General features: G+C 38.8%; 2 protein-coding genes across 2 annotated transcripts in view; one reads left to right on the top strand and one right to left on the bottom strand.

Moving 5' to 3' along the window:
- The window catches only part of LOC139740247 (uncharacterized), a 10,280-nt gene extending 9,207 nt beyond the window's left edge, over positions 1-1,073 (bottom strand). The window contains exon 1 of the mRNA XM_071650828.1: positions 1,004-1,073. Within this exon, the coding sequence (XP_071506929.1) occupies positions 1,004-1,073 (70 nt within the window). The remainder of the gene's footprint in view (positions 1-1,003) is intronic.
- A 34,636-nt stretch (positions 1,074-35,709) lies between these two features.
- Positions 35,710-139,640, top strand: LOC139740235 (uncharacterized). The gene is made up of 25 exons (XM_071650818.1): positions 35,710-36,146; positions 56,943-57,237; positions 64,234-64,441; positions 65,361-65,477; positions 69,060-69,161; positions 76,056-76,312; positions 80,289-80,546; positions 82,257-82,593; positions 83,736-83,883; positions 86,593-86,795; positions 87,215-87,423; positions 88,007-88,222; positions 88,660-88,861; positions 89,873-89,964; positions 90,453-90,624; positions 91,510-91,621; positions 94,850-94,914; positions 102,723-106,325; positions 108,650-108,840; positions 109,730-109,759; positions 117,281-117,313; positions 122,659-122,866; positions 123,768-123,941; positions 124,542-124,656; positions 139,525-139,640. The coding sequence occupies exons 2-25, from the start codon at positions 56,956-56,958 to the stop codon at positions 139,592-139,594; spliced, it is 7,404 nt and encodes a 2,467-aa protein (XP_071506919.1). The 5' UTR covers positions 35,710-36,146; positions 56,943-56,955; the 3' UTR covers positions 139,595-139,640.
- Positions 139,641-144,179: the final 4,539 nt, after the last annotated feature.

Here is a 144,179-nt window from a genome sequence, read left to right as displayed (position 1 = left end):
TCAAGCGAATTGCTGCAGTCCTTTCATTTTCGCGTTGCATTGCAAAAAAGCATGGAGACTCCTTATAAGGGGTGCCCCGGGGGTTACTTATAAGGGGGACGGGGTTACTTATAAGGGGGACGGGTTACTTATAAGGAGGGGCCCCCCTTGTGAGTGGGTTTCCCGAACTGACATGTACCCGTCTGTCTGTTGTGAGGGGCGGACGACACAATCACCGGAGCCTACATTCGATTTCGGCCGGGCCGACCGTATAAATTACCGACCATTTTAATATACAGTCAACAAGAGGCCACCGAAACACAAACAAGAGGCGAGAGGCAGATGTATTGCTTCTTCTTCTTCTTCCAGGTAGAGTGCAGCTTCAAGTTTTGAAGATTATCGTACTGTGAAATGTGTGTGAGTGTGTGGACCCTCACACACATCTAAGAGTAAGACAGGATATGAATTTAAATTGTTACAATACGTTACAATATGAGTTTATCTTTATTTTTATCTAACAATGTTAGAGTCCTAACGTTAGATCTAGCTAGGGTGCCTAGCTAGACTAGTCTAGACAACTACGTACCAGACTAACCATTACAACTGTATTTAAATTTTTACTGGCTAGCTCGCTCGCCACGGCACGCAATCAATCCGCGAACTGATGCTGAAGGCATAATCTCCAGGGGGTATTTCATGAAGCGTTTTGTCGGATATTTGGTCTGACAAACTGTTAAAAGCTACTGAAATCCTTGCATCTGATTGGCTGAGAGAAAATTTGTCCGACAAAGTTGCCGGACAAAATGCTTCATGAAATGCCCCCCTGCACATCTCGGCATCCCGCATCATGGGCGGCCCACACCAGCTCAGCGAGCGAGCGCGAGCGGCAGGCGCAGGTACACGTACCGTACGTACACCGTGCCGTGCCCTTTTCTTGCGAGCTCCGATCAATTTCACACGTTTTCAAACACTTCTCTCACCAAACCACTTAACACTATGATTATTCCACTTGATACATGTTTACCTCTATTATGTTGCAGTGCCTCTAGGTACGATTCCATCGTTGTTGGAACATTTTGCTCAGGCGAAGACATCTTCACAGTCCGACACTGCACTTGGTGGTCCAATGAGTGTTGTGCAAATTTTATTACACACGTTTTTTTACACTCATGCAGCACGCATTGCATTTAATACTGCAGCAGCTAGCATGCACATCTCTGCTGCATGCTGTGAACACATGCTGTTGTTGTTGTTGTTGTTATACGTGCGGTTTACGATCCGTGAGTCGAAATGACGCCACCTACGTGCGTTGCGTTATTGTCCCTCAGTGAAACTGTCTGAAGTAAGTTTTTAGGGATTGCATCTTCTGAACAATCTGGCTCTGTGCATCGAGCAGGTAGCTACTCCGATAATTATTATGCGTGAGAGGGATAAATCGAGGCTGAACCTGTAAGAGACTCCTATAATCCAAAATATAAGTTGATGACTCAAAAAGAAAACGAAAACAAGACAAATCAATACAAAACAGAACAAAACTAACCGCTGTATCTTAGACACTTTACGACTTGCTTTACGCGTCTTGGAAATCGCCACACGACGGAGATTGGACCTAAATCGTCACAAAAGCCAGAGTGGAAAATGTCGGAGGAACCCGAAGTTTTAAACTCAAGAAAATCTCCCCGCTAACTGTCGGTGCATGCCACTATAGTGTGAAACAAATTAAAACCACTACAAAAGAAAATGCCCCTTGAACTTTTTAATGATGATAGCCAGTCTACTCCAGTGGCGGATCCGGGGGGGGGGGGGGGGCAACCCTCCCCCTTTATTTTTCGTTAAAAACAGAAGAAATAATAAAAAAAAAAGAAATGAAACCCAGAAGTGGCACCAGAAATATTAGTTGCCCCCCCCCCCTTTACAGAATTCCTGGATCCGCCCCTGTACTCACATCCGAAAAACCGTGGGTGTTTACATGTGTACCCATACACAAGAAATAATCATCGGGGGAAAAAATAAACAACGACAAATGGGGCTAGTTTTTACATTGGTTTTATTTTGATCTACAAGACTACATTAGATCATCATTAGATGACTCAGACTTTTAATCTTTCTCCAATGACTCTCTGTAATTTGTCTTTCTTTAGATAACGTACTCTCTAAATGAAAAACAAAAACACGAGGAAATTTTCATTCTGGGAGGAGTGAATAACAGAAAAGAGTGAATTTAGAGTGAAATTGGAGTGAATTTCGAGTGGAAATGTTCATTTTCATTCATTTTGGAGTAACCTCAGGGATCACTCTGTTAAAACCTTCGAGCCATCCCTGAGGTCACTCCAAAATGAATGAAAATGAACATTTTTATTACATACTCAAAATTCACTCCAATTTCATTCTCAAATTCATTCTTTTCTGTTATTCACTCCTTCAAGAATAAACACTTACACACGATTTTTTTTTTTAGGGAGTAGGCCAATATGGGTATTCAACATCAGTCTGTTTGCTTTTAAATAACTTTAAAAAAAAAATCAAAATTCCGATCAATCCTTGATAGATTCTGCTCCTATGTCAAACTTTTAAACACTATTAAAAGATACATTCTGTTGCTGTTTACTTACTCCAGACAGCATATCAAACAAAGTATTTTTTTCTCATAAGTTCCAAAGATTTCTGCCATTTAAGAAAAAAAAAATAGGGCATCGACAAAGGAAATGACTTATTCCTACTGCTAACCTCCCCCCCCCCAAAAAAAAGCAAAAAAAAAAAAAAAAACCCTATCTGGACTTGCAAGCATATAATTTGATTTAAAAAAAAAAAGAAGATTACTAGTCTAGAGAGAAACAAGATCAAAGATTTGCCAAACATCACTTAGTAAGGCTTGCAGCAGCAAGCCTCAGTGTGGAAATATGGGTGTTGTATTCACGATTTTGATGTTTTGACAATGGTTACTAGTATCTATATAATCCAGTGTTTAAAGCGGACAACGTTCTGGCCCCCCAAAACAGTGAGAATTGATGACGTTTTGGTTTATCCATTTCTTGTCAATAAATGCAAACGAAATTTTTTTTTAAAGATTGCGAGATTCAGTACTGCTTCTTCATTGATGGTGTTTAAAAAGCCATTGTGTTGGGTATCTCAAATTTTACTAGATAATAAATAGGTACAGAAAAACAATTGTCTTCCTTATTTTTTTCCGTAGTTGATGAATTTGCATGATATGTCAAATATTGTAATATAATCATAGCCTCGATATATTTACATAAGCCGGTTACTGGAGTTCAAAGAGATTTTTCTCCTCACACCTACTCTTTGCTGGAGTATTATCGTTGTAGATTTTGGTCTAGATTTAAAATGGTTCATCATCACACAGAAGTAACCTCTGAGTTAGATGTATTCAAAGAGATTTTTCATCACCTGCTCATCTATTACTTGGATGCAGTGTTGTATTTTTACGGCACTGTTTGGATGTATATTCAAAGAGATTTTAAATATATCTTTGGATGCGTTCAAAGAGCTTATATCAAGGATCTTGCTCTTAGGAGTGGATGACTACAGTATTGTATTTCATAGAGCTGTAATAGGCCTAATCCAACTCTAAATTTCAGAGCGGGTTGGGATAAACCCGCTCTGTTATTTGTATTTCAGAGCGGGGTTAACCCGCTCTGATGTATTTACATTAGCGCCATCATTGTTCAAATTTGTTTAGCAAGCAGTCATACGATACGGTCGTCGGTACTAGACGGACGGCATGCAATCTCCTCGACTTGAACCCATAGCTTGAACCGTCGTGTGCTGCATTTGCAGCTGTTATGTGCCGCCCATAATATCCACCAAAGATTCTCTTTGATAGATACAGTATCGAAACAACGTAGTAGTACAGCTGGACGGTACGTACAATCATACCGTATACTTATCTCTGGCTACTTCCTACCGGTACTACAAGGTAAAGCTGATGAAGCAGCTGACTGCCTCACCAAAACCTCCCAACTGAGCCCGAAAAAAAAGAACTGGTTTCACCTAACCTTTACAATTTTCGCTCAGGTAAGAATTCCCTTTGTCTTTGTAAAACTGTATTACATTTCTGACACGATACCTCGATGTTTTGTCGTATCCTCCCACACACCATGATGAATTTTGAATTTGATTTGGAAGAGAGACGGGTTGACTGTATGATCAGGTGCGGCGGCCGGGTTCTTCGCGTGTACTAACGGTTGTGCCCTGGGGTAGTCCGGCATTTCGAAGGAAGATGAGGCAGTATTACAGTATACTTGGGTGACCCGCACCTCGTCATAGTTAATGTTTGCCCATAATTGAATCACATTTGGCCACTGAAATTCTTTGAAATCCAACTCACATTCAGGAAAAATGCTGAAAATTCCAATGGAATCACAAGTTCACTGATCGATATTGAAAATTTGCAGCTATCGTCGTCAAAGGCGAACGATGCGAAAAAGTTGCGCGCTAAGGAAGGGGCCCGCAACTCGTCACCCGCTCTCCCATAGACTTAGCACGTAAAAGACGTGTGCGATGACCGTGATGTTCCCATAGACATACGCGTAAAAGATGCGTGCGGGTGACATATAACACGTATTCCTATAGCCCTATTAAAATTTCAGATTTTCGCGAAAAACTGTTCGGTTTTCACCACAATTTGCTTGGTTGTGGTAGTCCTGCCAAGTTTCAAGCGTACAGAACACAGTCCCGGGCATACATTTTTGTTCAGTGCGCTCAAAACGATTTTAAGCGGGGTGACGGTATTCGGGCCCCTGACGAGGTGCGGGCACCTGGCTATACTTGAAAGGTGTGTGTGTGTGAGAGAAGACGGTGAAAATGAGCGGCTGGCTTTCACAGTTATAACGGAAGTTGAATTCAAAGGGGATTTCTGGATAATTTAAGAAATTAATGAGAATTATGAATAGTATTACAAAAAGTGTATGTTATTTATACAATCATGTATTAATATTGTGGACTTCTCATAAAGTGCTCATTTTACCTAAAAAGAAACAATATTGAAATTGAAATAGTAAATTTAATTTGTTTTTAATTGATAAGTTCAACTTATAGTAGAAAGTGATTGTCTTTTAGATATGATAGTATTTATTTTTCCATTTCATTTTTTAAAATTATGTATACAAAAACTGCAACCCCAATATTTGTTTTTGTTTTGTAGTAAAAATCCATTTTATTGTGCAATATTCATGATGGATAATTCCCATTTTTTCATCTTTAACTGTTTTGTACACATATCCGTCCATCATTTAGTCAGCAAAAAATGTTGACAGATATTCAGTCACACGCAGGAGAAAATTAACTAAAACGATAAAAACAGACGCATCAAGATCACTTTCTTTCTTCCACATTTTACTGTCGAGCCGACGTAATTATTGTGGTTAATCACCAAACAAGCGGCTGTATCACAGACTACTGCGATCGATTATCATTGTTATATCGCTCTTCCACATATCGATCATCCATCATGCTACGCTGATACAGCCGTCGATCGGCGTACTTTTGAGTCAAAATCAGCTACTTTTCTTCTGTAATTGACTATGAAATTTCATGAAAACGTCAGATATGGTCCATCGGGATTTCTGATAGCCACAAGAAGTTTTCATTGACAAATTAAGGAAGGAAATGGTAGGTGTGCATGGTGTGCATTTCTACATGATTACCGATCCTTGACTGAAAGATCGGTCTGGTACAGTGGTAATGTTAGTGTATCTGTCCGTCGGGGAATGTTCCGTAGAGACTGCGTCTGGCTTCACTTACATTGTATCCCCTCCGTAGGAGAGCGTTAATGGCAAAAAATAAAAGACTCCTCCGGACAGACGGATCTTTCTGTCTAAGCACATCCCATCCCAGTGCCTAAAACGTTATGGTCGTTAGGTTGGGTGTTTGTGTGTGTGAGTTTTTTGTTTTGTTTTTTGTTTTAAAGCGGCGTGTGGTATAACTATAAGTCTACAGAAGTACAGTGTTGTGTTCAGTTTTTGTATAATTTTTTGGAAGGGGTATCAGGGATATACTGGCCGGGTAGATTTATCTGAAATCCAGATTATCCTGCTCACTTTAAACCAAACTGCACCAATCAATACCCTCAGAATACTGATTACCGGTACTAGTAATGTAGATAACTAGTATGCTACCAGTATTTCTAGTAGACATAGAAACTATTAGTTGTAAGGCCTAGAACTATATAAGATATAGTTATTCTGACCACTTGTGTAAATTTGAGCCAAATTGGTCATTGGGAAGTGTCAATGTCGACGTCAACTTTCATGCGTAGCTGAAAACAACATGCTCTTTGCGAGCAGTCATGGCGTGCCGCATACGCTGCCAGCACAATTTGAAACTGAAATTAGCCATGTATCTTGCAACAATTTTTTTCAAGTACGGTAACCGAGAGAAAAAAATTCAATGTATTGCCTACTATTAAAATGAATATGGCAAGTTGAATGAACTTGAATGAAGACGGATGAGAAATTTATGCCATTCCTAAGAATCCTAGATTGCACATACTGACAGACAAACAGACACAGACAAACACATACACATACACACTATGCATTTCTTAATGAATTGTGACTTCTTCAACTTGCAGCAATCATTGCATGTTGACTTCTAGCTCTCATATTGAGTCTGTAAAACTGGATGGCTAACTTCTGTTTATGAGTGCATTTGTATTGTGCAGGCAGGTGAATTGAACAAGATAAACTCTTGTAGTGCAATATGCTTCTGCACATTTAACTAAGTGCATTATATTTTCCTTGATATCTGCATTGCCTTTCTCTAATCATTCCAATGTAATCAAAATTTAGTATCTGATTCTCCTGAACAAGTAATATTCTACTTACTTTACTTTACTTTACTTTTCCGGAACGATGTTGTAGGACAGAGCCTGTTCATCGATCAGGTAGAGTTATCTCTTGATGCTCTCTTTCCAATCAAGCAATTGTCCAGCAAGAGTAAAGAGTAAAGAAAAAGCACCCTAAAGCATGGTCAGCTGATAAATTGCTGTTAGCTGATATGAAGTTTGTAGTTTAGTGCTGTGTATTTTAATCTAAGGCTTTGAAGCCATCTCTTACAATATTTTTCCTTGTCTATTTGGAAGTGGTCCTGATACACACTACACAAGGATATCACATGCTGTCAAGTGAAAGTCTTCACAAATTATCCATTTCATAGTGGGAATTGAAAGTGTTGTACTTCAACTTCCTTTGTTCTGTTTTTTGTTTTTCCTCAAGTATGCCACCAGCTGCCTATTGTTTCAACTGAATGCCTGCTGCACTTGCCAGTCATTCACTTTCAGGGGTGTATTGTAATCTGCTGGACATTACTAAGCTCACGATTCTCTTCACCAAGTGTTTTCATAAGGACCATGAATGTACTGTAGTAATGTTGAGAGCTAAGTACATCAATACTCCTGAGTTGCTTTTGAGCTACAGTGACCCAATCTGAGTTTTCAACTCCAAGTTTTGATGACAAAGCTGCTCCCTTCTTGATGTACTGTAATTGAAAATGTCGAAGAATAACACCTAAAAACAAATTTGATGTTTTAAATGGTTATGAAATGTTGTGCTGTAGGATGTGCAAAGACTATGTTTTAAAGTTTAAATGTCTAGTAGGAGAATATGAAGTGGTATTTCAAATGTGATTCTGCACTATGGCATTATATGTTGCATACATGTACATTGTAGCACAACATGTTAGTGTACCATACCTTTGTAGATCTACAATGTAGGTACCTATATCTACATGATGTATACAGTTGTACATTTCAAATCATCTAACTTTAAAAATAAAAGCAAGCTGTTTTCGTGGCATGAATCTTTTTTTTCAAATTGTCATTGGCTTTCAGTGCATAAATAATGTAGACAGGAACTTTTGTGTGCATTTTCATTTTATGGCGAATTGTGGCCCTCTCGAAATTCCCAAAGTGATTAATGCATGTAAACATTCCTTGTTTTACAGTAACCATGCACAAAATTCCTGTAGAAAAAGTACATTGCTGATCCTTCCAACCAGGGAGGTGGGAAAGCCCCTTGCTGTTCCAACTTAAAGATGACAAAAGCATACAATTATGTACAATCTGTAATCATCAGTATGATACTGGGCCGTGCAGTGTAGCTGCGATCCAATTAAATAATGCCTTTTGAAGCCAGCGCATTAGCTTGTCATGGGTCCTGTGTCATGTATGGTAATGTGTATGCTCTCCAGTATGTTGCAAACTGTTATAAGCATGTGCCATTATAAGAGTTTGCATGTGTGTCTATGCAAGCCCAGATAACTTTTTTTCTGATATTCAGCTGATGTATCCTGTTCTGATATGATATCAGTAATAAATGCTGTAATGCCAAAATGTTTTTTTTTTTTTCAAAACTTATGCAAAACTTGTTTGTATGGTATGCACTCTCCTGATCTCTTCCGTCCCAATCATAAAGTCCATGTGTACAGAATAATTTATTTATTACTCAGTCTTTCCATATAATGCATTAGGATGCCTAAGTAAATCTTGTGGGGTTTTGTTCATATTGAATCTGTTTTTTAATTTTTTTTTTATGTGCATGGGACATTATGACATTTTGGTATTCAGTCACACTTGACAGAACCAGATCTGGAGCTGCGCATAGCAAGCATTTAAAGGTCCTGTTTACCTTTCGGAGAAGTGATTTAAATTTTTTTTCAAGATATCACATTTGATGCATATATAGGTCAGTTGTATCACGAAAGATCCTACCATACAAACATTTTGCAATAAATCCTAAAATATAAGGAGATATATCACCATTTCTTAATAAACCATAGCTGTAGACGGTTTAGTCTGGAAACATTTTAATCGTAACTGTTGTTCACATTTTGTATATTTAACAATACTTAGCATCGATTATACCAGTCAAATTTTTACATTGGTTGTTTCTATCCCTAGCTCACATTTTAGAACTATTTTGAAGCACTAATGCTGGGTTTTTGTTTCATCTGCAAATGGCAAATTATGCTTTTAGTATAATCCCAGTGTCATATTTTGTGTTAAATTCCACATCTAAGAATCTTGCTCTAGGATTGGTCAAGAGCTGATCATGTGATAAAGCATAGTTTTGCCCATCACATCACCTGAGAAGAAAAGTTTGTTACACTCTATGTTGATAGTCCCTTTTGTTTCGCGGATCTCTTCAGTTCATGCGGTCCTTATGTTAGACGAGTATGCGCAAAATAAAAGTGCGTTGCACTGTGGACTATCACTTAACTAGGTCAAATGATAGTCCACAGTGCAACGCACTTTTATTTCAATGCTGCGGTGTGGTGCGCGGAGCAAATTCGTTGTTTTGTCATCTACGGGCATACGTCTAAAGTAAACTACGTAGCCTAAGCCCCAAGGATACCTAAAGATGGCTAAAACAGTTTCAGATATGGAATAAAATGGGAATATCTAGGACCCTAGATGTGGAATATAAAGCAAATAATCCACTTTTAGTTTCAGGCAATGAGACAAACTATCACTTCCTCGGCGATCTGAATGTGTACGCTATCTTTCTTCAGCTGCGCTTCGGAAAGATAGCTACCTCCAGATCGCCTCGGAAGTGATATTTTGTCCCATCATCTTCACCAATGTTGATTATTTGCTTTAACTATTATCCATCCAAGAAGTATGACCATCAAATGTCATCAATTGAGATGCTGGTAAATGTAGGATCTTTGCTGCCAACGTCAAAGAAATTTGTACCTTTGCGGCTCTTATTGGCAAAAAGAAAAAGAAAAACAACAACAACAACAACAACAAAGTGACTCAAAGTTTACAGGAAGAAACATAACTTTAATTCAAGCAATAAATAGTACTTATGTACTGTGCACCCCCCCCCCAAAAAAAAAACACACACACACAACAAGAATGTACATAAGGAATGTCAGCACACTAACAGCCAAACTGTACAAACTGCCACGTCTTGCCAAGTGGTGGGCTTCCTGAAAATGTTGCTCGACAAATGTTGTTTCCCCTTTTGTCTTTATATGTTTTTGTTTTAAATTATTGGTCATCTCTGAACCAACTAACGCTTACTTAAATATTTTGATAACAGATATGGAAATACAGGAGGAGTTCGGTTCATGAATTCAAGCAATATAATCTGCTTGATTAGGAGACACGTTTACATATATTTTAGTAAGTGATTGCTCCAAATTTACATCACAGTAATGCCGACTGGTCACACAATGTCATGACTTCAAACTCGCTAGCACAAGACAAACTGTAGGCCATTATGCCCCAATCCATTGTTAGTGAGATGTTTATAAATACCTCTGTTTTATACTACAGTAAAGAGTAACCACTACATACCGTACCATGTGTATGTACCATATACTGTAACTTGTGCGGTACAAATGTACTGTTCTATGAAATGCATACATGTACATCCCCATGTAGGTAGGCCTATGTTAATGACTGCTTCAGAGTGAGACATACCTGTACATCAATAGTTTGCTCTGTGAAGTACTGCTTGGGCAGAGTGATTGCACTGCTCATCAATGGCACTTGTACTCGCAGTGCAGGCTTGTGTGTGCTGTAGTTACTAACATCTCACAGTCTGCCACAACAATTGAAATGAGTAGCTGGTGAGGAATATGGTGAGGAATGTGGTCAATCGCTTGGCTGTCTCCTTTTGTGAGAGGGTGGGCAGGTCCTATGTATCACAGCACTCCCATTGATAGCGTATAATGCTCATATGTTTGTGTTTGTGAACAACATGGATGGAGATTGCCAAGTAAAATTGGTGGTGCCCAATTCAACTGAGTGACGCCACACTGGACAAAGTGAGCTTGAACAGTATTTGAGGTTTCACAAACTTGTACATTGGTTGGGAGTACATATAAGCAAGAGAATTGCATAGCAACTCGAAATTGAGAGAGTGTGTGTGATACTAATGTCAAATTATGTTGTTGCAGACATCACTGACCAGACTTTTAACAAAGCATGATTTAATCACACAATGTGCAGCTGGCAAACACATCTGTCGATGACGCTGCATCCCTGTGCCATAGCAATGCCATACAATCCCTGACTTTGACAAGGCATGCTCTGCAACTGTACAGCCTGCCTAACTTGAGATCATGTGTATGTGTAATTTGAATGCACTCATCTGCCCATGCATTTGATTGACTCATACTGAACATGTACAATGTATTTGTGATGCTGGCAACAGTGCATTATTGGCATGTTATTGTACCAGTTCCCTAATGCCATCTGGTTTCAAAAAGCATATTTTGGGAGACTGGTTGTTCCCTATTCTTGTTATTTGGTCATTTTCATTTGTTCAGTTCCTCTTTCTTTGTCTTCCTGTATTGTGCAGAACCTCTGGAGAGTATACTCACACATTCATAAACAAATTTAAACCTTTTGTAAACCCCCCACAATTCTCTGTTTGAAAGTATTGCCCCATGTTAAAGATTAGTAAAATGTGAGAAGGCCAATTTTTATCAGGCAGGTGCACCTCTGCTCAGCTCCAATACTTGACCTTTTGGAGATATACATTGTGATATATGCAAATTGAGCTGTTGCTTGTTGTCAAGAAGTATGAATTGTGTGTACAGACAGTGAATTTGGCCTTTATCCTGTTTTGTTGATCATTGGGAGATGTTTGCATCTGTGATTATTGATCAAGGTTGCCTGTATGACTCATGGGGATCCCCCCCCCCCCCCCCCACACACACACACTGGCTGGATAGTGTTTTGGTACACTGTAGTTTAGCCTGTGTCAGAGGCTTTTGTGCTGTAGACATGACAAGAGAGCAGAGGATCATCAAGCAAGAGAAAGTCGAGCCACCAGGGGGAGACAAGCCCTGCAAGAGAGCCATAGGAGACCGGTCCAAATTCTGTAACTTCTAAAATTTCAGTTGCTGAATTTTGCTCCTAGTGTCCAGTAGCAAATATCACTCTGATACAGCAGAGCTCCATTTGAAGAAGTTCAAATTTCGATGCAAATTTTTACATTTTGCACCAACAGCCCAACGGCAAAAATCTAGCAGTTCCATCATTCAAAATGACTACTGGGAACATGATTCAGTGGTTTAACTATCCAGAAGAAATTGTTTGCTATTATGTAGGTTTTTTTTTGGTAGCCCAGAAATATGATGATCATTTACAGAAGTCTAACGGTCATCGTGCTGACCGCTTGGCTTGGGCTCTCCTCACCTACTGATGTCTGACTGTGAGGGTCTTTGAAAAAGGCTGATGGTAGCGATGCTGTACACCTTTTGTGCATAATGCCTGACTGGTTGTACAAGTGTGTATCATGCCATGGATATAGTGACCACACATACAGTGCACACTCTCTCGTTGATGTAGTGGCTTCTTATTAGGGAGCCTGCATTTTCCAGTGCATTCAAGACATAAATGCAGACATTACTAATATAACTTGTTGATACAAGGGGCCCCCGCAGGGGGCAAAGAGAGCAAGAGCAAGGGCAGGAAAAACAGAGCAAGAGAGGATGCAGAGGTTGACAAACTCAATATTTTAATGCCTTGACTTCATCATCAATGTGGAGGGGAGGTGGGGAGGGTGGTAAAAAGCAAAGAAAGATCGAGGTGTGTATTTCATGTAGGCCTTATGTGTCAATACATGTATACTACGTACCGGTACTGTAAAAGTGGATTATTTCTTGCGCTCTGCTGAATAAGATGAATTTTGTGTTATCGTAATTCCACAGAGTCAAGATATTACATAGGCCTAGCTACACATCTGTCTGTACAACACTTGACGATAATCAAATGTAACTGAGGTTTGTTGATTTCTCGCAGGTCGGATCATTATACTGTGAACGTGCTTGCTCTTTTTGTGTGCTGTGCCGGAAGAAGTTTTTCTACAATAAATAAATATGTTTGTCTTCACTCTTACATATTTGTATAACAAGAGATAGCATTTTACCTCATCTTACTGTAATTCAACTGGTATCTTTTGTTGTTGAGCCTTTTATCATCTGATCAACTTTGCATGGCAGTTCCTACCCATCGGAATTGTACAGGATTATCACTCTTTCATCTTACTGTAGAAGTCATTGTAGTACATGAATGTGTATATTTGTACATGTAGGGAAATAACAGGGGAAAGGGGTGTGGCATGTGAAAGGCTACAGTTGGACATTGCCTCACCTTTAACCATTGTATATATCACCTGTGTACATAAGATTCCTGTAGACTCTGAAAAAACAGCATTTGACAGAATGAGATTTGATGCAAAGCCTTTGTGCCTGTACTGTTGTCTGTCTTGGTGGAGACTTGTATTATCTCAGTGACTTCATGCTTCAAAAAGCTGATCACCCACCAGTCTGGATTGCCTTGTACAAGCACATCAAAACGTACATGATACCATACAGAAAGTCTAGACAGAATTTGCCTTCTTTTGCTTCTAGTGGCAGTTTATCTATCTTTTGAGGAAGAGTCGCCCAAGGAATTCAGTAGCCTGGCCTTTCTTTCAGTTTATTAATGGTGGTGTCACAGTCCAGTAGCCAAGTATTGTGCAGAAATGCGTAATGTACACCATATATATAATCTTGGCTGAAAGAAACATGGAAACACCTGTTTACCGATCATGATGTTTGAAAGGGGAGGGGGAAGAGAGAACAGTGGTTGACCTCAGACTCACCCCTGGAAGGCTATGGACAAGGGACCTAGGCCAGTGATCAGAGGTCATTTGAGGTCAGCGGTCTAAGGCACATCATGAGTGTGAGAGGGCCATCCTGTGCAGACTATGAAACTGCATGTAAACTCTGGCCTCTTGCTAGTAATTAGATTTCTGCTGCAATTTGCGAGTTAGCGCCCTAACAGGAAATGTCAAGACAAAGTGTTACAGATGACACCCAAGGGTATCGCTGTTCATCAGTCGCCCTCTGTTCACAAACTTGTAGTTGTACAAAGGAAAGAATAAGTCTTCATTCATAATCCTAATGGTTTATAGCCATTGTCCTGTGGTTTTCATGTTTCATACTTTGAAAAAAAATTATGTACATAACCGTAGATTTTTAGTATCTTTTACTACATAGCTGTTTAATACTTCATAAACCAAGTTTCCATTTTTTGGTTCATTTATTGAAATTCTGATAAGTTAATTAAAAGCAACACACATCACATTTGTATGGCTGTTGTGAGATGAAGCCTCAAGTACATTGTATGTTGGCCAGTGGTTGCTCTTGGCAACCTTTGTCACTGAAATTGATATAATCATAAAACTGTCATGCAACATTTGCCTGGATCCAGTGCACACAGAATATGCTGGGGGACAGTATTTTGTGTGACATTATCATTCGGAACATGACAAAACTGTTTTTCTCTCATATTCATGTGCAAAAAGATCATAATTGTTTGTCGTTCATGGAAGGCAAAAATAAAACATCAAACAAATGCATGCACAAACAAATTTAATGCCAGCAGACAGCTTCATGACAGTCGCACTGCTGACTGCAGGCATGCATAATATTCAACACATCAGTATTAGGAATAGTTCCCTGATGCAGTGATGCATGTATTTTTGCAGCAAGAGCATATTTTATTATAAGAGCAATTTTGTATTGATATCATTTTGATTTTAAAATTCCCTAGGATCAAGAATGAGGGGATGTTTCATCCAGATTGATAGATGTTACAGACTGTACGTTTAGCTTTTTACTGTACAAATTTATGCACTTCTTGTTAAAGCGATACACGTGCATGAATTAAACTTGCTGATAAATACCAGAATTTGCAGAATTAATTTGCAGAATTAATTCCTGTGAATGCTAAGAATGTTTTCTCTTCTCAGAAATGCACTGTATGCTTCCAAAGCTGTACTTGGGCTTCCAACCTTTGATCAAATGCAAAAAATTATGATGGCCACTCTCTGAAAATGGCCTTTATTTTGGTCAAACATGTACTTAGCATTCTGATGAATGGAAATTCCATAACATAGACTGTATTTAGGTCTAATTTGATGACATAAATTTGTGTAAACCAAAGTTGCGCAGATAGGACTTGACGTTTATAAAAGAGAAAACCAGTGCCTTTGCTTGTCGAGGCAGTGTCTGGTGTGTGCCGCAAACTGATGAGATGCAATTAATTAGAATTAAAGTGATATTGCTTGTCGCCATCCCAATCAGATGGAAATATTGCCCTTTTGGCTGGCCCAACATCAATTACAGTGATTTTTCAAAGTTTGGGGTGCACTTCTGCATCAAATCCCCTTTCTGCATCAAATCCCCTTCAAGCTGCTTTTCTTTCCCCCCTTTTTTTAATGGAGCTCTTTATAAACTTTTTGTTGGATATCAGCAATATGGATGATTTTTAGTTACAAATAGGAGGATTATCTGCTGGTTTGTATACCACAATTACAGTGCATTTTGTATGTTTTAGTGTCCTTACAGAAAAGAATAATTTTGTAAACTGTAGACCTGACAACCAACATTCTCACAAATACCACAACCTTGTCTGTTTAGAGTCAGAGTATTCTGTAAATATTCCAAGTATAAGTTGTCTGATCCAAATTTAGATCCCTCTGTTGTTAAGCCCCCTGTCTTTCCTCTGGAGCAGATTTATGCTGATCCTGTTTGTGCTCTGTGGTTCCATGAAGAGGATAGATACAATTGTAGATGGGTGGATTGATTGTTGTGACCAAATATCACCACACAACTTACCACATGTACAGTATGTATTTCACAGCCGTTTGTGGCATCTTGGTTCAGCTATTGTATGGCCTAGAGAAACACAACTGCTCCCAAACTGAGAATTTGTTTGAATACAGAAATTGTAATTCTTTGAAAAAAAGAATATGCATGGATATTGTGTTTTCTTGTGTCATCATATTATTTTGCTCACCTAAGATCTCATATCATTCTACTAAAGTGTAACTTGACTTCTAACTTACATATATATCCGAATCCAGTATTTAGGAACTCATGTAGGCTTATGTTATATAACATTCTTATAAAGATATGCATTTGGACCCAGAGCTGTGCAAAAGTATAGGAAATGATTTGAACAGAGTAATCAACATTCATGCAAAAGCCTACAAAATACTGCATCGTACAGTTTGAAGATGTCTTGTCAAGGTATGTGTAAAACTAAAAGATATAATACGAACATTAACAACAACAACAGCCAAAATCACAATATCTCTTTATATTGTGGGCAGTATGCCTGATCCCAGTGTCAATCCCAGTTGAACACCAAGCATTCAGTTACAATTTGTACACCATGCAGACTGCACAAAAAATGGCTGCTATGTTTACAATACATACTACACTGGCGAACTCGATGCCGCAGTTTAAGCATGTGATGAGAGAAACTGGACTGAGCCTGAATGTCAACATTTGCAGTGCCGATAGATAGATTGTGCTTGCGATTTTTCCTCTCCGCAATTCATCTCCGATTGAAATCCCTGCCTCCTGTGACTGTGAATCACATATTCTTCACGTGTTAGTGTACCTCCGACGATGAATTGATTTCCTGCCCAGTTTTGTGAGAAGCAATATCTTACAGGAGGAGATGAGCAATGAAAAAAAAAAAGGGAAGAAAATTACAAGAACATCCTGAACTATTTTTGGGAAAAGAATTAAGCAAATGAAATAAATTAAAATGAGCCCATTTAGTGATATCGTACATATCATGAGTGTTGATTAATATGGCCTGTATACAATGTAGATATCATTTCAACATACGTTTGTGTCTAGCATAAACGAGATTGAGAGGATTCTCATGTACATGTATGGAAAACTCATTTGTAAATGTGTTTTTGAACACATTCCTTGCTAAATGAGTAAAAATTTGGGAAGTGTGAATAGAAATCAGAATAGTGTTTCTCAAGCTTGCTAGTCCTGGTAGCCATTTGTGGTCTAAAGGTACAAATTTCCAGTAGAGTTACGTACCAAGATACATGTATTATATTTACAGTGTACACATGTAAGTGCACATTAGTAAACACTTTGACGTAAAATGGCTGAAGGGGTGATGCTTATCTCAACCTTGTAGATATTACTCTGCCATTTGAACGCAAACTATGTATAAAGTGTATATTATACACCTGTAGGTACAACTCTCTCATTTGTACACTGTGTGTATCTAGAGTTTCATATTTTATTGACAACTTAAGTTCATGACTCTGCTGTGTACGATGGAATACTAGTATTACTTGCACATACAGTAGCTGTGAGCACGGAGTCTCATGCCATGTGTGTCAAGATTGTATCACTATCTGTCTTTTAAACCTGTTTAGAAATGTTTTTCAGAAAACATGATTATGAAAGAATGCTGTTGTAAGTGTGAAACCTGTCACACTTGCATGTTTTTCTTTTCAGATGGGTAATTCGGAGGAAATAGAAGCTATAGATGGATTCCCACAGAGCAGTAGATAACAATATGACTAAGAGTCATTCATTCGTTGGGATTATTGTCACTTAATGTGGGTTGCTCTGGAGAAGAGGGGTGTGGAGAGGAGAGAAGGGGAAGGGGAGGGGGACACTGGAGGCAGGATGTAAAGAATCACAACCCAAATGATTCTGAGGAGGGGGAGGGGGATGGAACGGCCTTGACTTCCCCAAGTGGGTCTGAATGTGCCTTTCTAGATAAGAATTGGGGATTGCCAACGAATTGTGTTTGACGAGAGGGAAAGGAGATTCAATCTAGAGGGAGAACATCGATATCTGTGTGTAGAATATTTTCATGTCCATGCGAGTTAAAGGACAAGTTTTTGAAGTTTCTGTAGACAGTTGGTGATGTCACATGCGTAGATTGATGCAAAGAAAGTATAAAGTGAATTCCACAAAAATTTATTTTTTCCTTAAAAATACATAGGCCTATTCCCTGAACTTGTTCAATACTGACGTGTGTCCGGGTATTATTCCCCTTGCCCTTAAAGAGGCAAGTCAGGTGCCCTTTTCTTATGTGAGAAAAGTGAAAATAAATCATTATTTAGTGACTCTTCTTTATATTTTCTCAGTACTGTGGTAATCTTCTCATCCAGCAACGGCAGCATTGACATTTCAAAAATTCCTAACTTTTGAACAGATTGTCCAATTTTTCTCAAGCTTTCACTGATGTGAAATTTGCTGCCTTCACTCAATCTGCATTATGGTGAAATTGTCCTTTGAATTTTGAGTTGTGTGGATGGGAAACAGATCAATTTCAATTTAAAAAAAAGAAAAATCAATGAGGTGGAATTCCCCGGCAGCTCACCAATACGAAAGACTCCTGTACACAGTATATCATATGTAAGATGAGGGCGGGGTGTGCTATCACGTCCCATGTATACAGTGGCACCCTGCTGCGAATGAGATGTGACAGATGAAAATTCGGAGAGCGTCGGCGAGATGTAAATATTCCTGTCTGGAGATGAAGTCGACCTTCCATTCGTTTGTCCTGGTGTTGCCCAGGGGACCCCTCTTCTTGCTAGAGAGAGTTTTTACCGTGCCTAAACTACTGTACCCAGTGCCTCCATCTGAGAATCAGCTGTAACGCTTCATTAGTATGGTTGCCTCTCATGGCTTGGATAGACTACTTCTTTTTAATTGAAGACAAATATCGTATTTCGAGCTTCTTCATGAGGCACTCCCAGTCATAAGTGCTCTTATATTTAGGATTTTTTTTTTCTAGTAAGCATGCTGATAGCTTGCAGTACAGTACAGTGTAGCTTCTTTTGTAGTAAAAATATAAGTTTATATGTCCACCGTGATATTCATACAGGTATGTAGAATTCCGCATTTCTATTTAATGAAAAGTACACATTTCCTCGAAATATTACTGACACATGTTTTGGGTAATATTGTTCCCCCAGCTCTCCTATAGGGTCACACATGTATGTAAAATTTGTAAAGTGCTCTTTTTAATTTGGTAGAAATATGAAAATATGTTGAAGTTTGTGTAGGCCTATATTTTCTTTATATCATTGTCCTGCAGTGACATCACAAACTCTTGTAATCTTTTCATCCGGCAATGGCAGCACTGAATCTCCAAAAATTGATAACTTTTGTAAGGCCTGTCCGATATATTTCCCGAACTTCAACTGATCAATGTATTAGACTGCCTCATTCACTCACTCTGCACAAATGCTTGGGTGAACTTGCCCTTTGATGTGTGTAGGTGAAAGTTCTGTTTATTGATACCATTTTATACAATTTCTGTTCATAAGTACATAGCAGGTTTCATTAAATGGGAGAATGACAATTTTGCGTGGTCACCTGTGATGAAATCTGCATGAGTTTGTCAGTTTACTGTACATCTACAGTCCTACATGTACATGTCATGCCAGCTGTGTGTAATACAAATGTATTAGTACACATAGATGTTGAATACAGAGATACAGATTGAAAACAGCCCAGCATCAACAAAATAAATCAACAAATCATAAATGGAACATTGAGTAGGCCTAATCATTCCAAATTAGTTTTATAAAAGAATACCCAAGTATTTAAATTCTGGCAGTCACTGCAGAATTAAAAAAACAAACAAACATACAGTACAGGTGTAATGTATAATTTCAAGATCCCATACGTATTAAAATTGTATCAGTAGTGACACACTGCACCATATAATTCTGGCTGGCATGACTTGCCTCTACTGTATACCAGTCTACCAGTGGACTTTGCTAGATTGTTTGAGTGGAGATGTGATGGTGATGGATATATTGGTACAGAGCTCGTTATATAGCAGGTGTCTGCGCTGCTCATCCCACGTCAGGCGTGTTCGCCACTGCACGAGCAATCATGAAATAGGGTGAACTTGGCTGGTCCAATAGTATACTATGTGTTTTATGCTACAGCATATGTTTATAACACTGGAATTAGATGACTCATACAGGCATGGTAGTCTGCTTGTCCAAGCTGCGATTAGAGTTTGCTGCAACATGCGCTTCTTTATGTGGATTTTTCACACACACACACACTTACATACACGCACATACACACACACACACACACACACACACGAACAATGTATGTACTTCTGCACTCATAAAAAACTTGTGAATAGCATTAAAAGCTGGTCAGAGTAGTGATTGAGAGTGATTCACATTGGTATCAGTATAAAAGAGAAGTAGGCTCTACATTTTAAAACTTCTCTTTGGGATAAACTGCCCTTTAGCATGCAAAAATAATGTTGTCAAGAGGACATGCACAATTATATACTTCTGCACTCATAAAAACTTGTGTTTATAGCATTACAAGTTGGTCAGAGAAATTATGGAAAGTAATTTCCGTGGGTACCAGATGAAAAAGAATGAGCATAAAATTTATCTTTGAGGTAAACTGCCCTTTCAGCGCACAAAAATAATTATGTCAAGAGGTGCAAAGCATTATCTATATTGCTTCTTCCTCTACTTCTGAAGGGTGATAAAAACTATAAAAGGGTGCAATGTGGTCAATGACTAGCTAGCTGGCACAAGTCCAGCATTTCAGTACAGGAATCTGTTGTAAATGTAATGTCGCTCTGTGGGGTTATTCTTCAGGAGTGTCTACCTTTTATGTGAACAAAGTGCCGATTAGACTGGGTTAAATTCCAGCCACATTAAGTTTTGGATAATACAGACACAAAACAAACAAATAGAAGCACTGGTGATTTATTATCCACCTGAGATGGATGTGATGCATTCGTACGGTTATTTGCCCTCTATCCCAGTAGAGGACAATAGCTGTATTGTGTGGATGACGCACAGAGTTGGAATGAAAGGTGTTTTATGAACAGTGACACCTACAGAATCATTATGTTTGTTTGGCATTGCCTTGGCTTACTGCATCGAGTACAAAACAAGAGCAGTTCGCAGAATATTTTACACTTGTATGAGGTGGTGCTTTGGCTTGATCTGAGACCATTAGTATATTGGCAGCAAACGTCATAAAAGGACAGGGAATTTCTGATGAGTTATTGGGCAGTGGTTTCTTTTATCAATGAAAAGATACTCTTTTTTTTCTACTTCTGTCAGACTAAAGTCACAATTTTACATGATGAAATTTGCAACACTTGGTCACAAAACTAAGTGGAAGAAATTGCCATGTCTATTTGATTTTTTCAAACATTGTATTTGCTGATATTGTGGCAATGTTTTGGAAGTCATTCATATTCATGTATTACTATTGGTAGAGTGTGCATAAGCCAAGTAGTTGCTTTCGTGTGAAGTATTATTACTAAACTTGCTCCTTCCGTTCGATTGCAATGCCATGCGTTAGGGGGATATTTCAAGGAGCAGAAAGAGTTAAACCTAGAGGGTCGCTTCTAATGCTGTCGAACGAACAGTGTTGTATTCATTTATTGCATTGTATCCCTTTTATCAGTGCAGTTCAAAAGCCAGGCCTTGCAGCGGTTTGTAATCAATACCTTACAATGCCCTTGTTTTGGATGGGGTATTTCAGGTGAATCAGGAGTTTGAAACAGAAAGATAAAACATGCTTTACCGTGAATTGTGAGTCATTTCTCAGAATGTGTTTCACCAAGGGGAAAATTAGGCCCGGCTTTCAATTCTTTTTTTTTTTTAAGTGGCATAAAGCGATATGTTTGTTTGTCAAATTGTCTGTTGTTCATTAATAGGCCCTACTTCTTTTACTTCCTCATCCTCTCCTTTTTTTTTCTCTCTCTCTGTTTTCTTGAAGTGTAAACTTCATAAACTTGGCCTTTCATGGTTCCATAACTACTGTACCATAACAGGTCGAGAAGGGAGAAGAAAGGGGGTGGGGTGGGGAGGGAAGACTTTAATAACAAAGATTTTAATTTATGGGTGATGAGAATGACCGGTACTACAACTGTGCCTGTATGATGCCTGACAGAGATGATGAAAGTCTCCTGCTGCACAGTGGCCCAGAAAGGACTATACTGCTTTCGTTGGGATAATCGGATAAAACACAGCAAAAACGTAAACCCTATAAGAACATAACGTGATACAGCAGTCAATAATTTATGACTCAAGGGCACACCTTGAACTACTTCTGAAGCTTAATGTGCAACAATCTTTATTCCGTGACATGAGGTGTTGGATTAAAGACATCTTTTATTGCCAGTGTATGCACATAGTATACCGGTACATCTCAATGGGGCAGTTAGTGTTATATGAAACCTATACCCAGTATCAATAGCCAGCACATACCATTAGCTTTTTTGTTTTTAATTGCCGTGTTTATGATACTACCTGGATATCTGAGGCCATCAATAAAGCACAATGTATCTGTGTATAGTGATACACGTATAGGCCTACATAGTTGTAGTTATGATAATGATTGATAAAATAATAACTGGACCCAGTACTAGGCCTCGTAACCCTGCAGTCTGATTTACTCTGAAAGATTGAGATCTCCATTGTTTGTCTTTTTCTTTTTGGTCCACATAAGAAGGGTAGTTGTACCTTTAAAGGGATTATCTCTCTTTTTCATTCAGTTCCTCCTCTGTTAAAAAAAAAAGAAGAAAAAAAAAAGCCTTCCCTGTTACATTACCGTTTCCTGGGTGAGACGAACAGATTCCCTTTATACGTGTGCACAAACATCATTTGAGAATGATGAGTAGTTGCTAAATCTTATTATTGCTCAGGAGACGGAGGAGGAAGCTGCTCCAGAAAAGGTAAATTTCCAGGTCAGCCTTTTGATTGATACGTGCGATTGAAACAAACAGGTTTTGAGCAGCTCCCACTTGCAGTGTGATAGGCCTATCAAATGAAACGAACTAGTTGGATCATCACTTTAAAGAGCATGGTTTCAACACGTTTCTCTCGGTCAGGATTGCATGTGTACGTTATACTGTACTCCAATGTACAATGTGTGGAATGCAGACTGGGGCATTGCATGCAGTGATCAACAAGCATTATACATACATTGATTGATAAGTTCATCTCCAATGTTGAGAATGACTCTGGGGTAGGGAGGAGACCCGTAATTCGTGGCCTGAGGAGCCATCCACAGTGAGTTACATAGAAGGTATTTGATGTAAAGATGAGTGCAGCTCACTTTCTTTCATAGGAGGCAAACGATGAAATAGTACCTTACAACCTGTAGGAAATGGGGTCATGCAACATATTTCTGTGCCTGGACAAAGGCAGTATCAACAGAACCCTGTCTCTATTCAGGTAATTCTTGATCAAAATGTCCATAGATGTCAACATTACATCATGTCATAGATGATACAAGAATGCGATATGCGTGTAATTGCATTACCAGCAGCCTCTTTTGTTTTTTTTTTTCCCCCAAATTTTTCCGAAAGACTGTGCTTTACATTGTAAGTGGTGCTGGGAAAATTTGTGTGACTTTTATAGCGTCTGAGCAGATTTTTACTTTCTAGTGAATTTATATCCAATTTCAACTTGTCAACCATTTATTCTGTAGAAATAAATCCACAAAGAGCTGTGGAATGAAACATAAGTTTGATAGGATGAAAATGAATATGAGTTGCTTAAATGCCCATTTGTAAAATATATCATTGTGATTTATTACTTGTTTTGAGTTTTAACTGCTCGTAATGCTGACTCATGTAATCCTTCCCTGACACCCTTTGATGTTGATAATGTAAGATGGTCATTGTGTCAAAAATCTAGGCTTATTGGCTTACAGCAACTGCCAAAGTTTTTGTGAAGGTTGCACTGATAGTACATGTCGATGAGTGTTATTGAACCGTCCTCCAAAAGCAAACTAGTGTTAGTCTGTGCATTCAGAATCTTTCAATACCCTGAAAATATATATTTTTTGTTATGACATGTTACAGACACATACACACACACACACACACACAAACAAACAAAGGAAGAAATACTGTAGAACTGTGCAAGCATGCCATTATATTGCATTTAAATAGCTCACGATACACTCAGCTATGTGATTATTATACAAGTAAATAGTTTGAATAATGAAAGATACAGTTTTTTCTGAGAATTGATGAAATAGGCTGCTGATACTAGAATACCATTTGACATTGCCTAATGAATCTTTGTCGTATGCTTGCATATAATGAAATAAAGACCTTCATCAATTTTAATATTTCAGGTCATGTAGCACCATGAAATTATGTAATGAATAAAGTTTGCTGAAATCCATGGTGCGGAGAAAAAGAGTGAAGAAGCTTGGAAGGTGGTGAGGGCCAATCTTGACTCAAATACAGTTGTGATAAATTGATTTTATGAGCATTTCATTTTATGAATGTATTTGCTCCTTCAATTTATTGTTGTGTTCCATTCCATGCACAGAGTGTACTGTACATGTTCGTCTGTGAATTGTTTTTGAAATACATACATGTAATTTTTTTTTTTGTTTTTTTTTTTTTGTTCATTGTGAAGCTTTGCGTATGACCTTTGAAACAGGCACGGGTACTAGTGCAAGGTGTATCCGCAATACACACCCCTCTAATGTAAGTTCTACCTGCCCCTACCCCTTTCTAAGGACTCCTGTAGTTGTCAAAGTTTATCAAGTCAGGTGTTGACATGTCAACAATGTTCTGTTCAAGAAGTGCCATCCTGTGTGTGCTTGAAATACTGAATTGAAGTGTTTGTGGTTTTGTGCTTTTGTAACTTGCATAATGTACAATGTATGATGTTGTACATAGCTCTTGACTTGAAAAGTGATGTCCACAAATTTATCCAAACGTGAATGATACAGCTTTTTGGTTTATGAGTAAAGGCTCATATTTAGTACAGAAATTTAGTCTGGAAACAAATGAATTGCATCATTCTAGATTAAGTGTGACAATTTCTTTTTTTTTAACTTTCATGTCATTGTTCCAACATTTTGCATTATCAGTTGCCATCAAGTATAATGTTCCAATAGACCTGAATTGCACTATAGTCAATTTGCTGATATTTTTTTAAATCATAGTTATTCTCAACCATGTTTTTCACTCACACTATGTGCAGTTGCCAAGAGGCTATTGTTTCTCTTTCTGAATCTAGTCCAGTGGAATTTACTGCAAATTTGCAACTTCCCTCCTTTGTGGAAATACTAATCCCATTGTGTGCATTTTTTTTTCTCTCTTTGCTCTCCATTTTGTTTTCACCATTAGATTTAAGAAAGAAAGAAAGAAAGAGGGAGATCACAGTCAGATTTGTGGAGAACCAAGGATGGACTGCTGTCACAAAGTCTTTGATGGTTTCTTGTCGTGACTCACCCCCTCCTGCCTTCACAGACGTCATTATCTCCCGGAGGTTGATTACTCAGGTAATACTTTTTTAAAGTTGCAATTGTTGTCTGTACAGACTGAGAGACAAAAGAAAAGAAAAGAGAAGAGAAGAGAAGAGAAGAGAAGAGAAGAGAAGAGAAGAGAAGAGAAGAGAAGAGAAGAGAAAAGAAAAGAAAAGAAAAGAAAAGAAAAGAAAAGAAAAGAAAAGAAAAGAAAAGAAAAGAAAAGAAAAGAAAAGAAAAGAAAAGAAAAGAAAAGAAAAGAAAAACCACAGCAACAGCAACAAAAACACACTAAGATATAGAACTAAAGTTATCAGCAATATGTTATTGAAATAACCATTTAATTACTGATTTGTTTAAATCTATGTCTTCTTTTTTTTAAAGCCTCTGCCCAAAGGATGCCGGAGGCATTATTTTTAATGTTTGCAGACCCAGTAACATGTTATTTAATTCATCACTTCCCATACGATATCCATAACATACATGAAATCCTGGTTACTTGCACTCGTTGTTGCTATCCGTAACAATCCTCTGGCTTAGCATGATATCTGTTGCGAACAACGTGTGTCTCAGAGGTATGCGTACAATTTGAACATTAGTGGAGGGAGTGGTTAATTTTGAAATTCAATACCTGGCAAGTGGTGGATTGCATGATCTCTTCAAATGTTGCCTGTGTGTTGTGCCTAAGTTTGTTCTGTGTGTTTTCTTGACAGTTGCGTAGAACTCACACACTACCAAGACTATAGAATGTAATGGAGCTTCGTAGGTAAAGTTGACTTGTCACATTGACAGACTGCCTAGACCTGCAACAGAGCAAAAGTAGGTTTGCCATCAGCAGTGAAATTTGCCTATAATGGTTGTGGCCTTATAAAATCTGTTCTCAAGTGGAGGAATACTAGACCTGTATTTATCATGAATTTCTGTAATCTTCATGTTATCCTTTTAAACATTTCGTGTTGGTCTTATTGGGAATATACATCAAAACCAAATGTGGATTTGGATTGTAATGTTTTGGATTTGTTAGCTGCACTTCAGAATCTAAAGGAACCGTGATAGTCCTACTATGACACATTTTTTCACACTTTGCATTTTTATTCCTTTTTTTGTTGTTGTAAAGCATTGTGCAGAGTCTTTGTTCCAAAACAATATTTAGATATGTTTTTTCTAAGCTCCTTTTTACTCTATAGATGCCTTGTTGGATCTCTACTTTGAGGATCATTCAATTTCTGAAGAAAATGAGCAAAAAATTAAAAAGTGCAGACATTCTGATCCAGTTGCAAAAATGTGACACACTGATAGTCCAAACCCTTTCTGAGATCTAGAATCTGCCAACAAAAGCAAACACCTATTAAAGGTGGAAAACCAATTAGGCTGCATGCTACGTGCCTGCAACAAAGGAGTAGCCAAAGGCACCTGAATCAGGAAACGTAAGTGATCGGTCCTTTTCTGAAGAATTCATTTTCCCCCTGTCTTGGACCTTTGGCCCATAGTATCATCTTTTAAAATGAGAGGGTAGCTAGAAGGGGAATGCTTTTCAGTATACTGCAGCCCATATAGGTTACAAAAGCATGCTTAAATGCTGTTGGGGAAAAAAAAAACATTTAAGAAAATGTTTTGAAAAAGGATGATACATTCAAACCAAGTAAACCACCATGGTAAGATGCCAAAAGCAAGTACATGTAGGCCAGTTTGCACTACTCATGTACCTTGAGCTGTGACCAGGTTCATGATTTATTGTGGCCCTTCCTCCATGCACTGGAGCGCAACATGGTCGTAGACTATACAGGATAGAGAATCCCAATCAGCTGCTTGTTCAAATTGTACAGTTTCAATCGATGGTGTCATGTCAATATCAGATACTTCAATTTACATTCCGGTGTATCCTAAACACCAGTGGGAGCTTAGCAACTTGGCAACTTAGCAACTCCAAACATGGCCCAGATAGAGGACTTGATTTGATCTAGAGATGTTACCGACACTAACGTGGCAGAGTTTTGTCATCACCAAATGCTTTTCCTCAGTTTTACCTTGGAAGCAGAGCATTGTTTGACACTCTCCATATCTGATGTTCAAAGTGTATTTCCTGGGTTAAATTGAGGACTCGTGCCACAGAACACAACAGGGTCTGAAATGAATCATAGACTGCTTTCACTTATTAGAAATACAATTGTAATGATGGATTTTGTAACTAGAATCATGATTTAAATTGAAACACATTTTTGCCTTGTGAATGCAGACTGGAATCGCGGAGGTTGATATGAATCGTATCTAAATTTACAATCATGTTTTGAATGATGGTCTGGAGGTGTCTTGCATTCATGATTAGCTGGAATTGAGGAACAAAACAGTCATGTGTACAGATTTACATCCAAATCAGGTTTTTGGATGGAGCTTACGGTAAACTGTGAACCACTTCTGCAGAAAAAACACTCTCAAATGCTCGCACTGCAGTCCAAGTGCTTGCAACTTACCACTCAAGAGTAATTGATAGGAACTCATAAAGAAGCCACACCTCCCCTCCTTGCTCTAAAATTCAGAATCGCAGAATTTCCGAAGCCTTCCTTGGTTGTGTCAATTGACAATAATTCGAAAAACAGTCTGAGTGCAATGGCTCGTCAGAATGGTTCAAAAAAAGTGCAAATAAACATACATAATTCTGGACACCAGTGTGTCACCCATGGACCATATCATGATAGAGCTACATAGCTCATAGCTCAAAAAAGAATATAATCCAGTCTGGTACTACCAGATGTGCTGGAACTCTTTGAGTGGTCAAAAGTCTCTCAGAAACTATCATGTACTGTAGGTGTGCATCCTCATAATCAAGTTGTGCTGGGATGCTGTATATCAACATCTTGCAAAGCAAGACCAGAAGAGTCCCTTCATTTCATGCCATCACTGGAAATTCCCCATGACAAAATTTTTCCTGAAATCTGTGCTTCTCTAGGTACTTTCAAATCACATCACATTTCCAAAACATTCATCCTTTTGAAGAGGGGTTTCTCAGCACTTCTTTACCCTGAGAACCCTGTGTCCCAATCATATTGTGTGCATTTTCTACTGTCAACATCTTTTATCTTCTTCTTCTATGTCTTCTTGTATTTTGTTGTCAGCATCTTCCTCTCTTTTTCCTGTTCTTTTCCTCTCTTTCCCACTTCTTATCCACATTGTTTTCCTTTCTTTCTCCTTTTTCATCCTCTTTTCCTCCTCCTGCTCTTCTGCCTCCTTCTCTTCCTCTTCCTCCTCTTTCTCCTTTTCTTCATAATCGTCTTCCTTTCTCCTTTCTCCGTATCTTCACATTGTCTTCCTTCCTTTTTTCCTCTTCTTTTTCTTCCTCCTCTTTTTCCTCTTCTTTTTCTTCCTCTTCTTCTTTGTCTTCTTCCTTCTCCTCCTCCTCTTTGACTACCTCAAGGTTTCTCCCCATCATCAAAGCCCAAAAGAGTACAGTGACGGCAAATATTTTGTGAGGTTTTTATTTTTGCGAATTTGCGAGTCGGGTGCTATTCACCAATTTAAAACCAAGCAAAAATATTAACTCCGATCTCGACATGCATGTGACGTGCATGCATGCATTTTTCCATTCAGTACACTGTGGTCCACAACCGTGACATTGTCTTGAAGTTCAGATTCACGAAAAATCAGACTCACTAGTATGTGGTAAATCCTGATAACAAGTGGAAAAGCATTAGCAACCATGCCAGCAGAGCCCATTTGCCCCCCCCCCCCCCCATCTAAATACTGGGTATGTAAAATGAACAGGCACTACAGTTGCACCGCTGGAAATCTTGACATTTTCATGAATTTTGCAAGGGGTCAAGATTTTTGAAAGTAAAATGCATGTGACGGTTTTTGTCTGCATAATCCATGAAATGCCAGTACAATGCTGTACACCATCATGGTTGACAGTTCACGGAAAGTTTCATGCTGTCTAAAAGGCCGTTGGCTCCAATTCGTGGGAGTTTCAGGACGCAAATGTTTCAGGTTTTGCTGTAAATATCTATTCCGTAGTGAACCCTGGCAGTGCGACAGAGAGTCTAGTGTCACTTACATCAAGGCCCTTGGAAGAGCAATATTGAGGCATTTTGTGTGTATCACGTGGAGGGGTGTGCCATATAGACCCATGATGAGAATGCTAGAGTACTGTCACTGTAAAATCCTCAATTTGCCAGTCATTCCTACAATGGCCATGTACACTCGTGCGACCCCAAGTTTTTAGTCCCTGTTGTTCCTCTTTGTGACGAATGCGAGAGTAAACTTGATGTAAAGCAGCCATAAGGGTGTTCCTGTGTGTTTATCCTTGCCATGATTGAATAGATCTTACTGTCCTGTCTCAACTTTTGTATGGCTCATGCTGCAGTCAGACTGGGTACTGTTTGATTTCACAAAGCACAGTGTCTGTGGTGCTGTAACTTGTAAGATGAGGTGAACAGTGAAGTGAAACATTTCCAGTGAATATACAATTAGAACAATTTCAGTACAGCATGCTGTATTGTATTCTTTTCGGTTAATCATGATCCTTTTTAAAGATGGTGCAGAACTTTTCTAAAAATAATTTGAATTCTGTTGAGGAAGCTTGCATCATCTTTAATAGCCATGTTGCATACAATATATTTTGCAATAATAGATAAGTACATTGTCTAGAAGTAAAGTGCATGAATTGGAGAGATTGGAATGAATTTAGGTACAATGTAAGTGCTAAATTAGAGTGACCACACAAGGTCAGATTTGTAGTGGGACAGTGGCCATGGAAATTGAAAATTGCTCTGCAGTGATTAATCTTTGATGCTGTTAACATTTTGCAGATGTTGTTAACATTTACAGTTGCTTTATGTGAAATTATAGCATAATTAGCAGGAAGTTTGTTAGAATGATATAAATAAAAAGGATCATAATTGTTAATGATAATGTTTGGATGCAAAGAGGTGGCAAATGTTCATTTTGTAATGAGCTATTTTTATGATAGCAAAATCTTATTCTCTCTGCCCATAACATTTTAATCAAAAGGAGGAATGTGAAAGATACAAATTGATAATGTATTATAACTGCAAGTGTTTTTTTAGAATAGGCTGTTCAGTTAGCAAGTGAAGTGTGTGTGTCGTGGCAGTGCAAAATGAATTTAAAGGACAAGTTCACCTTCATAGACATGTGGGTTGAGTGAATGCAGCAATATTAGTAGAACACATCAGTGAGAGTTCGAGGAAAATCGGACAATCTGTTCAAAAGTTATGAATTTTAGAAGTTTCTGCTCAGTCACGGCTGGATGAAAAGACTAAGTAAGCTTGTGATGTCACATGAGTACAATGATATAAAGAAAGAATAAAGAAAATTCAACATATTTCCATTTTTCTCGCATAACAGAAGAACACTCGACTTCTCTCTTTCAGAAGGCAGGGGGAATGATATTACCCTTAACATACGTCAGTAGCAAGTCGAAGAAATGAGCACTTTATTCAAAAAGTAAAGTTTTGTGAAATTCTCTTTTTATTTTCTTTATATAGTTGTGCGCATGTGACATCATACACTGTAGTAGTCTTCTCATCCAGCAGTGACTGCGCAGATACTTAAAATATTCATAACTTTTGAACGGATAGTCCAATTTTCCTCAAACTTTCACTGATGTGTTCTGCTATTAAATATTGCTGCATTCTCTCCATCCTAATGTACAATGTATATGAAGGTGGACTTGTCCTTTAAGCTCATTCCTCATTGTGAGACAGTAGACTGATAAGGAAATGTGGAGCGTGCTCGAATTGTATGTGTTGGTGTCCTTATAGATTTAGTGTCTTTCAAGAGCAGACTGATCTCCGGGCTGGTAATTCAAAAGAGAAAGTGAAATCCCATGATGGGAAAGTTGGTGAGACTCGATGGGCTATTTTTACGCCATCAATCCACAGGCTGCATAGCTGGTGTTGTTCAAATACCGAGCAAGGGGCTGTGTGGGGACGTGGTGGGCCTCCTTATGTCCTTTGATTGACATCTTGTGGTTGGTAGATGTTTTCTCTCTCTCTTCTCTCCCTCTGACTCACTTGGGTTGAAATCCCCTGTAACTGCAGTGGAATAGTCTCGAATATCAGACCTAAGTTGAGAGAAGGAACCTCAGCAAACAAATGTGTTCTACGGCACAGTTTGGAATTCCCAGCATAATCTTTTCATTTTTGTACACCAGCAACTTTGCATTCTACTCGCTGGACAGCTTTTGTTAACCCAGAAAGGGATGTGCCACAAGCAAGGATTACATCAAAGTGTTGCGTATTGCTGGGTGTGTAATAGATAAAGAGTGAGATGTGATTTCAAATATGGATTAGTAATCACACTGCAATCTCAGTCACAGAGATAACTGTTTGATGTGGTATATTTTGCAGTATTTCTGTTTTTGGAAATGTTATGAGTCAACTGATTATTCACAAATGAACAACTCACAAAATTATAAATTCCCTTGTAGCACAACTCCTGGGTTGGAGATCACTAACTTTTCTCACAAGTGGGGATACTGATAGTGCTTTCTGATTCTGTCATGGTGGCTCTTGATTGTGAATTTAATCACTTGCCATATCTTTTTTAATACAAGTCCCAGTTTGCAAAATATGAACACAAATAATATGATGTAGACAGTATTTTTGTGTAGTACCCAGTTGGAGAGCTCGAAGCACAACCACAAGCTATTATTTTTTTTTTTTTCATTTACCAAGATGTTCTTGTACTTGTAAGAACTAGTCTTGATTGCAAATTATTCTGTGTTCAGGTACTTTATATGTTTGTGGATAGGTGTACAATAATGAGCTAGTTCCCTCTGTTTTTACTTTTTCAAGTGCTGTTACTTGTTGCAGCTGACTACTTGTAGCAGGTACATGGGTGTATGCTGTACTTTACATTACCCTACTCACTTACAGCATGCAGTGACATCTATTATATATTTTAATGTTTGCATTGTTCCGCACAACAATGCAATATCAACAGCCAAGTGCATATGATTTCTGTCACGCCATGTCCATTGTTTCGTCCAATTTCTATATTTGTTCATATGGGTTGTGACATGATATGTCAAATCTCTGCCAGTGAAGGGGGGGGGGGGGGTGGGTTATGGACCTGGGTCACATGTTGAAGGGAACCTGTCATACTGCTTAATAGGGAGAGAGAGATGGGGGGGGGGGGGGATGGGATGCTCATGCATTAGAACACAGGTCTTGCTGATCTAGCGTGTGATATGGAGTCACATTACTGGTCATGTGACTCAGGTTGCCTATAGAATTCTATAAACGGTCTGACTGCATTTGCACAAAGGGTTTGTGTTTCAGACACGTATGACATGGGGGGGGGGGGGGTACTTAATGATGCACTATGTAGTCAAATTACTTCAGAAGATTAAGGAATTTGAATGAGGAAAAAAGGTTTTTAGTCATAAGTTCTATTTTTTTTAAACTTTTTTTTTTTGGATAGACAAAAGCAGACTTTACCTGGCAAGGATTGTAAAAGGTAACAATTGCCATTTACTTGAAAACAAACACCCAAACTAACCACAACTTCCACTACAACTTTAGTACAAGCACTTGTACCATATATGGCACCCATAACACACAGAGTGAATATCCTCTTGGTCAAGTACCCCAAGGGCAGTGTACTTAGCGGCAAGTCTGCCAGGCAATAAGCAAGACTGTGTCAATGATAGTGTTTTGAGTAAGCCTATGGCCACAGTCTGAATTTCATTCTGTCATCAAGTCATAGGGACACATCCCACGATATTCCCGATTCCTTTTCTATGGTCAAGACTGCTTGGAAATTTTGTGTCTGCATTGGTAGACTATTTTTGTTTTGTAAATGAGCTAACTGTGGACAGTGAACTCGCTGCACAGGCATTATTGATTTTTGTGGGGTTTTGGTAAAATTCTTAGAATTGTTGGGTTTACACACATGATGCAGAGGGCATGATTGGTACATCGTGTTCCAAAGGTGATGTTTCTTCAAAGGATAGACATGTTGTTTGTTAGATGAGCTTGTCATCGTGTAGGTAAATTTATTTTAGTTCTGCGGTATTCAACACCAATCTTTTTAAAGTACATGGATCTATGGTTTGTAAATATGCATGACCTTTGCCTTCGTAGGTAATAACTGGTTTAATAGACAGTGACATTTTTTATTTTCCACAAACTTCCTGGTACATAGTACAACACTGCTTGCAGGCTTGACCTGACCCCAGAACAACAGGAACACAATGTCATGATGCTGATATCTTGATTTAGAATGAAAGACAAGGATTTTTTTTTTAATTATAAAGTAGTCAGTGATTGGAATTGCATATTCTTTAATTGTTTGCTATCTATGAGTGAGTGCTGCACTTTATATGTTATGATTCATGATAGAGGAAAGTGTTCCCTGTGTTTCGAACTATCTGTTGGTTCTGTTTACATTAATTTCGTTGTGTATTGTTTCGTGTTCATTATTAACTGTGTGAAGCAGGGTTAGGCCTAGACTTTCCGATAAGATGCAGTCATGGTGCAAAGTTTACATTCATTGAAGGTGTCTGACTTGAGTGCTTGTTACAAGGTTACCATTCACCAGAACTGCAATGATTTGTTTTCATAGATAGCTTCACAAACCTTTTTTTTTTTTTAAATAGGAAAAAGTCCCAAAAGCTTTTTGCGTAATGAATGTGATGTGCTGTCAATCAATAATTAGGAGGTGACATAATCTATTCCTCACTTTGTAGGTATGTCGAGATCATTGGAAGTTTATATCAATGAATCAGTCACATGTGACTACAGATGCCTAGGAGAAAACATAATGGAAGATGACGATGAAAGTCGATCGCCATAGAAACGTAGTGACTCTGCATTGAGCGATGCCCATGGCAAGTGGTGCACAAACTCATGGGCACCTGAGGGCAGCCCAGACTCTGACATATTATGATGTATTAGAGGTCATGTGACTATTATAAAACCAGAGGGTTCTCTTACAGAGCTTTCGTGTTTGTGAGTGCAGTGAACCAAAAGGAAACCTCACCCGCTCAATACCATCATGCATGACATTGAGTCAGTCGGACAGAATAACATGGTATTAAAGGAATTCATTTTTTGTTCTTGCTCTTCCAGACTAAATCTGCTGTAATTAAGTTAGGTCAGTGAACAATAAAAGAAAAAATAACTTTCCTTTCTTTTGTCATGAACAGCTTTTGTACCTTGGTAGATCATGTCTTATTCTTTGCGGTAATTCAAGAAGAATTATGCCATGCAATTTTTGTAACAGGATTGAAACTGATAGTAAACTTGTAAGCTTCAGTATGTGAGTTCTCTCTTTCTTTAAAATAGAGCTTTTGAGGGAGGATTATTTGAATATTTAATAATGAGCAAATAGATTAATTTGAGTAAGTGTTTGCTTGTAAAGTGAGGAGCACTTACAATTCTTTAATTCAAATGTTGATGGCTTGGCACTGGTAATAGCATCTAGTCTATTTATCCATTAATGTATTATGCTTGCTAATGTTGTTTGGTAAGCTGTACCCTTAAAGCTTTTACAAAAGATGAAATCAGCGGTCTGAAGAATATCAGGGACTTGCGTGTGATGGTCCTAGTCTTTGAATTCAGGCATTTGATTTTGTATTATTAGCACTGATGAGCATTGCTTGGGTATCCCCAGACATTGTCAGAAAGGAGAAACCTATACATCATTATGTATTCAGCACAGACAAAACAAAAGTGAAATATTATCAAATGATGCTTGCTATGCCATTTACATGTGCTGTCGTTTTGTTGCTCTCCTTTCCTACTGCACGCAATGTGCACTTTTGCTTTCAGTGTAGGCCTATATTGCTCAAAAACATTGTATGGATATCGAGTCACATGTTGCAGGATTATTGAATTCATGGACACTTTCTTGAGTTGCCATGACTACCACAGCCCTAATGGAAAATTATGCTGCTTCTTGTGTAAGGATGTCATATCCAAACAAAGCTTTGTTCAGTGCTGGGAGAGTAGCGGTATAATTTGCACCTTGGGGAGTGTTTAATGGGGTGGACTGAAGTTATTGAGGTTTTTCAGCCACATCCTGCTGGCGGCAATACAATGTCTGCCAGTGTCATTGAAATGGTAGATTAGACATTGAATTAGAGGTCTTTCAAACACAGCATGGAAATTTCATGGGTAGTTTCTTTAAAAGTTGACGTTTGAAACATTCAGCGTGCAACTGTTGGTGGAATGTTACTTCAAGAGCAGCAAAGTTACATGTACAAATTGATTCAAGAGTGAGTATGGGAATTGTGATGTATTGATACCATTACGTGTATGACATGTGTGTGTGTGTTGTTGTTGTTTTTTTAATTGGGGGGGGGGGGGCGTTATTGTCCATTTTAAGGTAGCATTTATAAACAGGCAAATCTGAATGTGAGAAACTGTTTCTACAAATCATGCTGTGTTGCTGAGAGCAAGTCCATAGCATAAGCCAAGGTTAATGAGAGAAATGAGCAACCAACCATGACATCACCAAGCCGATCTCTCGTCTTCAAAGAAGTCTGTCCGCCCAGACTACTTGCGGTGGTTGTTTCACAACAGCAAAATCTGTGCATCTGTCTGAAGGGAGAGAGAGAGAGAGGGAGGAAAAGAGAGAAATTGGGTAAGGAAAACAAAACTGCGCAGGTATACAGACATTCAGTCAGTGGGGTATAAGTTGCAGACGGACAAGGACCTACGGTTATGCGGAATGCTGGCATTTGTTTGGCAAGCTTCTTCACCTATTGAGCAGATGTTACATGTACATCTAAGCAAAGAATCTGCTTGTGGATCAGGACCGGTGCTGAGCTGTGAGAACTCCCTGTAAAAGGAGGACCGGAGAGAGGAGGAATACATTTTCATTTTCTCTTTGAGTAATCATTGGAACAGCAGATTGTCTAGTTTATATAGGCCTACATGTGGGAAATTATACACACCTATGTGTTTATACACCTTTGCCAATGTGCACAGCATTATCGTGACATATTTTTTGGCCGGCTGGAACCGGTGGGTCTCATGTGAGACATGGACTGTGGGTTAGTGTTGTGATATCGTGACAAGCTTTCTGCTACACAAGCACAGGTGTCTGTCTCATTGGCATCTAGTGAGGTAAGATACAGTATGTACATGTACATTGTAGTTTCCATTCAGTAGATGGCATGTACCTTGAACTACAATGATTGTTATCAATCAATTACATTATTGTATAGCCTACAACTTGTATGTACAGCATTTCATGTTGATCTGTAACCTTTGAGTGGTCTGTTGTAAAATTTATTGCATGTTGAAATGTATAGGACCCTACTTTCATCACTGCCAATATCTGCAAACATGATATTCCTATTTAGAGATTTCCAATGATGGAAAATGTGTTTAGTGGGATTTCCCCCCCCTTTTTTTTTCATTTGTAGAATTACTATTTTTTTCCTTTACTTAATTCCCTTTTAAAATTAAAGGACATAGACATGGATGTGTAGTACTTGTATACATTGTACGTCAAAGAGCTTTAGACTTTTGAACGACATAATGCATACCTTGTGCAGAGTAATGATGCACAATATCTTGTTTTATGTTCACATACATGTAATCTTGGCTTGTATTCATCAGATTTTAATACACAAATGAAATATTTATTTTCTGGTTTCAACTGTCTCATGATAGGGAAACTCTGCTGAGAGAGAATGTACACTTTGTGTACATGCAAAGATGTAATAAAACCCTTTTGCATTGTAAGCTTGTAGGCCTACACAGTATTGGTGTTGTATCTAGATCACATATAGGGCCCACCAATCATGTGCCCCACATTCCGTCGCATTCTTACCTCTTTTTATGCCTCCGCCACGAAGTGGTGCCGGAGGCATTATGTTTTCGGGTTGTCCGTCCGTCCGTCCGTCCGTCCGTCCTTCCGTCCGTCCGTCCTTCCGTCCGTCCGTAATAAATTTTGTGGACAGGGTAACTATCAAAACCTTTTAAAGGACAAGTTCACCTTCATAAACATAAGGATTGAGAGAATGTAGCAATATTAGTAGAACACATCATTGAAAGTTTGAGGAAAATCAGACAATCCGTTCAAAAGTTATGAATTTTTGAAGTTTTTGTGCAGTACCCGCTGGATGAGAAGACTACTGCTATGTATGAATAACTTAGATGTCACATGCGTACAACAATATAAGGAAAATATAAAGAGAATTTCACAAAATTCCATCTTTTGAAAAAAGTACACATTCCCCTGACTCCTTACCGACACATGTTATGGGTAATATTATTCCCCCTGCCTTTAGAAAGAGGCAAGTCAAGTGCTCTTTTATTATGCGAAAAAAGTGAAAATATGTTGAATTTCCTTTTACATTTTCTTTATACTGTTGTACGCATATGACTCACAAGCTGTCGTAGTCTCCTCATCCAGCGGTTCCAACACAAAAATTTTAAAAATTCATAACTTTTGCATCGATTGTCCAATTTTCCTCAAACTTTCACTGATGTGTTCTACTAATATTGTTGCATTTTCTCAATCCTTATGTTTATGAAGGTGAACTTGTCCTTTAAGGTATCCTAATGAAACTTGGCATGTATGTGTATTAGGGGGTGAAGTTGTGCCTATCAACTTTTGGGTGCACATGGTCAAGGTCAAAGGTCAAAAGGTCAAGGTCAAATACATAAAATTTCACTATTTCCGCCATATCTATGCAATGCCTGAAGATATTTTCTTGAAACTTAGTGTATACATGTATTACCCAATTAAGATTCTCTGGTGAAAGTTTTAGGTCATGAGTTCAAAGGTTAAAGGTCAAAAGGTCAAGTTAAAATATTAAAACTTCGCTTTTTTCTCCGTACCTTGGAAATTGTTCAAGGTATCGTCATGGAACATAGTATATAAACATGTACTGACTGGCAGTTATTATCTAGAGAATCTAGGGTTCATAGGGTCAAAGGTCAGGGGTCAAAGGTCAAGTGCAACACTTCAAATTGTTACTATTTCCCTCATATTTATGTAATGCCAGCAATTTTATTTTAACACTTGGTGTATGCATGTATAACCTAGATTATCCGGAAAGTTTCTTTTTCTCTTTTTTTTTTTGGGGGGGGGGGGGTTTGCCTCAAAGGTCAAAAGGTCAAAGATCAAGGGAAAGTGCTGAACTAACTTTTTCCTCCATATCTCAGAAGTGGCTCAAGTTATCTTGAAACTTACTACATATTTGTGCATGTTCTGCCTGACAGTGATTATCCTATGAATTTTAGGGTCAAAGGCCAAAAGAAAATGGTAACAGTGTACTTTTCAATACAGAAATTACACTTTTTCTCCATACCTTGAAAATTACAGTATTCATACACTTATGAATGGGTCAAAGTCAAGTTAAAGTCCTTGAATCCCCAAATACATGCTCTCCTATTCATCTAATTAAACCTAGGTAAAGGAAGGTGAACATTCAACACATTTGTGACAAACATGTAATTTCAATATTTTGCCAATATTGTGAAAATGTAATTATGCATTGTCCACATGTACTATAGACCTATTAGGAGAATCATGCATTATGGCGGAGGCATAGCAGTCGCCTTAGCGACATTTCTAGTTGATTTTGCGAAGGTTTTTGCCTTTGGTTGGCATCTGCAATATCACTAGTGTCAAGGCCTATTTGTAGATCTGTATTATTGTCTCAAACTGATTTGCAGTGTTAAAATCATTGAGAGGGGAGATGATCTCCCTTGTTGCTTCTGTTTGTAACTGAAATCTTAAGCCATGTGAATGACAAAAAATGAGTGTAGTGTGTGAAATGTTCCTTCTAGAATATGCTGACTGGCCATAAAACAGAATGTGTTGTATTACTGTGGTATCACTAAACAGTGTGAGTCATGGTAAAAACTTTCAGTGAATTTTTGCCTGAAGAGCTTTTGAGGGATACTGTGTGCACTCTGAAGATGTCATTGTAGCTTTGTAGTGTCATTTCATTCGAAGGCTATCCAGTGCCTTGGATGATTATCTCTGCTTCTTTCGCAGTGAAAAGATCTGTCAAATTGTCATTTAGTGCAAAGAAGTAGAGAGTCCTTGGAAAGAGAATGAAGTGTATTGTGATTTGGAGAAAAGTGATCCCGGGCTCCTGTTCATTGAACTGTGTATTTTGTTACACATTAGGTATCAGAGTTTGAGATGAGCACTGTGTGGTATGGGAAAGTCTATGGGTACAGTTATGAGTAAGATGCTTTGATAACAGTGGTACTAATTAGCTGTAATTAGTCTCATCTTTCTCTCCTATCATGAGTAACCCAGTACCAATGTAAGATGAGCATCATTGCTTGGCCGTCGCCAGTCATCCTTTACCAGGTAGAGTGTGTGACCTTGCATACTACATGTACAGGCTTGCGCAATGCTCTAAATCATCATGATGATCCCATGTAGTGGGATTGTGATGGTCTTATGTTCAAGGAATCTTTCTGACAACATGCCCGCAGTAGTGGGCCAGCCCTGAATGAGCCTGGTCATTTATTAAATCCCTTTCAATTTTTTTTTTCTAATTGAATGACAGTGAGCAGTGATCCAGACTCTGTTCCTAAATCCCTGTAAATGGGATTATCTGATCAGCTCCCAAATTCTGGTAATCCTTGATCCAATCATGGGAGGGAATACCTTTATCCCTTTACCTTTTTGTTGTCTTCGTGAGGATGATCTGCAAAAAAGAGATGAGTGCTTGAGTTTTTCATGGATGTAGATAAAAAAATATGATACAGGGACCACCCAAGCTATAAAGTGTCCCTAATTCTGCGGGATGCTCCCTAAAAACTTCAATATCGCTTTATGTCCTAACAAGAAGATACAAAAATCTCCCTAATTTGCTAATTATATTTGCTTTTTAAGAGACAGTATGCACAAGTATCACCAGATTGCTTTTTGGAACCTTCTTGATATTTATGTGTGAATGCTGTCTACCCTGGACTGGTAGGATAGATTTTTTTCCCTATCTTTACCCCCTCCCAATCTTGTATGTTTGATGCGATGGGGAAAATATCCACACTTTGTCTGGTCCTACAAAGGGCACTTTAATACAGTGTAGTGTCTTTGATACAGCCATTGGTTGAAAATAAGCCAGGATCCAGTTGTTATGAACAGTATGGAAAAGTGACAGAATCATCACATTTTTGTAGCAATTCTGAAATTTCTAGGTTCATGTGCTATTTCTGCAGATTGCAAGTAACTATTGGAGTAACTGATAGTCAAAATTATCCACGGAAAGCTGATTATTCAATGTATTATTTATTGGAATGTTTCAAGTTGTTTTGCTTGTTTTCATGTTTTTTTGAAGATTTACTCCCTCATTAATATTAGACAGAAAGAAATATACTGGTAGGGGAAAAAATGCAAGTAAAACCTGCATGCAAACAAAGCTGAAAGTACTTCAGACATAAATTATGACTGGTGTACAGTACATCACTAGAATAGAAGTACAGTGTGAAAGTGTAGTGAACTCAAATGCTGGTGTAAATGAACTTATGCAAGTAAAGTTGAATGGTATACAGTAAAGCCTATGCATTACAGAGTATGGAGCCCTTGAAACAAAATGTGGGAATTCAAATTGGTATGGCCAGGGTTATGTGGCAGTCATTGCTTAAAGTACAATGTAACAGGCAAGCTTGGTGAATATTCTTCTTCTTGTTTTTTTTTTCAGTATCTAATATTCACTGTTTTAGAAGCTGACGGTAGTTATATGCAGCTTTTTTTTTACCATTTGCTTTATTCCTTTATTAAGTTCTCTCAAGCAAATGGAAAAGTTTGAAGGAAAACCAATACACACACACACAAAAAAAAAAAACACTGAAAACTTGCATATTAAATTTCATATGTTGTTTTTTTTAGTCAGTAGTCCCCGGCGTGCAATGTCTAATCCAGTGATTTATTTCCATATATGGGATTTTGTAATTCTGGGCCCTCACTTAATTACACAGCCACTTGTAACGCTACCAATTTAGGTGAGTAATCCTGTCCATTTTGCACACAATCTTCTTGAGAGCTGTCCTTCACAATGTACTCTTTTACCTTATAAGGAGAGGACAGATTTTGGGTCTCTGCATGTTATGTCCCACACGTACACCTTGTCCCAAAAAACAAATCGGTAATATTTGCTCGGCTTTCAATAGATGGAACAAAGTGCAGCCAGCATTGCTCATAGATCTCTCTATCCAGGAGCAGATATACACCTCTTATGGCAGGGACAAGATTCAGTGAGGAGTACCGCTGGTGATTGTACATGGGGAGAAATGTCAACAGAGTGATATTTAAATGCCGGATATCTGAATTAGCTTCTACGGAAATGTAAGTAGTCTGTCCGCTTTCCTATCATTCTGGGACATTCTATGTGTTAGCTATCCTGTATAGAGGCAAATTTTAGCTAGGTAGGATGTTATATTTGTGCCATTTTCTTTTGTGTTTACCATAAACTGAGCCCCCCCTTTAAAAAAGAAAAAAAAATTGGAGGAGAAAGAAATGATCACCTGGATCATACTCCATTATCCAAGTTGTCACAAAGTAGAACAATACTGGTAATTGCATTTTTACCAGCAATCCAGTTAACTAATGCTACATGTATTAGTTATATTACGACCAACTGTTATAGCATCGAACTTTAAGCAGGCGTGTGATCACTTAGTAGGACTTTAATCCCTTCCGTGATACTAAATTGGTTATTAACGAGGGATGAAGTGTCAGTCGGCAGAGAGTGACCAAGAATAACATCAAAATCTCACCATATTGGGTTGAATGATGTCAAAAGAACAGAAATTATTTGATTTGTCTTTCAAGTTTGTTTAACAGACAAATGCATCATTATGAACTGTCCCAATATCTGTCATGGAAGGAATTTTGAACACACACACTCTTGCTTAAGTTGACTTATTTACTGGTTTGTTTCACCTTGTCTGTCTCGTGTTCATTATTTTACTGTTTATTGTGGTTATAAATGCGGGACATTGCTTAGAAGACAACCAAATATCGCTTTAAATACATCAAGCAGTGACAGAGAGGAGAGTGGGTGGTGGTTACAGTGTGCCTCTCCATTCTCATATGATTCAGTGTTGCATCGTGATGTTAGCTCCAGCTCATGCATGGGAGTGCTCAGATTAATGCAGGGAGTGTTCCTGACTCGTCGTTGCCAAAGGGTTACATGGAAAATGTGCTCGCAGCAATCGACCGTCGGTGGGGGTAGGGAAAAGGCGAGAGCTGCCTGAATCACAGCACCCAAAAGTAGCACAGATCAGAATCAATTGCCATCGACTCATGCAGATGATAATCTGCTGGCGCTCGGAATATGACCCCCTCTTCCAAAGACGTGACACCTATAAAGAGGACTTAGCATCTAATCATTTCGAATCCAATTCTTAATGTGAAATGGTCTGACGTGACTGGAGGGTTCGTGATTGGAGTTTGTACACGTGGGGAAAAATGGATCGCACATGATTTGCTGCAATCAAATTGATGGCACAGATTCCCGAATGGTGATGCAACGGGTGTTACAGGGAAATTTGCGCAAATTGGCAGTTGTTGGGGGGTGAATTACCGCTGGCTTAGCTCACGCAGCGGGAGTGTGACACTCCAGGCAGCAGATATTCTGGCCAGCAGTCATCGGCTGACTTTGTGGACCGGGGAGTCGATCGTATTATCTGCTCCTATACCTAGCAATTGCTTGGGAATGCGTTGCCATCCTGGAAGAGATTAGTGTACCAACCGTCATCACTTAAGCGTGAATGCCAAGCTCATGCACTTGCATCTCAGTGTGCACTTGGATCTAGTCAGACGGAATTTGTTTCAGACTCAGCCTTGCTGTCACACATGGCTCCAATTTTACGGGTTTCAAAGTGAGTATTGTTCTTCGATGTGGAATCAGGAATTCCCGCTATCATTCAGCACCTCAAATTTCTCATTTCCTGCAGGCAGCATTTGTTGTTGAGTTGGTTATGCACGTGAAGGTGCGAGGTTTGGGTTTAAAAAATGGGGAAAAAAATTAAACTGGTTGTTGTATTACATAGAATGGAATGTACATGTAAACATTTTGGCCTAAAGGGCAAGTTGTTTTGCAGTCAACTTGCAATGGACTTTCTCTTCTACAACTGAAGCCCTTTTTACATTTGTGTTTCTTAACCCCGTACTTTCTCTGACCCAGGACTATCGTTAGTCCTGTGCCAATTTTTTCAGCTTTTTACGCTCGCCAATAAGTCCCGTACTAAGCTCTTGTCCGGGGCTAAGGAGAAAATTGACCTTTTTACACTCGTATTTCTTAGTCCGGTACTTTCCAAACCACGTGCATATTCATGATTACGCTGTACACGTACACGCACGCACCGGCAGCACTTGATTATCTCATTTCTGATTGGTCAGTGGGGGTCGGACTTCGTCTCCGTCGATCAGCCCCGGATTATTTTTTCGTTCTGATTACACTCGTTTGCTTGGCACTGCAATTGTGGTGCTAACCCTGCTATTTTGCAGGGCCAGATAGTATGGGACTATCGGTGGGGCTAGCCCACTTTGGCAGAAACGAGTGTAAACAGAAAGTGGGCTAAGGAAAGTCCGGTACCAACGGTGGGGCTAAGGCCCCCCTTAGCCCCACCGTTGGTACGGGACTAAGCAAAAATTTGCAAGTGTAAAAAGCCCTTAAGAGTTTCATGTGAGCACAGCATGGGTCTGCGATAAAAAGTGCATGAAAGTCTTCATTGTTAACCCCTCCCCCCCTCCCCCAGTTGAGCATCTGCTGTGTCTTTACATTTTAAATCATCATGTCCTCATATTACTTGTACAGGGGAATCCAAACATGGCTGCTGTGTGTACAAACTTATTGAGACCAGTCTTGTCTTTGTTAAATTTTTGCAGTACTTTGTAGGTATAGGTCCTATTATATCATATTCCACCCACATCTTTGTACCAACTTGTGTCATGAACATAATAACAGAATATTGCAATGATCTGAGACTGACCACATGTGGTGCGTTTTCTCAACTCATTAGGTGCCTATACAATAAATATGACCAGTCCAGTCAGTGTGGAATCATGAATCAATCATTGATATGGCCAGCATGCTCAATTATTTGGTGAAACATGTACACATACTGCATTTATAGTACATACACGTACATGCTCAAGATTGTTTTAACATGGAGCTTAAGTTTAGAAATAATTTCCAGTTATATTTCATTCCTCGTTCCGTAAAGAAACATTGTTTTTTTTTAAAAATCAGTATGAAATGTTAGAGTGCTGCCAAGTGCCAGAAATATGCCAATCTTTCTTAAAGGGAAGAACAACTTCATCAACGTAGGACCAAAATAGGAGCAACAAGAAGACAGAAACAGCAGTGTTGGTGGCCATCTGTGTACCTACTCTATGGATGATTAGAAAGCCATGTTCACTACTGACTTGTTCCAATAGACTGAAGAAGAAGAAGAAGAAAAAAAAACCAACAGTGAACAAACCTGTGAACTTGCAATTGTAATATATGCAGGAAATCAATGAATGCTTTGGCAGGACAGTTTTGTATTCTGTCATGACCTATCTCCGGCAACAAGAGTCATGAAGGGTAGAAGGGTTGGGGGGAGGGGGGGGGGGGGGGGGGAGGTTGTTGGTGGGGGGAAGAGGATGGGGGAATAGGATTATATGATCAACCCCCATGTGTCAGATTCAATTTTTGGACCCCGCCACCTGTCACTTAGTGGCTGCTGTAATATGATTTTCGGCTGCGTAATTAACTTTGGGTCGTTGTGGTTCCCCCTTGTTTTTGTTTTCTTGTGGCTGACCGTGTACAGGAGCTCAGATGCACAGCAAACAATTCAGTGTAGATTAAGAAATGATCCAATTTTTGTCTGACGTTTACATTAAAAAAAAAAAAAAGACTTATTCTTGTGCCTTGTGTGGATTTCCTTATAAGTGAATTTAATCAGTGAAAATATTAACAATGAAAAGAGACTTTGCATTCTGACGAAAATATATTTTGAATGAAAGCAACAAATTGTTTGACTTTATTTTTTTTTAGTTATGCCAGATGGGTAACAAGAAATTATTCAAAAATCATATGGCATCAAAAAGTAATTATTGTACTGCAGTAAAGCTGTCTAGGTCACAATAGAGCAGTAGGTACACTGTACTATTCTCTTGTCTTTTACTCCATCTTTGCCCTGTACATTGCCCAGACATGTAAATGACTAAAATTTTCCGAATTGAAAGATGTGACATATCTGGTTTTTTAAGTATTGTTTGACTGTTTTTGTGATGGACAGAAACATACAATGTGAGCCTAACAAGGAATGCAAGCCAAGCTGCTTTGAGAAAATCTCTTTTCCTGAATAGTTTCTTTTTTTTCTTTTATACTGATTTCAGATTTTGTTTGAATTTTGTTTGTGTCTTTGTTAAAGAAAAAAAAAAGGGCACTCCTTGCATCTTTCACATCGTATTGGGCAAGAAACCAGATGCAAGCTTCACTTGCGCTGACCGAAGAATGAACTGGGTTTAGTGCAAGGTTCAGTGCACGCATGTCGCTGGTGCACAAATTATCCCTCGCAGTGATGCATGATAACTTCAGTATTTTTTTTAAAAAATAGTTTTGGAATTAGAAATGCAAATCACATTACAACATGATTATGCTCTATTCTAAATGTAATGGCGCCCTGTTTGTTTAATGTGCACCCAATAGGGCTGCTTCACATTATTCATGGGGCGAAACAGATCTCATGTGAGGATGTTAACTGGTGGTTATCTTAGCATGCCTTTTTGCGGGCTGTCTGCCTTTCATGGTGAGAATGAGGTCTACTCTGCCATTTCAGTCCACACCAGTGTTTTGCCTTTAGTAGTATACATGTAGGGCCTATATGTTGCAGTACATTGTACAGCAGAGCTGTGGTGTATGCTATGTTTGTGCTTACTGTACTCTGTACATTCCTTCCTTCAAATTCATTGAAGAATTATTATATATTATATATAATATAGTCTTTGCAAATTCCAAATATATTGAATTTTTGTTGAGATAATGTAGGCTTACATGTTTGATATGTGTCAAAGTGCCTTCCAACTGATGATAAAAAGGAAAAATTATGTCATCATGCCCTAGACCCACCAATAATTTTGCTTTATGCCACTATTAATTGGCACTGCAGCTTTTACACTCTTTGTGTACTTGTGTATTTGTAATTGTTATATTTTTGTTTCCTCTGTGAAGAAACTAAAATGAGGAACATTCTGATCTTTGCTAAGAGTGTAAATTTCTTTGTTATTTTCCGTCTGTTTCTCAAACATTGCCTAGCACATGTCAATGCCACATCCCGCGAAGTACGCAAGAGCTTGAACACATCTAGGTAGAATGGAACAGACAGACATATTGTGCAGCGTGTGTATGGATTCTATTGACAACAAAAGTGCTGCGGAACTAAATCAACAAGCTCAGTGTGCCATGAAAACACTCGCTGCAGTGCATAAATGGGGAACCAAGCACATTCTCAAACAAACTGGAATTCTGTCGTATTATTTTTTTTTCCCCATGGCTGGCTTCAAATTAGTGTGCCCCCCTTTTTTGGGGTTGTGTTTTTCTCTCCCTGTCACTCAAGCTGAAAGGGACCTGCCTTTATTTTGTGGGGGGGGGGGGGGGGGGGGGGGGCCTTCCACCAGCTGTCTGGGGCAGACTGGTTAATGCGATCATGAGGACAGGAGGGTGAAAGGTCAGACGGGGACAGAGGTCACATTGGGGTCACCCCAGCAATTGAGGGAGCGACCTGATGTCCTCCATTGCTGTGGGGCGCTGCCTTTATGATGTGCAAGCTACAACAATGTGTTGATGAAAATGAGAAGAAAGAGAGAAGAAAGATGGTCACCCCACTGTGCCCTTTCATCTGTAGTCTGTATGATACAGATTTGGGGTAGAAATAGAAGTCGATGGCACTGAACGTTTCAACTTCTGCTCGCAAAAGAAGCACACACCTATCTCTATTTTTGCATTGTGATTTGAATGATTTACTGTATCCTGTATGAAAGGTTGGCAGGGAAATAATGAATAGATCCTCTCCCAGTACCATCAAAGTTTCTGACACAGGCTGCAATTATTGTCAAATGCCATCATCTTCAAGTTCACTGAAAAGCAAAAGAGGGAAAGAAAGATATTTTATAGAGGAAAATAATATTTGTAGAAAATCCTGCAGTGATCTCTCCCGATCTGACTCACTTGATGGTGGAGAGTAGTAAGATGGGAGGGAGAAGAGGGAGAGGATGGGGGAGAGGATGGGGGAGGGGGGTGCATGCTTTCTCAGCTCTTGTTGTTCTTGGTCGCATGTACAGGAAGCAATTTTGTTCAAGGTCTATCGATAAATCCTTCGATTGTGCATCCTCCGTTTCCTTCTCGCCGAATGCTACGACTTCCTGCCTTGCTTGCGGGGGACTGCTTGCTCATGCCACGGTTTCTAGGGAAATGATGCTAAAAATATTACTGGCTTGTATCTATTAGATGATGCGCCTATTCCCAGGGCCTTTACTTTAAGACTGCAAGATGACAGATTATATCTATTCGAAGAGTAAAATCATTACTGATTTTTAATACTCTATGATTGGTTCAAGTGAAACTTTGTTGCAGAGTGAATGATTACCAACCCATTTCTTTACTCTGTACGACTTCAGACTGTTTCCAGTGGTAGAAATATGTTCTTCTTTCACAGTCCCGAAAATTATTTTGTACCTTAGTGAGTACGTTCGCCTCCTATAGTGGCTTCTTCAGACTGCGTCGTAGATGGCGGTATGACGCTGGATGTGAGAGAATGGTATCATACATGTGAGAGGAATATATTGGCCCGAGTCTCTGTTCATTGTCTAGCGGTTTTCCTGATATCAATTGAAGAAGCCACTAGTAGGAGGTGAAAGTACTCACAAAGGTACAAAATAATTTTCGTGATTGTGAAAGAAGAACACATTTCTATGAAATCACCAGTCAGATGAACCTCATTCAGGATTTAATGTTTCCAATGGTGTTGTGAAAATCTAAACTGCATGATCCAAATTGTTGTGTCTGTTTTTTTCCCCCCAGAAATCAGATAGGACACACCATCTGTTCCTTTTTGTAAATGTTAATTTTTGTGATGGGATGATATGATGTGCATAGCAAAATGAAAGAAGAAAAGTACATGTAACTTGAGAACTTCAAAGAGCTAAATCTTGAAGAGTGTGATGTGTGCTTCTGGGGCTATTCCAGACAGACTCATCTTCACTGCATAGTACAGTGTGAGAAAAGTAAACAATGTTTTTACCTGTGGTTGTGCCTTTAGTAGTTCTTCGTGCTACTGTCTGACGATTCAGCGATGAGAGGCCATTATTGTTTCCTCTTTTTTTTTTGTGGTGGCATTGAAAGATGTCTCGTTTGCCAAACGAGGGATTTCCCGGTGATCACCTGCTGATTAATCCCATCATTGGTCTTAGAGTTGAGCTCCCAGCTCCATGATCGGAAACATGCATGCCCACATACACCCATGCATATAATAACATCACTACAGAAGCAATGGTGGTCCCTTGAGTGCCAACCACAGTTTTGGTTTGCTTTGTTTTTTTGTAAATGATCAAATATCCAGTGTTTTAGCTTCCTTAACAATTTCCTTTAAGTAGGGAGTAATCCTGTTATGGGAGATCAAATTACTTGTTTTTCCTTTTCTTGTGCCAGATATTAATATCATAAAATTTCCTGTCAGTGTGCCTAGCACTTTACATTGACCACCTAGTCTTTTCTTGAGCCTCCAGCGTGTCCGTTGCTTTTATTTCTTCTATTAGGAGGAGGTTCCTACAATTGTATTTGTGATACTTTACTGTAGGATTGTTTGTCAACATGGTTTCCGTCAAGCAGTAATAAATATTGTATTAGCTCCCACAAATGTGTGGATACGAGACCACCGGGCATTGCACTATTGATAAGTTGTAACTCTGATCTGATAAAAACTTTGCCACTGACAGTTAGCTTCTCCATACAACATGCAAGAGCGGGTCATAGACAGAGAAAAATGTGATGGTTCATAGGGGTTTGAGATGGGAAATCAAATTGCATTATGAAAAAAAAAACTGTAACCAAAAACAGCAAAAATAGTTTGTGCAAGTATGTAGCCAGTGTGTTTTTGTGCCTCCAAGAGGCTTATTTGGATGTATACCTCTTATGCCCTTGGCTACCTTGACCCACATATGCCATTTAATAGAAGACGAAAAAAAAAAAAACAACAACAACCAAGAGCAATATTTGTGAAGTTTGAGGCTGATTATGCCTTAATTCAGGCATGTTATGAACATTAGCAGCATCCTGTAAGTATGTTGCTGCCAGGATGCCGTACTGTAGGTGTGCAAATTATGTATGTTTGCCTGCCTGCCCCCAGTGATGTAAATATAGCTCTTACGGGCAATATAAGTTGATGCAATATTATTGGCTGATGATAGAGATGTTCGTGCTTATTAAGGGGGGATCTGAAGGGTACAAGCGTACATAATCAATATCCTTACAACTCGTCCCCCCCCCCCCTTTTCCGTGTGGCTTCAGGCACTGAGACAAGTGTATAATCTCTCTAGAAAATGAATAAGTGGACTCTGTCAGTGTAGAAGTAGAATCATCAACATTGCTTAGTATTTGTACATTATGAAAGTATTTTAGTGATCAGCAGTAACTGCAGAAAAAAAGGGGGGCAAGAGTAAAACCTGAGAAGTAGAAGAAGTAGTTGGGTAAAGCATGCAAACTTGTAAAAGGATAATACCAAGTACACAGGTGGCTTGACATACATTCAAACCTGTAGGCTTGTTGTATTCATATAGCATACAGCGGGATGTCTTAGGTTTTCCAAACAAGTAAAACCACTTTCTATATATTTTTAGAAAAAAGGGGGAAGAAAATTGTCTTATGTCTGATAGGAGACTTTTGTGACAAAATTATTATTGTTATTTTTTTTTTTGTTGGTCAGTATTCAACCCCTGATGAAATTATGATTTACTGCAATTGACAGACATATGAGAAAAAGGAAGATATTACATGAGATGAGGGCAGAATCCATGAAGACCTACAAGTATGAAGACACATATTGGATGAGATGGCAAGCAGAACCCCCCCCCCCCTCCCCCAATAACATGATTGTCAAGACAAACAAAACAAGAGATCTTGGAGCCAGTACTAGATAATTCAAGAAACCTGTTGTGGAATTGGAAACATATTGTGGGCCAAGAGAACAATCATCTCTGATTTTGATATTTCATATATATTACACTTGACTGTCCACAATGATGCCAGGGGAAAGGCAGTATGTTCATTTTCCCCAAGGGGAGCCTTGAGTATGTATGTTGCAGGCATGCTTGTGATCTATATTTAATTTTGGTGATGTGTTCCCAGCAAGCTGCTGTGGAGTATATGAAGACGAGGTGGATTAATACTCTAGGGTTATACCCTGTATCTGAGGCAGAACTTATGAGCTGTCTCGAGTGCTTGAAAATTTCTTTGCTACCACAATCTGAATGTGACAAGCTGGATTTACGCGCCGCATCGGCGTTAACAAAGTTGAATCTGATCTCGCGAGGAACGAGATGGGACCGGCTCCGGATGAGAACTGGCAGATTGTTTACGTAGAAGGCGTGGGTCTGCAGGATGTATCGTCAGAAAGGTGGATTGCCCTTTCGAAAGCTTCTGAAGGAACATGCAAAGTCTGTATGCAGCAGCATCGTGAAAACGTACTATGTGCTCGAGAATGTCATGTTTGTGCACCAGGAGGTCCCTTGTAGCATCGACCTCCAGAAAATGCAGCATTATGCAAGTTTGCATGGATGTTAACAAGTGATCATCTATTCCCAAATATGATGCTAGAGGAGGCTGATGCAGGAATGAGATCATGCAGGCCAAAAAAAAAAAAAAAGTTTTCACATCGCCTGTATCTCATTGCATGCACACAGTCACACACACACACACACACACACACGTTTTTAAAAGTCAGGCATCGACGGCCCAGGAGCTCATAAAAATTGGATTAGTTGTTGCTTGGTTGCTTGAAAATGACAGTTTATTGAAAAAACGAATCATGACAATTTAAAATGTTTGTATGTAAGTAATGGTTACAGAATCAGAACACGTACTGTACATGATGTATGGTTCCTCTGGCAACTGGAACTTGCCAAGATAAGATAAGATAGGTGTAGAGCATCAGTTTCATATGATGCATACGAATTGTTGGTTAGTTGTTGTTGTTTTTTTCAAATTCCCAAACAGGTTTTTGTATTTTTATTCAAAGAAAACACTTTTCTCTTGCTTTTGATAGAAATGAGTGATAGTAATATTCCCCCTCCCCCCGGAAAGGTTTCAGTCCATAAAAATGTGACTTCTGTATTTGAATTTCTTATTTCTGGTCCGATTTTGAAGAAACTTTTATGACTCTAGCTGTCCGATACTGTAAAACATGATATATTCGCGGCATGAATTTTTTGCGTATTGGAGCCGACGGCCTTTTTTGCGGCATGAAATTTTCGCGAACTGCCAGTGGCATTCAATGCATATAGTGTAAGCAAGAACTTTCGAGTGCATTTTAGTTTCGCGAATCTTGGCACTCGCAAAATTCGCGAAATTAAAATGCACGCGAATATTCCTCGTTTTACAGTACTTCTCCCTTCATCAAAGCCAACTTGCACATGGTGCTGAATTGCACTTTAAAGACCCGATAGGGTGGTCTTCATTCGCTGCCCACTGGGGCTACATTCGAAACCACAAGTAGCGCCCATAAGCCACGTGGCGGGGAATGTGTGCATTGAAACACATACTTAGTACACATTGGTAACTGTCGACTCCAGTCAAGATTCTTGGGCTGTGTGTATGCTTACTTAGAGATCAATGGTAAAGCTGTACACAATTCGTTACCAGGGATTCTTGAATTTACCCAAACCGGGCCCACCTTCCCACTCAGTGAATCCACACGCTACGGGTCTGAAATGTCGTGCTACTTCCCAGGTGGAACAGCCCTATAGAACGGATTTTTGAGTAGGAAATTCCCTCTGTGGGCTGTCTGGTAGGGTGTACTGTTACACCATCTGAATGGAAGATGTGCCAAGCTTTATGAGAGGAAAAGGGGAAAAAAATACCTCAAAGGTCATCATTGCCTACAGTTTATTTGGAGTCATTGTCTATGTCATTTCCTCCCCTGAATGGGTTCTGCTTGATCAAAGAAGATGGGACAACCATGTAAGCTAACTCGCTGTTTTGGGGGTTTGGGTTTTTTTGGTTTTTTTTGTTCTTTAGCAGTGTTGTCCCTATTTTTTTTTTGTGTGTGTTTTTTTTTCAAGTTACAAAGAGAACCTTTTCTCTTGTATTTTATTTGTAAAAGTAGGTCCTACACTTAGTGTACCTACACATGTGGAGGTTTGATTAATTTATCAATTTTTTTTTTTAAACTCCCTCCAGCAGTTTTGAGCTCCGAGAAAATTGAACTGTTCTCTTAAGATGGGATGGTATGAAAAACTACAGATAATGGCAAATACAATGTACTTCATCAGTCCCTTACCTCACCCTATGTGTATGCTGCATTCTAAATACAGTGTACATCCTGGTAGCCTACCAGCATAAATATTGTGCTTTCTGTCATGTTGGTTGACAGTAGAAACTCACAAAACGGCTGTGTTTGCCATATATTACAACTGTATTTGCAAGACATTCATATATTCATTCAAGATAATCAGGAAGAATATCGGGGAAAACTATGCCATGATATCTGTTCTTCAATCCATGACTTTATTTTGAAAAGAAAAAGAAAAAGAGAGGGAACAATACGTTTGTCCAGAAAATGTCTCTGGTGTGTGTGTGTGTGCATGTGTGGGTGTGTGTATGTGAGTGTGTAGTCTCCACTGAATACTTCAATGACATTTTTGTGTGTTTCCTTGTTTTTTTAGTAGTGTGTAAAAAAGTAGTATATGGTTAGGAAGGGTAGTTAGGTTAGCTATATGGAGAATTGTTTTTTGGGGTGGGTTTTATTTTAGATATAATATACTTCCATTTTTTTTTTCAGTAATTGCTGTACTATTGCCATGTCATTTGCGATATTGAAACATATAAATGTATTATTATTTCAGTTATCTTTAAAAGACTTATTCTTAATACAGTAATACCAAAAGTTTCTTGTATTATTTGATTGGAAGTGAATAAATATCTCAAAAAACCCCCCAAAACAACAACAACAACAACAAAAAACCTGACATTCAAAATCTTGAAGAAGGAATCCTGGGAGTTATAGTCTCCACTCAGAGACCATGACCATACCAGCACACAGGGTTTTAAATTGCCCCCGGTATATCGGAAGACAATGCTGAGTGATGCTGACATCTGTATTTCTCATTCATTAAGGGTGTCAGGTCGCTGGTGGCAGTGACGAGAAAGCGGGGGGACTCATCGGGCAGAGATTATTGCCAAGGAGAGGGGTATCCACTGCTGCTGTCGTCATCAGCCAAACTCTGAGAGCAATGTTAAAGTGCAACTCTACCCAATATTCACATGGACTTGAATAGCTGTAGTAATCTCAAACTAGGTTTTGATCAAACTAGAATTGTAAGGAAAGAGATTTTGAAGTTTCACATATACAAGTTTTCAGGGAGCAGTAATTAGCGCAAACCTCTCCAATGAGTTTACTGCAGTGATGATGTCATCAACCAGAGATGCCAACTCATACTGTAGTGCAATATTTTAACCCATTGAAGACTAGTGTGTACTCGGGCAGAATGTGTATATGAGAAATGCATGTTATAGCAAAACAGCCTGTCCTCAAGGGGTCAAAATGATTTTTTTTTTTTTTGGTCATTTGTTTGCTTTTTCATAAAAAACAAAAACAATTGCAGGTGTCATGGAAAATGTGAAATGTGAAAATACTGGTTTTCCAGCAAGAATATGAATTTTCAGCCCTCAGAATACTTCAGTGCTATTTACAAAGTGGGCATTCCCTGCATCACCTCACAGCTGTTCCATTGGGGTGTATACAGAAATTTATACAAATCCCTGTTTGGGATGATAGTTGGCAGTTACAATCCTCACCTTCTTCAAACCATCCTCACCTTCTTCAAACCATCCTCACTCAGTGACCAAAATGCAATGAAATGATGTGGAAGCTATTCTTCTATCCATTTTAATTTCATTTGTTAAAAAAAAAAAAGATTTAATAATGAAATGTGACGGTTAATGTGGAGGTCAATGAGAGATTTCGGAGGTGATTACATCACCATCTAATTTGCATTTCTTATGGGGATTAATACTTGAAATTATGATATTCTATAACTTTTTTTAAAATCATTTAGCTTGTGTCCACATCAGACAGAACTTAATTCATTCTGTTTTTTTCCTTTATTCCACTCTTTTGAAGGTAGAATGGTATTGCATTTTTAGAAAAGCTTTAAGGCTGAGAAAAGTCATAATGATTTTATAGCACTGACATTAATGCTGGGTCCCAAATAATTGCTGACAAATAGGACAAATTTGAACCCTTAAACTGTTTTTTCACAACCAGGGTGCTCATCCTTTGAACTGTTAACAGTTTGCGCTCATTGCTGCTGGCTAAGATTTCACTCCTAATATACTACCACATGGTTTGGCTCTGATAACGAATTGGATTTAGTAGGGTGGAAACTTTGTGAGTCAGATATTGTTGAGGGTCTGTCAACATTACATACACATGATCTTTGTAGTCATGAAATCTTGGAAAAGACATATTATAGTCTTGATGTAGGTTGGGTGTAGGTGTGTATCATTTCAAACTTTGATCAGTACAAGATATATATTTTTACATTCAGAACGTGCAAATAGATCAGGCCCAATAATGTTACAAACCTCAAACATTGTGAATAACCGCTTGGGCTTGCTTAACATATTGCGTTCATTGTGATATCTGTATCTATAGACACAAGATGGTTATCTTTCTAGACTGATTTCCTTACATTATGTTTCTTGATGGATGTTTCCTCTGAAGACAGTGAATCACATATATCATTGTCTCGGGTTACCATATTCATTATAGTTCAGCTTTGTGTTGTTTGATAACGTCATAAATTCTACATATTTTTCTTACTTATTTTGTTTTTGCCAACCATTAGAGCTGATGGCATAGCTTTTTGGGTTTTTTTTTTGTAATGTTTGGGATGATACAAGATGTTCTTGCTTCTTGGCCCAAGGTAATGCCTAGTATCATGTCTAGACTAGAGACCAGGCTAATTTTGAATTTGGAATCTGAGCTTGCACCTTGCTAGTGTGCAACGACATTCTATTCTTAGCCTCTATAATAAAGATGACATTATTAAAGATTAAACCCAAGTTAGGAAATAAAGATTGTCCCATGGTGAGTGGAAGACATTTCCTCATTCAAAGGTAGAAATCAGAGAATGAAAGTGCTTTTGTATATTCTCGACCCTTCAGAAATAGTTAATGCTAAGAATTTGACAGGCCATTTTGATACAGAGTACTATTTACAGGGAAATTTGTGAAAATTTGGATTATTTGCCATTAAGATGCATAATAACTCACAGACTCAATATAACTCTGTAGAGACTCTTCATCCATTATTTCCTGTTTGTTTTGCATTCTAGGTTCATATAGAGATGAAATATGTTCTGAAGGTAGTACTGTGTGTGGATTATGAAATCATTTGTTCAATATGCTATAGAGAGAAAGAAAGGGACAATCGCCCTGTGGTTTCCCATGATGCCTCACTCAGGTCTGTGTGCCTTCCCTTTGAGGACACAATGTAACCAGGGAGGTTGGAAACCTCACCTCTCTGACGTAACGCTGCATCTTCCATCAGTATCAAAAGCCTTTGTTAGCGCAGTACACAGGATATTAGAATTAATTTTCCTTGAGATTTCTGTTTTCTTGAACCAGCTTCATGACAAAGAGTTATTTTGGGGCCTCTGAACAATGATGTCCCTGCTGCCAGTCATGTGACGATAGTAAACTGTGCACAGTCAGTGTGAGTACCATGCACACTCAAATCTTAAACCGTGCATACATGCGCCATGCACACTCGAATCTTAGACTGCTGATATGCCATGTTGCCAGTGACAAACTGTCCCGTGTGAATGTGATGCTAGTATCAGTTTATTTTCATCCAGGCTGCTGAAATTATATTAGAAAATAACATTCTTCAAATATTCCTCCCATTAATGTGGTATTTGGGTCAAAAAGCCCCTCATGTGTTATATATGACCCAACTGTGCATGCTCTGAGATTGAATTTGATTGTGTGTTCGAAAATTCCTAGAGGAAATGTCTGTATGGAGGAATGTGCGTACTTTGTAGTTTCTTGTTTGTGTGATGTTGATTTGGTTTGCTTATGTGTTAGTTTGGTGTATTTTTTCCCCTATCTGTCTTGGCATTGCATTTTTCCCATTATGCAAATATTTTGTTACAAATAGCTAAGAGCTTTGACATTTGAAGAAAAAAAAAATGCATTGTAACTTCCCTTCTGTGTGTAGTGTTATGAATTATTTGCCGGGAAGAAAAAAACACACATATAAAAAAGTTTTTTTTTTTGTTCCAAGGGGACTTGTCTCAGATCAGATCTGCTTAACCATTGCGAAATCATTCACATTGAAAAAGTACGACCATGGAGCTACTTATGGGACGACTTACCTTGATTACACAAAACGGCTGACAGTTACAGAAACTGTGCACTTTTTAATAGTAAATGGTGGTGATTTACGAGTTGAATAACAAAATGTGCTCTGTGTGATTTGCTCTTTTCCATTCATTCTGTGAGTGAATGTGCCATTAGGAACGTGCAACAATATCCAAAAGGTTAAACTTGTTAGTTCATTATTATTTGACGGTCCCCATAGGTACACATATTTAAATTAGCAGCACATACATGTATCTCATGGGAGCTGTCTTCAATTTTTTTTTCAATGTAATCTTCTTCTTTTTTTCCTATGCAGACCCCTGTCCACCATGCCGGGCATACAAGATGAGTCCAACGGGGGCCCGCCCGGCAGCACCAAGGACCTCCTCTACGACCAGTTCATCCAAGCGGGCACGTTCCAGGGCATCCTGAAGACTTTCTTCCAGCTGTGCGAGGAGCTGGGCCTGAAGCCCTTCACCGACCACCACAACTTCTACCACCGCTTCAAGTCCCAGCTCAACTCATGGAAGGCCAAGTCGCTCTGGGCCAAGCTGGACAAGCGGGCCAACCGCAAGGAGTACAAGAAGGGCAAGGCATGCTCCAACACCAATGTAAGTTGGCCCCGTGAGGATGGGTGCCAAACCCTGTAGGTTGTGGGTTGTCCTGTTCTGTAGATGTAGCATGTCATGGGATCTGGGGTTTTTTTTTTTGGGGGGGGGGTGAGAGAGGGTTGTCCAAATGTAACATAGATCTTGTCAGACAAACTAGTTCTAACACTTTGTAGGAAAATACCAATAGAAAAGACAAAAGAAAAAAAAAAAAACCCAGGGCCCTGCATTTCTACCCCCCCCCCCAACAAAAACCGAACACACACACCAGCCCCCCTCCCCACACACACTCACACACAAAAAAACACTAGAAAAGAAAGTAGAAATAAAAGTAAAACATGCGTGCAAAGCAGAGAGAGTAGAATGAGCCCAATTGATGAATATCATCCTTATGATTGGAAGGATTTATGAAAATTGATAGAAAATTGCTGCAAATTGGGTAGGATTCCCCAAGTGGATTTAGGTACAACGTGTACTTCATCATTTTTTGTCTGGGCGCAGTTCTACCAAGTCTACTTTTTCACTTACGATATTGAAGACACCTCATTGCATTTATGATCATGAGGTAAGGCAAAGGCTGCACTATTTTTTTCTTGCATTTTTTTTGTTTTGTTAATTGGTTGATTCCTATAACTATTTATAGGCATGACATTCTTCCAAGCACAACTCACACAAATTCTAAAATGTATCGAGTTTACACTGGTGGAAAACTGAGCATTTGCACGCTTTCACTCTCTGTTGGATTCTGTTCCTTTTGCCAGAGCTCTTCAAATTTCTGGGTTGGGTTACAAAATAATTGTGGCGTCCTGCAGAGCTGCACATTTGCAGTCTTCACCCTGGGTGAACTTTTCCCTGTTTGTTGCTATTCAATAAGAGTTATTGAATAGTCATCTGACATGCCACTTTGCCTTTTGTGGGTACAGTGTCCGTCATAATGTGGGTCTTGTCTGTGTGTATATATTCACGAATTGCTGGTCCAATATCGTCCCAGGAGACACCTAATGGATCTCAGTCCAAATTCCTACTTGTTTCCACTTGGATAATGTACACACACGGTTATGGCGCAAGATCATTTCAATCATCTCCCTTCCCTAAACTGTTTACGAATATCATGTGTTTATTGTCCAGTGCAGGGCCCCCACTAACAACAGTGTTCAACTCACTGATGGAGCCACCCTGTGAAAACAAGATTAAATAAATACATAAACTGTGGGATAACATCCCTGACAAGATTAAAACATCAGAAACGATTGATGAGTTTAAAGCTACCCTTAAAACACAATGTTTCATGATTAATAAATTAAGTGATATAATTTTATTGACGGTCAAACTCCTCATTCTCATGTCCTTGAAAGGCTTTCTCTTTCTAGAGCACATAGGGATGATATTGTGATATTTATGCCCTTTATAAAAATGGTTCGTTATTATTTTTATTCATCAGTGCAAGTGACCTAGGTTCAGTTCACGGAGAAGTCTGCCAATGTTGACTCTATCAAGTTCGTTAAGGATTTGCGTCATTGTTGAGATTACATTAAGACTCCACCCAGGGCATGTGCTTCGTTCTAATCAGCGGCAGTTCTGTTCCCTGCAATCCCCCAGCCAAACCCCACACCCGTAGCAGAGTAGATTACCAACATCAGGATGCTACAGGCCCACTTGCTCCGGCTTGGGGCGACTAAAACCTCACATTCAAGCAAGAAAAATGCATGGTTTTAGGCCCCATGCCAAAATGCCCATACAGGCAAGTCCGTAGAACATGTAATCCCCTGCAACCTCCTGATTTCACATAGTCCTGTTGAATTGAATAATTTGTGGCACATACATGTTGTATGTTTGACACAACTTTACAAAAGCTGTTGGGTCAACCCACAGTACTGGTGTGTTGGTGCTATATACTACATTCATCTTCCAAGAAATTCACACGTATTAAAGATCCTTTGGTAGCTTCAGTGTGTGGAACATGAATACCTTATATATAGAAAATGTATCTGCTATATGACCTCATAGTTTAATATCTGCCAGTACCCTCATAAAGTGGCATGTATTAAAGTTGTAATATAAAGTCATTGTGGTGGCCCTTGCAACCATTAGCCAGTGACAAATGACATTTTATTTGCATTGTTGGTGTAATAACCGCACCCTTTGTAAGTTATAAAAGCTTAGAATTGCCAATTTATGTGAGGCAAGGGGAATTCTTATAATTTCAGCAAACACATAGGTCCTACCTGCTACGTCAGTGCATTGTAGATTATGATGGGAAATTATGTTACATATTGGTCCAATCATTTATCACTAACAAACCAGGAGTATTGCAATATGGGTGATTAGACAAGCATTGTCGCATAATTGTCAAACCTGTCATCTCTAACAAAGCAGTTAATATTTTGATAGTTTTAATGATGAAACAAGAATTGTTACCGTGCACGTTGTGTCTTCCACCCATGATACTTGCTTGTCAATGCCATAAGGGAATTCAGCGGGCTTGGACCCTACCCAAAAGCTGATCTGATTTGGTCTCTTTGGAGGATTTTGAACGTGAAAGCTGCCAAGCGATTGCGGCTGATTGTAGTTGGATTAATAAGTCCTTCATGGATGCTCTGTTAGCCTCTAATAAAGCTAACTTTTGTTTTGCAAGCTTATGCGTTTCATGGTTAACCATGATTGTTAAGCATAGGATATGTGTTTCACAAGGACAAGGCAGTGTCAAGATAATCCCTTGAATCCTATTGAAGCACTTAGTTCGAAATCTTTGTATTAAACAGACATTTTGTGTTCTTTGTTTGGGGGTTGCCTTGTAAAAATGTTAAACGTGGCATGAATGTCACCCGTGTATAAAGGTCTCAACATTTTTCCCCAAATCAAGAGAGCACTTTTATCAGCACAATGACAGTATGATTGTGATGAATATAAGTTAAAGATGGAGATTAGAATAGTAGGCTGGTCTTAATTGCTGTCTCAAGCTCTCTATACCTACAATGTTGCTGTTGTCAGCTACAACTTCTTTAACATCGCTACAACTTGTACCACCATCACCACCACCACTCCCACTATATCACTGAAATCACGCCTACCGCCAGTAAAACCACTATCCCACAATCTCAAGCTGCATTTCACAGTTGTACTTATGTCATCTGTGCTATGTTCTCAGAGACTCCAACCCCAAGCACCTTCTGATCTGGAGATTCTCCCGCCTGAAACCCCTAGCAAATGGGAGACTCCAAGTTGATGTGTGCAAAGCGCAAAGTTCCTAGGGTTCTAGATACTCTCTGTTGCTATATCTAAGGCTTATTTTTTCAACATACGATAGCAATAAGTAAGAAATCCTTTCCAACGGGAGACACAGAGCCAGGGCGGGAGAAATTAAATCTCAAGCGGGAGAACAGGAGATTTTGCAAAAATGGGTTTTCGGCGGGAGATCTCCCGTCGAAAACGGGAGAGTTGGAGTCTCTGTGATCTGCTCCCCTCCCTATCATAATCGGCATCATTCATTTTAGTTTCATCAATCAGAGTGCCAATAAAAGCATATAAAATCATATGTTTGCTTACTAGTCCTTATAAGACTTGCTAATGAGAGATTATAACACTTCTTCTTCCCCTCCCCAAGTGAAAAAAAAAAGATCAACAGGGAAATAATTTTCCATCTAAAATTAGCAATTATCTGGCTGATGATAGACTGAAAGATTTAATGATACAATTAAAGTGTTTAATAATGTTTTTTTTTAATGAAAAGTACACATTCTCTTGACTTGTTATTGGCATATATCAAGGTGATGTTTATTTGTTTTTCCTTCTGTCATTCTGCCAGAAAAATCAAATTGTTTCACTTCGGTGACATCACAAACTGTTATAGCCTTGTAATCTAGTCTCGATGACACATTAATTTAGCCACAGACTTTGAAAGCTAAACTTGTTAAAAGATAGTTCAGTATTCATAAAACTTTACTGACACATTCTGTTCATATTTCTGCATTAAAAGTAGAACTTCCTATGTCTGTGCAGTTCAGTTCCCGTAGAATTTCTGAGCAGTCTGCTAGCTGTTCTAATCTTCAATAACATGCAAAGAAAACTCAAATGGCAAAGAGGTGTAGGTTTAACATCTTATGTTTGATAATTTCATATAGTCTTAATACCAAATGCCATCAGCAAAGGTAAAATGATAAACATCTTGCACAGGAAAGCTGTTGTTAGAGTTGAGAGGATAGCATGAAACAAAGATGCGGCTGTACCCTCACACGACGAGGACAACGCACATGCAGAGGCCCGGTATGAAACCGGAAGACTGATGCATTGAAAAGTAAGACTGCTGGAATTTCTTGCTCTAGTCTGTCCCCTACTTCGACATCAATCGGGCAGCATTCAGGAATTCTAATGAGTCATGCAAACAGCAGCTTTTACCCAGCCTCAGGATCTCTCCTCCTCCCCACCCCTTCCCTTCTTCTTAACGAGATGCCCTCAATGATTTGTCCATGACCTCACTTTGTACAATATTGAGCTGTAGCGGGTGCTTAAAGGCTGTGCGGAGAGAATCCCTTCGCTGAGCCAATGGACATGGGCAATACAGAGAGAATTCCATAGCAGCTGTCACATCATATTTGATGGTGGGCTACTTGATGTCTGTCCTAGCTAGCAGACAGACCACAGTATGCTTAGAAGCTTGGCTACAGGGTGTCATTCACTCTTTACAGAAGTCTACACTATTATGGCTGTATGCACTCTGAGGATGAGTGAATCACCCCTATTCTTTCTCTTCTTTTTCTTTCTGAACTGGGTAGATATCTTCAAAGTTCATCTACAAATGCCATTTTGTTAAAAGGAAAATTTGCTCATATTAGCCTCACAACTGGTTTTCGATTCAATGAGAAGTTTTGAGTGCACATTGTATTTAAATTTTTTCCTAACTGCCTGTGGCCCATAGTTGTTTGATAGATGTGTAAATGTTATACTTGATCATGAAAGAAATAATGCAGTAACGTGACATGTTCATCTTATGAGTCATAAGTTAAAAGCCCCATCAGTTGATCTCTCCCTTTGCATTCTTTCTTACTCTTTTCCCTGGCTTCTCTGTCTTCTCCATCCCTGTTAAAAAAAGAAAAAAAGAAAAGAAAAAGACACTCCCTCCCCACCCCCCCCCCCCCACCATCTTTACTTGCTGTAATTGCTGGAGGGCTCCTTCTATTCATGGCGATGAAGATATTTGTTCTGTTTTGGCCCCCAGTAACCCACCTGCAAGTCAGAGGTGTTGTGTAACGTTACTGAGTGAATCTCATTAATCAGGTCAATTAGACTATGAGCACACTGAAGTGAAAATAACTGTATTAAAAGAGGAAAGCTTGGCATGGCAAGAGATATAATTATGGAATGGTGTAAATGCAGAGTACGTGCCCTCAGACATTTTTGGCAGTGATTAAGTAACAGACCGTGTTGGCCAGGGACTAGACAGACGAGCCAAGCCAAAACAAAACAGGACAAATATTGTTGGTGCATTGCCAGATATGCATTAAAGAGTTTCATCTATCCAGTTGCCATCAAATAATAGTTTTGATCTTATTTTGCTCACAGTCAGCAAACATTGTAGAGAATTTGATTCGTTGGTTATCGAGTGGGCTTTACAGAGCAGTATGAATGATAATGACATGTTCAGTATAAACATCCTTACCTGCGATATGGGTCATACTGATGTGATTCAAAATAGCTTATTTTGTTGAGTGGCATGACATTGTGACTTAACAAGGCAATCATACGTGTAATATCATACCTATGGTCTGTCAGAAAAGCAATTTCATTTTTTAATACTGTACAATGGCCTTTAGAATAGATCAGTGTATTTATTCGCACATTAAAGGCTAATGTGCTACCATAGCCCATCATCAGTCATGGCTTTGTGTTGAACTTGGCTGGCATTGTGTGAATCGGGGGTGTCGTTAGTGGTTTGATCACGTTTTAACAATGTCGCCATGGCGATGGCAGTGATGGCAATTAGCAGGTGGCCAGGCACCAATCTGTCATCCCTGGACAGATCTGTGCTGGTGTGGTGGTGGCTGGAGGTGCACCAGCGGCCAGCACCATATGCCACATTCTCTTCTCCCAGCTGAATGCCTGCAATTAAACCCATAGCAATGAGCTCTACTGCATGTTGTTTTGTGTACATATAACATGCTGTATAGTCTATATATTTCAATACCTCTGTACTCTTTTTTTTTTTGTAAGGGGGTGTGGAAGGGTAGAATATTGTCAAGATTACTCAGGGTATTCAATGGGGATACTTTGATTTGTGATTGATAGATTAGATTTTAGTGGTGCTTTTCCACTTCTGTCTATATTCTCTTCTGATGTGAAGAAGAGGAAAAATGAGTAAGAGTGATATATATATATATATATATAGGCCTATTTATTTCTTTTTTTAAATGTAGAAATTGTTGAAGGAGAGTTCATGCTTTCCTCCCTAAACACAAGCGACATTGAAAATCTGATTAACTTTCTAGGCTGTGTACTTGTGTTACCTTGTGCTGCTTGCAGCCTTCCAATCGCTATTTTTGTTGTTGTTTCATTTGTTTTTGTGTTAATTGCTGCAGAACGTGGGAAAGTGTTGAAATGTTAATTCAATTATTTTCAAATTCGTGTTTACAGAAAAAGAAATGGTAATACGGCCCAATGTCAGGAGATAAATAGAATGAACCAACTGTTCTTCATTCCAATGAATTGTGCACTCTCTGTATGGAAAATCAGCTGTACAAGGAAATAACAATGCTCTGCGAAATAGGATATACATGTCACATATGTATGGGCTTTGCAAGTGACATTTAACACCAGCAGAGTGACCAATGTGGTTTCTATATCAGGAAGCATTTCTTCTTTTTTTTCTGTTTTCTTATAAAGCAATACATCATATGGATTACATTTTTACAGGCTTCAGTGCTTCTTGTCTTTGCTTAACATCATTTTTCCAATCATTACGTTTGTCTAATGCATTGCCCCCCATTTGTCGTCCAACATGTGCAGGTTTTCATTATCGGGGCGGGTCCCTGTGGCCTGCGAACGGCCATCGAGTGCGCCATGCTGGGGGCAAAGGTCGTCATCGTGGAGAAGCGTCAGAGCTTCTCGCGGAACAATGTGCTCCATCTCTGGCCCTTCCTCATCACAGACCTCCGCAACCTGGGCGCCAAGAAGTTCTTTGGCAAATTCTGTGCTGGAGCCATTGACCATATCAGTAAGACACACCAATGAGAGGATGTTATACTTACTGTATAAAACCAGAAACAATTGCATCATGAAAATTACCCGAATTGGAGCCTGTGGCCTTTTCTGCAGCCTAAAACTTTTGAGATTAGCCTCCAGACATGCAATGCATTTTGTGTTTAAAAATTAAAAAAAAACAACCAAACAAACTAAAAAAAAAAAACCAAAAAAATTTGCATGCATTTTACTTTCACAAATCTTAAATAGCTTCTTATGAAATTTGCCAAAGTTTCATGCATGTAAAAGTTTCAGGTTTTACAGTGGAGAGTGAGTGACCTGTGTACTCTGAGCTTTACCTCCAGGGTTTTGACATTCTAATTTTCTTCAAGTACAGGGCAATGTGAATTAGGTTTTAATAGTGACATTAACAAATCAAACTAAACAAAAAATTACAAAATTACAACATTGACCCTTGATCCCCTGTCCAGCCTTCACCCTAAAAAAACACATTGTACAGCTTCTGGGAAGTACTCAAAAAAAAAAAAAAAGTTAAACCAGAAGTGCAGAGACCTGAATCAAAGCATCTGCGACAGTATCATGAAAGATTCAAGTACATTCCAGGAATGCTGTTGTCATACCTCAAACAGTGTTTGCTTCGGTATCGAAGGTGGATGTTTTTGAGTAGATGTTATTTCAGAAGCATCATTCAAGTACGAGGCCTTTTCCTTGGGCCCACGCATGCATTAAGTGATTGCTGAACAATGTTTAAATGGATGGGTTGGAAAAGCACAGCTCATTTCGAGGAGTTACTCGTACTGTATGTATGTCCTGATGGTCATATTGAATAATAGAGTGATGCTATTCCATGCAATGCAGCTATTGCAACAGCCATGCACTTAAAGCAAAGATAACAATTTTTTTTTTCTCCCCATAATCTTTGTCATCTCCAGGCATACGGCAGCTACAAGTGATTGTCCTTAAAGTAGCCCTCATCTTTGGAGTGGAGATTCATACAGGTGTAACATTTGAGGACCTTGAGCAACCACCAGAAGACCAGGAACATGAAAGTGAGTGACCGGGACATTAACCCTCTGATTGTCATAATGTTAGAGTGACATTTACTTTTATTTATATGTACTGACTGGGTGCCAATGGCCTTTATTCATCTTTGTTTTCTTTCATTTGTCTTTTTCTTCTTTTTCTTCTTTTCCTTTTTTGCTGCTTCTTCTTATCCATCTTTTTCTTCCTTCACCTTCTCCATGTTTTCTTGGCTTGCTCTCTCTTCTCTTTTATCATATTTCTCCCGTTTCCTCTTCCTTTTCTGCTTCTTCTCTCCCTCCTCCTCCTCCTTCCTCCTGCTTCTTCTTTTTATCCTCTCCCACAAGTTATCAGCTCATTGTGGAAATAAGTAGTGCCTGAACTGTACAGAATGTTCCCTTTGCAAGTATAAACTTCTTATTGTGCGTCTTTGACCTTGAATTTGGTGTTAGACAAAATGAGAGTAGTTAGCGTTAAAGTGCCTTTGAAAAAAGATAAGGCAAGCAGCATGTGATCTATTCTGAATTTGACGGAATCAAATGAGATAAGGATAGAGACATGGGAATGGGAAAGGAGGACTGTGTCCTCTTCTTCTTTTTTCTGCTTCTTTCTTTCTTCTTCCTCCTCTATCTTCCTCCTTTCTTTTCTTTGATATCCTCCTTGAGTTTGATATATTGGCCCTATCAGCTTAATGTGAGAATAAGCATTGTCTTGAATGTACAGAATGTTCCCTGTGCAAGTATAACTTTCTTTAGTGTGTGTCTGTAACCTTGAAGTTGTTATCAGACAAAGTGAGAGTGTTCAGCATTCAAGTACCTTTGAAAGAAAGAGGTAAGCAACAAGTGATCGATTCTGAACTTGACCAAACCAAGCAGAATAAGGATAGAGAATTATTGGGAATGGGGAAAGAGGATAGAACTCAGAGCCCCTGAATCCAGGACGAAATCACTTTTGGCAGGGCTGAAGTTAGCGGAATCAGGACAACAGGCAATCCAACCATCGGATCCCATTAGGATGGACTTAAAAATAGCGCGCATCAACACCCCTGGCTGGATTTGTCCGAGGGTAGCCGCAATAAAACGGAAGTCCCTCGTCCAGTCATGCTGCCATACTCTGCACTGTGAGCGACCCCCTGCTATTATGAGACATAGTCTGTTCCCTGCATGGCTAGTGTTTGGGAATTTGCCTTATGTGGTCCCTATTATTTCTGTATTGCTCCTTGTTCCTTCATTCCACAAGCAGCTTATTATGTGGAATGTGGAATTAGCTGATTTTACCATAGGTGTTGTTGTTGTTTTTTTTTTCATTTTATAGAAAAAACTGGAGGAAAGAATGAAATACCACAGAGAAAGGTTTTATTTGTTGGCTGGAAGTAGTTGATGCAGGAGGTGAAAGGTGCAGCATAATTTTGAAAAAAAAAGAAGAAGAAGAGGGGGGAAAAAGAAAATGAAATAAGCCATTCTAGTCTACGACATAGACTGCTGAATACAAGGAATACTGGCAGATCAGAAATTACTCTTGTAACAAATCATGAAGAAAAACCTTAAAGAGCAAAACAGAAACTGATTTAATAGAATGCAGAACTACCAAATCTCCCTTACTTTGCAGGAGGCTTTTTTAAAACTTCAATATCTCTTCATGTCTGGACGAGAGAATATCAAAATCTCCATCACTTTTGAATTGCTTTTCAATAGTGAATACCCATAGAGATACATGTAACATGCAAGTATATCCCTGATTCCCCCTTGGAGGTGTCCCTAATTTCAATGGGTAAATGTTGGCTGTTCTGTGGATGCCATTGGACGTTGTAGCGCAAAGTGTGACAAGGCACAGTTGTCACAAGCAAAGGATGTCTGCGGCACACTGGCCAGTGTGTCGAGTCCCGGGAGCCGCGGTAAATTTCAAAGCCGGGCTTCGAACCGGAGACTAGCGGCCGGCACCCGCTGTAGCGTGACAAATTTGACAGTAATATTCTGATGACCGGGTGCCAAGCAACCAAAGGCCTGAATCATTGAGCTATCATGCTGGCATTGGGCCGTCTTGTGATCGGGATCTTCTCACATGGGGTGGGAAGGCTTATCTAACGTGTGAAATTTAATATCCCTGCCCAAGTGCATGAGACTCTTTTGCCCTTTCTCTCTCTCTCTCTCTCTCTGTCTCTCTGTCTTATTTATTCTCTCCTTGTCTCTCAAGTTCCCCATGCCATTTATTTGTTTGCTTTTTTTTTTCACTGTTTCTCATTTCCATCTCCTTATTGCTTTGACATTCAAGAAAAAAGGCTTGTATTTTTGCTTTTTCCAATGGGATAATATTGTCCCCTCCTTATCAGCTCTGTCTGTCTGTCTGTCTGTCTCACTCTCTCTATCTTGCCCAAAATAATTACATATGACTACATCATCCCTTTCTAGTTGTCTTTAGATCTCTTCTCTTTCTTGCCACAGGTATAACTACTTCTCTTCTCACAAGTCTATTGGCCCCTCTTCCTGCATACTTCTCATCCATCCCTACCCCTCCTCCTCCGCCTCCACCTCATTTTATCCCTCCAATTCGTGCTACTTTCCCTCTTCTACTTTTATTATCACTTTTCTTTTCTTGCTCGTCCTTATCCTTCTTGTTCTTGTTCTCCTCCTATTTCTGATTCCTCTTCCTTTACCCTTTCAGTCCTCTTCAGATTAAAAAATAGACTTCATCATGTACTGTATATGCCATATGTTTTATAGCAAGTCTAATTTTTTTGTTTACAAATTGGGACTTCTGAACAATTTTGCTCGTGGTTATGATTCGCTATCGTGGAGGACAGTGCTGAATAGAGAAATGTGTGCATGCACGTCAATAGCACCTGACGAAAGAAATTTGTGAAAATAAAAACCTTGCAAAATATATAGCATATTATGTTAGATATATGAAGAGTTTTATTGGAAAGCGAGTCAGCTCAGTCTGTGTTAATCTTAGATATTTGCACATAAAGCTGCTTAAAAAAAGAAATAGTGAGAAGATATGGCATATTTTTAATAACTTCAAGGATATTGTTTTGTAACAAGTGAGGTACCCTGGAAAGGTTTTATTTTGCTCTGTCTGGTGATGGACTTTTTAAAAATGTTTACAAATTACACTTACGCGGTTCGTGATAAACTCTTCATATGTACGTATCTTGTATTACTATTTTGTATTGTGATACTTACATGTATGTTAGGACATGGTATATGATGTATTGCTTGTTTCATGTAATATGTTATGTATCTAATTCACAATAAATATTTGGTTTTTTTGAGCACCGTGATTTCACTGTTATGATATGTCAGACTATATCTGTGAGCTTTCCTTGAGCTTTCCTGATTTCATCTCTCTCTATAAATCGTCGGATGTTTTCATACCTTTGATAATGTTGACATAATGATTATGAAAACATGCAGTCTCAAACTCATGTTTCTCCTTTTTTTTTTACCCCTTATGCTCACTGTTTGTTCATCAAACAAATAGCTGCCGTCTATCAGAAATGTGTGTATCAGGGACGTCAAAGGGTTGCTATCTTACAGACTACTTTACCTGTAGACATGCAGGCTGTTATTTCATGACTGTTGTCCTTTTGTGTTCTAATTTATCCTTACCAGAAATTGGTTGGAGGGCAAGGCTTAGCCCAAGGGACCATCCGGTCTCCGAGTTTGAGTTCGACGTCATCGTAGGAGCAGATGGGAGGAGAAACACACTTCATGGTAATGTACTTTATATTTTATACCAACACTGTTCAGCAAAGTTCCCTACCCCCCCCCCCCCCCCCCCCCACGGTGACCTTTTAACCCATGTAGAACCGTGTAGAACGAATAGACACAGAACAAAGGATGGGGCTGCATTTAAGTGTATCTGATATGATTCACGTCATCGTGTCAAGCGATAAGAACATTGCATTCCAGCCTTCACATGCTACATGAATAATCGTATCCACCACATCTTTCATCCGTATAGAATTTGACGTTGTGATGAACGACCGTGACTTTACTGTAACCTAGAGAGATAACATCAGTTGTGCTGTGATATTATTTCCCCCTTCTCTGGTGTGATATGTAAGTCTTGCCTCGGGTAACTGATCCGTAACATAAGTGCGCACACTTCAGCACGCATGACAGTGGGTAATCCGTCAAAATCTTTGGCCGGTTCAGTGGGAGGTTGTAGCCAAGATTACAGAGCGTACACCATTATAATGAAAGATGTGGTGTGTTGTGGCTTGTTGTGCAAATGAAATATTTCCCCGCGGCATTTGTTTTCTTCATTTTAAAAATAAATGAGGAAATGATTCATGCAGTGTGGTATTTTGTATTTACATTGTTTATTTATCTCCTCTCATGGTTGAAAGCCCTTTCAGCTTTGCTGATTTTCAAAGGGTTTCTACCGACCAACATCTACATAGAAATGAAACAGAGTGTATGTATGCATTATATATGAAAACATACATTGTATGTATATCTTACTTATGCAAATACAATGGAATATGTAGAAGATGCACATTAATGCACTTCATGAGATTCACAGTTAAACAAATGTTATACATGATCAATAATAATACAAATTAGACTTACTAAATTCTACCAAATTTCATAAGCAATAGAGACAGTTGAATAGGATATGAGACAAGCAAATAACAATGTTATAAATGTTCAGATGAAAAGTGTTCATTTCCATAGATCAAAGTATTGACAGATAGAATAGAAATGGTGACTGTTAGAGTTAGGCAAAACATGTCAAAGCATGTTTATAATGAACATGGCTGAAATGGAATAATGGTCCCTAAACAATGTACATGTAGTAAGCATTTTTAATTTTTTTTTTTTTTAAGATATAGGCAAAACAATAAAGTGACAGCATATTCAACTCGCCTGTCTCCTGCATTCAAAGGGTTTTCCAGCAATAGTGCATCACAAATAACCGAGGAATGTGTGTATGACACACATGGATGATGTTAGACAGCACTTGACTTCGTGGTGTCATGCATTGCTGACTGACCCCTGTGGTGCAGTTCAAATGCATGTACAAAAAAAAAAAAACCAACAAAACAAAACAAAATGGAACTTCATTTATTCTGCATCAAATATGGCATAAGACCATGTCATGGACTGTATAAGGAGTAATGAGTGTGAACAAAAGTTTGAATTTTCTGTCTTTGTGAACCTTCATTGCAATGACTTTAACTGTTCATATAAGTCCTCAAGCTGTGGCTGCTGTAGTACATGTTGATGGCAAGAGTTATTGGAGTACCTTCATGTCCATAAATCATTCGCTTGTGAGAGCCTATATCATTAGAATGACAATTGTATGATTCTTATTTTGTAAGTGTAGTGAATATGATTGCATTATGAATCAACTCACCTTATATGCCACATAATTCACAAGGGTAGTATTTCACAAATTATGACTTGCAAGGCAATTCCGTGAGTGGTTGAATTTGCGATCAAGAACCACAGCGATTGGACAAGAAATAGGTTTGATATTTTCCCCCTGTCATGAGAAAAGTTAATGATTTACCACCTCGGAAATGATATACAATCCATTTTGTGTTAAGTGAGGCAATATTTTTGCATGTTGTTAATTTTGCAAGTTGTTAATTTTGCAAATATTAGTTTTACCAATTAAATGCAAAAATCAATACCAGGTATACAGTACTGTAAAAGTGGATATTTTCGCGCGACTAATTTTTCGCGCTTGGTGGGGTAAGAAGAGTTTCGCGTGTTTTTAATTCTGCGGAATCAAGAACTGAACTACTGGAACATAAGGCAAGCAAAAATATTTACGTGCTTTTATTTTCGCACTAGTTGCGGGTTGCGCGAAATACGCGAAAATTTCAACACCGCGAACATTTCCACTTTTACAGTACATAGTTTTGTGAGTTCCTGTCTGATCTAAAGTCAACAGCACCAGTCATGTTATGGGAGTGTATCAACCGAATGCTTATCAGAAATGAAAAAAAAAAAAATAAGGGGTAGCTGAAAATACTGCAGTGCTTTACGAAATGTTAAATCAAGCATATTTTCAATGAAATATTTGTGGATGCCTTTCCAGTGTTCACTAGTTATAGTAACGAGTAATGGCAGCAAAGTTTGCTATGTCAAGTGCAGACAATTCCATGAGGACAGTTAGTTTTTATATAATACATAAAAGCACTGAGATGCCGAGTTCCCTTTTTCCCCTGTTAATGATACATCCTTCGGCATTGTGAAGTGATAAGGTTTTATTTGATAAACATGTAGATATGTATTTCTTTTTTTTTTTTGTCGATCTCATGAAGTGTACAGGTAGAGCTGGAACTCATCCCTATGTACAGTATCTCATGTGCACATTATAGAGTCCTTGATGTACAAACTTACATAGTGTTCAAGCACACCTACATGATACAGTATGCTTTGTTTGCTCAAACCCTGTATGATAATGTCACTTAAAAGGATGGCCAGCTGTCCTTTTGGAGAGTGCACAGGAACTCTTTTGTTTTTGAAGTGACTTACCTGTGCAAACAAAGCATTCGATGGCCGATTAGAGAGCGCACCTATAATATAAACGATATCGTGCATGGTTTTTACAGTGATGTTGCGGTGAGATGTTTGGATTTGCCATTTGGCCCACATACTTTGCCCATGCAATCATGCGTGTCATTGCGTGTTTGTCAGAATCCTTATTTGACATATTGCTAAGATACTAGCGGTGTTGCGTGTACTCCTCTGCGAAAGTCAGACTCATGCTTTCTGTATCATCATGTGCCTGTGGCAGTACATCAAAAGGAAAACAGAAGTAGACTACAGAAATGTCAATATCAGTCAGTCATATGACAAGGTCATTGATGGGCTGAAGTGTCATGTGAATTATTATGTCAGATTTGTGTATCTCATCTATAAAAACAAACAAAAATACAATATGCATGGTTATCAGAGCTCAAAATTCAATGTATGTGTACCACAGAGATGCTGGATGTCTAACAACAAACTTTTTATGTGTGTGTACCATACAATACACTCGCGTTGGTTGAGAGTTAGGCCTACTTCTTTCACAGAACAGGCATACATGTGGTTTACAATTTGTATAACCCATATGAGAATATGGACAGATGTGTAACTATGACAAATATTTGATAATTTGCTTCGATGTGGAATATCAATGCTATTATGGTCTTTGATATTTTGTTGTTGTTCTAATTCATGTACAATTTGTATGTTGTATGAGAGACCTTAATGATCAATGCGATTACAGTCCCATTTATTGAGGGTATGCAAATTTTTGCTTTGAAAGTGACAGAGTTGAAAGAATGGTATGATGATATTCCTGAATACTGTCATGTCTTTGCTCTGGCTATTACAGGTTGAATGTATTTTTTATTTTTATTTTTGTTGTTGTAATTAGATCATTTTCATTGTCTTTTTCTGAATTGTACATCTGTGCTCCAAGCCGTATATGTTTCTCTGTGGTATATCTTACTTTGTTTTCTTCAAGTCCACTTCTGTAATGGTAGAAGGTAGAACTTTCTCTCTGTAAGTTGCAAGAGTTGTCCTGCTTTGCTGCCTTCCTTTTTTTTTCTCTCTCTGTGTTTGTTTTTGGCTGTCTTCTTTCTGTGTAAGAGAATATTAATTCCTTCCTAGTGCTCTCTCTTTACGCAAAGTTGCTAATCTGCCATAAAGCTTCCAAGGCAACTTCCCCATTTCGTAGTCCAACTCAATCGACAATTTTATGCTAAGTACCCCGTCTACTCGCCTTCACGCTCAACAGACCAAGCATGTCCATTTGACCCTGTTATCCCCGGCTGAAACTTGCCAAAACAACATCGGGCACCCAGGTGAATGGGAATGGAACCTACGTAAGAGTTCAATATACTGTAGTCTAGTGTCACAGACCTGCTCCACGGTATCAAAGGAGCACTCAATGATAGAAAGAGTGCACACTGGAGATGGGGAGGTACCATATCTGTGGTTTCTGACTTGACAACTACAGTGTATCCTGATGTTAATAAATGACTGTAATGTGCTAGTGTACCACTCTTTTCCATCTTCCATTCTGCCATCTATCCTTTTCTTCTTGCTACGTGGTTCTCTACTTTCAGAAAGTTCCCAGGAAAGATTACACTCCTATCATAATTTGATACAGCATGTAGGCTAATTACTTTCAATATGCAAAACGGTATTACAATACAATGATGTTAATAAATGACTGTAATGTGCTAGTGTACCACTCTTTTCCATCTTCCATTCTGCCATCTATCCTTTTCTTCTTGCTACGTGGTTCTCTACTTTCAGAAAGTTCCCAGGAAAGATTACACTCCTATCATAATTTGATACAGCATGTAGGCTAATTACTTTCAATATGCAAAACGGTATTACAATACAATTGTACAATGAAATCCTAAGTCATCCATCATTGAGTTTCGATTTTTCAGCATATGCCCGCTAGCATACAAAATTGCACTATGTTGTACAATGTATGTCAATATGAATAAACAAAGCTTTCAAGGCAATACAGTGCCATGTAACCTGTACTGTAGCTCTGTAATGGCTTAATTATGCAAGTATTTCAGTGTAGCTTTCTGTTATGTAAAGCATACCATCTGAATCAACACACAAATATGGAGTTTCGCTTTGCTGTATAAATTATTTTGATACTATAGAGCTGGATTTTTTTAAAAGATGGTTTGAAAATAAAGGGAAAAGGTTGAATACATTATGCAAGTATATTGATAGCATCTTTTTATTTACTAAATATCTTTTTAGATACTCCATGCCTGTTGCATTTTGATACTAGTTCATTGTTCAATGCACTTGGCACAGGAGCAATAAATTTTTCTAGAGGGTGTAGTAGTGTGGTTGAAAATAATTTGTCGAGTAAAGATACACAGTTGCAGCTAATTGGATGTATACAATGAAGAATCTATCTTGATAGCGGGGGTGCTGTGGCATAGTGGATAAGACTCCTGACTCCCAATCGGAGGGCCCAAGTTCGATTCCCACCCTGTGCTTTCACGTCCTTGGACAAGATGTCTTTACCCACAATGTCCATCTCCACCCATGTGCACAAATGGGTATCTGGAAACGCTAGGGTGATAATAATGACAGGGCCCTCTGGTAGAGCAGTGGCAACCTAACTGAAGAGGCTACCCTGGATAAATAAGCCCTTACTATCATTATCAGTTTTCCCTGTCAGAGCCCCGCTGACAGGAAAAAGGAAAGTCAAGAAATTCATTATTATTTTTGTTTAAAGGCTTGCGTGCAAAGTTTGTGGAATCCACCCACATTCATGTTACACCCCCTTAATTATTCCTTTCACTTGAATGAGGGTTGAGGAAGAAAAAGTTATGATTTCAAACTGAACACCAATTCAAATTTTTGTTATACCTCCTACCATGACATTCCAGAAGTTGAAATCTACAATTGCTTCAAGCCTCTGCATTCCAGAAATGACTGTGTGTTCAATTTCCCTGTCTCTTTCAACCTTTCTCTCTTTCTTTTCTTGTTTTCTTTTTGTCTGAGACAAAGGAGTCCGTGTCACTGTAAATCTCATGCCTGATTGTATTACAGGAAGGACCCTGCTGGCTTCGTGTAGCCACAAAATTCCTTCATAGCAAAGTAGGCCCTGTGTGCAGAGTGGCCTCCAGCTTTGTGCACTTATTAAAAGCCCCTCCCCCACCCTCCCAACGTGATATCCTTCACTGAGCTATATTGGTTTCATGCAGTGCTGCTTAGTAATCAGAGGTAGAGATATTGCACAAGCCTCTTTTGTGAATATATCGTAAATTTTTCCTTCTTATAAATCCCATACATATAGGTCAGTTCAGATTTCATACTATAGATAACATTTTGTGCCATTGAGCATGTACAGTTTGTCAGAAATGTGTACAAACTTGATGAAAATTCCCAAATGTATGTGGTCCAGTCATGAAGCTTGCTGTCAAAATTATGCTGGATCTTTGTAATCCTGGCATGAAATTTGTCTGAAAACTTGTATTTTGGGTGGTAATTAATATTGCTGCTCACAGTTTCAATGGTACATTGCATGGTAGTGAAATGGCGAAAATGTTGTTTCCAGCAACTTTCTGCATCGGAAATCTGTGATTAGAGGGCTCATATTTGAGATAGAAATGATTCATGTAAATCATAAGAGACATGTAGGCTTTGTGTATTGGATATGAGAACTGATGTTCAGTTTTGTTTCTTGTATATTCCACCATATACAAATATTGTTTTAATGGAAAGAATGCTTACACCACTAACACAAGATTGTAATTGCCTGTTGTATTTTGTATTTCTTCTCCTCTCTCTTGCTTCACAATATGCCTCAGATTTATGGATAGAGGGCACAATATACAGAAATACGTTGTATCATTATCAGTACATGAAGAAGTATATTGAGTATCAGATGAATCTGTGTGGCAGTTGACATATCTTATAGTGATGATGCATGCCCAATGCTGATGACATTTTGTACAAATATGACAGTTTTATCTCACTGGAGTGATGCAACTTAAAAATATTTACATATATTTTTCCTTTCTCTCCCCTACCCCTACCCCTCACCCCCCCCCCCCAAACAAACAAACAAACAAACAAAAAAAAAAAAACCTGACACCATTGTTATGCCACCAGGTTTCAAGAGGAAAGAGTTCCGGGGCAAGCTGGCCATCGCCATCACAGCCAACTTCATCAACAGGCACAGCAACGAGGAGGCCCGGGTGGAGGAGATCAGCGGCGTGGCGTTCATCTTCAACCAGAAGTTCTTCCAGGACCTGCGGCAGGACACGGGCATCGACCTGGAGAACATCGTCTACTACAAGGACGAGACGCACTACTTTGTCATGACGGCGAAGAAGCAGAGCCTGCTGAACAAAGGTGTCATCTTGAAGGTGAGCACATGGTCTTTTTACCCCTTCTCTTACCCCCTCCCTTTTCCCCTTTCCCCCCTCTCAAACACTATACTGTAAAATTAGAAATTATTGCATGCATGAAATTTTATGAATTTCACGAGGCGCCAAGATTAGCAAAGTAGAATGCAGATAGAAGTGTGTGTGTGTGTTTTTTTTTTACACAATGCATCGGATGGCAATGGCAATTCGCCAAAGTTTCATGCAGCAAAAGGCCATCAGCTCAAATTCACTATGTTTCCGATTTTCCAGTAACAATGGCTATAAGTAGAGGCTCTAAAATCATCTGGGATTCTTCTTATCTTCTTGGGGCATACATTGTACTTTCGAAGGGACATCTAAGCACCTACCAGACAAATAACATGACATACATGTTGAGACAAATTTTTTTGGAAACCTTAAAAATCCATACATTCAAACATATTCATTTCTTTTTAAGTATGTGCAGTCAGCACGTTATTCAATTCTTTCTGCTGCTTTATGCATTTATGGCAGTTGAATTCTGTACATGTGTAAATTTGTCTCCATTGCTCTTCAAGGAGCCAGATATAGATATGTAGCTGATGTGAGAAAGCACGACTGCAACACACTTTTGTCAGTACATCTGTCAGCACTACAATGAATGATATCGCGCTGATGTTCTTTTCCTCAATATAAGGGTGCGTTCGAGCGCTCTAAAGCGAACCAAAGCGAACTGAACCAAAGCGTACCGTACCGCACCATGCCAGTTTTGGAGCGTTCGAGCGCTCTGTTGAGAAAGCGTACCTCACGAGTTATTTTTAGAAAAGGTCATGCATTTTTGTAGCAAGAATATCATTCACCCGGCACTTGAACTACTTACAGCTGTCCCGAACAAAGAGAATAATGTCTTTGCATTGTGGCGTATGCGCATGATACGTGCATGCATTACAACGAACTTTTGGTACGCTTTTGGTATGCTTTTGGAGCACATCGGGAAGTGGTCCACTTTTGGCTCGGTACAGTACGGTAAGGGACACTTTAGGAGCGTTCGAGCGCTCCTCTGGCGCGGGTACGGTACGGTACGGTTCGCTTTAGAAGAGCGCTCGAATGCACCCTATGTGTGCATTCATTTTGATTCTATTTCATACACCATAAAAGTACATTCAACACTGCTTTATGGAGAGCCAGTTGCTGGTACGTGTGGGCGATAATACTCTGGACTTGAGGACCGTTCACTGAAATTTGATAGATCCACCAATGACTGTGGTCATAATCAAGTGAAATGTAGGATGTGGTGCTTATTAGCCTTGATGTAGCAATGACATCATAATAGTGATATAATGTTGGCTTTTGTATTCGGGTGGCATAAGTTTGCATCACATGGTAATATCAGTGGACATATAACTGATTTATATTTAGTAGGAACAAAGATGATCTGGGATTGTTTGGACAAAGATGAATTTAGATTAAGAAAATAGTAACATTAGATTTGAAGAAAAGAGAAATCGGGGTATAGGAACACGCAGTGTCACATTTACTTGCATAATCGGATAACTTAAGTCCCTAGACTAATTATTACTATCTTTTTTGCTACACTCTCAAGATTTATGTGATAGTTAATTATAGGAAACAAAGTAGTCTTGTGATATTGTTCAAATTAATTACTGATTACATATTTTTAGTGTGTGTGCTTGCAAGAGATGTTCTCAGCTGTTGTTTCCCCAGACTATATGTCACTGAGCACAATGAATAGATCGAGAGCAGAGAAGGACTTTCTTGCTGTTCGTCATGCATTTAAGTATGTCAATTGCATGTGACTGAATGACAGACACAAATGTGAGCCTGTGGGATCACGGGACACGTGATCAGTATGATAATAGAACGAACAAAGGAAAGACGGCAGGCAGAAAATGAGATGCCTGTTACTAAATAATGAAGTTCCAAGGTGGCCGGGGACAGAAATAGACTTTGATTTACTGGAATAGCCTGATTTACCTTTTGTGTTTCGTACTAAATTGTTTAATTTTTTTTTTCTCGTTTTGCTTTTGTTTTTGCAAAGAGAATCTAACATGATCAGGAATGAAATTTCTATTTTTAGACCAAGCACCCTCTTAATAGCCCGTCTGATGCTAGTTATCCTGAGAAGAAAAGGCGATGGGATTCCGCTGTAGACACTTGGCTTGGATCTGGGCTCTTGTCTGTCCTTGTAATTCAAACAAAAGGTTTACATGAACAGGCGCGCCTGATCTCAAAAGATCGCAAAATGCTGAGTGACAGTAGATTAAAAGAAAAAACTTGAAATGTTCAAGTTCTTTGTCTCTTTCTATGTTGCTCTAAGACCAGTTTGAAAAGGGAAGGAGCTATGGAAGACAAGACTAAGGTTTTTTGTTTGTTGAAAGACAATAGAGCAGATGTGAACAAGGTGAAGAAAGTGCTAACAGAAAAGTGCTACTTAAGATAGGAGATATTCATGTTGCAGAATGAGCTCATTCTCTGTTATTTTTAGTCGGGAGTGGGGGTAGGAGAGGGAGGGGTCTGTTGTTTTTTTTAATCCCCTTCTTAATTGTCAGTTGAGATGCAGGAGAGTGTTGAACTCTTGCATTTTGTTCAGTGTTAAACCATTTTGTTTGTCATTTTCGACTGAGAAAATGTCCATTGTGGAATAGCCTAATGGCTTGATTGGAACTGCCATGTCCTTATGTAGTTTTGATTGCATATTGTAGTCTGTCATCTCTGAAAACCAAGTGTGCAGAGAAATCAAAACAGAAAGCAAACCACAGGGACCATAAATGAGCTTGTTCTTTTGAGTTAACCTTAATTGCTTGAGTGGAATCAGCTGGCAGGTCGCATTTAAGTCATTCTATTACGTGTGTCTCAAGTTACCTTGTACATTGCATGTTCAGAGTTAAAGGCCCTTTGATTCTCATACCAATATTTCTGTGGATTGCTTTGTGCCATCTAAAGTGTCATGTAGTAATCTAGTTGTTTTTAGTTGAAGCTATTGAGGTTAACTCAAAAGAACAAGCTCATCTATGTGGCAACATAGAGAGGATCTTAAAGTTAAAGTGGATGAGTTTCCTGAACTATAGTTTGCCAGTTTTTCGTATATGAATGTACATGTATTTTCTTGCTAAAGTTTTGTTTCGTTTAGGGTTTTTATACTATAAGGTATTTATCTCAAGCTGGTTTCTTATGTGTGAAGAATTAGGAGAGCTGCAATTAGAGGCACTGGGTATTCAGTTGGTGACTAGTAGGTAATCAGTCAAAAGGCTGAAAGTTAGAATGACTCTTCTGCAAATTTGTAGGGTGAAGCACCGGCGGTGTTTGCCTACCCTGGCCCATGGCCTCACTTTGGAGGTCCCGATGGGAATATGGCTCTGAGCATGAATGTCGTTTTGCGCTGCGATTTAATTGGATGACTCATGGCTTTGACATCACGATATTCGCCTAACGCCAAGACAAAAGAGGAGGCAGCAACTGTTGACTGAGATCTGGGCAAGGTTTGGGTTTCGACACCCAAGAAAGTCGTTTTGGAGGGGAGAGATAATCCTCGATGAGTTTATGTTTCTCCCTTTTCTCAGCCACACCCCGTATCTCTACTCATTTGCTTTCGATACGTCCTGTCCTTTTACCCTTACTTAATACCGCTCCCCAAATTTTGCAAGAGTAACAAAAATGTTTGGATAAAATTAGACAACATGTAATGCATTGAATAAATTGCACAAAGTGTTATTGCATTATCATTTATTCAGTCTACTTCACACATTGTACACATCATTTGTAATGCAGTGCAGATTATATGCTGAAGTAATTATTTTATAACATTATTAACAATAGAAAAAAATGGTACCAGATGAATTGATACCAAATGAAAGGCAAATTATCTGACCGAGCATTAATTATTATGTTTTTGGCAAATTTGAATATGTTATGTGTAGTACATGTACATGCCATGCTTTGGAGAACATGTTAAGCATGCACCTCTTCTGTTTCACAGGATTTGCCTGACACTGCCCGACTGCTGCGAGCAGACAATGTAGACCACATTCGGCTACAGGAGTACGCCCGCGAGGCGGCCGACTTCTCCACCAGCTTCCAGCTGCCGTCGATGGACTACGCCCTCAACCACTACGGCCAGCCGGACGTGGCTATGTTTGACTTCACGTCCATCTATGCGGCGGAGCACGCCGCCCGGGTCCTGGACCGTAACGGCCACAAACTCCTCCTGGCACTCGTTGGTGACAGTCTGTTGGAGGTAGGCATGCCGTACACAGCCGGACTCGCGTACTTTATATGACATGTATTCAGCGAGTCTTATTTTTTTGCGAATCAGGACTTCCCAACAATTTCGCTAGTGGTTAAATTTGCCATTGTGAAGTCCAGTAAATGAACAGAGAAATGTACTCATGCATGCCACATTTATGTCGGTATCAGAGTTCATATTTTTACATGTTTTTGAATTCGCAAATAGCACCCAACTCACAAAGTTTGCAAAAATAAAAACCCTCTGAAGTGTACAACACAGGGCGTATACAGTATTACAGGATTGGAGTAGACCCGAGAAAATGAAAATTAGAACATGAGAGAGCATAAGATTGGAACAAAATTGGATATTCCATATTTGCATGTACCTATTCCATATTGAAACAGCTGTACCTTTGTATGTATGTATGTGTTAGATAAGTATAAAAAATGCATCTTTATTTGGGCATAGACTCAAATGTACACTGTAAGTGCAAAATATGACAGCTGAATAATTTATGTTGACTTTTTTTTTTTCAAGAGATGTATTGGCTGCTATGACAATTAGTACTTAATGGATGATAAATCCAGCACTAGTAGTAAGTTTTCTGGACAATCATTTTAGTTAACCAGTACCACTCATCCTGTCTTTTACCAGGGTCATTTTATACAGAGCAGTTTGTTGAATTACAAGAAGTCAGATTAGATTGCCACCTAAACGCTTGAGTAAATATTGAATTGGATAGCTTTGTCAAAATCCTACCATTACCGTATCGTATTTGATTATGACCATGACCAGATGAATAAATGTAAATCACAAATTTGCATTGGTTTACCCGTGCAGTTTTGTTATCCGAAATGTTGAGCTTTACACAGGCTACATTTCAGTTATTTAAAGGTGCATAGTTCCGGTAGTGTAGAGGGCGCTGTTGATGATGCTGCCGATCACCGTTAGCACTGATATGAAGCTTACCGAAGTTGAGCTATCATCAAGAGTAAAGTGCGTAGGTGTTGCTAAGTAAAGTTGCCTTCGTTGTCTTCTCTGTAGTAATGCCAGGGTGCGTGCATATGTGCTTGTTATTATGACATCACAAAAGAAGTTTGCTAAAGCTGTCATTCCCCTAAGCCGAATCATGAGCCGAACTATGATCCGACCACTGACTTCGGTGAATCGGACTTCTTCGGACTCGGGGAAGTGGGCCACAGCGTAAGCACTAAAAAGGAGTCGATAGCGCAGGTCTTTATAGGAAACTTGCGCCATGCGCCCACGTACGCATTTGACTAAAACACCGGGACCATGCACCTTTAAAGACCCAGGAGTGTGTGGGATGAAGGGTGACACAATTGAGTTATCTTCATTTACCGCCCACTGGGGTACATTTGAAATCCACGATAAACGCAAACCTGCTGGAATAGAAATGCCCGTCATCAAGTCTGTGCATCGTAGTAGACAGTTTGCTTATTGATAACGTTCAACTCTAGTAAAGATTCTTTGGCTGTGTGTTTTTCGAAGTAGAGATCAATAATATTGCCGTACACTATTCATGTTACAGGGATTCCCAAATATACCCAAGTCGGGCCAGCCTTAAATAGTATCGTTATGCTGTCGAGTCTTTGATAGTAGAGTGATTTGCAAAGATGCTGTCAGCGACTGTTGAGAAGTATGAAATACTACTGTATCAACACTCTTTCACTCCTGCTCCCCCCCCCCCCCATAACAAAGCCTTTCTGGCCCACTGGGTCTGGCTGTGCCCGTGGCTTCCTTGGTGCTTTCGATGCCTCCTGGATGATCCGCAACTGGTCCTCTGGTTCCATGACGCCGCTGCAGGTGTTGGCCGAGCGGGAGAGCTCCTACCGCCTCCTGGCCCAGACCACGCCCGAGAACCTGAGCAAGATCTACGAGTCGTACGGCATCCCCCCAAACTCCCGCTACCCCCACATCAACGGCAAGGCGGTGCAGCCGCCGGAGGTCATCCACCTCTACGATACCCTGGATGAAGATCTCAAGGCACAGTTTGAAGTACTGGAGAAAAAGCCCACGGTGGTCCTGAGCAGGACAGGTAAGTCTCTCACTGCCTGAACCAATAGATGATTCTTCCACACCCCCTCAGCCCTTTGTGCTTTAATCAGTATAGATTTTGATTCAGTATTATGATTTGGTCTCATTTGTCAGACACAAAGCAGATGCTCTCCACCTGTACAGGGCCCTTTCTATATCATAACCGCAGCATTTGCCAGGTAACACATAATATAGTCCCGACATACACGGTAGGTAGGGAAAGCGTTAAGTTAAAGGATGACTGCAGAAGGCAGAATTCAAACAGAGGATTTATCGTTCTGAAATCAAGAGTCTAATCAGCTATGATATGGTGGGCAGGTAAACAATTAAGATGATGTGCTCACCGTGTTCTTGAGCTGGTTGTCTGTGGATTACCGCGAAGGAGACAGAAGGCACCTGTTTCATCGGGAAGAAGAGTCAGTGGTGTTGTGGTTTAGTGGTTAAGATGAATGTGTGAGAACCAGCAGGGGCTAGAAAGTGTACACTGCCCTCCCTCCTGGGCTGAGGATGGGTAACAAGTGGTTAAAGTGATGTCAGACAAAAGTGGGTAGTCCCTAAATGATGTATGCTCAGTTGGCAAAATTGCAACCATGTGAATTCTGTGCGTTCTTTTACTACACTATAGTCTGGATTTCTGGATTGATAGTAATCATTTTCTCTTGAATGGAGTTGATTTGTTTAGTGCTCTGGAGAAGAGCGGAACAGAGATGATTAATGTCTTTCTCTTTACAATTGTTTTCTGACCTGTGTCTTGACTAGCGAATGATTTAAAGATATCAGCGCATCGTTCAAGAAGTAGGAGGAAATGTTCCATCCATCATGTATGGGAATATTTTAGAATCACATGCTAGTTTGATACCAAGAAAACAGTGGACTAGGTAGTACTCTGTATTTACAGATATTTGACTTTTCTATCTGCTATGTCTCAATATCATCTAAGGTATGTTACTCATGATGTGATGTGACTTGCTATGACCAACTACCAGATTTTTAAGAGTGAGGGGGTGGGGGGGGGGGGGGGGGGAGGAGTGGTGTGGCCTCACACAAAAGCTTAAACATTCATCCCAGCTACAGGAAATAGTGGTCATGGAAATGAATATGGTGATGGTTTAATTGATGTTAATTTTGTGTTTGTTTTGGCAGCATCTGTTATGAGGAGCAGCAAGGTGCAGATGTGGTGCCAGCGGGTGATGGAGAACTACCCCAACGTCAAGGTGGAGAACATGACCACCAGCTGGAGGAATGGCCTCGCCCTCTGCGCCATCATCCATAGATACCGACCACACCTCGTGTAAGATGATATCTCATGTCCCCACACCCATACGATACCATAACAATAACGAAACAATACAATACAATACGATGCGATACGATACGATATAATAATAATAATAATAATAATAATAATAATAATAATAATAATAATAATAATAATAATAATAATAATAATAATAATAATAATAATAATAATAATAATAATAATAATAATAATAATAATAATAATAATTTAATAGTATTATTATTATCATTATTATTATTATTATTATTATTATTATTATTATTATTATTATTATTATTATTATTATTATTATTATTATTATTATTATTATTATCACCGTTCTTATATAGCGCATAATACCTTTGGTAAGGTCTCTATGCGCTTAATTACATTTGCATAGCACTGTTACAGACTTTAAGTTGTTTCACAGGGCCTTACACCACATCATCATCATCTATATTGTGCCTGCTATATGTAATACTCTATGTCTGCTTAATTTTTCCTTAGATTTTAAACCCAGAACAATTTCAAATCTGCAGCCAAAAGCAAATTATAAAATTTATACACCATCACAAAACACATGGACTTTCTAGATCTTACATTGAGGTCAAGTTTTAGGAGGACCATTCAAATGTTTATGAAGCATGTTGACAACTTATAGATCCTTGTGTACATAAATGCAGGAAGAATCAATCTTATGAAAAAAACAAACAGTGTTTGATAAAGCCAGTTTTTGGTATCATCTACTGCCAAGTCAAAACTGTTGGTTTATCTATATCCTAGTGCCTCATATAACAAAAAGAAAGGAGTTACTGTTATATGCAACAGTTACTATGACGCATCTGACAGTACTGAAGGATGCATGCTTGAAATGGTGTTAGTGTGATATTGCTGTTAAAGATAGGGAAGGTGTCATCTTGTGAGGGGGCCATGGTGCCATCCATTACATTACATTATATTTGATGTGGCTAAGTGACAATATCCTTCCTCTGCTAATGGGAGATTTAAGAATGGAAACCTATGATCTCTTTGTTTGTACCGACATAGGAAACAGTTATTAATGCGCGTAGACATTTCCAGATGGGTTATTGGTTTAGAGCAAGAAAGCTGCAGAAATCATACAAAAAAAAGGGGGGGGGGAGTGCTTAGTCATCAAAGCCCCTCTTCCACCACCACCACCAATCGTGACACCCCTTTTATTGCCTTCCACTGATGGCTTGGGTTAAACAAAGAACACACTGAGATGAGAGATGGGACGGGCGCCTGTCGGCAAAGCTATATGGGGATTCTCCGTTTCGAACCTGACGTGCAGCGAGAGCGTTGGGCCAACCGCAACCACCGGGAGAGGAATTAGCATGTTTTTCATGAGTGACTGTTATTTTCAAACAGTCTAGAAGTTTGACGTGGCACTTGATTTCAACAGCTGTTCCCACCAGCAGTCTCTTTAGCCTGCTGGTAATATATGTGGAAGAGTGTTTCCTTCCTCCCCCTCCTGTTGTTGAAAGTGGATTAAAGGAATTGATCTAATTTCGTTCCCCGACGTTTGTTGGAATTATATGCAGCCATTCTTTTGTTACTTTCAATTTGTCATTATTGATTTGGACACTTCTAGTTAAAGGGCACTTCCAAACCCATTAGAAGTTAGTCTGACAAGAAAGAGTAAAAAAAAAAAAAAAAAAAAAATGGATGAAAATTCAGTTTTCCTGCTTTAAAAGGGCAAAAGTAAACATAATGTTCTTCCTGGCTGAATGATCACTCAGGTAATAATTACAGGATTTGAGACTGGGGCATAATTGCATTTGAACAAAAATAACAACAACAATATAAGTTGAAATTTCGAGATTTTGTGTACAAGCCATATAGCAGGTTGTGAGGTGACATCCTCAGTTTGCTCCAGTGCATATTTTCATATGGACTGCTTAAGAACTGTTATATGAAAATGATCACAATTTCAATATTTTTGTTTTTAATTTTGTCAGTGTTTCACTGATGTGCTTATAGAATTTTACCTTTTCCTTTCATGCTGAATTTAAACTGAATATGTGCTTGAATTGCGGAAAAATTGTATCCCATTTATTTGGTTTGAGTCGCTCTAAAGCACAGCCTTACTGTATCAAGATGCATATGTGAAGAGTATGTTAATGCATTGTTACTTTCATAGGTATAAAAGAAGAGCAGCCAAAGTCTCAGTTTCTATCCAAATTTAGCCTGTTTGTCCTTCATCTAATAAGAAATATAGTTTTGATACAGTTTTTCTCTAAGATTTGACTGAGCATGCTTGACATATGCACTATATCCCCATCTTTTAACCCCCCCCCAAAAAAAACAAACAAAAAACTGTGTGTTGCCCTCACTGTATGTTGTTTTTACAAGCCATCAGTATAATTGTTGGCTTGCGGACATTAGAAGCCATGTGAGAGTACCCATGAGTATGCAGGTACATGATGAAATCAGTCGCTCTGTCACACTGTTAGCATGCAGAGTGTAGGATTACTGTGTACGTTGTTGGTGCACTCTTCTGTTGTACCTGGCATATCCGAGAGTGCATATATTTGTTATTTCTCGAATCTTCCCTGTTGCAAACGTGTGATTCTGATCGTATGTGTCAGCATTGCATCCTCAAGCTCGCAGAGAAAAACACAACTGCCCTTCACGGGAATGAAGTATTGAGTAAGTTGTTGACTAAGCCTGCATGTTCTTTACAATCCACTTTGGACACAGAGATTACAATTCGCTGAAAGAAGACAACGTGGAAGCCAACAACCAGCTGGCCTTTGACATCGCCGAATCCGAGCTGGGCATCCCGCCGCCCATGACAGGCAAGGAGATGGCCCAGAGGGCGTGTCCAGACAAGCTCACCATCGTCGCGTATGTCCTGCGGTTCTACGACCTCTTCCGAGACGAGGTTCCTCCCTCACTAAAGAGTGAGTCATTGCCCAATAGGATTGTTTTGTTCCATCCTAAGTAATGTGATATAAGACAATTGTCTTTAAAAAGGCCTACTCTTTCTTATGAGACTAACTTATATTTGGACTGGATTTCTACTTTAAGAGCTTAACAAGGGCACTTGGTTTTGGTTAGACCTTGAAAAGCAGTCACCAATCCATGAGGTGCTTCAGAAATGTTATGCTGAGCACTGTTTCAATGTTATTTGTTATTAGTTTTTATCTCATTCACTGAAGATAGATGAATTTCAATGAAAAGAAAAAAAGGTTTTCTGTAAGTTCTGATTGTTTGCATGCTTATTGCAATTTTTTTCTATTTTCCTTATACTATTACACAAATATACGGTCACTCGCACACCCTGTTGCATATTCTCTCGCATTCTCTTATTTACTTGCAGAAGACGAAACCAAAGATGCCTTTGTGCCAGGGGGTACCCCGACACCCACCAAGACCTCCATTTCAAAATCGTCATTCCTCTCGCGGCTTACGTCGAAGGTACGCCGAAAGTCCCACGAGAAGCACGCTGACAAGGAGAACGGGGAGAAGAGCAAAGCGAGTGGCAGCACCCTCGGCTCCAAGAGGAAGCACAAGCACAAGGACCCCGTGGTCAGTATCCATTCAGCTTTGACTTGCCAAATGATGCCCTCCCTGGCTGTCGCCATGGTAACCCTTCTCATCATCTACAGACATTAAATGCATCATTCGATCAATACAACTGCGAAAATGATCTTAGTGTAATGAGAATGCACAAAGATACATACATGTTCAGCATAAATGCAAACAAAAAGTAACATAGAATTATTCTTTAACAAAATTATGAACTGTTTGCCCTGGAGGGATGTGCAAGGAACCCAGGTTCTTAAAATCGTCTTTCTGGAGTCACAGTGAAGTGAAGGGGTGCACAAATAGAGCAGTTGTCCTGAGCATTAAGAGCACAATAAAAACGATCAGTATCCGAATTAAAGTTATTCACGGCGAGGTCGAGTTGACTTTGATAAACACAGCATAAAATTAGCTGAACGAAATGGGAGAAGTTTTATCCATATCAGACCAAACAAGACTACTCTTCATGGAATGTCAAATGTCAGTTTTCACCAAATAGTGGCATAGACTACATAGTTTATATTTTGATGTTGCATGTGCAAAATTTAAAAAAAGACATTTTGTGGAAAAAAACAACTTTTGACAGGCTGAGGATATCCGGGAGAAGAAGAAGCTGATCATGCAGCAGGAGGCGGAGAAGGCCAAGGCAGAGAATGGCAAGCTCAACGTGGCAGACAAGAACGAGCTCAACGTCGGCATACGTGGCCAGAACAAGGTCAGCGGGCTGGCGGAGCAACTCCAGGCCAACCTACGCTCCAACTTTGGCATGGACACGCCCGATGGCGCCGGACTTGGCAGACCGGTAAGTGATTTCACTTCTATGGAAAAAAAAGAACCGTTACACGAAAGACAGTTTCTATTGCAAATGTATAAAAAATTCGTGGCAAATTGTGATACGATGCCAAAGATATTATTCCTTCCTTGCCTACTGTGGTGTTTGTGTGAAAAGTGATCATATACTATGTTCACAGACTTTGTGAAATGTTAATCTAATTTGGGACACATGCTGTGAGAAAAGCTCATGTCCTATCTGAGAAATTACATTGCCAGTTGCGAAGCAAAATCAAAGGAGCGAAATGCAACACAAAACAAGACATGCAGTTCCCAGGTAGTGATAAATGCAGGTCAGATCAGAGCAGGGCTTGTAAGTCAGAGAAGAGACATCTCTTGAAAGCAAATCTTTCTGCCATCCACTCTGACACCCTTCCTCGTTTTCTCTCCCCCCCCCCCCCAAACCAGAAACCCAAGCCCCTGACAGATGGGGGCAACGTCCAGCAGAGTCAGCTGTGCGAGTTCTGCGGCAAGCGGGTCTACGTCATGGAGCGGCTGAGCGCCGAGGGCATGTTCTTCCACCGCGACTGCTTCAAGTGCCAAGACTGCGACATCACACTGCGGCTCGGCAACTACGCCTACCTGCCCAGCCCGGATGGCAAGAGTAGAGGTGACTGCAACGTACCAACCGACTCCCTGTGGGGATGTCTGGTTTCGTTTTGTTTTGCCCTGTTTTGATCCGTTTTACTTTGTTTTGTTTGGCAAAGGATGGTAAAAAAGGTTTAATAGCTGTTATTTCCCTTTGTGTGCAATGGTTGTACAAATGCATAACCTGCAAGAATGCATTTAGCGTTTCATGTTACTTGTATTTGAGAGTAGAACAAGTTCATCATATTCTGTGGAGTGCAATACAAGTATTACCGACATAGGTCAGTCATCAGAGAGCATTATGACAGAATCATTGTGTGTGATTGATTTTTTTAAAGAAATCACAAGTTTCATGGCTCATATGCGATTATGCAAAGGAAATTATCTTAAAGATCTTGTTTATGTACCTTTGGGAACAGTGATTTTAAAAATTCTCAAGATATAACATTTAGTGCACATGCGTAGGTCTGTTGTACCACAAAACATCCTAACATAAAAAATTTTTGCGATAAAGCCTAAAATATAAGGAGATATCTGTATTTTTCTCAATAAACCGTAACTGTAGACCGTTTAGTCTGAAAGCAGTTGTATTATAACTATTGTTCGCATTTTGTATATTTAACAATACTTAACATCGATTCTACTGATTCAAATTTATACAGTGGTTGTTTCTATCCTTAACTCACATTTTAGAACTATTTTAAAGCACTAATGCTGGGTTTTTGTTTCATCTGCAAATGGTAAATTATGCCTTTAATGTGGCTTTTGTTTCAAAGATGAATTGTGCAGCGAAACTAGCCTATATCTTCCATCTATGACATATAAGATCGAAAACAGTTTTTGATAAAGTTTTGCACATTGTTTAACTCTTGGAGACTCACTGTCGTATGATTGATTTGCTCTGAGCTTTTCGTTGATGGAAACTTAGCTGGAGAATGCTGCACTCCTATCTGACCGTACGTTATTTCAGTCTGGCTGAACTTTTTTTTTATCTGCATCCCCAAATCTTCACCTTTTCATCCACCTTCTACAGGGAGATTCTTGTGCAGGTTACATTTCACGGAGACCAAACTTGCCGCGAGGAAGCGATCTTACCTCGACAAAGACGAAGAAATCAGACCAAAGGTATTAAAGGAGGAAAAAAAAAATGTTTTCCACATTCATCCTGTTAAATTGCATATTCTTACCAGGATCTTTGATCCCAGATTACCCCTATTGGAAAGAATGAGGCTGCAGAATCATGACAAAAAAACGACAACAAAAAAATGTATTGGTGCAAGAATTCTGAGGTTTGCTCTTCTGCTTTTGATTTGGGCATCATCTTGAAATTTCAAGTGTGATATTGCATTGCTAAAGCCGCTTACACACAAGGATTAATGAATTTTGGGGCACAAAATTTGCTGATGCAGATACGCCAAGTGAGCATCAAAACCTTTGGAATTTGATTTTACGACATGTACTCTCTAGTTATAAAAAGATGTTCTTATTGATGCAGTCTTCTCTTTCCTTTCTCTATCTCTCTTTCTCCCTTTCACTCTGTCTATCTCTCGGTGTCATTTCTTCCCTCCATCTCCTGTTCTCCATCTCATGCACTCTCATTTATGCCGCACCAGAAACAAGTCATCTCAAATCCATCCTTGGAGGAGGCCATGGAGGATGAAAATGAAAACATCGCCACTCCCAAGTCACCCACGTCACCCAAGGGGCCAAAGACGCCATCAAAGAAGCGCTCCTTCCTGTCGCCCTTCTTTGGCAGGCGTTCAAAGACGACGCCCGAGCGAGAACGTAAGACAGGGGAAAGGGGGAACTGCTGGTCAGCTGTGAAAACAAAGACCAAAGAAGATTAAATATCATGGAATGCTTTGGCTGGAAGGTGTATTTGAACTCGTATGTTTGCACTATGGTGTCTCTGAGTGCTTAAAACATCGTACAATAAAGATAACATGTTCAATAGGATGTCCTGAATGAAAGTGATTAGGCATGTTATGATGCTTGGAGGCAGAGATACAAGCAGTTGTTTTTAGAACAGCCCGCATGTATCTATCATGGTTGTCCTTGGCCTTGCTGGCCTGGGAAGTGTGAGGTCCTGAGGAAGAGTAACAAGTCCATTATTGCTTTCCTATGAATACTGAGTGCCTGCTAGTGCTTTCCTCAACTAGATAAGCTCATGCTACTCAAGGCTTTGACACTCTTATTTGTTTCCATGAACAAGTGTCGACACACCTAATTAACTAGAAGTGATGACGATTTGCAGTGCTCTTTGCCCTCATGCCATTGGCAATGCAAAATTCAAGGTCTATGTATATACAAGTATTAGATATCAAATAAGCAAGTGAGGAGAGTTTCACATTATTCTTTGATACCGCTAAGGTGAGAAATTATGCCCAGGGGATTATAGCCTGCATATCGTCGGTTGAGAATGATAAGGGCGTTAAGTTGCCACAAAACCCATAGTGTTCAAGACCACTTAATGCCCTTCTCATTCTCAACAGACGATATGCAACCATATACAGTGATGCTACAGTGATGAGCCCTACATGTGATTCTGGTGAAGGTGGTGATCTTCAGAACTTTTTTTTTCCAAAATGCCCCGATGCTGTTTTTCTTTCGATTTTTTTTTTTCTGTCAGGATGTTTTAATGATGTGTCAGTTGTTCGTCTTCCGCCACAGAGATGCAGAAGATGTATGCAGACCTGGCCAAGACGAAGGGCACCCTGACCGAGGAAGAACAGGCCCTCTACAATCTGGGCACATCGAAGATGACCGACGACGAGCTTGAAGAGTGAGTAATAGTGGAGATGGGGGAAGTGGAAATAGATGACAAGATGACACATATGAGTTACTTCTATTCTATATGTTCATTTCAGTGTCAGACAAATCTTCATGGTGGTAGTCTCTTTTGTTTTAGGTTGGTGTCATAATTTTTAGATGATCTGTATTCTTCTACAGTTCAACTGAAATTTGGTATAGATTAAACTCATTACCATGAGTAGAAGGAGACACTGCCTTTCTGACTGTGTAAAAAATAATGTAATTGAACATCCCCACTCTAAGTGGCTATTGCTGGTCTTGTAACTTACCTTGCTATCTTTGAAAGTGAAATTTGAATAAAGAATGACCGTTAATAATTTTGTCAAGAGTACTTTCAAAAAGAAGAATGAAGCCTCATTGAAATCATTGCATTTTTGCCAAGATTGAGGTTCAGGCCAATGAGGTTTAATTCATTTAGCTTTATGAAGTGTTTTTGTAAAGTTTGTTTATATCATAAGTGTTTTGATTTCCCTTTTTGAATAATTTTGAATAGAATATCTAAAATAGGAATCAAAGATGAAATGTATGGGGATTTTCTCAACTCTTTGAGTGTAAGCTGTAATAGAATAAAAACTGTGTGATATGTGAAGTCATCCGACTTAAATATTCTCTTTTTCCCCTCTCTCTCTTATCTCTTCCCTTAAAATGAACCACACCGTCAATGATTTCGTTTATATTTTGCCTTTGCACTCACACGCAAACATCATGAATATCACGATGTAATGTTTTCACCGGTCCAATTTCTCCAAAATGCGAACTGAAAACAATTAATTTTGCATCCTTACCCAAAAAGACCTGCAGCACCTTCCCTGTCGTTGAAGAAAAATATGTAAATTGTTGTTGTTTCTTACGTCCTTTCTTTTCTTTAGGGTCCACTCCATTCATATTTTTACGCCGGTTTGCGATTTTTGATTTAAAAAAACAACTACTCACTCACACCATTGTCGTGTCTTTTTGCAAAGCCAATATTTTTATATATTTGCAAACAAAATATGTTGCCCTGCTCACAGCTTTTGCCCCAATGTGTCAATAATGTCAGCATTTAAGTAACAAATATTAATCTTACTACCACACATTTTGAAACATATCGTTTTGCATTGTAGAAATTGACAAGCCATTTCATTTATCAATTATTCTTCTGTTTTAAGGGAGATGGGGCCTTTAATGTCTAGTTGTCATTAAGTACTTTCAAACCAAATGCCACAAGCACTTAAAGACGAGCCAAAGTTTGTTTTTGATGGCAACTGATTTTCTCATTGCTTGTAATAAGATTCCACCCAGAGCATGAATTGGAATTACTCATGGATGTTAAATATGTAAAGTTACTATAATTCATCTGTCATCTTTTCAGTGTAAAGGCTGTAGTTTACTTGTTGGTAATGAATCCAACCACAAATGTGCCTATTTTTGTTCTTTAAATTTCACTTTTGTGAGATATATTCATTTCTTTGTGGAAGCATACTCAAAGGAATGACATATGTTTGCCTTGTAGCCAATAGAGTTAGTGACATGTTTAAATTAGTAATTTTGTTAAACCTTTTTCTTACTTTTCTGCTTATATTAGGGGGGTGATAGAAGCAATTCATTTTCCTTTGTTTAGGTCTTTAATTGCATGTTCCACCTTTACATGTTTTTTTTAATTTTTTGAAGGGGTTTTTGAAGTGGACATATTTTGGTTTGTTTGTATATTCAAGTTTTTTATCTAACTCCTGGGTCTTTTCAAGACAGAGAAAGGGAGATCTATGTCTTTGTTTTTGCTGGGTTTTTTCTATATAAAAAGAAAGGTAAGGATATCCATATTTAGGTCACCTTCACAGTGCCTTGAATATAGTGAAACAGATAACCATAGGATTTGGAACTTCAAAGCACCCTGATATTTTTGTATGACATCACTCAAAGACTTGTTCACATCGGATGAAGTACAGGGGACATCATTGACATTGAATTTGTGATACTGTAAAAGTGGTTTCTTTCGCGTACAGAAACTTTCGCGGTTTCCATCGGTGCGGACTTTTTCGCGTGTGTTTAAATTCGCGGTCGGTAATGATAGTGTTGTACAAGCGACGAGTTCAAAACATTTTCGCGTGATGTTAAATTTGTGGTTCAACCTCAAAGCGCGAAAAGCGCGAAAATAAAACCACCGCGAAAAAAACCACTTTTACAGTTGCGTGGAGTCTTGCCAACACTCTTCACAGTCTGTATTACTTTAAAAGTGGATATTTTCGTGGGAGTAATTTTTTGTGCTCGCCTGGGTGTGATGAATTTCGCATGTTTTTAATTCCGTGGGATCAGGACGTTGACTACTAGAACATACGCCGTCAAAAATATTTGTGTGCTTTTATTTTTGTTCTAGTTTCTGATTGCACAACATGTATGAAAATCTCTACACCATGAGAATTTCCACTTTTACAGTAGAGGATTTAAGCCCACCGCACACCATACGACTCACGACTATACAACCTTAAGACCATAAGACCAGGTGGTACGACCTGGCAACGCACACTATACGACCCGACCTTACAACTAGTCTTACGACTGTTCTGGCTTCAGTAGGTTACCAATGAGTAATGAAGCGCACGCAGTGCACATTGCGTGCGCTTCTGTACTCTTTGCATAACACTGTATCGTGATTGGCTGAAAGCCCACGACCGGTCGTGAAAATTCAACATGTCAAATCTCTACAACTGGCACTAAGACCCAGTCGTACGACTGGAAACTGGCAAGACTGGTGACGTCACACTTCCGGTCTTAAGGTCTTAAGACTGGTCGGATCGTAACGTGTGCAGTGGGCTTTAGCCTCACCAAACTTTCACTGAGTTCTCACTGTCATCGGTCAAACTTTCTGCAGTAACTGTCTTGTGATTCGTATTGCGCGTAAGAAGCCAAAAAAAAAAAAGAGAAGAATTTTGGAGATTGATTTTAGTATACATTGGGTGTACAGTTTACTGTAAAGCAAGATATTTTTGCGGCATGAAATTTTCGCGAATTGCAGCTGGCATTCAATGCATATAGTGTAGAAGAACTTTCATGTGCATTTTAATTTTGCGAATCTTGGCTCTCGCAAAGTTCGCAAAATTAAAATGCACAGGAACATTTCTGGTTGTACAGTACCATTTGCCTGGTATCCACGTGTACAGTTACTACGAGTGAGTAACATGTGAGCAAGCCGCCTTTTTCTCCTCTTATTGTGAAAAACCAGATCATCGGAGAGCGAGCTCGAAGACGAAGAGTGGAGGAAGAAAGGAGGGAAGAGTATGTCAGCAAGTAAGTTTGACAAGTGGCTGCCTCGTGTCGGTATGAGCAAAGATCTCCCACTGTTTATAAATCGCCTTTTGACGAAAAGTTGTTCTGGCATTTTATATTAGTACGACTCTCAATATCTCGTGGGATTATATTATTTTGTTGCTAGTTACTGTATCTGCTCTTTTGAGGATTCAAAGTTTCAATGGCAGTTTTGGATTTCACAGTAGATGGGTTGCAATGATAAGCATCAATCAAAAAATTACTGAGTAAGGAGGGTATAGTATAGGGAAGGAATGACAGGTATTTTACCTTTTTTATGGGAGGGGGCTGGGGTTGTGACCTTTTTTACCGTAATTGCACTGCTGCTTAGAAACGTTAATACTTAGTGATTGAATGATGGCTGCTATATATTGTATTATAATTCTGGATATGATTTCATGGGCTACATTCCATTTCATGCCAGTGTTAGATCAAGTGTATATGAAGTATGGATCATATTTGCATGTGCAGTAACTTTGTGCAGCAGGTGCAAATAATTGCATCGGGTCCAGGTTGACAAGGTTCTCATTACACCAATATGGCTTTTACCTGATTTTACTTTTCATGATGGCCTTTTTTATTAAGGGGAATTTAATGGTTTAGTTCTGTTGCTTGGTCAGCTATCAGGCGCAATTCAAATTTGCATCATTTTATTTGGGTTCCATGGATGTATATGCTGATATGTGACAAGAGCAGGACATGAAGAGCATGTAAAGCAAGAAAACTGGGATGACCCGAAATGTTCTTTTGTTTGATGCGATGGATTTCTCCAAAACTATCAAAGCCGGAGTCCCATATGATGATCTCATATGTCTTGATTGAATTCTGCCGATCACTTTAACCAATCATGTTAACAGTCACGTCACGCATTAATCGGTCTCCTCGCTTTCCAGCTAATACCTAGCCAAGTCTTTTCCTTCCGTTGGTCACCAGACATTCAAACTGAATCAACAACTTCTGAATGTTGGCATAAAGACCTGCTTTTCCTCTCAAGAGCATCTCATTCTATGATAAAGAACATATTTGTTATTCTTCTATTCTTGTGATTTTGTTTGAATTATCCATGTGTGCTTAAATGTGTGATGTTTTATGTTTTGTTTGTTATTTATTTGTTTGGTTAGCTAGTGTGTTTTCTGTTTATTGTGATATGAGTTTATTTGCCCTTACCATTTTAGTTTGTGCTCATTCTGGTTTAACAATGTTGCTATTGGTTTGTTGATTTCCTTTTTTTTGGCCAAATTAATACAGTGTCATTTACTTTCTACGCTGAGCAATCATCATTGAAGAACGCACCAAAAAAAAAAAATATGCCCCCCCCCCCCCCAAAAAAAAAAAAAAGAAAAAGAAAAAAATCCTGTTTCAAACTTCACAAAACTCTTCCATGCAATTTGAAATAAATTTGCTAATTTATTACTTTTGTGCTGAAAACTAGAAAAACATGATACAAACAAACAAACAACCGCCCTTGGCTTCGTGAATGACACAACATTCTTTATTTTCTGTGGGTTCTTTTTGAACTATTGCTGCTACTAATGATTTACATTTTAATTTGCCTGAAGCTTAAAGCTGAATATTTTTGTATGAGTAAAGGGACTCCTTTCCAGATCAAAAACAGAATTTAAGAAAAGCTAATATTGGTGTGGGTTTTTTTTTTTTTTTTTGGGGGGGGGGGGGAGGGGTAGGGATGAGCAATTAGGTTTCCCATCTTTTCTTGGTCATAAAGATCTAGTACAATAGCCAGTGTAGTTAACATTTTACAAGATGAGGGATGTTCTGTTTATTGAACTGATATGAGTCTTCAATTTGAAAATATGTATTTCATTTTAATACTCTTTCCTGTCAGAGGAATCTTAAGAGAAATTTGCATGGTTGAGCATAATGGGCATATTTTGCATCATCACGTGGCATGCTCCCATTGACTGTGTGACTGCATGGTGTTTAGTTTGTGACTGGTGCATGTGTACGTGTGTAGTCCTCGGAAGTAACTGGCACGCTGCGGTATCTTCACACTTCTGTTCTTGTTTTTTTTTTCTGTCTTTGGCATGTTATTTTTTTCGTGTGCACTTTTAATGCATCTTTTTCTTTTGCAGTTATTCTTTTGCAATGTCTGATGTGATTAATCAGAGATAGACAGTCCTCACATACTTAATATTATTTATCATATTTCATCATAACTCGATATCTTCGCAGCTCTGGATGCAGCAGTGCATATTATAGATCATGTATTCTCCTTTGAAAATATAAACAAGTATCTACTCTTCCAAATTACTGATTTTGTTATCATTTGTGAAAAATTGCTACAGAGGTTGTTTGGATTCTGTTTATTTTTCTGCATAAATGATTGCGTATTATCTGGTGAGTGATACAATGTACATCACTAGGCAGTAAAAATGGATTATTAATTTCCCGACAGACATGAGAAATATGTCATCAGTCTTACAAGTCTTTAAAGGTCCATTATCAAGCAAAGATTCGAGTCCAACATTTGGACCTTTATGGATTATCAATGTGTCGTCCCTGCAGTGGCATGTGAGTGTATGCAGAATAGTGGGTTTTTCAGTGGTGCATTCTTACTAAATATACAGTGTACATGTACCCTTGTTATAGTATATGCAAATCAGCAAAACTTTTCTTTCACTTTGTGTATGCCACTCAGGAATGTGAATATGATGTTTACAAAGTTAGCTTCAAATTTCTTCTTCTGTACATGCAACTGTAGGAACCTCTTTTTCAAACTGACTAAATTAACGGTCGTATTTCTCCTGCGAAAACACAAAACATGCACCGCTAACCATTCACGCAATGCCCACTCCTCACTCGAGTATCGTTGCAGCTTCAGTGGTGGCCGGCTGTGTGTTTTTACTTGTCTTTATCCTGATTGCTCCACCACACCGCCTTCGCACAGCAGGCGAATCTAAGCAGACCATGCTGCCAGTGCAGTGCAAGCATTATGAGTTATATGACATCTTATCAGCAGGTGGTATAGGATGTATGCTACTGAATTTAACCCCCTAGCATCCCCTCGTACACTGCTCTTAACTCGGTATCATCTCTTTACAGTGTCTCCTTCATGAGTGAATGACCTCCCCAGGTCGTTTTTAACATAACCTTTGTCCTGGTTGTCACATTTGAACTCTAACCTCAGAATGCCTCTGTCTGCTGACCTGAAAAATAGAAAAAAAGAATAAGACCCTTTTGTGGGGAATTTTAACGGAAACCTAGACTTTATTGTTGAAAAAATAAAACAAATATGAAGAAAAGATATTCCAGTTGCTGTAATAATAGTGCACTGATAGATGACTTTGATGAAACTTTGTACAGATCATAAAAAAAAAGAAAAAAAAAAGATACACTGTACATTGTATGTATCAAGTCTTTAAATGCATGTTTGCTAGAGTTTGTAAATGAAAAGAAATATTGAATAATTATACAGATATACGTCCATGTATTCAATTTAAGAGGTCTGAAAATGCAATCTGAATACTGTCCAAAGAAAAGTACATATATTGTCACAAGTGATTTTTACACCAACTGAAGTGAGGACTTGTCCATTACAAGTAGATAGAGAGTTTATCAAAGTGAAAGTCTCTTCATTCATTCAATTTTGCTCACTTCGTGGGAGTTCTCCAAAGGGCTTATGTGGAGACACACAATTTTCACAGTAGTGTTCAGCTTTTGAAGAGAATGTTAGGATTGGAGACAGGAGAAATTAAAAGAGAGGAAAATGATGGAAAAGGATGAGCAAATATAGGCATTCTGAGGTTCACCAGTAAAGTGATTCAGTCATCAAAGAATAAATCATCTTTGGTCGCCATTTACATATGTATATGGAGAGCATCCTTCATGTGAATTCCTGTGGCAGTATACTGGAGAAAATGTATGTGTTCCATGTGCTCGGAAACTAAAGCTAGTGATGATGTAAATACCAACCTCTAGCTCCCCCCACCTCCTTCATCATACCCCCTTTCCAGTGCCCCATTCATACTCGAGTAGAATTAGAGTTATGGTAAACTAAACAAATTAATTACGAAAAAAGGACACTGCCTTCCACTAAAGCATCATTTTGCCACAAAAATAAAGGAACATCGGTTGCACATTTGTACCAGTGATGATATCCATTAATCAAGCTTTTCTTTTTATAGAAAACCCTCTTGCAAAAATGCCTAACCCAAATGAACACCAGAGCGTATATGTATTTTTTAATAAAATGTGTACTCATTTCAGTCAAACACATCAAATGAGACACACTTTCCTTTAAGGTGCTACAAGACTCTCTACAAATTAGTAAGTTTGAGAACACATTTGTCCTCTTCTTTTCATGGTAGACAGTATTCTTTTTAACTCTGCTCTCACTAGTGCCTACAGAAAGTCCCACGCTTAAAATGATGTTAAAAAGTGATTTTTGTTCCCTCTGTGCACCATACATTGAACTGTGTAACTCATCAGCAGTGGCACCAAATTTAAACTTTTTGTGTGCATTTTCCCCAATGAGCCCCTTTATGCAAGCTTTGCCCAATCCATCAAAATTCATCTTTAAATAAATGGCACGTGATATCGGCAGAATTTTTGTAAGATTTAACCTAACTTCCTTCTGGTTTGACTGTTGAATAGAATATTTCTTATATCATGATCATTATATACGATACTTGCGATATCTGTCAGTTGCGCCGCATTTAAAGTTATAATCTGTTTTTTTGTTTTTTTTTTTTTGTTTTTTTTTTTGGGGGGGGGTTTAGTACACCGATGTTAAACTTTGTACCCTGAATTGGATCTACATAAGCTACTGTTTCCACCAACAATAAATCAGTGGGTGCTTTGAACACTTCTCTCAGCTGTGCTATTGATTAGAGAGTTGAGAATTACCAGAGATTTTCCCCATGTGTCAGTGGATAGGGCACAAAAATATCTTAAAGAATCATGATTCTGGTTGATTAATAGAGCAATTGCAATTATTTCCTTCCTTAAAAGGTATACTTCAATCTTTTACCACTATTTAATGTAGGTTTCATGCCAATAAAATGGCTGTCACATCATTTGACTTAACTTTATTTCTAGAGGAAAGTTGAACATGGTGTGTGATTTTATTTTAACGCCCCCCCCCCCCCCCCAAGGAGATACATTTATTGGCACACAAGTTCCTTTTCACTGTCAAAACCTTTGCTGTCAGTACATACACCCTTATCGGAGCAGTACCTATGGTCACATTAACTCTTTGTGGTGTGCCTCCTTGGTCTACCCCTCACCGTCTTTGGAACACATATCGTTTCATTTCATCAGATAGATTTACTGTTCACCTTAGTTTCAACTTTGTTTCCCATTAGCATTTGATGTGCAACACTTACACCCTCAGTTATTTAAAGGGCTTTCCCACATTTATCTAAAACCTGTCCTTTTATTTTCATGACTTACTGTGTGAAGTGGGGTTTACTTTTCTCTTGATGCATTCGGTTTCCTAACTTTTGAAATGAAACATTAGTGTATGTGCTATATTGTTATATTTACAGTATTATATATATCCCCAGGCTTTGGGAAAATTCTGTCTGTTTTGGTTGTAAAACACTATCGAAAAATTTTCACAGGGACTTCTCACGATTACAATCACTGTACACAGCATTGTATAGAATCACTGCTAGATGGGAACTTTGGGTTTTAATAGTCTGACGGCTACCTAACCACCATTATCCTACGTTTGTTTACTATACTACTCATGCATGGGTGAAATCATTACAGTTTAGTCATCCCATGGCAGAAACTCCATAGGCAGAACATACAGTGGTTGCATGTACTCATGAGCTGCGTAATCCTGCAATGCAACCCAACCATTGGTTAACATATTTGGTGAATGGAAGTTGGCCCAAAACATGAATTGGGTGAACTCTTTTTTTTTTTTTTTTTTTTTAGATTCATTTTAGATATTGCCAATGGGGATTGTCAAAACCTAAAGAATGTATTTCAAATTTAGAGATTGTTTATCTTTTGGTTTATTTCCTTGATTATCTATTTATTTTGTTTATCTTTTATACAGGGATGGGCTAACTTCCAAATGAAGTAATTTATTTTTCCTATCAATTTTGTTGTGGACATTGAGATATACAGCAATTTCCTGTTGATTCAATATCCCACCAGTAAATATCTTCAGATGCTGAATTCAGATACAGATAAATTGACTTCTGGAGTGTTCATTTCATAAAAAGGACCCTAGGGTCTTTTTACTGTTCAATCAAAATTCTCAAAGTCGAATGTCAATGTTAAAGTTCAAAAGAAAAAACTTAGATTAAGTGTCAGATATTTAGAAATGCCAGTATTTATGAGGATGGGACACTAAAGTAGAATACCTATTTTAAAGGAGAAAGTCTGTAGCAACAGAGATGTGAAATTGACTTTCATTCTCCCGAATATCAGTGGTAGCATGGGTCAGTGGCAATGTGTTGGCATCTTGGGCACAACAGCTGCTGTTGCCATGCTCTCTGTAACCATGGCGACAGCTGTATTTTTTTTTTTTTTTTTTTTGGTGTGCAGGAAGCCAACAAGCTTGAAACAGATTGGAACATTGCACTGTGAAGTTAAATCAGGAAGAATAAGTTGGGCAAATCCCATGTACTTTTTAGTGTCTCCTTTTCTGTCTTATTTTAATCTTCCAATCCACAGCAGTATCAGCAATTTCATGTTTACCCTTGTGAATCGAGCCCACAGGAAAATTTTCATATGAAACGTGATCATAAAAGCATTTCAGTTATCAGATAAAGCTGTTGTGTATTGTACCTTACCTTCTACACAAGGTGCCATTAATATGGAATTAATTGCTGATGTTCATTCAAACCAGAAAACCTCCAGTTTTATCTTAATGATAGAGTTATTGAGGAATGTTACTTTGGTCATTTCTTGTCTTTGCACCTGACTGAAAGATACATAGTAGTATCCCTTCCCATTAGTATTCATTTCATTTTCTCTGACTCCCACAGAGTTTTAGAAGTACTGTACATGTAACTGTGTTTTAACTCCATGTGATTTTAATTGAAGTTGATGTCAGTCATGCTCATTGATGTATGTAGATTTATTTCTAGTATCATTGAATTTTACTCTTGAGATACTAAGAAGAATACACTAGTTCCACATGCTTTCAATATGACCACTCTGGACTTATGTTCCATATATAAGGTTTCTTTGACATTACCACAGGAATTCTCCACAGGATGTTGTAAGTAAAGAATGTTTTTAAAAAGGGACCAAAGGAGAACACTGTAAAGAGATGCTAGCCAATGCTACATTATGTTCTGTGTTTAGACTTTAACGTAGCCCCACCTGTTCTGTATCATTTGTAGTGTCTCTGTAAAATATTCTCTGCAGTCTTTTCCACCACAGGTGATCGCCTTCCCCGTCACCAGCCTTCTTTTCAGTGTGTTTTTGTCTGTGTGGTGGTTGTTTTGACGTGTTGTTTTGCATGCTTTGCCAGTGCCATAAACTTTGGAAAAAACAAAGCAAAGGTGAAATGATATTAGAAGTAGTGCCTTGTTTCTGCAGTCTGATTGTTTGTTTAGTGTTGTGATTGAACTTGTGTTTGAAGTGACAGGGACAGGGTCAGTAGCTTTAGCTGAAAGAGATGCTCTTGCAGGTGGAGATGCGCTAGCCTTTCGTCATGCTTCTTCACTTCCAAGTTTCTGTCAAATGGATGTGAAAAACCCCAAAGAGAACAAAGCACACACAGCAGTAAGTTGATTCAGTTTGTTTGTCTGTCGACCTGCTCGCCATTGCGGTGAGTGAACCTGCATGTTACTCTGTCTTTTATAAAGGAATGGTCAGTGTTGACGAGGATGAAGATGAAGAAGACTACGACGATGAGGAGGAATACGATGATGAAGATGAAGACGAGGAGGAAGAGGAGGAGGAGGAGGAAGAGGATTCCGAGTATGAGTATGAGGAAGATGGGGATGAAGAAGATGAAGAAGTCGAGGACTCGGATATGATATATGAAGAAGAAAGCGGAGAAGAGTACTACACAGATGATAGCGATGAGGAGGATGAAGATGACGATGATGAGGAAGATGATGAGGATGAAGAAGAAGAGGTGGAGGTGGCGAGATCACGGCCCTCTTACGACCACCTCCGGACAACTACATCCCTGAAGATGCAGTGGCTCAATGACACCAAAGCGCCACAGATGACCCCTTGGAAACCACCAGAGGTTATACAAAGGGAGAAGGAGGAGGCGGAGCGGAAGAGAAGACTGGAGGAGGAAGAGATGAGGAGACAGGAGGAGGAGAGGAGACGTATAGAGGAGGAAGAGGAAGAGAGGAGAAAGCTGGAAGAAAAGGAGCTGCAAGAGAAAGAAGACAGATTAGAAGAGGAAGGAGAGGAAGAGGAAGCAACGCATCTAGCGGTTGAAGGAGTAACTCAAGATGAGTCCTGTTCTGATGCAGATATCATCAGATCTTTGAGAAAGGAAGAGGATGGTGAGGAGCAGTGGACAGATAGGAGGAAGAAGTGGAGGGACAACCTCGCCACAAAGTTTGCATCCTACGAGGACGATACACTCCCTGGTAGGATGCAGAAAGCGGAGGAGCTGGATGCTGCGGCTGATGAGCAGAGTGCAAACGACGGTGATGTTGTGCATGAGGAGTCACAGAGTTCGAGTCAACCAGAAGGTGAACAGGGTAGTTCCTCACAAAGTGAAGAAGTTGGAGATGAAGAGGAGAGTGATGAAGTGGAAGACTATGGGGAAGGAGATTTAGAAGATGAAACTAGCTCTACAACTCCTGGGGGGAAATATGTCAATACTGAAAAGGCTGTACCTTCCAGACATTATCCCGCTAGGGCAGAAGAAGATGACTATTCAGATATTAGACACATAGACACAGAAACAGATGCTGTTACTGGTACAGATGATGATGATTTAGGTGAGGACAGTAGAAAGGGACAAGAGAGCTGTGAACTGAGCGAGAGGGTGGGTGAAGTGGACACTACTAGTGCCAGTAACTTCTCAGGGGAAGCAATTAGCTACAGCTCAGAGCCCAAAGACACCCCGCAAGATACAGAAGAGTTGCTCTTCCACAGTCACAGCACCGATCCGAGGGAGACACAAGACACTGAGCAGAGTGAGAGTATAGCCGAGGACTCGGCTCCAGTACTGGACAAGGTAGTCTCGACACATATGCATGGTATTGTTGAAGGTGAGGTTGTGAATCTTGGCTATACCAGCTCAGAGCCGGAGGAGATCGATATAGATGAACTCATTGGCAGTCCCGAGCCATCCAAACCTTCCACTCCATCAACTAAGCATCCTGCTCGTTTTGACGCCAAGCCAAATCTAGCACCTCTGCAGACCAAGATTGTTGAGATTTATTCGGATGATGCAATAACGCCTGATGACAGTTCTGCTACCTCAGCACCCCAGCAGGAGTACGAGACAATATCGGAGGAGCAAAGTTCAGCTCCACTGGAGTCGAGCGTGACACCACATGAGTATGACACCATCTCAGACGAGCCTAGTTCAGTACCTGTCGAGCAGGATTCTGTATCGAAAGCATCCAGTGCATTACCTTCTTACAGTAGTTCAGTACTAAGTGCAAGGAGTTCCACTCCACATTCCCATTATTTGGACCAGTCAACCAGTGCAGCATCTGAGTTGTCCAGCTCAGAGCCAAAAGAGTCTCGACCCAAATATCCCACACCAGTAATTAAGATTACCAATAAAGACTCTGACTCGCAGAGCACAAGAGAAAACACAGATTCTGAAAGCATAAGTGTAGAGGACATGTGTGGAGCAGGCAAACTACTTCTGGAATCATCTAGGAAACCCATGAAATACTCAGGAATGTCAGAACCTCGTCGTAAAATCTCATCCCCAGATACCACTCCACCTGTTTCGCCAATATCACCAAGAATTGTTGCTGACAATGAGGTACTAATAAAACAGAGATTGGAGGGGGACGGTGATACAGGGAAGAAAGCTAATGAGGTTGCCCAACAGCCAAGAGATGATGACTCTGTCTTTGCAGATGACAGTGCTGTGGCAGAATCAGAAATCAGTCTTGAGTTTGTGTCTGCAGAAGGTAGGAACAGGACTTCTTTGAATTCATACCATAGTTTACCCCACAAAAAGAAGCAGCGATTCAGTGTAGGCTTTGAGGGTGATGTGCCAAAGGGAGCTGGGGAGGATTTGGGGAGCAGCATGACTGCCAGTCCATCATTACCAGAAAAACTCAATGAAGCAAAGGCACCACCAAAGGCCAAGCCAAAATATGAGTCCATATATTCGCGAAGTAGGGGAGTTAGGTCTTCAATGTCTTCATCGTTCTCAGAATCATTTAGTCAGATGCCTTCACTTGAAGACATAAAAGCACTTACCAGTCCTAAGGGCCAGGAGCCTCCTCCTAATGATGGTGCTAATAAAAATGCAAACAACGCCACTGCTGTTGTAGCTGATGAACCCAGCGAGGCGAGATTGAGGTCACCGGAGGACTACGTCCCACCACCAAGTGCAATTAACCCAGTGTGCATCACCCGGGACACCCTGTCAAACAAGGTGGTGAAAGAGCACACATCAACGGCCAAGGCCAAAGTGGAGAAGTACAAGGGAAAGAAAGGGAGCCCTAAGAAGCGTGTGCTGAAGCGCTCCAAGGACAAGCGCAAGAGTGAGAGTGAGTTGTTGGATAGAGAGCGGGGAAAGAGGAGTGATAGGTGGAAGCAGTATGAGGTAAGCGGTGAAAAGGAGGCTGGACAGGGTGATGGTAGGGTGGGGACCTCTGGCTCTGATCACTATCAATCTTTAACCCCTCATGATGCAGAGTCAGGTAGCAAGCGAAAGAGATCAAGCAAGAAGAAAGGGGGCAAGCTGGCCGCCCTCCCTGAGACTCCAAGTACTGACCTACTTAACCTTCCAGAAGATGAGATGTCTCCGCTGAGTGATACCCCATTTAACTTTGATGGAGGCATTCCCCGTTCCGAGTCCAGGTCAAAGGAGAAGAAGTCACGACTGAGCCGGTTACGCATGGACTTGCCACGTCGCCGGGATGCTGTTAAAACCACAAAACATGGCCGAAGATCAGGTACTGGACTACAAGAGTATGACGAAAATCATAAAGGCAAGAGCCCACTCAAGCGCTCTGAAAGCACCAGGGTGACTGGCAGTGAGCACAGTACTGGGGCTATTCCAAAGCAGCGCCGCGGCTCATCCCTGAGGCTGAAGAAGCGCTTGAGCGCAGGAAAGATCAACGTGTCGTCTACAGATGGGGATAGTGCAGATGGAGACAGGGCGGTGTCACCAAGCCTTGACTTGCCCTTGGGCCAGTTTGGAGAGGAAGCAGCTAGGTCCAAGAGGAAGATCCCAGATGCTGTTGCTGACCTTGGGGTGGTGACACCAGAAGCAACAGCTACTGAACAGCTTCCCAGGCTCAGTAAGTGTTTGAATCTGACACGATGTGGTCAGATCAATTGTCTCTTTAACAATGCATTTGATTTCATAGTCCCAAGATGAAGAATTTCTTCTTATATGAGTACATATAAATGCTGTTGTTTTTTGGTGTTTTTTTTTTTTTGTTTAAATCATTTTGTCCAATAAAGAATAGTCATACATGGATAGCAAAAAAAAAAATGTAGTAATATGGTATTGAATGTTACCTTGTATACATTTGTAGTTTCAGTGATAATTTTTTGCTGTTTCAATTAAAAATCAAAGCACAGGCAGAACTTTTCAGTGAAGAGTAACAAAGTGGTGTACACACACACACACACACACACACACACACTCACATTTATATTGATTGGATATATATACATCTGTGTGTGACACAGCTGCATACACATGTACATGCAGCAGTGTTTATACTGATGTTCATTGATTTTATCTTTGTTATAGATGATGAATTCTTGTTGCATTTGTAGATGCAATTTATGTCTCATGAGCCATTGTATTTTTCCTGCCAGGACTTTTTCTTCAATAGGACCAACTTCTACAGTGTCAATTTTCTAGTCTTGGAATGTCTCTGGGTAAAAATGTAAAAGGAATAAGTACAAAATCAGCAGAAAGTTGAACAAGGAAAATATTATGTTTGTTGCATGTGCATGGGCATGAAGACAGGTTGTCTGAGAGGTACATGATGGTATTGGATGAAGTTCAAAATCTAAAAAATGAGACCGTTTTCCAGCATGTTGCCACATCCTGGACTGGAAATAATACTTTGAAATGAAGATATACACGTACATTTATAAAAATTCAGCTATCTTCTGTGTGGCATTGTTATGATCATTTTCTTTATCATACTTGAACTTACTATGATGTACCTCTTGGATAGGAAATTGTGTGTAGTGCATACACACACATCCACACACATGTACATGACAATACACCCATGAATACATATGCAGCGTATACCGAAGGGAGAAACCCCCATCAGAGGTCAGCATGGATGAATGAGTTTCCCTGTTTAGAGCACACACCAGATGGAATATTTAACACTGTAAACAGAGCGCTAAATTGTGTTATGCAATTATGGACATTTGGATGTCGTACCAATGCAATATCACTATTCCGTAAAAATTTAGTGAAGGCCTCTTTTGATTAAAATTGTTACATTTTCTTTCTTATTTGTGCACTTATGAAGAATGAAAGAGTTAGCATCGTCTGGTCAGATGAGCAACATACCGGATTAAAAGACTTATGTACATTGATGTCATTAGTCTTTTTAGCTGGGAGGATCAGCTCGAAAGCTGTTGCATACAAGTTTTGATGGCCTTGCTGTTTAACATGCCATGTGCTCAGAGGGCAAGATGGTCATTCGCATCCACCTGTTGATCCCATGGGAGTTTCCCCCTCGGAGTGAAAGAAGTAAAGATGCATTGCCTTGTTGCCATGGTGCTTTGAAAATATATCTTTTTGCCCAAAGAGAGAATGTTTTAAAGAATGGTAAGAGAAGCATCTTATTTTGGTTTATAAAATCTCTTTTCTTTCGTTTGATCTTGGCTGTCTTTTTGAGTCTTTAAGGCTGACATGAATTTGCAAAAAATGAAGGAAATCTTTGACACTATTTGATGAATCTCAATTGTCCATGTGTCTCTCATTATTGTTCTTGTCTCTCTGTTTTGTTCCCCAATTCTTCTTTCTTTCTCTATTTCTTCCTTGGATGGAATTTCTCTCCTTCATCCTTCCCTAAATAATCCATAATACAAACTTTTTTTCTTCTTTTTCTTGTTTCTTGTGAATACATTGGTCCACCTTACATCATCATCGCATGTCTTTCCATATTTTTTCTCCCGTCAATCATTCTGAACACTTCTTGCTTACATTTCTTGCATGATTTTGTGGTATATGTTAATTTTTTTTAAAATCATAATTCATCACATTGGATGTCATTTTGCCTTCTGACTTTCTGTTGGACATTTCCCTGTTATTTCCCTCCTTTCATTCTCATCTCCTGCTTTTGGCTGTTTTCATTGTCCATTCATCCTTCCATGTCTATTTCTTCTCATGTTCCATCCATATCTGTATCACTCGACTGAATGAATTGTTACGTCTTTTCTCACTCGGGATTTTCTTCTCATCACTGTCATCATCAAACTTTGCACTTGGTTCCATTTGCCTTGGCATTGCCCTTTGGCCTTCTTTCCAAACATTTTCTCTTTGCTGCCTTTTCATCTGAAAAAAACAACAACAACAACTCCCTTCTTCCCCCCCCCCCCAAAAAAAATGCACAAACACAAAACAACCTGACCCATGAAACAGTCAAGAAGCTCAGTGTCGACGCTGATCTAACCGGCGATTTGGACATCGGCTTCTCCACGGAGGAGGAAGAGGAGGAGGAGGAGAGGAAACAGGTGAAGATGGGTTTGGACTCAGAAGCTCCAGAGGCGGTGTCTGGCTCCCCTCGCACCAAGGGCAAGTCCCCCAGGAGGATGTGGGGAAAGAGGTTCAAGGTGAGGACCTTCTAAAAGTCCTGTCTCTTCCTCAATTACTGTGTATGATAATACAATTAATCTGGTGTGATTACTCACAAAGTTGTTTCTCCATACCATGTTTGCATTAGTGTTCTCTCTCTCTCTCTTTCTCTCAGTCTTACACAATCTACCATGTTTCTTAATCTGACAGATTTATGAAATTTTGCTACTGGCACTGCATGATTTGTGTTTAACCAAGATGATCACACTATGAAAATGTCTAAGGGTCACTTTGAAGAAAAAGGGAACAATCACACACTTTACAGCAAGTGCAGTGATCTTCTTTCAAATTGTCCGTACAAGTATTAGTATATATTGGTATGCCATGGCTGCATTTCACCACTTTATGACATTAAAGATGTGTCACACGGCAAATACAGAATTCAAATCACTCTTTAAAACAATAGTTTTAGTTTTTCCCGTGAGTACATTTTTCTGAGGTCACCGTAACACAAAAATAACTACTGGTTCATAAAAACTTCCACCATTTTTTTCTGTTCACAACAGATTCACAGCAGAACTTGAAGTCTGAAATTGGTACAATCAAACAACTTTAATGTGTACTATACACATAAATAGCTTATGCTTGTGATTCATACAATGTTCAATAAAACATTTCTGTAGTGTACTTTTAACAGCTAAGCCACTAACAAATTTTTAATGAAATGAAGACTAATAAAGGTGTGAACATCGATAAAGTGATTTGTTGTATTTTTCACAGTGAAAGGGAAAAGTACTCTCAATAGATGTTTTGATGTAATCAACTGTAAAAAAAAAAGTTTTCTCATTCTACAGGGAAAGTAGAGTGCTGTACAATTCATCATGTTTCTTCCCCTTCACTTTTACATTTGCATTTGTTGTTAAACAGAAATTAAGATCTTTGAAAAAGCTGCGAAAGGTAAAAGACAAATGCTCACTGTACCCACAATCCTATGCTGTATAGACACCTGTTTATATGCATTTCTTTCACTGTAATTTCGTATGTGCGTGCACCCCCCTGTCTATGACCTGTGTAATCTTGCATTTGTCCAAGATACTGTATGTGCAATGGTGTCCTTAGGTCAACCCTGTTTTGTTATAGAGTACTAAAGTGTGATGTCATAGCCATTCATCACCATAAACACTGGTTCTAAACAACTTCACCTGGCCAAAATACCTGAGAACACCTGTTGCTAACCATGCACCTGGTTAAAACCCAAGCTATAGCAAAAGACTGTGACATCATTACTTTGGTACTCTATTGTTTCTACATTTGTTTATGTTCAGGATATTTATTTAGTTTATTGATTTTTTTTTCTGACTGTAATCTTACCCCTTTGTGCATGCCCACCTGTGCATTAGTGTATGTTTCATTTATGTTTCAAAAGAATGAGGAATGAAGAAAACAAGGAATATGCAGACTTAAAAATGTGCCAGGAAGGTACTGTTAAATGTTGAAACAGGTGTTTGTGCATTAATATGCAAACACCTGTGGCATTTCAGAAGAAGAATAGGCATTGAGTGAATGTATTAAAAACAAGGAGCAAGCAAGATGTTTCTGTTTAGGGTGAGAAAGTCAAAGTTTTCCTAGTTATAAAAAGTATTTCTGTGCAAGAAGTACAACTGGATATAAAAATCTTACACACTTTACCACATGAATTGAGAAGTGTTCCAGGTTTAGAAACCAGAGCAATGATATTCACATACATATTTACTCACTTTACTCTTTTTTTCTTTTTTTCTTTTTTTTTGGGGGGGGGGGTGGATAGGACTGTATAGGGGAATAAAACAGTTTGGGTTGACATCATTACCCAAAAATAAAAATAAAACCAAAACACATGATGGTGTCTTCTCCCAGTGCAGTCTGAATGGAATAATCCATATTAATAATTCTGTGCAGTAATGCTGTGGTGGTAGTGAAATAATAAAGGTCAGAAAAGGGTACTGCAGTGGTGCAACAAGTGCAGAGAACACAATGTGAATGGACACTACCACTTTCCTTTTAACATTGTTTACAATGCACTCGCTGGAAAGGGGCGTTTGACTTTTCTCTGTACAATTTAACCACTGTCATGTGTATTGATGCTACTTTCTTTCCTTTTGATTTTTTTTTTTTTTTTTTTGGTTGGGGGGGGGGGGGGTGAGGGGAAGGGAGAGTATGATTTTTTTTTTTCATTTTGTCAACGGTTTTCCTAAACTCAAAATTATTTTCCCTCTTTTCACCGTCACAACATATCTCTCTCTCTCTCTCTTTCCATTTCTTTGTCTACTTCCGCAATTTTGTATGATATCTCTCTCTAATTGTCCTTTTTTCTTTGTAACATATTCACAGTTGTCCTGTGCCAAGTTCATTTCTGTTTTGAAATTGATACCATCACAGGAGGGGGAAAGTCTATACTTGAAAAAACAATTCTCTCTAATAACATAGGAGCTTCTTCAAGGGGATCACAGTTCTGTAGACACAAGCACTCACATGACATCAGTATGCAAATGACAGTCAAGGAAAAATGAGACATATGGTAAAAGGTCATGAATCAGTGACTGTCAGTTTATCTGCTATTTACACACTGTCCAGAAGGTATTTGTGACTGCTACTATCTTGTTAACATAGCTATGAAGGCTGTATGTAGTGTTGTGCTGCCACTATTTTTTCATTTCTTTTAAAATATTGTTTTGACTGAAATTTGGGATTTTAGATATCGTTTGAAGGTATTGACTTTTGATAGACAGTAGGGAGATAAGCAGAAACTAAAGCCATGTCTGAGCGCTCAAAAGTGAACCGAATCAAATCATACCATACCATGCCAGATTTGGAGCATTTGAGGGCTCTGTGGAGATAGCTTACTTCATGAGCTATTTTTGGACTTAGTCGAAGTGTTCACACTTTTTGTAGCAACCATCACATTCACCTGGTGCACCTGCTACATACAGGTGTTCCAGACAAAGAGAATCAACTTCTTGTGTAATGACATGGTGCGTGTTACGCGCATTCTTCTCATATCAACAGCTGTTTTGGGCCACTTTGCCTTCAAACACTCTCTGGCATGGCGTGGTACAGTATGGTATGCTTTGGAGCATATCGGAAAGTGGTCCGCTTTTGACTTGGTATGATACTGTACAGTACACTTTGGGAGCATTCGAGCACTCCTCTGGAGTGGGTATGGTACAGTATGGTATGCTGTAGGAGGGCACTTGAATACACCCATGACTTTCCATATAATTATGTATCTAAAGCTAAATCATGGGGAAAAAAATATTTCCTGGACATGAAGTGAGGAACACTTAACATTCAAAACACATAATGAGTAGTATACTGCTAACAATATCAAACTAATGAAAACTCAGTAGCTATATTATGGGATGCCCCCGATAATTGACAGACATCATGATAGTACATGTAAGAGCAATTGTCATTCTGTCTGATTATGTTCACACATGGTTCATCTGGTGACTTAGTTTCACCGCATTTTGTTCAATGTGACTTTCTCATTAGGCTGACTTTTTCTGAGAAACACAACATTTCTCAGCAATAGATTTTGCCATTTTTGTAAGTGATCACATATAGTACAGAATCTCATGATTGGAGTGATCATGGAATCCAAAATCATTTCTGTAGTCATTGTTGTGTATGGCTCTTCATGGACTAGACATAAACAAATATATTCCTGAATTTAGGTTGGGATGTTGTAATGAGTCTGGGTTTTTAGAGTAAATACAGCATGAGTGATATAGCTGATTAGAAGTATTCAGCCCTCATCAATGTGAGTTGTAAAATATAGTGTATTGTATGGAATGTTAATGTTTCCTTTGTGTTTTACGTTAGAGTACACATCATGACAAGTTCTTTTTCCCCCCTTCATAATCTTCATATAACTGCTTTGAATCCATGTAGTTGTTGGCGTTTAACTTATATAGCAATGTATATAGCAGCAACATTTAGAGGTAAATTGTGTATGTTTAAAGTTCATGATAGTGTACATAAGTGTACATTTTGTACACTGTGGATCGATTGAAAAACCTCTGTAAAGTTGACTTTATGAAAGCCGTATATGAATACTAAGTTTAGCATAAAATTAAACGCATTTGTATGTACGCTGTACAGTCAAACCTGCATATAGCCACCACTCATATGAAACGTATAGGGTTGCCTTTATCAGCAGGTGGCCACTATCTACAGGTTTACTACTGCTATGGCAGGTTTGTGCTATTAAAGTAAAGGCATATCAATAATTAACATTGAAAGACCACCTGTCTGCTATGATATGTACACATTAAAGTAGGAGGTCCTGGTATCTCAGAAATTGATACTGGCAAACAAACCATGGCCACTTGATATTTTGTATAAATCTGAAAAACATCCCAGTTTGTTTTATAGGGACATTGGAATGGTGGTAATGGGAAGAAAATAGGTGCAGCTAGGGTTATTCTGGATTCTATGTCTGTGAATGTATACAATGTATCTAGTACAATGACATGCTGCCCATATATGAGACAAATGAAGTGGCCAATGGCTACATTACACATGTGGGTCATCAAGGTAATACTTCATTCTGGGAGACTTTGTGGTCAGATTTGGCAGGTGACCTCTATAGACAGTGACCACAAAGACCAGCTTTACCATGCGTAGTATGAGAAATAAATTGTTACAAACCACATGTTTATTGCTTTGGAAAATACTTTTGCAAGTTTTAAATCACTAATCTAATATGCCATTGTACATCCAGTTACCAGGTATGTATATTATAGATGATGAAATATTCATTACGTGCCATTTCCGGTGGAATGTGTGACATGAAAAGTGATTATGGTGTTAATAAAGTGAATAATTAAAAGATCTGTGCAGGTTCAGGTACAATTTTATTTCCAATACATGCTTAAAAATTCATCAACATTGATGCTATTAAAGTGTTTGGACTTACAGTGTACAAGTGTACTTGTCTGTAGCTAAGACAAGCAAATTTTACCACTGACACTTATGTAAAATGATGTACACTCTATTTTTGCTTTGCAAACATTTTGTTTATGATTATCATTATTTCCCGCAAAGAATTTGCTTTTGATTAAACCTTTTCTTTTCCTAATTTCTTTATTATTTTCTGCCATGGATTACGCTTCTTGTGACGAATCAAACACTATACCAGGAGGTAGTGTATTTTCAGTTCGTTCTTTGCTCTCTTTTTTCTGTTGTATTGTCTTTAATTTGTTTCTCTGTTTCACATCATTATTTCTTTTTTTCTTTTTGAATTAGTTAGAATTTTGGTGAGAACTGCTGTGTATGATTTAATTGTTTTATTCGTATGTTGAGTAGTAGTATTTTATTCAAACACTGATGTCTCTAGAGATGATATGTGTTGTTAAGAACTGGGTAGTTTTAAGTTGTGTAAGACACTGGTGGCATTCACGTGTCGATCTGACCATTAGAAGCGTGCACACAGTGTTGTTTGAATGCTGTGAATGTAAAGGAAGTGAAATAGACTGGTTTGCCATTGTATACAAATTTAGCTTTACACCTATTTGAAAGTAGATATCGAGAGTTATCTTGATGATTTGGAAGCTGTAAAACCCACAAGGTTTGCTTGATGTTGCTGAGTAGATTTTTCAGACATTGATATATTTACATCAGAACATGTCAACTGAATCATTTGAGACAATGAGAAAAATTTTGTTTTCAAACATTTTCCAAGCACGTAAAAGTTTTTGATATGAACAGGTGAAATGAAAGCGCTGAAACTATTAGGGAAAGATACATACATGTAGATATGAATACATTGGTAAACCAGCCTGTTTTGTGACTGGTCACATGTCGCTGACTGTCCCATCATGGCCATGTCATGGTGACTGGTCAGCAAATGGTCAGTATTATTAAAGTGGACAGGCACATAGTGGTAGCTCAGAGCACTCCGATGTGGATTGTTGTGGTTTCAGTTTGGTAGAGTTTTAGATTGCACATAGTTTCCACAAGGACAAAACATTCTCTTTTCTTGTGTAGCATTTGTTTGTTTTTGTTTTGTAGTAGATATGATGAGAGTGGTATAGTAATGCCAGAGATAAGTTCCGAATGTCACTGTTAATAGACAAGTGATGTGCAAATTGTGTGTTTGTTGTTATGCAAACTCTTACAAGAGCGTCACCTGTTCAGGTATTTCTATTTCCCAGATATCAGTAATGTCAAAGAGAATAGCATCAACTATACTATTTTTAGTGCAAACAACAATTCCTATCATAGGAGTGCTGATGACAGTCATTTTTAAATCATAAGACATCTAGCAGAATGTTTTGTGTGATGTGCTACCACAACACCCTGATAGTTGGTGAAGAACATTTTCTCTTTTGATATAATTCTGTAAACATTATATTCCTAACTTAGACTCTCCCACATGTAAAATTTCTCCCATTTATGTCTACAAACCTACCACAGAAATAGTAAACTTGCCCATCAGCAAATTACCAAAGTTTTGTGAAAATCAGCTTTGAAATGAAGAAGCAGTCAAGTATGCCACAGATTTTGTGCAATTCATAAATTTAAACACCAGTTAATGCTGTTTTTAAAACTGAAAAGGCTGAAAATTTAATGATATTCTTAGACTTTAAGATAAGGATGGGATGCTCATTCATTATCATGAGTCGCATATTTGAACAAATGTGGGATTTCAAATTTTTAATCAAAATTACCTTATTTTTTTCTTTAATATCTGTGAGATTATCATGGCGTCATGGTGTTGGTCCCTCATGTGCTTGTTAGTCATAGATTTAGATGCAAAATATTGGGATTGTGTAACCATGATGATAGTTATTAGGAAAATAGAAGAGAAAGTGAAGAGGAAGGAGAGAAGTAGAAGAAGAGAAAGAAGATTTTACTACAGAAGAAGGATATGAAACAAGTCTACAAGTTGGCCACGGATACCATCGGTTATGCCGGCTTTTTGGCTTTCTTCTTTTAATGTATGCTTCTAAAGCTAGTGTGGGCCATTTATCCATCAGTTATCTCTGATTATAGAAGGGTTCAACATTTACTTTTCTGTCCCCTTTTAGTATGTAAGTGTTACCTTGTTAATTGGTCCTTATTGGTACCTTTAAAAATCTGTGGGTGGTTGATACCGATGCTCTCAATATTACATTTTTGCTCAATTTATTTAGAATGGTATGCAGTGGTGCTGGAGATGGTTCAGATATTTTGTTTTGCTCTTCCTTTCTTAGTGCACCTATTTTTCATCATCAGTTGTTCCAGTATCTTTTTTTTTCTCTCTCTCTATTGGCTGGATACTGCAAATGATGCTCACAAATACTGAGTCTTGCCCCTTCCTCTCCAGACATGCATTCTGGGAATTATTTTGAGTTCCTTTGGTCTTGAGTTTCTTATGATTTTTTTTTCCTCTGCGTGGAATGCATGTTCACTACTTCCTCCTCTATTTTATAAAGGGTGATGCATATTTTTTTTGATATTACCAGTGCAGGGCGTCTTTTCATCCTATCGCACTCTGTCTGAATGTACTTGCGACTTTTATGTACTGTGCATTTTCATGCCAACTGTGTATGCAAGAGGGCACGGGATGACTTTGCAAAGCATGACTTTAAAGTCTTTTCTGCCCTAACGTCTAGATCTGTATATCTTGGTTGTCACTTGAATGTACAATTATTATTTTTTGGTTTATTGTGTGTGGTAGTCACACATACACAAATACACACACACACACACACAAACACAATTTCCTTTTCATATCACATATTCCTTGTTTTATTCTCTTCTGTCATCACACAAGATCTGACTTGATATTCAAGATATGAATCATGAAATGATTCATAATATCTACTCGAAGCAATTTTTTAACATCTTCCATGTCCACTTTATCTTATTTTTTGACCTACTGTAAAAATAGATATTTTCGCTCAAGTAATTTTTCATGCTCTGCCAAGTAAGACAAATTTTGCCTGTTTTTAATTTGGTGGAATCAGGACATGCACAGAGTGGTACATGTACATATAACTAGCAAAAATGTGCATGTGCTTATATTTTCGCGCTAGTTTTTGGTTGTGCGAAATGAGCGAAAATTTCCACTTTTACAGAATGCTCGGCTGTTTCTTTCTGTTATCTGTGTTTGCTTCTTCAACACAATCGGGTCCACGAACACAAAATGTCATTGACATAATGAACAAAGAGTTTGTTGGTGCTACTGATAGGATTCATATCATATATTTGGTGTGTGTGTGTGTGTATGTGTGTGTGTATATACATTCTCTCCCACTGGGATGACCTTTCTAAAAAGGTGTTTTAGGTATCTATATTCTCTGACACTGATATCTGTTCTCTTCTCTGTTTTCTCCCTTCCTTTTTTCAAAGATTTCCTTCTGCTCAAGTGCACATGTTTGTGTATCTCTCTCAGCTCATCAAAAGGAAACTGTGAACTAATTATGAACAAAAATGTTTGTTGTGTCTTCTCAGGCTTTGGGTAAAAAAGCAGCCAGACAAGAACAGGTACTTTGTGCACCAGTAGTCCCCCAGTCTGTGCATGCTGCCTTGATATCCCCTAGCCCTTCGTATCACTGAAAGAACACAGTGTGTCCCAGTCACAGTGTATAGTAGCAAAGCCGTTTAGGGGGACCATATTTGGCAAATGTTAGAATGATTTCTGACTCTGTCATTTTTTTTTTCTCAAATGAATCTGCATTCAGAGCATAGAGTGATGATTTTGTCAATAAACTGAAGTGCACTGCATAGTGTCATACAAAATTGATCACATGATCAACACTAGGAGGCAACTAATTCTTAATGATTAGTGACCATCTATCTGAAAATGTATTCTTGTGCAACAATGTTTTGGTTATTGTTTTTTTCAAACTCACCATGATTTAATAAAAAAGCACACAAAATACAAAAAACAAAAACAGCCATGATGGAGCATTCACACTGTTGGAGACCCTGTGTTCTTTGCTGACAGCCCCATTCACACCTTTCAAATGTAAATGTGATTCCACTGTATTTCAGGAAGCAAAAGCTTCTGCTCACCTTTCTGTTCTATGTATGCAAGTGGAGTGCATAGTTTTTTTTTGGCATGCCTGCTGTGTTGACCGACGCCTGTTCACCCTCCGTTTGTAATGCAGTCCTTCACACCCAGTAGATCCTCCATTCACCACAACAGTGTTGCAGGCTGGATGCTATTGGCAACAAATGATACCAATGTGGAGAGCACTGTGGCATTTTACTCAGTGAATGTGAAACACCCCTTCCTTGCCCTGTATTAAGCCTGCCCATTTCTTGTTACCCCATCCACATTACACATCTTCTCTTATTTCATAGTCTTCCCTTCATCCCTTCTTCCCTCTGAACTCAAATATCTGAGAATGACTCTTTTTGCACGTGTGGCAGGAGTAATGGAACCATGTGCTCAGTTAAAGAGGAAATTCAGTCCAAATATAAGTTAGTCTGATAAAAAAGAGTAAAATTTTATGAGTTCAAAGGTAAAGATTTGACTGAAATCGGATGAAAAATAGGGAAGTTATGAAATTTTGAAGTTTTGATAATTTCTCCAAAACAGTTCTTGTACATTGGGTATGAATACGCAAATGAGTGCGCTAACCATGTCATACCCTCACAATTTTGCATTGATCATGTACAAAAAAATGACGAAAATTCAATGTTTCTGTCATTGAAGTCTGAATTAATGACGTTATTCCTGGTTGAATAACTTCAGAATAGTGATCAGTTAGATATATGAGAATTTGAGCCTTGGGCATAATTGCGTTTGAATGAAAAACAGGAAATTTCAAAATGTTATGTACAAAGTATATGGTAAGTTGTGAGGGAAGGACATGCTCACTTTGCCATTTGCATATTCATATTGACTGCTCAAGAACTGTTTCCCCTCAAAATAGCGAAACTTCAAAATGTCATAACTTCCTTATTTTTCATCCGATTTCGATGAAATTTATACTGTTGAACTCATAATATTTTACTCTTTCTTATCAGACTAACTTATATTTGGACTGGATTTCCCCTTTAAACCCTCAAAGTGAAACAAAAAATATATGACTTTAACAAAATCTAGTCATGAGATTTTACCAAGAGGAGGGGAATTTGCTTCTGCTGTGCACTTTCAGATAGACTGCATGATAATGTCACTAAGGGCATGTAACTGGAACGAAAATTGAATTGATGCAATTCATTTTGTTTGAAATGCGAGGGTAAGTTTGGATTGAAATGGTGATATTGTAATGAAAGAAGAAGTGTCTCAAACGTGCAAGCAACCTTTTAGTCAGAGAAATAGCATATTTTCATTTTCAAATAAACTCACTACCAAATTGCCCTGAATAAAGACACATACCAAGAACTTGCAAATCTCAGTTACCCCTATTTCTATTTGAGTTTTAGCTTACACCTTTTCATGAGCATGATTCTGAACACATCTGAAATTAATTTTATGTTGCTTTTCCACCCAATCAAAAGTTTTATGAGTTTGTTTTTGTTTAAAGAAACTTGTGTCCTTACGGTTCCATGGATACTGTTAGCAAAAGTAAACCAGAATTATGAAAAAGAAGCCTATTTCTTTTAAGAATTGCCCAAAGAGAAAAAAAAATGTGAAAAGATGGACATTCAGTGAGGATGTATAACATATGAAAGATTAAAACAATCCCAATTTTTATTTGTATTTATCAATTTTTCACAGCAGGAGGTACTGCAGAAGCAGGTATAGAAGAACTACTGTATTCTCCGGCAATAAGGTCGCACCTCCGCATAGGCTGCACCCCGACTTTGGCGACAGAAAGAAGCAAAAACAAAATCAAAAACAAAAACCGAAATTGGCAAGGAAACAAAAGCAGTTAGTTGGTAATGACAATAAAAAAACCCCCCAAAAACAAGCTGTCGTGATCAATTGATTGCAGAACATAGCGTTGTCTATAAGATTGATTGATTCATCGTATGACATTGAGTTGCTCGTTGACACATTGCATAGTCCCTTACATGATTACGTGTGTCGGTTCAGCAGCTTATTCGCTAGGTTGAACAGGCCATGATTTGGTTGTGCTGGCGTATAGGCCACACCCCCAAGTTTTTTGTTCCTTTTCTGTGAAAATTAGTGCGGCCTTATCGCCGGAGAATACGGTATAATGTTTGTAACATTTAATACCAGTAGTGGGCTTTCAACGTTGGTTTAGAATAAGGGTCTACATCCTTCTCATCCACTGAGTGTCCTCCATGAAGCTCCCTCAGTCTTTCTGCATCACCATCACCACCCCACTCAGTGCCACGCTCCATGTATTCCCAGCATCTTTACATGTTCCTCTCTATTTTTCCTTCTCCCTGGTGAAAGGTTTTCCCTGCCCAGTGTAAAATGTGGTACAATGTGTATTATCAAGCAGTGCTATTGTTCTGCAGCAGCAGCCCTGTTTTATTATTGTTATTATGATGAAGATGATTATCAATATTGTTATCATCATCATCATCATCATCATTATTTTCGGCAAAGTTGCCTGAAGTTGAGCCCCTCCCCGGTCCTGCATGTGATTTTGTTTCTCAATCTCCTGTGTTAAATAGATGAAACTCTATCCCCCCCCCCCCCCCCTCGTGACCCAGTTTGTCAATATTTAAGATTTTGTATGCATACCGATATACACGTATTTTGCACGGTATTCAAAATAATTAAGTGCCCGTTGTATTATCTTTTCAAGTTCCCTGTATAACAATTCTCTATTAATTCATCACACTGAGTCTGAATTAAGCAGGCTAGCATGCATGGAAAAAATGAGGAAAGAAAAAGAACTGCTCAAATTAGTCTTCAACAGATTATGAGGGAGACATCACATGATAATGCAAGACAGTCTTGAACCCAGGCCAGCACTCGTTGTTCCCTCAGACCCATTTCCAACCTGCCCTCCTTTGATGTGTTAAACTGGATTACAGAAATGAATGAAGGAGGACCAACAATTACTGAATCATTTGTTCATTTACATTGTTTTAATGAGATGATAATTTTATGCGTGTGTTCACTGTTTTCATTTCCTTGTGGGAGCTTGGGCTGTATCAGCTAGTACTTGTACTGTATCAGCTAGTACTTGTACAGTAGTATGCATCTGTGTACTATGCTATTGTGTTGAGGGCATCAGGAGCTCTGTGATTTTGTTTTATTTTTGTAGAATGTCTTCCTAGGATAGTGCATTGAATACCGTGTCTTGCTAGTGTAGATATTTTTGTCAATATGTGATGTGTAGAATTATTTCAAGTGATCATCATCGTACTTTTCAAATTGCTAGAGGGGACAAAAACAAATTGTAAATACCACCATACATCATGTATCTAAATATGTAACACATGTATGCCATCATACTTCAAACGTTTGTTGAAATTCACATTCCATTTTTGTTGCAATAAAATGGCTATGGGACAGACACTATCCTAGGAAAACCTTAAAGTTACTTTGTGTCAAACTATTTGAAAATCAGTTGAATGAACAAAGTTTTTCATAGTGAATCAAAATCTTGCCTGTCCCATATACCCATCTATCTGTGAGGTGGCTTGTTGTAGCATATTTGGTGTTTAGCATGTTTTTATAGTTTTGTTTCATCTTTGCTCGTCCCAAATGGCAAGTCACAGAACATAAGGGCTAGTTTGTGTTTCCAACCATCTTCAAGAAAATATAGAAGTCCATGAATGCTTTTGCAGGAGTCGTAGAAAGTCACTCAGCACTTTTTTGTCGAACAGAAATTACGTACAGTGTAGCAGACAGAATTCTTGTACACAGATTTGTAGGTCAGTCTTAGGGGATACAAACGGCAGAAATAATTGATAACCCACAGGGTGGACTTTGGATGCTGTGCCCAATTTCCTTTTGTTTATTCTCTGCCAGGAGAAGTAGAAACAATACAATTGCTCAAGAGTCTAGTAACAATTATTTTTCCCACCTAGACACAGATCTTCTCCTTACGAAGAGTTTAGAGCATGCAGGTCCTTTGGCTGTGTTTATTGACATGATGCCTAGTCCAGCCATGGCACATAAATGGAAACAAAAACATTACAGAAAAGCTAACTGAAATATTTCAAAGATCATTATTGTTATTATTATTATTTTTTTTTTTTTTTTTTTGGGGGGGGGGGAGGGGTGGTTATGAGCAGAATAGAATCTAGATTTATCTCACACTACAGAGCTACAGGTCTCAGATGTCTTTATAGGGTTTGATGAAGGAAAATGAAATAAATATTGACAAACATTTATATTACTCTTTTCATTCTTGTTAATTTTTTTACCGCTTAAGACCATACTAAAGACACTGCATTTTCAGATGGTGCATAGTGAAATATGATTCCTGGCGTTGTTGGTTAGTAAACTGAGGAGACAGTCCAGATAAAACCCCCTCACAGAGAAAAGGAATTTATGTCATATCATAAGACATGAATCAGTATGATAGCATGGTTTATTTCTACTTTGAGCATCGAAAAGCTACTAAGTGGCAAATGTGGAATGGAAAAATGAAATGCCCTTGAGTGCATGTGCTTGTTGTTGGAAGGGATTAGTTCCAGCATGAATCCCCAAACAAGATTTCGTTTTCCCCTCTTTCTATTTTATTGAAGGCATCAGTAGTTGTATAATCCTGTGCACATCATGTGAAAGGGCGTGGAGCCAGGTAGTTGGTGCTGAAACAACCCACAAATCAACAGCTTGTAGCAGTGTTGGTACTCCCATTGTGGTTATATATGGCATGACATTATGATACATCCTGTGGATTTCTCCCAGGCGCATGTATAAACCTGTAAAAGAGAATGCTGAATTTTGCCTGAAAATGAGCTTCCCTCTAATTTTCCTGTGTCCTGCCTTTGCTTCCGCGAAGGAACGGCGGAAGTTGGAGGAGGAGGAGCTGAGCGCCCGGCTGACCAAGAGGGTGCAGCGGGAGGCGCGGCGGCAGCACCACCAGCAGCAGTTGAAGCGCCACCGCATGGCCCAGGAGATCCAGCGGCAGCTGCAGGAAGTGGAGGTCAAGCAGCGTGAACTGGAGAACCGCGGGGTCAAAGCCGAGATGGCACTGCGAGGCGAAGAGAGTAAGACAAGCGGGACTGGTCTGAAGGAATGACTGCCCTTTACCCTCTGATCTTGACAAATGATTTGTTACTTCTGAATGAGTAGTAGCTTTTTTTTTTTAATTAACTCAACTTACCTGTATGGAAGTAATAGGATGTGCATCCTGTGATAATCAGCATAATCCAAGATTAATTCGATATTGAACAAAATGTATTTCCAGGAGAGTTTTAACATTAGGCCTATGGTTGCTGGCAAGAATAACTCAAAATGGTATTCTACATTTCATGTTGCTGTGTGCTCTAAACCTACTGGAATACACACTCAAAGATCTTATATGCAATTTCTACACCTCGTGGGATGATATAATGTTCCAAGGTGGTGCCAACAATCTTTATCTTTGATTATATGGTATTTATTTCAAATAATTTGATAGTATTAGTGCCTTCAAGAGAGTTAATTTGTCACCTTACAATGTATATGTCGTACTGACATTTATCAATACATCATGGATGTTGTCTGTTTTAAGACCTCAGTGATAGGAAAAAAGAACTCAGCGATAGGAACAAATAACTCTTAAGTTTTACACAAATGGATGATTGCATTGTGAATCTTTAGTTGTCTAACTTATTTAAAGAAATTAAAGGACAGTTGTAGTTAAAAGGGCATGCTGTCAGATGTAAATGAAATTAGATGAATGATGCTTGCCTTCAGAAGAGATCTTGCCAAATGGATTCTGGAATGGACAGGAATGGTAGCCAAAAGCATGTTAAATCCCACCTCTCATCAACAAAGCTCTCATATGCCTGGAAATCTGAGCGCACTCATGCTGCTCGCTACCATGCCTGATAGTTAACTTCCTCCCCTGACCTGCCCCTCCCTCTCCCTCTCCCCCCTCCCCTCTCCCCCCGTTCAATTCATCAGCACCGGAAGGCGTGGACGAGACCACCCTGATGCAGGAATGGTTTAGTCTGGTCAACGAGAAGAACGCCCTCGTTCGCTTCGAGACGGAACTGATGGTCCAGGCCCGGGAGCTGGAGCTGGAGGACCGGCACAGCCAGCTGGAGCAGGAACTGCGCCAGATCATGGCCGTTGAAGGCAAGAGACTGTGTGAATGGATATATATAATGGTGTGAATGGCCATCAGTCAAGGCCATTGAATGCTAGAGTTTTTTTATAGTTGCACATCATGGCCATTGAATGCAGAAGTTTTTATAGTTGCACATCATGGCCCTTGAATGCAAGAGCTTGTCTGATTGGAAACATTATTGCCTTGTGAAGGTAGGATAATATGTGAATGGTCATTACTATCCTTGAAGCTGATAGTATTTTTAATGCACATCACAGCTACTTGAACCAAGAATTTGTGTGAATAGACATCATGGCCATTGAAGATGTAAGTATGAGCAAAGGGTAATCATAGCCATTGAGAACCTAAAAGCTTGCGTGTTCTTTATTGCAAAACCAGTTCAACTGCAACCGTTGGATTCATTGCCGATAGATATTTTTCCTAAAACTTGAAAGTGGAATCGTGAGTATTCTAGAAATTGATTTATCCACTTGAACTCATCCCAGTGTAATGTATGATAGCAGAGATGATCGTACAAAGCAGGCAAGATTTTGACAGGTCAAAAGATCTCAAATGACATGTACGTGAAAATGTCTTGTCATCAATTTCCCCCTTCCCACACCCATCAGAAGGGAGGAAGAGTTCGAGCGACCGAGAGGCAGAGAAGCTCCTCCTAGATGAGATGCTCGAAGTGGTGGAGCAGCGGGATGCCCTCGTTGCCTTCCTGGAGGAAGAGAGACTGAAGTAAGCATGACCCTTTGCCTCGTAATAGCCCCACTTGTTTACTTTTGTGTCCTTGCCTTAAAAAAATCTGTACCTTCAAATATTGACCTTGTCACATGTGTCTTCCTGTTTTCAAGCGGAGCTGTTGATTAGATTGGTGCAGTTGCGCAACAGGTTCTTCCTAATCTGTGTCTAACATTGACCAGTCTTTGGAGCTGTGCACTATACTTGTGGAAAGTCGGGATCAAACTGATCTTTTTTGGTGGCTAGATTTAGTGGTAACTAAATTGTATGATCATGAATGTCTTGAGGTATGTCTTTGTATGCTTTCTGAGATGAGTGACCCCTAGAGTTGATAGTCCCTGACATTTCAAAAGCTAAACTCGTCCAAGAACTTAAATCCCGGAGTCCCATTAATAGTGTTTCCATAAATGTTGGGTGTAGCTTGCATGAGGAGGATCATCATGGCAGTTCCAAGGCTTGTCAATGTTCCTCTGAGGTTTGCTGTAGACCCCAGCAATTTCTACCACATGCAATTTGCTCTTGAGTTTACAGGAATGCTGAACATGCTGGTGTACTATTCCCGATGGTTATCTCTGGCCGACCCCCAAAGCCTGCGTGACATTTTTTATTTAAGATGCCTGACCCAGCAGCAACTAATGAATGCAAGAATAGAGACATTTTTTTTTTTTCAGAGCTGCTATTGCCAAGTCCCCCAGCTTTTGCAAGAGGCTCCCTGATATATCCAATTTTCTTTCTGTCTGACAAGATAATATGAATTGTACCAATTTGAGAATTATTTTCACCCATTGAGATGCATGTAACATACAGGTATCTCTCCCTGATTGCTCTTTGGAACCTCCCTCACATTTATGTGTGAATGCTGGCAGGCCTTTACATTGTGAAAAAAAAATGAATACACTGAATGACAGGAAAAGATCAGTTGAAAAGACCGTAACTGCAAATTTAGGTCTGAAACTCCATGAACTTTGAAACATCATTCAACCTGTATATTTACTTGTATTACAGATTTTAGGACCACCTTGTTAAGATGTAATGAAAAGAGAACGGTGGCCTATATATACATTTGAATAAAATTATAAGACTTTAAATCTCTTTGAAATGCATGTGTAATGTGATGATTCGTACATTGGCAGCAATAAAGAGCTAGAACTACAAGAGATGCGACTACAAACACTTCAGCATGAGTACTTGTGAGTAGGAGCTACCGTATATCCATGTGATGTATACCCAGGAGTGCCCACCAACAGTCTTGTATCAGTACGAGAAGCTTGCGGTGTTCATGCTGTTACAAGTGGCTCCATATTCAATGGCTGTTGCATTGTATAATCAGGAGTGAGCATTATATGGGGTAGACGTCCATTGTAGAGTCCATTTTAGCTTTGTCAAGGGGTGTACTTTAGTGTTTGAGGGGGGTGCGTCCAAGGCGAATAATTCCATGACTGAACTATGTCATCAGTGCATATATATACATGCTCACGTTGCATCAGGCCATTATAGTTTGAGTTGTCATGTGGGATGTTGGGGAATGGACACCTTAACACTTTGCTTTGGAGTTCCATTGTCAAAGAGTGGAAAGTCCAATAATAATTTGTTGTTCAAATACCCCACTGCTAATGAATAAAATATACACACATGCTGTGATATTGCAAAGCAACATCTGAAGATATTTGGAAATCTAGGGACTATATTGTATGATATCTAGTCCCACCTCCCCCCCCCCAAAAAAAAAAAAAAGAACAACATATGTATATATATATATATATATAATTTGGAATTTGGAAATATTAACATATATATTCTGGACTGTTGTAAGATGCAAGTGATGCAGAATAGAGAGACCATTTAATTGAATATTCCACACACATATTAGAAGTTTCATTCAGTCTGTCAAGCAGGTGGTCAAGCAAACAGGCAAAAGTACACACACACACACACACACACACACACACACACACACACACACACACACACATTCTCTCTCTCTTTTCACTTTCTTCTACTGTTACATACTATCACTATTTTATGTTGAAATTATATCATCTCTTATTGTCACATCATCAAAAGGTACAAATAGAGCTGTGCAATCGAAGAGAAAATTAGTTTTTAACAATTTAAATTAAAATGTCTAGCACCTTTGTTAACAGTTACAGCATAAAAGGTGTTGTGAATTGTAATTTCCTTTCCTGAAAAGATTATACCTTGGTCCTTGACACAATCATGTAGATACTTTAGATATTCAAAATAGTTTAATTTCACAAACATATGAGGCAACTCGTGAAGCTTGTGCATTAATATGCACTTAGTCTTTTACTACAGCATATCATAGCAGAGTTGAGCTACTGTAACTCTTCTGAAAGTAGCAGCATTTACTTTTTGCATAGACCAATAGTCCCATTGAATATTTCCAGTGCTCTTTTGCCAATGCTGCTATCAATATATACATTGATTGCACTGGTTGAAAATAAACCTAATCTTTTGCAAGAGGGGGCTACTAACTATTTGCTAATAGTCTATATGCAGTCTATACAACCCTTCACCATTATCTAGACTGTCATTCACGCCATTGTAGTCGACAGCTCTCTGGTGTCGCCTCACTCTCATGATTTCAGTCGCTGTCATTCTTTTCCCCGACTTCAGCATCAAACCATTTTTATCCCTCTCTCTCTTTCTCATCTTGCATCATCTCAATTCTTTTCTGCCACACAATATTGCTTGTGTTTTCACAGAGAAGTATATCCCTAGACGGCACAGTGTACGAAAATACAACTTGTATTGTGCACTCTTTTCACACACAATGTAGCTACAACCCAATTTGTATATCGTAATGCTTCCGCACGGCACATGTCCCCTCCTGAACATTTACCCGATCAGTTCCCTCACATTTGTACACATTTTCCCCCAAGACACGAGTCAGATTTGTTAATAGCCTCACACATTGTGCATTGTGTTAATAGTGAGTGTTTACATATTCTAAAAATTTTATGTGCACACACCCTCATGGAGTTGTTGCTTTTTAGAGACAGTGTGTCTGCTCAGTAGCAGTGACCCTAGTGAGTATGAAATGCTTTTTGTGTAGGGATAACCTTTTCAGAGATTTTTGGATGTTTCAGCAGATGTCATAGATTCAGTGAAAATCAAACTTTTGCTCTTGTTTTTTTAATCATTCAGCGTATGAAGTGGATTTTTTATTCCATGTTTGACTTCATCAATGTTGAGCAGGCATGTATAATGACACATCCAATGAAAAAGGACATTGTCAGTGAAGTATTTCGTTTTCATTAGGGTCTCTCTGTAGAAGCTTGTGGGACTTTCATGGTACACATGACATTAACAATATAAATATGACTGAAATCTTAGCCAAAAAGAGGGAGGATTGTACATTAAAACAATATGAGAGAATTGGTGCCATCTTAACCCGTTGAGGACGGTTTGATTTTGCTACAACACGCATTTCCCATAGACACCTGCCCGAGTATACACGGGACTCGTCTTCAACGGGTTAATTGCTACATATTTCTATCTCTGTGGTTGTTAACAATGCTTTACCCTTCCACCTTCACTGTTTTCATCATGTAGCAATTAAATTATATTAAGAGGAACAAAGCAAATGATCCAACTACATGTCCTGTTGTTATTGCAAAGCTGTGAAAGATCCCTGATTATGACCAGCCCCCAGTTTATTGCTTTGCTGAAAAAGCTCAGCATACTCTGCAGGCTTATAGTGCCTCCACCGACACTAAGCTTTCACTTTGCCCAGGCAGCTATTCCCCATAATTACTCCCAATCCTACTCCTTCACGCAGTTTATATATCATGGTAATTGTCATTTCTTCCTTCACCCTCTCCATCTCTTTTCGACCTTTGACCTTTGTTGCCCTCTGACCTTGTGTTTTGTCCACTAGCGATTCAGACTTCAGTACTCGCCTGAGTACAGTTCTTCTGATTGTGTGTGTCACACTAACCCTCTACGTATTCCTCGCTTTCGTCATATGATGTAAGTAAGATTGGAAGCGTACTAATTGGGGTTTCCCCTTTGGTTTTTTTTTTTCTTGCAATCACTCAAATAAAAAGAACAAAATAAATGCAAACCATACTTCAATGCTCTGCTTCTATTATACCCAAAATTGAATGAAATCAAGTGTCAAATTAGCTGTGCAAAGTCATTCATGCTTGTTATCAAACCCCTATTGTGTTTTTGTTTTGATTCTGTTTGCTTCAGCTAATCACATGGCAGCTATTCACCTGACCATTGTCACTGATGAGAAAGACACAGGAAATCACAGAAATAAATTAAAAGGAGATTATTTTGAACCATTTCCCACACGGATGATCCACTGTTAAAAACAAATGGAAGGCAAACATTGATGTCTGGACTATATCTTGTAACTGCTGGTAAGGTCATCCAAATGACATAATAACCTCATGTTTCTGGAAGGAAAGTAGATGATTATCTTTTCTCTGGACATCTTTAAGGTTATGCCTGCATTCTTTTCAGCCTTTGCTGATTTGTGCAAGGGGGGAAAAATTGATGATGAGTCCACTGCTGCCATTCAGTTAATACATTTCACACAAAACTCACTTGGAATATCTGTCATGCAAGAGATTCCTTTTGCCGACAAACTATATTCATGAAGGCCTATAACATCCATTTCTTTAGTTATGTTTCTTAATAAAATAAAGAGTAGATTTCTGGTCAGTCCAAAAGGATATGTCAAGAGCTCTGATTTCAGTATGTTCACCCCAACATGAGTTATGTTGCTCTTTGCTTCTAGGTCTCGGAAGGAATAAGTGTCAAAAATCATTTTCGTTCTTTAGTCTATGGACCTTGTCATTGGCCATAGGGAAGCTTGCAAGTTTTCTTTTACCATTAATAAAAGAAAAGGCTTTTCATTGTTAATACTCCCTCATCTATAACCCTTTCTCTGTCCTATCTCTCAAAAATGCTCACTGCCTTCTTTCGTAGTATAGATACTAACAACATTAACTCCAATCACTGCCTTTTTTCCCGATCCCCTACCTCCCCCCCCCCAAAAAAAAAAGAAAAGCCATGCTGATATAAATGAGAAATATTATATATGCTCGGTATGTGAATATTTTTTTTTTTTGGCGGGGGGGGGGGGGGGGGGGGTGGGGGGTGGCAGGCATGTTGGATGTCATAATTGATGACAAACTGGCAACCTTTTGAATTTATCAGGGAGCCATCATATTAAATCTGACATGATCATCATTTACATGAACAGTGCATCTAATTCTTATACCCTGCTTTCATATTGTGTGACCCATACATTTGTTAATAATGAACAAACACACGTACTTCTGTATCTTATTTTATGTCATATTGTATTATTTTGTAGAGATGAATTCAGCGCATTCCATTCACAATACAGCTTCAAAGTGGCAGTGACATGCCAAATCAAAAAGATATATGCCATCTCCACTTTATAGCACTTACATGTAGCATGTACATGCCAAGAAGACATATCAACATCCAGTATGATTATTCCAGTTTTATAACAAGCATCACGTAAAGTCAGTGTAAGTATTGCACGATTGACTTGGTGCCCTCTGTCATAGCTCACTTAAACATCCCTGCTGGGGCCCCGCTGGCTCCGTGCTTGGCTACACACTTACACGCCACAGCCAGACATTTGGCAGCTATTACACATACAGCCGTACATGTACCTCAAATTCATCCCATCTTTGCTGAATGGTTTTCAATTTGCCATTAATGTTCAAATTGTCAACTTTATTCATCCAGCACTGCAACTAATATATTGACAGTTATTATGTTATCATGGATGGTGTTTTTTTTTTTTTTTTTTAATCAGTAAAACGAAAACCCAAGTCTTTTCTTTTGCTCATATGTTACAGATGTTTTATATGTCCATCAGCAACATCATTTATGACTGACAGCTGTAGCAAGACCTACATTTACAATTGTTTTGCAATTCATCATTCTTTTGTTTGGTATATACATACTCTCCACCAACATTTTCCTTGTCGGTACTCTCATTTGCTTTGAGCAGAGGGGTGGTTCTAGTGCTATGACAACATGGAAAGTCCGTATTATGGTTCAGTAGATGCCTTAAATAATAAAAAAAAGAAGAAGAAGAAGAAGAAGAAGAATGCAAATGATGACATTAAAAAATAGAACAGATACAGGACTTAGTGTTTTCCATTTATGGAAGAACTCATGACCAGGTTTTGGAATATTTCAGTCTACAGAGTTCATCAAAAAAAATATTTAAAAAAAGGCCAAATGACGTGTAATCAGAACTTAACACTACATGTACCTTCTTTCTCTGGTGGCCCATTTGGGCCACTAAGATCTATGAATTTGACATTTTTGGGGCCCCAAAATAAGAGGAAATATAAGAATTCATTCTGAAACTTAGCTGCCAACCAGGCCACTAAAAGATAAAGTCTTTTGTTTGTAATTTGGTAGCCCAACATCAATATCTAGTAGCCCCAGGCCACCAGGCCACCGCTAATGTGATTATATCCTGTTGTTCCAGCACTAGATTGCTCATCTACTTATGTGAGCAGGAAAGAAAGGTGGACACATTTTCAGACTTGGGAATGCTGTCAGATTGTCCTTAGCGCAGTAATCGTGTCAAGAAAACTTCTTTACATTCTCTTTTAATAGAGTGATAATTTTTTTTTGTTTCCTTTTTTTGTCTGAGAGGCCCAAAGAATCGGTGTGACAAGTGGTTGAACATGATGCGAGACTCTTTTTCTTGTCATATGCAGTCACAGATTATAGATATTAGGAATGAGAACACTTAGTTTAATCATCTTTTAAGATCAGTAAAAAAGGAAGAGTTATGTAAGAATAACTTGATAGGGGATGGGGCAATTTTCAGCAACAATTGTTCAGAATAATTTGGTTGGATTGGATGCCAGGGAGATCTTGTCTCACACCTATTCCCAAGAAGCAAAGCAAAGATTTTTTCCATTTTTTTAAAAATTCTTATTCATTGAGCTATAAAATGAAACGCTTTGCACGAGGGCAGTAAACCCAGATTTTGTGAAGCATGCACTCTGGCGGTGGTGGTGGTGGTGGTGGTAGACAGGTACCATCTCAGACAGAAACGGATATGGCCTCAAGCTAAGCATGGAATTCGTAACTGCTCATCTAGAATATCCTCTTTAGCATCAATCAGTTGCCTGAACACCCAGTTTTTACAAATTCTAGGGTAATAACAGGTATGAGTAGAAGACTTTTAATGTAAAATGCAGATGAAACACATTGAAATTTATAAAACAATATATCCCCCTCCCCTTTTTTATAGCATAGAGAGGGGACCTAAGGAGATGGTAATTGATCTGACATTGGAAATAGATTGCTTTTCTGATGCTGTTATCCGTCTGGAGATTAACAGTTTTCTTACGGTTTCATTTGGCAGTGTTTTGGGAAAAAGATGGGAGAGCTACATGAGTAAGAGAATGTTGCTTTCTGTCTTTGGACATTGTCAAAATCTGAGACCTTCTATATACTGGGCTCATCTGATAAATAACCTTTCTTTCCTCCTCTGGCAAATATGTATGTTTGGATTATGAACCTTGGAAGAACAAAGCATGTATTTGTGTAGGGTTTTTTTTTCCCCCTTAACCCATTCTGCAAACCTGAAGTTCTGCATTATTTACACCGCATATATATCTAAATCTTTCAGCATCCCCCAAAGTTTGTGTTTTGCAAAACAAGGGCGTCAAACTCATACCTCTTTGAAAGTAACAACTAAATGGAGTACATTTTTTGTGGCTTCAGTGAATAGAAAGGGGTGTGTGTAAATCAGCCATATGACTTGCTCAGTTGTTTCACTTTTAATGTAAATGTTAATGTATCAATTAATACGATACATAGATTACAAGAATCTGGAGTTATTTGACATATTTTTTTATATAAAATTTCAGACACTCAAGTGTAGGTCTGAACTACACATAAACCCAAGGTGAATGATTATGATCCCATTTTTTTTTTTTTTTTTTTTTTGGGGGGGGGGATGGGAGAGTAGGGTTAAAGGGTGTAGAAGCGTTATGATACAGTTTACATGCTATTCTCTTGTGCAGGCCTCAGAAAGGAGCACCATTTGATATTCTAACTGTGGTTCTGAAATCTAATGGATCTTTATGGAAGTAATATCTTGCATTCTTTCTTGTTCTCATCTGTTTAAAATAGTTTTGGTATGAGGTATACCCGTATGGCCTGTCCAATATGCTTTCGGTTGGAATATCCTGGTATTGTATATAATGCATTCCATAACACCTATGCGAGTCACCAGCTTTCATCCGCCATAATTTCAGTTATGATTTGGATTTGCTGCTTTCATTTTTGCTTCCCTCTCTCATCGCCATGGGCAACCAGTGTTAACGATACATGTTTATACACGAGACCCGTCACTGCAAAACCCAGATAAAGTCGCAGACACTAAAGCCGGTAAAACTGCAAGCAATGTTGGCTTAATCGCAAATTAAGACATGTGCTATTTGTTCAGAACTTGTAAGTTTGATGTTTTTACCTCCACCAGTCTGGACTTCCAAGTTTAGGGATGTAGGGAAATGTATGAAACTTGGGGCTTTCTGAAGCAATTTTAGGTGTTCTTCGAACAGACCCATGAAATGCCTATTTTCCTATGTGCCAGACCTCATCATATCAAAATAGATGATTATTTTTCAATAACTGTTTTTATCTAAATGCTGGTCCCCTCAGAGGCTCCTTGGTAGATCTTTTGAAATAAATTTGGGCATGGTACATGTTATGTGTCACTAGCTTTGGGGTCTCTTAGAATATGTAAATACCCATATTGGGTTCCTGGTGTTCGGGTCGGCAACTTCATTGGGCTTTTGCAGTGATGAGTCTATATATTCAATGGCATGTTGGATGGAGATCCTATTAAAGTCACTCAGGGTGAGACAATGGGTTTTACCATTGAGCTCTATGACTGCTTCAGTAGCTCTTAGAAGCATCTTTTCACAGGTGTGGTAGCTTAAAATACAGTTTACCTGAATTCAGCTTTTCCCCCACATGGGGCATGATTGGATTTGAGTGATCAAATAGATGGAATGATTTGAATCGCTATAAAGATAAGATCCCCCCTTTTTTTTAAAACCGCCATACAGTTCAGTAAACATTGTCCCACCCTGTTTATTGTCAGTGGAAATGAACAGATCAACTTGAAATCATCTGTAGCAGAACCACCATGTATCTGTAATATATTCATTTATGCAAAGTGGATCCTCATTTGTTGCTGTTGCTAGTGATGATGGAACACTACCCTTTATATTTTGATGGATGACATTAACTCGGTGATGGCATGTATGATACCTATGCTTATATCAAACATCTATTTATGAAATCGTGTTGTGTTACCCAGATATGACATTTCGTCTCCACAAGCGACGTAAGTTACTGTGCGATTCTCTTGACTTACAGTTTGTTGTTCAAAACAAAAAGACATCCCATTCTAGACAACATATTCACTAATTGTCTCATGACATTTTATAAGGAGTTCTTTGAATTACAGGGTTCACTCCAGCAATCAAAGACAGAATAGTCTTTTTGTGAAGGCTTCAGTATTTCAAAGTTTGAATTTCAACACTATCAGTATCAGTGCTTCCTCTAATAAAGGGTTCTTTGATTTTGTGTGTGTGTGTGTGGATTTTATGGAACCAGGTATTGTTAATTTGAAAGGAGTGCATACGTGGTTGGCTAAGAATAACTGCCAGCAGAATCAGTCAGATATGATACAGAGATTCATCCAATTGTACAGTGTAAGTTTGATAGTAATGAACAAAGACAATATTTTGCTATTTAAAGAAGCAAAGCATGTGTCAACGCTACATTTTCGTCCTGATTCAAATCATCTTCAGGTTAGCTTCAGATAATGCAGATGACATCTTTAATTCAGGAGTGAACCCTGGGATTCTAAGTTCCTTCAGTTTGTATTTAAACTCCAACCTTTCAAAGAATGATATTCACTTCATCCATGCATGATCACAGTAGGTAAAGATAGTGGCAATGACATGTTGATACATTAACCATCGTCTAACAGTATAAAAATAATGTTATGATTCAATATCAATAAATGTGTATATCAGGTACATCATTTGATTTGTTCTCCATAGTAGACATAATAATTGCATATGATATCATAGTGGGTTTTTTTCTCAAACATATTCACCATTTTTTCATTTCTAAATTCAAAACTTGAGCATGTGAATCGAACAGTTGGTGGTTGTTATTTTTCACATGTTGCCCGAGTCCTGTTTTATCCAGACTTACTAAAAGATTTCTTGTTTATCTAACACTATAAGAATGGTAACTTTTAGGGATCATTTTTTTTTTTTTTATGTTCCAATGTATGCAAACAGACAAGCAAATGATAAAGTACATCTAAAAAGTGTGATTTTTTCCCCCTTTTTGAGTTGTGCAGTATTTATACAAGTTTGATCAAATTTGGCATGGTATGTCTTGTGGCATGGAAGTGTGTTATACTGAATCATTGTATCCTCTCTTCCAGCAATGTACATGTATGATTCCACCTTCCCATGTTGCTGTTTTAGTGCCAAAGTTTATTCATGATGCTATAAAGGGTGTACTGATTTCTGCAAATGAAGTGGAGTTAAGCAGCATGAACATGCTTCAAGAATAATCAACACCTTTTTTTTTGGGGGGGGGGGAATTATTTCTGAAAGGGGACCATGCAGTGGAAATTTCAAGTGGTACATTATTGATATAACAAACAATCTGTGTATGGAAACTGTAATGTAAAAATGTCTGTTTGAAAAATGTTGGTGTTTATGTATTGATAAGTTTGTAGATTTGCAAACATGATCAAGTGTTTGCCATTGTCAATAACTTATCCATACATGACCTGTATTTGCTTTTGGATATTATCTATTCAATTAACTTTTGTGTATTCTTATATATTTCTGGAATAAATTGTTATGTTTTCCTGAACATTCCATGTAAACAGTGTCAGAAAATGAAATTTCTGGATAGTTAACAATTCCCTATGTGTATCCTACAGCGGAGAAAGATTCAATTTTACATTTCACATAAAATTTTATTCATTGCTACCCCAAATTAACAACAACAAAAAAGTATGATCTGTGTATGTAGTTTCTTGATTTGTTTGTAATAATCTGTAGTTGAATCTTTTTGAACTGTCTGAGCCTTGATACAATGTATTTAAGCTGGTGATGATCATGCATACACAAGCCCATATCCGATGTTTCATTTTACATTCGTCCATAAGAACCCCTGCAAATTACCATGACATATCATCATTTAACAATTGTTTGTCTAACGCACTAAAACGGTTAGGGCACTAAATTGATCTCATATACTGGTATCCTAATGATTACTAGCTGCACTTCACAAGATTTGCTTTACTAATCTTTAATATTGCTTATCTCTTCTCTGTCTCTTTCTCTTTCCTTTGTCAAAATCCTTTCCCCCCATATTTTTGGCCCAAAATGATTCCCCAAAATAATAATTAAAAAAAAAAATCAAATCCCTCCAAACCTTTTCCTGTGCTCTCTGCTTTTTCCCTTTTCATACAATTTCTTATGTGTTTAATACCTCTTCACTTGCCCTTTGTTTCATCTTGTGCTAATGGTCTATAACTCGACCACTCTATAATCTTTAAATGTTTTGTGCACTGAAATCTTTCTGCCCGCAAAACTTCAACACTGCCTATCACTGTTGTCATGGCACCCATCCCAATAAAATCTGTCGGCAAATTCTGCACCACGTGGCTGTTTGTCCTCATCAATGCCCTCTGTGAATCGGTCTGATTTAACCTGTGTTTAATAAATTTGCGGGCTCATTTGCTGTAATTTTGTCCAATATGTTCTCTCCCACTGGTTATTCGCGTAATTCATTTCCCATTTACATTATTCATATCTACTACATAAAATATAAAACACCTCCAAATTTTCTGTGCATTCCACCATTCTTTTTTTCTTCTTTTTTTTTCAATTTGATGATTCTGAACAATCCACAATCCTCCACATTTTGGTGTGGTGGGCAAATGTTCCCTTCAAACCCAAACTTGTCAAAATGCTTGTGATACTATATTTTCCATGAAAATCACATTACATCCACCATATGCTTCGCCATTGCCTTCAAATGCCATTGAATTGCACGGTGAATGATGTAAATCTTTATCAACTCTGCGAATATTCGATGGCACTCTATCTAATGAAACACCTCTTCAATCAACCCTCATGTTTCCTACTTGTGATACTGATTTGCTATCTCAACACAATGTGCATTCCACTTATTTCATTTGTTACAATTAATCAAATATTTTATTCATCCATTTTTATGTTATTATATGTATTCTAATTTCACATGGTATTTTCACATTATTTCATGTTTTATATCTCGTACATATGCTTCTTGTATAAACCTGCCACTACTTCATTTATCAGTGGAGAAACAGAGAGCTCGAGTTAAAATTTCTTCTTAAAATGGTCATCGTAACTACCTCGGATTTGAAATGTAAAATACTTTGAAAATAGCCCAAATGCATGACTGTCAGTACTACCAGTATGTATACTGATATGAAGGCTATTAGTCTTATGGACTGTCATTAGTAATTACAGTAATTCATTTATGCGGTTAATGTTTTGTAATGTGCAACATAATTAGATACCAGGTCCCAAGTTAATACCAAGTTATCTGTTTGAAAAATCAATCAACAACCTTCCTCTGGACTTAATATTTCAGTTAAATGACACATACACTTCTTTCATATTCATTATTAATATCTTTAATATAGCTCTCCTACTTCGTACTTCTTTTCAATAAAAAAGAGTAGTTTTTCCTACTTCTTAAGGAAACAAAAACAAAACAGTGGGACAAACTGAAGAATAATGTCTTACTAAGTTGTTTTCTATCTATTTTCAGGTGTTCTTGTTCAGTGTTGACTACCGGTAGTTTGCCTGTAGTTTGTTTGTTTGTTTTTTCCCCTGTAAATCTTCACTGTTCTGCAATGTAATGTAGCTAGGCAGGCCAGCATGTAGGCCCTAATGCTCAAGTCTGTGTATATCTGTGACATGTCTGTCAGACACATGCCTGAACCTCTGCACTGCGCTCTGCTCCTGAATGTCAAATTCCTTGAGCACCTGTTCCCTATGAAAACTCTCAATTGACCCCAAAGCCCCTTACCCCTCCCCCACCCACCAGCCCTCCCACCCAAGCTCTAACCCCATATCTAACCCCATCTACAGCCTCCTAGTGCTAGCTCGAGCCTCCCAAAGTTACCCCCCTTTTAACGCACTGATTCATGTACGAAGTGCCTTCTTGACTCAACAGTCCCCCAAGGTTTGTCTCAATCCATTTCCAGTCTCTCGTTGTATCGTGTAGATGTAGCCAGTTCTAACGACAAACGTTTGCATATCATGTGGTAATACCCTGCTAGGGTTTGCAAGTTCGGGAGTTAATACAGGCATCTTGTTACTAAAATGCAAATGTACCACTGATTCGCATGAACTTGTGTTAGATTTCAGATTTATCTTGCAGTTTGAAGTATTAATAGATGTTGTTGTTTTTTCCATCAAACTTCTCATATGTTCTAATTGCCAGTACATCCCCATACAAAATTCAGAATACTGTTCCTTTGTTCTTTTGATAGGCAGAGACTCAGTATAGTTCAGTACATTTGAGAGATATATGCAAGTGTGGAATACAGATTTTGATAACTGTTTTGTATGTAGATGTTTGCATGTAGATTTGCAATCATTCTTACCCAAGAGCCAGGTGGTCTCTCGCAGTCTCTAAAATGGTAGCATTTTGCATTTCCCCTATACCCATGTACATGTAAATACCTGCAATCATGTTGAAAAGATCATTGGTAGTATCGATGATATTGCAAAGAAGATAAGGAACTCTTTCTTTGTTAATCTCTGTTTCCTAATCCATTTTTTTTTAAATTGCTCATTCAGCTCATTAGGATTTTGTAGTGCACATATTCATTGCATGCAATGGCAAATAACTACCATACAGCCTTTGTGCCATGATGGTCCAGTTCTTTATAAGCTGTGAAAGATAACTTAGACTACAAGTATAGTCAATCTAATTACGTTTTATTCTGATGCTTTTAACATCCATATGCAAGGTGCCATCAACCATGCTATGAAGACATCCCAGTTAACTGTTGGAGAAACATATGAGCTTTGATTTCTTTATGAATTATCTTGTTAGCTGGTGCTATGCAACCAAAATGGACCAGAACTGCATGTATGAAAATGTGGACAACACAATCAAAACCAAACAAAATTTTCTTCATTGCATACATCTTTAACATACTATTTAAAAAATTTTAGTTCATAGCGATATTCATCGTTAAAGCCAACTCATCATAGATGATCAACTTTACACATTCCTAAACAATTATGATTTTGAAACGTCAGAGTGATGTCACCATTGTTTACAAAGACATGCAATTACCCTGAATTAATTTGTTAGAGGATTGCATCACACAGTTTTCATTACCTGAGCTGTTCACAAGTACTCGTGCACAGAGTTGATACAAATAATTAGCAGAAACAGCCATGAAATATTTTGAGAGCTGGGTAATTGCTGAATTACCATGGAAACCACCATTGATCCATTGGCTCTTTTCCTCCAAAACTCTTCATTCAGTAAACACAGGAATTGCGATCCCACAAAGATACCACATACCATAAAAAGCATGAACAACTTGCTACGGTAAGAAGATACGGAACGTTAAGGAAAGAAGTTTTCTCTGTGTTTGACTCGCATGTGATATGATCTCGCAGTGTCTTTGTGAAGTTCAAATAGATAACAACACAACGTTTTCTTCTCATTCTCTCTTTGTCCGTTTCCGTGGTGCAGAGAACAGCAGGAGGATCAAGACTTTGAGGCCATCATGCTGAAGAAAGGGTTGATGACTGCGGTTCGGTAACATGAGCCATCTCCGCGGCAACAAGTCACCCCCCCCCCCCCCCCCCCCCCCCCCCCCCCCTTCTTTCCCCTGGAGACTGTCGAGATGTCTTGTCCGTTTGAGTAATGCCTGAACAACACCTCCATGTGGTTGTGCCTCCAGCAATAGTCATGAACATCCATGGCAGAGATGATGGCATTTGAATAATACAAGAATGTGTTTGCATGTATGTATGTGTGTGTGTCTGTGTGTGTGTGTGTGTGTGTGTAAGAAAGAGAGAGAGAAAAAAAAAAAGAGAGGAGATGGAAAGAAAGAGAAAGAGAGGGAAACATACCGTTGAGCCATACTGTGAGTATGAGCTCAGTAAATGGCCATATCAGCAGCGAAAGAGAATACCGTACCTTAAAAAAAATTGTTGTTATAGACAACATCATCAGGAAAACTATTCACTTTACTGAGCCCACCAAACTTAAAAGCTTACTGCGAAGAAACAGCAGAGGTTTTTTTTCTTTCTCTCTTTTAAGGGAATGATTCCTTTATTTGCATATTTGTAAACACCCTTTAAAAATTCTTCTTGAATGTTCACAAAATGCTGGAATTATCAAACATCAATGCAGAGTGCTATCTTGTTTCCATTATTTGGCAGGAACAGTTTGTGTGACACTCATGTTTTCATTACTACTTTTGGTACACTCTGGTGCACAAAATCAAATATGTTTTCAAATAGCCAATATCTGAAGTTTGGAAAAAATAATATTTTTATGAATGTTTAATTTTTCTTCACAGTGAACAGTGGAGAGGTAGTGTTACCTTTGTTAACCTAATGCTGTGGACATTTTCTTAAAATTTCTTTTGGTGCCACACAAGTCACTTTAACAGTCCTTGTGCATTAGTGGTATCGAATCCGCTGATGCATATAGAGATGTTTTTTTATATCAGCGGTGCAGAAATATTGCATCTCCGATCTTGGCCATTTAGAAGTGGAAAGAAAACCAAACAAACAGCTGAGACTGGTAAATTTGCAACGGGTTTAAAGTTCATGAGAGTTGGCATAGCCACTGTAATGCAGATTAGTCGAGATGACATGATGGTGATGATGCAGTGTAAACCATCAGATCATTGAGGAATTTTGCTGTAGAAATTATCTGTTTTTCCTCCTTGAATTAGCCACTGTGAATTTTCCTGGGTATCCTATATTCTGGAAAGAGTACAGGGAGCTTGTGGAAGTCAAGAAATCTTCGCAAAATCAGAAAATAATACAGACTAGTGAACTTTGAATAAAGGTATGTGTCATTTTATAGTGTCAGTTGTAAATCAACAGATTTAGAGGCTATTGATGATTCTGCAACCAAAGTAAACCATTTTGGTATATGACCAAAGTAGGGTTCAAATGAAAGAGAAATTTTTATTCTACCTTGTAAAAAACTACCAATGACTGATATAGATTATGACGTGAAAACAAATACAGCATTAAACCTCAGAAATATGGTTTCTGTGACTCGATGAGTTTATAGAGCATCAGTCTTTGTCAGACTGTCGAGTCTCGCCTTTTTGAGGACAGACTTGGTTCAGTATAAAGTTGCTATAAACCATGAACTCTGTCAAATTTAGGAAGTCCAGTTTGTGATGTATTCCCATCACATTTAGACATTGAAAGGTTTGGGTTGTCGTGGCCTAACAGCGGCATCTGCTATGTGTAGGACTATGAACATGTATGAAAAGGTCACATGTAGTATTCAATGCATTACTGTGTCACAAAGAGTATAAAAGTGTCACTTGGTGAAATAAATTTGTTGATAAGCTAGTCACAAGGTAAGGTCTGTACCCTCTGTTTGCTGTACTGAGTGGAAGGAAATGTGCTGCCTCATTTTGAGGTGTCTGAAGAAAATGAGAGGGTGAAAAGTTTTGCATTCTTGTGATACCAAAAAGTTCTGTGATATTCTTCACTCTGGGAAATAAGGATTTGCAAAGCAGTGGTAATTCATTAGTTTGAATGAAAACATTTTCCAAGGTACATGTATTTTGAAAATAAAAATTATCCAAAGTTGTTCCAAGGAATTTAGAAAATAGAAATTATCCAAAGTTGTCAAAGTGGAATTTTTATAAAACATAAAAATGTTTAGTCTGGAGCATTCCTTGAAAATTGCTGAACTAAATTTGATTTTGATTTCATAGGATGAGCGACAGTGAAGATTCATGAGAGTTTCTTTTATCCTTCGTTACACGTCAAAAACTGGCTTTTCTACCAGTAAAGGGAGATGATGGACATGATCACAAATTCTTTGTTGGTCATTTGCTTCTACTTATTCAGTGCAGGTGTAGTTGCAAAAGGTCATTAGAGGACAGACATTATTCTAGCATTACCTACTGGTCATGTGACCTTATGTTTTCCTTCATCTCTTTGACATTTTTGTCATAGACTTATATTTTTTTCTCATCAGCATCACCCACTAGTTATTGGACAAAATTTCACTAGCCAGATGCCTTTATGCTGGCTAACGGTACTTGTATGTAAATAATTTGGATACTTGCACTTCTTGTTTTAGCTTGCTAGGAGCCATTGCCACTATTAAAATGCACATGTATTTGTATCATAAATTTGCAGTACTGATTTCTTCGGTTTGCATTCACTGAAACTCAAATTAAATGTTGTTCATTTTTCTGTTTTCTTGTCTGCGCAAATTTAAGAGGTGAGACTCAAGTGCCAATCTATATATATTTGAAAGAATTAATATAACCACATGTAATCCAAGAGAACTCATCATTCCTTCAGAATTTAAAAAACAATTCATAAATTGTTCTTGTTATTTATTGCAGATATGTCATTTGAGACTTTTTCTTCTCATGGTAGTTTTGCAGCAATTTTCAGTGTTAACTGCAAAGAGGGGTGTATTTATTTGTCTAGGTGATGTACAAGTTATCCAGCATACTATGAAGTATGATGATGGTGTGTGAGTATCTATATAGTATGTGCCATGTGTTAGTTACATACAACAGCACACAGATTCTGATCACAGATTGAGGTTTTATACACAGGGTTGGTCAGTCATGCTCGATGGCTGCACCATGTATGCAATGGAGGTGTATGGATATTTCATGTGTTACACGTATTCTACTTCTCAAATTTCACCGTAAGAAATAACAGATTAAGATTTGTCATTCTTCGTGTGCATCATTAGATGTTTGTAAGAAGTTGAAAGGATTCCGTGGTTAACTTGAGAGTATTGTATTCACTGTGCGCTCCCTGGTACCCAGTAAGCTGAGGGAGGCAGTGGCCCTCGTACGTTGAAGGCTCCTTGAAGTGTCTTTCAAAGGGAAGCCATTTTCTGATACACATAACATGTACGGTAAATTGTTGCAGCAATTCTCGGTATCGCCAATACTTGGGTGCCGTGCGTAGAGCAGCGTTTTAGATGCATTATGGGATAGCTCATGGGACAAACTTGCCCCGGTTTTGGCTGCATATGCGCCCAGGTCACATTCTGTCTTCATCCAGGGGTATTTTTTGTGGAAGATTTCTTTGCTTTCCATCATGTGACCAGCACACTAAAGCCTTGCAGTAATGAACCATAACTCTGGTGGCCACAAATCAGTAAAATTTTTAGACTTCAAACTTTTTTTTAGTTGAATTCTAAGTTAAGAAAAAAGCAGCAATGAAAGAAAAGCAGCCGAAAATTGCATTGAATTGCATGGGAACTAAGACTCACACAAGACAACCGGAAGCGACAGTGGCTCCAAGGAATCCCAGAGTGCATCTGTGACGGGGCTCCTTTGGCTTGCGCAGACGTTTTCTGTGCATTGGTGATACCGAGAATTGCGTGATGATTCATACTTTGCTTATTACAAAGCACTTGATACACAAGTGTCTGAAAAGTGAGAGCAAGTACAATGTACCGTCAAGTTTGTTTGCAGTCACTATTCAGTCTTTATCTTTCTTGGAAATTGTAAGCTCTTGATTCTGGAGGCTCTGACATGGATGATGTAAACTACATTAGATGTTTTTAGAAATACATTTGTAACAGGGACTGTTTTGTTGTCACTTCACCATGCCATTCTTAGACAGGTGCAGAATAGCAGACCTGGCCTTTGGGAACAAATTTGCACTGGAGAATTTAATCCCTCATGTTTTGCATTGATGTTTTACATTCGTGAGGAATTTTATACAACAGATATTTTTCGAATTTAGCCGGTATTTTTAAGGAGATAATGTAGTCCAGGCTGTACGGTGTTGTCAAATCCACACACTCGTAGAATTTGATGTTGATTTCTGCATGTTTCCTTGTCTTCCTAGTACTTTGGAACATTGAAGTCCAGCATGAAGGCGATTGGATTCAAATCCCTCTCATTCTTCTAAGTCTTTGTTTTCTTGTTTCGTCATGTCGTGTATCAGACAGACGAGTCATTTTTCGCGAACAGTAGCTGCTGCTAACTGCTTGTGCAGGAGTGGCAGTGATGTACACATGTATTTCGTATTGTGATAGCTTTAATAGTGTTTGCCACTGCTTCGTTATGGTAGAAAGAGATGCCATTTGTATGACATTTTCTTTCCTCTTGGTAGCACTTGAGTGAATTGAACATCTCTCTCTTCATGTTATGCCAATCTCTT

Source organism: Diadema antillarum, unplaced genomic scaffold (assembly GCF_040938485.1).
Source record: "Diadema antillarum isolate AM-2024a unplaced genomic scaffold, OU_Dant_1.0 seq00000845_RagTag, whole genome shotgun sequence".
Taxonomy (NCBI): domain Eukaryota; kingdom Metazoa; phylum Echinodermata; class Echinoidea; order Diadematoida; family Diadematidae; genus Diadema; species Diadema antillarum.
This window is presented reverse-complemented; position numbering and strand designations above follow the sequence as displayed.

What these genes read in the sequence shown, in the direction of transcription:
- LOC139740235 (XM_071650818.1), top strand. Translation starts at nt 56,956, where the DNA reads ATGCCGGGCATACAAGATGAGTCCAACGGGGGCCCGCCCGGCAGCACC. An exon ending in GGTTCCTCCCTCACTAAAGA is followed by an intron (nt 86,796 to 87,214) that starts GTGAGTCATTGC and finishes ATTTACTTGCAG; the next exon opens with AAGACGAAACCAAAGATGCC. An exon ending in GGCACTGCGAGGCGAAGAGA is followed by an intron (nt 122,867 to 123,767) that starts GTAAGACAAGCG and finishes TCAATTCATCAG; the next exon opens with CACCGGAAGGCGTGGACGAG.